The sequence below is a fragment of the Thunnus maccoyii genome, chromosome 3 (assembly GCF_910596095.1).
Source record: "Thunnus maccoyii chromosome 3, fThuMac1.1, whole genome shotgun sequence".
NCBI lineage: Eukaryota > Metazoa > Chordata > Actinopteri > Scombriformes > Scombridae > Thunnus > Thunnus maccoyii.
The window spans coordinates 14,255,423-14,399,601 of record NC_056535.1 but is presented as its reverse complement, the minus strand read 5'-3'; the positions used below and the strand labels follow the sequence as shown (position 1 = coordinate 14,399,601).

General features: G+C 39.6%; 7 protein-coding genes and 1 long non-coding RNA gene across 12 annotated transcripts; 5 read left to right on the top strand and 3 right to left on the bottom strand.

Annotated features, from left to right (window-relative positions):
* The first annotated feature begins 12,315 nt into the window (after positions 1-12,315).
* zgc:113307 (uncharacterized protein LOC553753 homolog) lies at positions 12,316-18,001 on the top strand. Of its 2 annotated transcripts, none has more exons than XM_042406882.1 (5): positions 12,316-13,054; positions 14,471-14,796; positions 14,990-15,314; positions 16,131-16,448; positions 17,758-18,001. In XM_042406882.1, exons 2-5 carry the CDS (start codon positions 14,497-14,499, stop codon positions 17,907-17,909), a joined length of 1,095 nt encoding a protein of 364 aa, XP_042262816.1. In that variant the 5' UTR covers positions 12,316-13,054; positions 14,471-14,496; the 3' UTR covers positions 17,910-18,001. The 2 variants fall into 2 exon arrangements, with proteins under 2 accessions (XP_042262816.1, XP_042262817.1); XM_042406883.1 differs by lacking the exon at positions 12,316-13,054 and adding an exon at positions 13,917-13,948.
* Positions 18,002-30,409: 12,408 nt separating this feature from the next.
* LOC121890299 (proline/arginine-rich end leucine-rich repeat protein) lies at positions 30,410-40,083 on the top strand. Of its 2 annotated transcripts, none has more exons than XM_042402459.1 (7): positions 30,410-30,534; positions 36,514-36,949; positions 37,038-37,223; positions 37,349-37,506; positions 37,603-37,799; positions 39,094-39,169; positions 39,336-40,083. In XM_042402459.1, exons 1-7 carry the CDS (start codon positions 30,509-30,511, stop codon positions 39,424-39,426), a joined length of 1,170 nt encoding a protein of 389 aa, XP_042258393.1. In that variant the 5' UTR covers positions 30,410-30,508; the 3' UTR covers positions 39,427-40,083. The 2 variants fall into 2 exon arrangements, with proteins under 2 accessions (XP_042258393.1, XP_042258394.1); XM_042402460.1 differs by lacking the exon at positions 30,410-30,534 and adding an exon at positions 31,372-31,454.
* An 8,564-nt stretch (positions 40,084-48,647) lies between these two features.
* il19l (interleukin 19 like) lies at positions 48,648-50,615 on the top strand. Its single transcript, XM_042407162.1, has 5 exons — positions 48,648-48,812; positions 49,022-49,084; positions 49,250-49,402; positions 49,483-49,545; positions 50,085-50,615. Exons 1-5 carry the CDS (start codon positions 48,654-48,656, stop codon positions 50,175-50,177), a joined length of 531 nt encoding a protein of 176 aa, XP_042263096.1. The 5' UTR covers positions 48,648-48,653; the 3' UTR covers positions 50,178-50,615.
* Positions 50,616-53,787: 3,172 nt separating this feature from the next.
* On the top strand, positions 53,788-60,171 carry LOC121891220. Its single transcript, XM_042404047.1, has 4 exons — positions 53,788-54,334; positions 54,537-54,596; positions 54,763-55,035; positions 60,085-60,171. Exons 1-4 carry the CDS (start codon positions 53,990-53,992, stop codon positions 60,169-60,171), a joined length of 765 nt encoding a protein of 254 aa, XP_042259981.1. The 5' UTR covers positions 53,788-53,989.
* Positions 60,172-64,304: 4,133 nt separating this feature from the next.
* On the top strand, positions 64,305-66,935 carry il10 (interleukin 10). The gene is made up of 5 exons (XM_042406646.1): positions 64,305-64,859; positions 65,062-65,121; positions 65,290-65,454; positions 66,305-66,367; positions 66,481-66,935. Exons 1-5 carry the CDS (start codon positions 64,512-64,514, stop codon positions 66,589-66,591), a joined length of 747 nt encoding a protein of 248 aa, XP_042262580.1. The 5' UTR covers positions 64,305-64,511; the 3' UTR covers positions 66,592-66,935.
* Positions 66,936-77,672: 10,737 nt separating this feature from the next.
* mapkapk2a (MAPK activated protein kinase 2a) lies at positions 77,673-110,495 on the bottom strand. Its single transcript, XM_042405669.1, has 10 exons — positions 109,649-110,495; positions 89,430-89,569; positions 82,076-82,140; positions 81,854-81,933; positions 81,606-81,732; positions 81,412-81,487; positions 81,192-81,316; positions 80,217-80,302; positions 80,011-80,091; positions 77,673-79,535 (listed from the first exon to the last, which is right to left on the bottom strand). Exons 1-10 carry the CDS (start codon positions 109,865-109,867, stop codon positions 79,386-79,388), a joined length of 1,149 nt encoding a protein of 382 aa, XP_042261603.1. The 5' UTR covers positions 109,868-110,495; the 3' UTR covers positions 77,673-79,385.
* Positions 110,496-126,993: 16,498 nt separating this feature from the next.
* On the bottom strand, positions 126,994-130,739 carry LOC121894341. The gene is made up of 2 exons (XR_006095522.1): positions 129,950-130,739; positions 126,994-128,308 (listed from the first exon to the last, which is right to left on the bottom strand). It is a non-coding gene; the product is annotated as an uncharacterized LOC121894341 (long non-coding RNA).
* Positions 130,740-132,343: 1,604 nt separating this feature from the next.
* On the bottom strand, positions 132,344-143,120 carry dyrk3 (dual specificity tyrosine phosphorylation regulated kinase 3). 3 transcript variants are annotated; one of them, XM_042406999.1, is made up of 6 exons: positions 142,251-143,120; positions 139,932-140,041; positions 135,840-136,045; positions 135,440-135,734; positions 134,896-135,312; positions 132,344-134,772 (listed from the first exon to the last, which is right to left on the bottom strand). In XM_042406999.1, the coding sequence occupies exons 1-6, from the start codon at positions 142,291-142,293 to the stop codon at positions 134,041-134,043; spliced, it is 1,803 nt and encodes a 600-aa protein (XP_042262933.1). In that variant the 5' UTR covers positions 142,294-143,120; the 3' UTR covers positions 132,344-134,040. The 3 variants fall into 3 exon arrangements, with proteins under 3 accessions (XP_042262933.1, XP_042262936.1, XP_042262934.1); XM_042407002.1 differs by having other exon boundaries at positions 142,973-143,120; XM_042407000.1 differs by lacking the exon at positions 142,251-143,120 and adding an exon at positions 141,809-141,915.
* Between the last annotated feature and the right edge of the window lie 1,059 nt (positions 143,121-144,179).

Sequence of the window (144,179 nt, the reverse complement as noted above, 5' to 3'; positions counted from 1 at the left end):
AACCCTTTACAGATCACTGTTAAAAAATAATGACATGGTGTGGTCAGGTTAAGTTTAGGCACAAAAAACACTTGGTTAGGATTGGGGGAAGATCATGGTTTGGGTTAAAATTATCACTTGAAATGTAGTTAGAATTTCCTCAAAGACAACCTCTGTCATCATGGCAGCAGTAAAAAAAAAACCTAATATTGTTATGGTCTTCGAAAAAATGTCCCAACTCTCAGTTGGAAATGGGAAGCAAACAGTGGTCTCCAGCAGCAAAGTCCAACTTGCGTCTAATCAACTATCTGACCATCTCCCCAACCCACTTCCCCCTAATAAGGCAACATCATCTTATCAAGTCACTTGATATTGACATCATCAGAACTGTGTCACTTCCCCGTCATAATTACTATGGCCGCTAGATGTAGTGAATATAATTACAGGTTGTTTTTGCTGGCTGTATTTGAAACCTATACTGTCATTTTTCTTGTGAGGACGGGATGGTATTTCCCAAAATGGCGAACTATTCCTTTAAGACTGTTATAGCTTTTAACATTTGTCCAAGGGCGGTAACATCTCTGGGAGTGATCAAAGAGCAGTCCTGTCAACATTTGTCAAACATGGTAACTACAGTCTATAGAAAAATCTGTGGTTAACATATATAAATACACACATAAATATGGTACTATGGTAGTGTACATAGTACTGCATACAAAAAGTTCAGAATTCAATGGTGTGAGTTAACACTCGATAAAATCTCTCCAGGAAAAATCTTATCTGTGCAAAAAATATAAATATATAGTATATGTTCAAAAATATGTAGTTCTGAATTAATAAAATTCAGAATTCACTGGTGTAAGTCGACATTCAATCAATCACTACCAGAGAGGACAATATGTACACAAATATATCGTATGTACAAACATATATACAGCAATATATGTAAAGAGGAAGACCTTAAATAGGATATCCCTGACCACCATCAGGCTTGTAGACCATCATCAAGTATGGAACACTACGAAAGAAGTTACCTCTATTTGTCCTATAATAGGTGCAATATGGTTGACCAGAGAGCAACAACATAAAGAATGAGAAGAAAAAGAAACCAAGAAAGAAAAATAGAACTCAGATTACAAGTCTATAGATGATATGACTGACAAATAGAAGGTCTCAGGAGTCACAAAAAGGGACTAAGGTCCATTTCCTCATTGAGGTCCTTGGGTGACATAGTGTCTAGAGTATGAATCCAGAATAGTTTGCGTTTAATAAGAAGGGTGTTGATGTCTCCCCCCCTCTGTAGGAGTTGGACATGTTTAGTGTAACTGAGAGAGGCAACAGTCAAGCCACAGGGCTCTTATGATCATTGTTTCTGATAATACTTCTATGTTCTGAGATTCTGGTTTTGTGAGGCATAGATGTTTTTCCTATGTACGCAAGTCCACAGGGGCATTCTCGCATATATATATCACATTGTGGTTTTGCATGAGATGATACCTTTAATAGCAAACACTTTCCCTGTGTGTGGGTGATGGAAAGTCTTGGTTTTGCATGTGAAATTACACTGTTGACAGTTGCAACATTTGTAATTGCATGGTGCCACAGGACTCAAAAACGTACGTGGGGTTGATGGGGGGTCAGGTGGACAAACGGCCCTCACCAACAGGTTTAGCAAGACGTCAGGACATTTGCAGCTGTTTTTCTGGCGACCAAATCGGCTATTTTAACCCAGTCCATGATCTTTTCCTAACCCTAACCAAGCGGTTTTTGTGCCTAACCCTAACCAGACCTTAACCACAGCATTGTCACAACATAAAACATGATTATTCAACTGATAACAGCCATTTACTGCGATTTTAAAAAGTGAAAAGCTATTGAAATGTAGAGATTCAACATATCTGTGGTTTGCAGAAATGTGTAATGCCAATGTTTTATTCTGGTGATTGGGTTGGTTAAGTTGGAGAAACGGTTGGAGGCTTGTGTCACCCATTCACTTTTGAACCCTCTTTGTAGGAATCTGTGTTCTAAGTCTGTCATTTGTTTTTAAAATCAATATCTGAGCTGCATATGCGGCATATGCATTGAAACTGAGAAATAAGGAGGCTTTTCTTTAAAAGTGTAGGGTTATAGGATTGTCCATGTAAAACAGAGTTTCTGTCAGTCGGCTTCCTGTATAGGCTTGTGCTAAGGCTCTCTTTGTTATTCGTAATCATAATGTCCAGAAAGTTCATTTTCAAAGGGTCATAGGCCAAAGTGAATCTAAGATGTACATTCTGTATGTTAATGAAGTTGTGGAAGTCTCTGAGTTAAGTCTCTGTGGAGGTCCATATGAAAAAGAAAGAGATGTCTATGTACCTTCTGTATGTAGAAATGTTGAAGGGTTCAGTACAATCTCCTGCTCGAAGAATCCAACATACAATGAGGTGAAAATGGGGGACATCTTAGAGCCCATGCTGACTCTGGACACCTGTAGAAAGAAATCCTTGTCAAACATGAAGAAGTTCATAGTCACCACAGTCTCATTAAGCTCTAAAATGGCTGATGTGCTAGGTGACCATTACTCGGCAGAGTTTTGTTGTTGCCTGTTGATAAAAAATTCTGCTGCCCTCAGCCCCCCTTGTATGGGGATGTTGGTGTATAAAAACTCAATATCCATAGTAACCAGCAGATGGTTGTAGTTGCTGGGTTGGACAGCTTGTATAGTTTGAATGAAATTCATAGAGTCTTTAATATAGGAGAGTAAAGACGTGACACAGGGCTGAAGGAAATAGTTGCAGCTACAATAGGTCTGCCTGGAGGGGTATAACTGTAGTCTTTCTGTATTTTAGGTAAAATATAAAACACTGGTGTTATGGGTGAGTTTATTAACATAAAGGAATGTTCATGTTTGGTGATTTCCCCTCTTTCTAGCACATCGTTGAGACATCCACGTACTTTAGTTTTTAATTCTGTCAGCGGGTTTCCATGTAGTTTACAGTAATTGGTGTCATTCCTCAGTTGTCTCATAATTTCCAGATTGTAGGCATCTTTGTCTGACTGCCTTTGAATAACAATGGAGTTGACATTTTTGAGGGTTTCCAGTTAAGGTTGTTGAGCCTTTGTCAAATTATGCTTTACTTTTTACTGTCTCTTTTTGCCAAGCAAGTTTGATATGTCTCTTTCCACCAGTTTGCAATATGTGTCAGCAGATGAATTCCTGTGTTTAGGGGGAATGAAGGTAGATTTACCTCTAAAAGGAGTTTTAGGCCTGGTTCAGATGTCTGGAGGAGTCTCTTAGTGTTTCTCGGTCTCTGTGTCACTGGAAGAGGCAATCCCCTGTGTCCCATGATGGTAAACTATGCTGGAAACATAGTGAGACCTGTGGTTATCTTTTAAAAACATATACATTGAAATCTTTGCAGTGGGTAGTAGGACAGAATGACAGTCCTTTACTAAGAGCAGAGATAAAAGTACTGGAAATAGGCTTACTTGACGGATTTATGACCATATTATTATCCACTTCCTCCACAGTCTGCGGGTGTTGTAGGGCTCTCTTTTGGTGTTTTTGCCCCCTCCTGCACTTTTTTCTCCTTGGCGGGCTTGGGTGGGAAGACAGTTTTTTTTTTCTAAAAAAGATTCCTGTAGAGAGGTGCTGGATCCCGAATCCATGTCGAGTGAAGAAGTTGATGCAGCTGGGCTGAAGTGTCTGTAGCGTTGTCCCCTCCTCTGTTGTCTTTGTTCTGTGTCTGTTTGTGTGGGTTCATAACTCCATTTCCACTTATAGACTATTCCTTGCTCATAGTCTCTTGTATCCCGGTCAAATTTTGCCTTTTTTGACAATGTTATTTCTTGTTGTAGTTTTGCTCTTTTTTGTTTGCATTCCTTTAGCAACTGGGTCATCTCGTCTTTGTCTGGAGAGTCTGTAAGGAGTTGATGTTTTAGTTTGTTGACTTTATCTTTTGTTCTTTCCATTTGAGAGGATATCTCCTGAATTGTCAGTGCCATGAGGTTGAATGAGCACTTATTTGATATCTCACAACGCTACAGACACTTAAGCTCAGCTGCATCAACTTCTTCACTCAACATGGATTCGGGATCCAGCACCTCTCTACAGGAATCTTTTTTAGAGAAAACCCACCACACACTAGAGTACTGTCTTCCAACCTAAGCCCGCCGAGGAGAAAAAAGTGCAGGAGGGTGCAAAAACACCACAAGAGAGCCCTACAACACCCACAGACTGTGGAGGAAGTGAATGTCATAAATCTGTCAAGTAAGCCTATTTCCAGTACTTGTATCTTTGCTCTTAATATAGGACTGTCATTCTGTGCTACTACCCACTGCAAAGATTTAAACATGTATGTTGATTTACAAAGGTTTTTTCATAACTTACACCTTAAGAAGTTTTTTTTAAAGATAACCACAAGTGTCACTATGTTTCCAACATAGTTAACCATCATGGGACCCAGGAGATTGACTCCTCCTGAATCTCTACCAGGCCTAAAACTCCTTTTAGAGGTAAATCTATCTTCATCCCCCCTAAACACAGAAATTCATCCACTGACACATATTGCAAACTGGTGGAAAGAGACATATCAATCTTGCTTGGCAAAAAGAGACAGTAAAAAGTAAAGCATAATTTGACAAAGGCTCAACAACCTTAACTGGAAACCCTCAAAAATGACAACTCCATTGTTATTCAAAATGCAGATAAAGGGGAGTCACCGGTGATCCCAGACAGAGATGCCTACAATCAGGAAATTATGAGACAACTGAATAATAACACCTTTTACCGTAAACTACATGGAAATTCCCTGACAGAATTAAAAACTAAAGTACGTGGATGTCTCAACGACCTGCTAGAAAGAGGGGAAATCACCGAAGACAAGATATTGTTTTCTCTGGCAGTGATTGATTAAATGGCGACTTACACCAGTGAATTCTGAACTTTATTAATTCAGAACTACATATTTTTGTACATAATATATATATTTATATTTTTTGCACAGATAGGGTTTTTCCTGGAGAGATTTTATCAAGTGTTATCCTACATCATTGATTTCTGAACTTTTCGTATGCAGTATTATGTACACTACCATAGTTGTGTGTATGTATATATACATACACATAACATATTTTTGTGTGTATTTATGTATGTATATTTATTTTTATGTCACATTGTAGATTTGGGTCATGTGACTGCATCATATGACTTGTATTCATGTATATATTTAAGATGGTGTTGTGCTTTGTCACTTGAGTCTGATGAAGAGCAGTAGTGCTTCAAACATCATCTTGGTACAATAAATTATAAGTAGACATTGGAGCCCTGCAGTGTGCAAGCTGTTTATCTGGATTGTTTTTTCGACATTTGCCCACTTTCAATCCAACACCTGCCCTCTCCAGTTTGGATGTGCGTGTATACTCCCAGCTTAAACTGGTCTTGTGCTACATGTGTTATCTATGTTGGTTTATTGTAGCCAGTGTATTCAATATCTCACAATAAAAGACAACATATTTCTAAAAAGGGAAGAAAGAACCGACCAGATGGCCACATTGCATTACAGCTGAGCTGGTGAACTGTGGTGAGGAATTTACAGGGCACGGATTATGATTGTTTTTAGGGTTTGAATAAAGAGGCTTGAACACTGGCATGTGTCCTAAGCAGGAGGGACAAACAAATACACAAAGCAATGTATTTTTCCGTGCTATTCTGCAATTTGTTACTGCAGCATGAGGAAACTTTTTTTCTTTGTTGTGTGTCCACTCGGATCTTTGGACACCAGATGCAGCAGAGCAGACATCATTTTCCTTATTTTAAATGTGATTTCCAACAGTAAAGTAGTTGGACGTCTCTGGGTTGAGAAATACGTCTGACCACTTTGCTGTTGGATTTCTCAACCCAGCTTTATTTCTCTGTCAACAGGAAGAGGGCAGCTGTTTGGATAACCTGCTGTTTTGTGTTTAGTACCTGTGAAATTAACCAAGATGAGCACTGAACCTTTACTCATCACTGAGGATGGGCAATCTTCTGAGCTTTATGAGGTTCATACCTCTTGCAACATAACATCAAAGGGATGTTTATATGAGGTGGTTAAAAAGATAAACTTCTGTGAAACAGAGAGTTTCGTATCTACTCAGACAAAAATATAAGAAGAAGAAAGAGAGGGTGCAGCAGTTATCATTTAGAGTGAGAGAAATTGATTCTCTGCTGACCAGGACTTCAAAGCAAGAGGCCCAGGTGGACTCTGGGTTGCCCCAAATACACCCAACCCCCACCCGTGTTGTCTCCCCTCGTCTCCTGTCTGGGTCATGACCAGTACTGAGCAGGGATCAGAAGATCAGAGGACCAAGCCCTTTCCACTCAGGCCATGAACTCCTCACAGGAATTTTCATTCCTGAAGATGAAGCTTATTTGTTCGCTCACCTGAAGAAAAAGATAAACAGCTACAACAAAAATACTTTAACTAAATAGGCTGTTCAGCTTGTTCTGTTCAGACTCAGCCTTGCTTCCTCCAGGCCCTCAAATATATGTCAATAAGGACAGATATACTTTGTTTGGAAGCCAGTGTTTTGCTTTAAATGGACTAAATGGTCTTATTGTGTATGTATGAAAGTCAGATGTTCTTTCATCTGGCTGCCATACAGATTCATATGGCCCTAATAAATATGCAATGGTAAAAAAACAAAACAAAACAAAAAAAACAGCGTTTCTCTTTATTGTAAGATGTAATGTTGGAAATATGCCTGTATCTCACAGGAGGCCAAAAACACAAAAAAAATGCTCATGATGCAATCTGAGGCAGCTTATCTTTTACTACATAGTCTGTCTGTCCCTCTGTATGTCCATCTCTCTCTAACACACACACACACACACACACACACATTAAGCTTTTTTTTTGTGTGTGTTTTTGACAGTTTTTGTCACTTTGAAGGACATTGTCTTGACTTACAACATTGATTTCTGGGACTATTACCCTAACCTTAACCAAAAATCAAGCCCTAACCCTTCAAGTTAATGGTTAACCTTGTAGGAACCAGACTTTTGTTTCCATAATGTGATTTATGCACACACAAACACATACCCTGTTACTACCAACATATATATTCTTGTCTTGCTATACAGAGATTGTTTAACAGTGCAACAACACAGATCCATATTGAAGATGCAGTCATGGTAATTAAGTGGAATTAAACAAATGAATTGTAATAAAGATAGAGCTTCGGTCTTAGTGGTCACTGGACAATGTGTCTCCTTAAGGTAACTTGAACCATGGCACCCCAGGGCACAGGGGGCAGCATAAACCATGCAATAGAAAGCAGATGTCCAAGCACACACACACACACACACACGTACATAAATCATGCACAGATGTTACACCACGTCAAGCTTCTTTTTCTCATACAGATAAAAGCAGCAGTTTTTTTTAATGTATGTTAGTAACCAACATATACATAATTATGGATCTCATTTCAATTTCAATCTTGATAAAAAAAAATGTATGATTTGACCAATTTTAAATCTGCTGTGCTACTCTGAAAAAGGAGATCTTAAAATATGCTGTAGTAGTGTCCTGGATGCGCATAACTGCAACATTGCCTGTTCAAAACAACGCCAGGGATCCTCTGTAACAGTGGAGCCTGCTGTCACAATGACCTTGTCACCATGAAAACAAATTAAACTTGAGCAGTACCTCAGTCATACTTCACTACTAAAAGAACGAATGTGGCTCAAAAAGAAAAGACAAACCTTACTTTTATTTATTCAGCCTGTGCATTCATTATTATTCTTTAAATTAAATCCTCCCACCTCTTGATATATGATTCACTGGTATTAATGTGTTGTTTGTAATTGTACAGCAAACATTTGCAAAGAAGGCCTTTGCCTTAGCTTATCTCAACCTGTGTGCTGTTGATTAGAAAGGAAACACAGCCCTCTAGTGTCAGTAACAGGACATGTTGATGAGGGACAAATGAAGGGAGCAGATGGTGAAGGGAATTATGAGAAGAGAAAGTCAAAGTGGTGGAAGAGGAAACCGACTCTAAAACATTGGTTGTTTTCATTTCTAGAGGTAACATGTTAACCAATATAATAATAAGTAAAATAAAATAAAAAGAGAAAATCTACATTTCAATGTCAACTAAGGAAAGCTCAATATTCCTATAAATGGACGAGAGGTGAGATTGTTTTGTCAACTGCTGTTTCAAAGACCAAGAATAACATTTGGATGTTTGGGATGAAAGTTACATTTTATGCTAAATGTACAGATACGACATTCCCACAGTATTACACCTGATGACACTGTTTTGGCATAGAAAGCCTCACTCTAATCACATTACACCTCAGTAGATATTACTAATATTTCACATGTGCAGCCTCTCTTAAAATGTCAAACACATGGCCAAACAAAAGCAAGACTCTAAACCCTAATCTAAGAAGTATGTGTGATGCAGTGCAGGTGAAAACAAGTGTAATTGTAGCAATAGAAAAGTATTTGCAGGGATCTGCTGGTGACAAGCTGATGTACCTGCCAGCTCCCAAACAAGACACAGGAAACCACCTGAGGGCTACTTCTGCTTTGGGAAATGCAAAGACGATGACTCATTAACAGACATATTAAACAAGACATTGTATCCAGTTGATCATTTCATAAATATAATTCATTTTTGCACTCTGATGTTCCATGTCTTCTCAGAAGTGACGCTAGGATTGACATCATATTTGTTAAAGTTAAACTGGTGTAATATGTGTGGTGTCAAACAGCATGAGGAGGAATTGATATTGCGTTCTGTGTTTTGTGTAATTGTTACAGGTAACATCAGATGAGGATCTTCGCGTTTATACTGTTTGACTATGACAGATGGCTCTACTGTATTCTTTCCAAATGGTGATATTACTTCATCAGCTTAGGTAAATAGGGAGCTCTCTAGACATTAACAGTCTGAACAAAAATGAGCAATAGTGAATGACATCATTTCTTCATTACTCTTTTTATTTTTTCTGTGACTTTGTACTGTAGCAGCTTTTATGCTACGCGATATCCTGCCATTTCATTTCATGCATTATTGCACAGATGTGAGTGAAGACCACATAATCAGATTCGACTAGCTTTTCTTTTCCACAACATCAGTAATGATAACAATAAAAAGGCTGTTGTGGTCTAATATTTTAAAGGCTAATATTATTTTTTCCCACACACTGTATTTACCATTGTGGTCATAATTCCCTGGATGTTTCTTTCCTGCACCAGAAATCTTGGACTTTAGAGTTAGAGATACTTGGTGAAGTCTTCTATATTGCATTTGCAATCATTACATGGCAAAGTCTCCATGTTGTCAAGTGTCTTGAGCACAGATCTCCATGTGGAGGGATTTAATGAAAACTGGTCCAACCACTGGACAACTGTTGTTTGTGGCCAATTGAGGGACTGGCCACTTTCAAAAGCTTCATTGTTATGCTTGTCTCAGACTGCAAGAAGGAATTGTATTAAGAACATATATTTCTCCAGTGTTAATAATCATAGCTCCTCCTTGTAGCACTTATTCAAAACATCAAAAAACATTTATAAAAAAGTTTGCATAATCACAGAGAAAATATCAGTATTCATTTCAGGATAGCACTGACTCTGTGTGTGAGTGAGGTGAATATTTATGTGGAGAATGTTTCAGTGAGAGGTGTTATGTGGTAGCAGAGGGCTCACAGCCAGCAGAGGATGGAAGGAAGTCTTTTCCATTTCCTTCTCCTGAAACCAGAGAGAAACAGCAAAGCACAGTGTGCGTAGGATGCTGAGGAGCTGCCAACCTGCTGCTGGTCACACACCATCTACCCACTCTCACTTATGTTTCCAAAAAACTCTCACTCAACCAGTTAGAAACCAGTTACAGTGACATGAACAAGAAATCTTACTAATGAGGAACAGCAGGAATGGCAAAAGGTGAGACAATGTAACTGATGTTTTATAATGATATAGGCTTATTGTTTATGTTGACACTGTGTAAATGCTGACATCAGATTCATAACTTTAGAGCCTTGGTCCCATCTATGATTCATCTCTGCATTTTAATGCCAAGGATCTCGCTATACGGTGAGTAAACCGAGAAAAGTTCATGTGTACCTTTTTATCTTTAAAACCATGGTAAAGAGAGATGCTTTCTCCTGTTTCTAGCTCTCTTATCCTAAATAAGGCAATGTGCAGAAACACTCATCTTCATCTGTTAAATAAATTCATCAGAGTTATGAATAATGTGTGCAACTTTATCAGGTTTTTTTTGTTTTCTAAAGTCTGCTCACAACTTGGTAAAATTGCATTTTCATACCCTGCACCCTGGGCTTAGAGTAATATGTAAGATAAACTTCTGGAAACCATCTGGGAACACTGCCTTCATATCAGACATAATTTTTTATTGTTGTATGTGATTGTTGTATATTAATGATGTATACTCTTATGTAACTATTTATATCTATCTATTTTGGCCAAGTCTCTTGCAAAAAAGGTAAGATATCTCAAGAGACCTCCTGATTAAATAAAGGCTAAACAAAAATAAAATAAAATTGTTTTGTTTTGTTTTTTTTCTGAGGTCCATCAATTTGTTGGAGATTCTGTCATGACACAACAGCCATGAATCATCCTAAATATCTCCTCTGTAAACATGTCTGGTACATGTTACCCAGAAAACTGCAGATTGTCATTTTTGTTCATTTTTTTCTTTGTTTTTTTTTTGTATGGATTGACAAACAAGATAAAATTAGTGGTTTTTAGAGATGCTGTTAGGAGGATTTTGTAACCATCAGACAGAGCCAGGCTAGCTGTTTCCCTAGGTTTCCAGTCTTTGCTAAGTTAAGCTAAGCAGCTGCTGGCTATAGCTTCATATACACTCACTGGCCAATTTATTAGGTACGCTTGTTCAACTGCTCATTAACACAAATATCTAATCAGCCAATCACGTGGCAGCAACTCAATTAATTTAGGTATGTAGACAAGATCAAGACAATGTGCTAAAGTTCAAACCAAGCATCAGAATGGTGGAGAGAGGTGATTTAAGTGACTTTGAACTTGGCATGGTTGTTGGTGCCAGACGGGCTGGTTTGAGTATTTTAGAAACTGCTGATCTGCTGGGATTTTAACGCACAACCCTCTCTAGGGTTTACAGAGAACGGTCCGAAAAAGAGAAAATTTCTAGTGAGCGGCAGTTCTGCAAGCGAAGAATGCCTTTTTGATGGCAGAGGTCAGAGGAGAATGGCCAGACTGGTTCAACCTGATAGAAAGGCAACTCAAATAACCACTCGTTACAACCGAGGTATGGAGAAGAGCATCTCTGAATGGACAACATGTCGAACCTTGAAGCAGAACGGGCCACAGCAGCAGAAGACTACATTGGGTGCCACTCCTGTCAGCTAAGAACAGGAAACTGAGGCTACAATTCGTATGGGCTCAGCAAAATTGGACAATAGAAGACTGGAAAAACTTGCCTGGTCTGATGAGGCTCGATTTCTGCTGCGACATTCAGATGTTGGGGTCAGAATTTGGCGTAAACAACATGTAAGCATAGATCCATCCTGCCTTGTATCGAGGGATATTTTCTTGGCACGCTTTCGGCCCCTTGGTGCCAATTGAGCATCGTTTAAACTCCACAGCCTACCTGAGTATTGCTGCTGACAATGTCCATCCCTTTATGACCTCAGTGTACCTATCTTCTAATGGCTACTACCAGCAGGATAACACGCCATGTCACAAAGCTCAAATCATCTCAAACTGGTTTCTTGAATATGACAGTGAGTTCACTGTACTCAAATGGCGTCCACAGTCACCAGATCTCAATCTAATAGAGCACCTCTGGCATCATGGATGTGCAGCCAACAAATCTACAGCAACCGCGTGATGTTATCATGTCAATATGAACCAAAATCTCTGAGGAATGTTTCCAGCACCTTGTTGAATCTATGCCACAAAGAATTAAGGCAGTTCCGAAGGCAAAAGGGAGTCCAACAGGTACTAGCAAGGTGTACTTAATAAAGTGTATATGGTACATAAATTAATCTTCTCATCTAACGCTCTGCCAGAAGGCAAATAATTATATTTCCCAAAATGTGGAACTATTACTTTAAAAAGTTGTAGTTGCTGTCACTGGCATATAAACACATGTTCTTGTTTATTTAGTTTCTTGTTTGCCTGTTTTTGTGGTAAAATAAAATGCTTCATCACTTCTTTTCTCCCCCAAAAACACATACAGACACTCATTAGGCTATAAAACCTTGTTGTGGGTGTTATTCCATATGGTTTTCCTAGAGGGAGCTCTTTCCCTGCTCTCACCAGGAAATACTTTCCTCCTCTCCGTTTTATTCTCCACCTTGCCTCTTTTTTCACAGAGCTCCCCTCATATTTGGGGGGAAAGGAATCTGGAATCGTTTCCCTCTCCCCTGCTCAGATGCTTGCAAGAAGTTCCTTTCTTCGAGAAACACACTACACACACACACACACACATGCACACACTACACGCACACATGCAGTAACACACAGATGGATACAAATGCACACAAAGATACACACATATACACATAGAATGGTCTCTTTGGCTCCCCAGGTACTTTGTGGCTTCAATGCCTCTAGGCAGAACACGTACTGTAGACCCAGTCTCACACACACATACACACATACTCACACACACTCACAGACACGGATATTTTTGAATGCTGATCAAAATGTTCTCATATTCACTGACAGCTCTGCGCTATCAGAGTCCAAATCCAGTTGCCCTCATTTGATTTAATCCCTCTTCTTTTGCTTCCAGTCTTTCTGTGTATGTTTTGTGCATCTCCATGGTACAAGCAAACATGTTTCCACCAAATGTTGTGGGTTCAGTCGTTACTGAGGGCTGAGAGAAGGGAGAAGGAAGAAGGGAGTGAGGGAAGATTATGAAGGAGGTCTAGGGTCTGGGATGTGGGCAGCGTTTGAAGAAGAGGAATGTATCAGACAGAGGGTAAACATTGCCGGTAGCTGGAAAAACACACACAGACACATTATCACACAGCTCCTGAGGGGAACGGAAGCTCTGGGAATCTAAAACAACCTGTTCCCATTGCGTAGCTCCTAATCAACCGGTAAGTGTCAGTTTACTGTTTGTTTCTCATCTGCTTCCATTTCCTTTCTCTGCAACGTAGGCAAAACTGGAAATGTTCAAATCTACAATGTGCGTCTGTCTGTGTAACTACAGTTGGTTCGATGAGGCATGATTGCATAACACAGCTAATGTCTTGGCAACCTTTTGAGCATGTGCTGTACTGTAAAACTGCACTGTGGATGAGAAGGGTAAAATGCAACATCGCAAACATGCTGATCAAGTCAAACTTCCTGATGATGCAAACTTTTCTTTCTAACTGCTGTGTTGTAACCAACAGTAACTGACAACTGTGTATCTCTGTGTGTACCTTTGTACATACCAGCCTTGTGGGTGTTACCTTAACCATCTACAGCTGTGCATGCAAGGAAAAAATTAAATGTATTCTTCTGTCTCTTACTTAGAAGTTTGAATAGAAAGAATGTGCATGCTGTACAAAAGCAACCATCTCAACTTGTGCTGTGTCTCATTTCACGCCACATGGTATACAACATTAGAAGTTTAGGGTCTTTCCTTTAATTTTGTAATAATTTATTGATTCATGTCTTAAAATGAGACTGCTATACTGTTTAGTGACCTTTTTTGACCCGATGCTGAAACTATTTTCATCTTGGTATCAGGTTGACAGGAAGTTTTTATTTTAACATTCAAAAGTCAAGTGCTTAAACCAGATCTTAAAGGGTTTTTAGTATTGCACTTCCATAAAGTTGTAAAACCTGCGAGAAACAGATTAAACAAGATTAAAAGTCTATAGTGGTGCTGGCAGCTCTGCAAGTCTCTTAAGCACAGCAGTGCTTTGAGCTAAATGCTAACATGCATGCTAACAGCATGCTAATTTGCTCATAATGACAATGTGAACATGCTTTTTGTTTATCAAGTATAATGTTCCATCTTAGTTTAGCATGTTAACATGCTAACAGTTGCTGTTAAACATTAAACAGAAAGTGAAGCAAAGCCTGATGGGAATGTTATTAGTTTTGCAGGTATTTGGTCAGAAACCAAGGAGGACATGAATGTCTGTACCAGATTTCATGGGAATCCATCCAATGGTTCTTGAGAAATTTTACTCAAAACTACAAATGTGAACTTAGGACTAGTGTATAATATTTAGGCGGTCTATTGGCATAAATGGAATATAATATTCATAATTATTTTTTATTAGTCTATAATCACCTGAAAAAAAGAATCATTATGTTTTTGTTATCTTAGAATGAGCCTTTCATATCTATCCTATCCTGCCCCAGCTGAAACACCTGGATAATTAAATTTTTAGTAATTTTGTAAGACTTGACAAAGCTGTTCAGGAGACATGCAACTTTTTTTACAAGCTGGGTGACTTTGACATGTAAAATCAGTGGAGTTCCCATTTGATATAATTGTCTTCATGTTTAATTTGTAGGGTTACATATCTGACCAACTGTCTCCATGGCTGTCCTGTGCTGTGCCATGTTGGTGCTGCTGTGTGTTTTTGACACAGCCACTGTTGTGGCTGACATGGACTATGGTGGAGTTCCTCTGTGGATCAACCGCTTGCTTGGTGAGCCCAGTGTGATGAGCCTGCAGGGCCGGATGGACCCATCTTGGTACAGAGCCAACAACCCTCAGGCCTGTCCTCAACAGTGTGACTGCCCCATCCACTGGCCCACAGCACTGTACTGTGACCACAGAGGTCTGGCAGACATGCCTGACCACCTGCCGGTCACAACTCAATACCTGTTTCTCCAGGTAAGAACAATACTGACACGGGCACTGAACATGTGTTATATTAACAATGGTCTGCTACTAACCCACTGCGGTTTTTCATTTCCTGTTCTCACACAATAACTGACCTCCACTGCACTTCACTGTATATTGTTTGTTTTATTTGGAAAGTGTAAAAAGACAAAATCCATCAGGCATTGTGTTCAATTGTTTCCAGGGCAACAACATCTCGTCCATGTCTCCCTCTGTTCTGGCCAACATCACAGGGCTCCGCTGGCTCATCCTGGACCACAACCAGCTACAGAGTGACAAGCTGGACCAGGCCACCCTGAAAAACCAGACCCAGCTGTGCTACTTTTTCGCCAACCACAACCTCCTGAGTTCAGTGCCCAGTGGTCTGCCAGCTGGACTCAGACAACTGCGGTTGGCCTACAACCAAATCAGCAGCATCAGCCCTGGAGCTCTGCAGAACTTACATAACCTGACACTGCTGCTGCTACAGGGAAACAGATTGCAAACCATTACCGCCGGAGACTTCAGAGGTAGTGTAATGTGTCATTTCCTTGACTTCATACTTAGAGAATTTATTTTGAACACTTGGTATGGAAAGTAAAAAAGAGAGTACAAAACAACTTAGTGCTACTGCTATGTATCTGTTCACAAATACAAAACACAGAGACAAACATTAAAAACAAACAGATTTTTATTATCTGAAATAGAACAGGTACTTTCACAAATTTGTGCCTTTCCTTTAAGCCACAAGGTGGTTTGGGTCAGGGGGTTTAATTCAGCAGCAATAAGACTTCAAATATTAGTACAAATTTGCCTTTAAAAAGTTCCTCTTTAAAGCCATTTTAAAGTGTTTAATTATTCTTAAATCAGCTTAATTTTCAATTTTAGAGCTGTTACATTTTTGGAAGCATCAAAATAAATCAAATTGAATTAAGTAAAATAAATATTAATGAATATACATAATAAAATAATGGGCACAAGGTGATATTTTATGATGCATTATATTTTTATTGAAAGGGATGGGATGAAATTATATTAACTGATAGACTGGATTTCCAACCTCATATCGTGCCATGATACCTACTGAGTATATCTGAACCTTTTACTGAGTGTGTTGAGATAACGGATAAAATATCACTGCCATGTGAGAAAAGTTTAATTAGTTTTTTGTTGACATTGATTAAATCTACATCTCACACCCTGAGGTTTGCCCTTGAGACTTCTCTGAACAATCTGACTACATTAATTAACACAGAATATTTCTGGCATTTAACGTTGAAAATGAATCACACCAATTTGTCAATATTAATTTTTGTTTTTGTGTGTGTCCTCTCCTCATCTAACAGGTCTGCTCAGTCTAAGCCTTTTGGACCTCAGTGGGAATTTGTTCTCATCTGTTCCTGGGCATTTACCCCCCACTGTACAACAGCTCTATCTGTCCAATAACTCCCTCTCTGTGCTGGAGGAAGACAGTTTTGTGGGATTCCTCAATCTTAAGTATCTTCGTTTAAGTCACTGTGGTCTGCAGAGCCACAGTGTCCACCCACAGGTCTTCAACATCTCCAGCTTGGTGGAACTCGACCTTTCCTATAACAAATTTACAACCATTCCCACAGTCCCCACCACCCTGCAGTACCTCTACCTGGAGGCCAATGAAATACAAGGTGAGGTGTAAACACACAAAGAAAATGTTTACAAAATGCAGTCAGCTTTCACACTGTGAATGTAGAGGTGTCACTGACTTCACGTCTCTGAAATTTCCTGCACATGTGAACACATTCATACATTTAACAACAATACACTCTCTTCCTGTGCCAGTATTAGTGAGTTATGTGACCGACTACCTGGGGAGGTCTGACACCTGAACCGTGCTGTGAGGGAGAAGAATAAATGTGGAAAATGTGACAGGAACTGTATAGAAACGAACATAGCCAGCCCTTGTCACTGCATACGAATACGGGAGGGGCTAGGGTTAGGCAGCCAAAAGACTAGGCAAGTTTGAGATAGAAGAATAGAGAGAGTGAAGGGAGGGGAGGGGCTCAGAGGGAGACGTTGAAAGACAAGAAAAGTAAAGAGAGTGGAGGAAAGTGAAGGGGAGGGAATATTGGGTGGCTGAATGAAGAGAAAGTAGGTTAGCAAAGAGGAGAGGAGATTGGTATGAAAACATCTGTAATGGTTTTAGAGGTAAGAGCTCCAGATGAGCCAGAAGCACATGCTGTTCCCCTCTTCATAGACTCCTCTTTCCTCTGTCTGCTCCCCATCTCTTACCTTTTTTGACGAATAGTAATCATATCGCAATGCAGCAGACTCGAAGCCAGAAGCCACATACCAGATTTGACGATATTTAGCAACATTACAAAACTCACATGACCATTATGAATATTATGACCTGGTATGCAGTTTTGGCTCACAGTCGCTGGCAAAGTCAAAGTGTGTTCTTGTTTTTCAATCTATGATGCAGCAGACAGCGGGGCTGTGTACCAACCAGACAGACAGAAGGCAAAACACTTCCACAATAACACACACCTCATCGTCTAGCTAGCAGCCTGACAGCTACCACGAGTCCTGTCTGCCAAAGCCTACAGTCAGGGCTGAGAGAAGCTCTACAACTAAAATGAAGTGAGAAAGCACAAGACGGTGTTGTGGTTTCCTCTGCCTCCGTTTTCACCACAGCACCTGCAAGACATCTAATGGGAAATGCAGAATCTGTGAGAAGAAGAGGGACATTTGCAGGCTGCATAGACCCTCTTAGATACAAGACTAATCCCATAATGTAACTGAAGCGCTTCAACTTAATAAGTTACATATGATGAACACATGGTACATGATGTGAAATCAAAACTCTCTGGACTAGTTTAGTCTCTACAGTGCTTGGACAAGACAATAATACACAGATGGCTGTAACTCTTGTGATTAATGGCTGTTTAATAATGAAAAAATGGTCTGTATATGTTTTCTGTCGGTTTGCTCCAGAGTTCAACGTGACTAGTTTCTGCAGAGAGGTGGGACCTTTGTCCTATTCCAGGATGAAGATCCTACGACTTGATGGAAACAAGATGTCCTACCACCATCTGCCCCCTGACTGGGTCTTCTGTCTGAGAGTTCTTCAAAATATTTACATCTGACTCTGCCTTGTGAATATGCAACGGAGAGGGATTACTGTATGTCACTGGCCAATCTCATCTAGTGGCACAGAGAATAAACATGACCCAATTAAGATTTTTGTTTGTTTGTCTTGTTTTTTTTGTTTGCCAACTCATTTTTCATGAACTCAAACAACTCTGCTTTAAAGCTATAAACCAGAGAAGAAGACTCTAATTCGTTATGTCGTCAATATGTCCAACTAGAAAAATACACAGCCAGGCACTGAATGGAAAACTGACCTTCAAAGGATGCCAAAGCTTGAACTTGTACACTAAACCAGTGTTATTTTATTATAATGCCAAAAGTTCTGATCAAAACATTTCTCATACCACCAGTACATTCCCATGGGCTTCCATCTTTTCCAAGTTCTGCCTCAGCAGGGTTGTACATCTGTGTATTATTACAGGATAGGAACTGTGACAAACCCTCTCATTTCTGACCGAACAGAATAATGTGCCCTGGTTAAACTGAGCTGTCTTAGTCCAAAGGGAAACATGTATGAATGGCAAAATTCAATGGCTTTCCCCTGAGATGAGTCTGACTCAGTCAGCTGGACAATGTTTAACAGTAACACCAGTCCACAGAGAGCCAGGGGAAATATGGACATGTTTTGACTTAACCACTGAAAACCTTCAAACCTCTGTTGCTAAACCCCTAACACTTGATTTCCATGATTGCAAAGGTGAAATTTGCTTTGTTATGTTTTTTAATTAATTTTTTTTTTCATTTACCGCAAAACATCTTGCTAATGTCTGTAATGCAAACAATCTCTAAACAACAGTGATTAACATTATACTTTTGTTATGTGTCAAATTTCACAATATTATCACACTTTATTTATAACCAAAAATAAGAATATCTGACACATGTTACCAGCCTCAATTACAGGGAGATTATATAATCTGCCATATACAGTAAATCTAACATACTTATATTTTTATCTATTTTTTCAATAGATAATACTAACAACTTCCCACACAATTTTGGGGAGATTTGGAATAGATCATATTATTTTCAAACTTATTATAACAAAATGCAGTTTAGTGTTTAACCAGATGCAACAGTAGCAACAGGCCTAAACAAGACTAAGGCACAGTGACACTTTAACATCAGCATGCTAACATGCTCATAATGACCATTCTAACTAGTCACCATCTTATATCAGCATGTTAGCATGCTAACATTAGCTAATTAGCACTAAACACAAAGTACAGCTTAAGCTAACGGTATTGTCATTAGTTTTGCAATAACTAAGAATTTCATAAACCAAAGTATTGCACAAATATCAGTTTTGACCTGATGATTGAAAGCTAAGGAATCACCAAAGTTATTAGTACAATTCATCTTGAAGGGAATATGAACACACTATGTAAAAAGGCAATCCAGCCAATAGTTGAGACATTTCACGCTCAAAACCAAAGGTCAATCTCTTGGTGGTGCAAGAGGAAAAGTCAGGATTTGTCATCTGGGGACCATAAATATCTGTGTTTCATAATCCATCAAATAGATATTGAGATATTTCAGTCTGAACCAAAGTGGTGGACAGACTGACAGACCAACGCCCTATTGAGTTATGCTGCTAGCTAAAAATGAATGAATATACAAAATGGAAAATAAACCAATGGGTAATAAGAAGGGATGTAACAACATCTACGTACAGAACACTGAATCCAGAAATGTTATGTACAGTATGAACAACAAGTGGGTGTTTTATATGTGCAGTGTAAAAGGAAGCCATTATATGCAGTTGAATGTGGTCAGAGTTAAATATAGATAATAAAAAGCAAACAGTGTAGGCAAAGGAACCTGTAACAGCAGCAGTGTTAGTGGAGACTGCTCTGTTCGATTTCCATTTGTGTACAACGTGTCTGCACTCCCTTTTTCAAGCTTGAGTTGTGTCATGTCATCTCACAATTTATTCAGTTAGAGTAAGCATCCATGTGACTGACGAGAACGGGGTGGGGAACGTGCAGACACACAACTGTCTCATAACGATGAAAAAAGCCTCTGTAAGATGTATTTATACCTGCTGGAGAAACCTCAGGTGAATCAGAGTCTGCTTTTATCTCTGAATCATAAAATAACCACCAATGCTGACCGCAAATACTAATAACGATACATCTACATTTCTTCTGAATGCCACAAACCAATGAGGAAGTAGTTATAGTCATTGTGGTCCTGTTTACTCAAATGGTAAAGACTATACTCATTATTACCTGAGGTTGCTTTTCTCATAATGACAATATGTCCGAATAATAATGATACCATTTTCCCGTCATTGCAAGATAAAGATCATATAACTCTGAGACAGTTTCCTCATTATTAGATAGATATGTAAGTAGAGGAAATGGGTGGTAATGTTTTTCCTCAGCGATTGCAAAATGAGCCCAGATAGTATCTTTTTTATGGTTTTCAATGTAGAACAAAGTGTAAAGAACTATATCATATCTGACTTGGAAACCAGAAATATGATCGTTTTACATCACTTTCTGGATAATAGAAAAGAAATCTATACCTTATAGAACATCCTTTTTAATGAACTGATCATTTTGTTTACATATCAAACTGGGGTTAGATTAAATCACTAAATGTAATATATTTATGAATCTGTTTAAAAGTGTAAAACAATGCACTTCCAACTGTAAAACAGGTAGGTAAAGACATGGTACACAATACTTGATACAGATATTCAGCTACTTACCAATAACTACTCAAAGTACGTATTGTTTGTGTGTCTGTGTTCCATTTAGCATTACTAAAGCACTACCATATTTTCCAGGTGACACCATGTCTTATAAATGCACTGTGTGTGTAACGGTCTGATCAGGCTGTCTGGACTAACTTTTACCGGAGGCAGGAGTCACTAACACAGAGTTCCTTTGACGGATGAATATTAACCATAAAAGTCTGTGTGAGCACTTGTTCCAGTGATGACCAGCATCTGAGTATGTATGAGGTCATGATGGAAGAAGACAAACCGAAAGGAAAAAAGGTCATTGGCTCCATGTTGCTGCAGCAAGGCCTGTAAACACAAAACAAGCAGACCATCTGCTACATCAGTAGCTTGACATTTTGGAAAATACCTTAGATAGTTTTATGCCAGGAGTTATATGAGAAGATCAATATTACCATATTTTCATATTCATCTGTTAAATATGAAGTGGTTAGCTTAGCTTCGCACAAAGACTGGGAACAGGGGGAAACAGCTAGCCTGGAACTGTCCTGCTGTCAAATAGACCAGCACATAACTGCCTATAAAACCACAATTTTTACACTTTTTGCACATATTAAACAAATGTCAATATAATGTGTTAATTAGGAAGATTTAGAGGTGATTTTATTTTAACATTCGACAGGGCAAGGCTAGTTGATTCCAGTCTCTATGCTAAAGTAGGCTAATAGTCTCCTGGCTCCAGCTTCACATTTAAGGGACACATGTGGGACAAAGGTGGCATCAATTTTCTCATCTAACTCTCTGCAAGAAAGCAAATAAGCATATGTCCCAAAACCATTTCTTAAATCATGATCTTCAAAGAGAGATTTTTTTGGGTTGATGCTCATCTTCAGCTGCCCTACTTGTCTTGTTATTGTCACCTGCACACCTTCGTTCTTAAATGTGGCATTGACCCAACTTTTCACAACAAATTAGCCATTTTCTCTGTATTTTTATCTGTTTTACTGCACTCTGTAAATCAGCTGTTGCACACTTGAACCAGACCTCTACTGCATTCCTCATTTTCAGAGTCATAAAGCACAATGAAGCACTGTTCACTGATCAAATATGAAGTACAACTTTATTAGCAATAACAACATCTGTATTTTAAAGGGAAACGCATTTGAAATGTGGAACACACTCTTTTTTAGTGAACACACACCAGTGTCTCCCAATCAATTGAGAAGACACAGATGTAGGTTTTCAGGAATTGCCAGCTGGCAGGGGTTTACGCTGCGGGAGGGGGTACTGTGAAACCAGATGGCACATATGAACACCTGAGAGGCTCCCCGGCACATCACAGTGGTATAAACCTTTGACTTAAGGGGCTTTATTGTATAAATGCCAAGATACTGAGGTGGTTATTGCTCTCAATAACAGATAGCTAATGTCATTTTTTCCATCACTATGTCTATTTGCTCAGCTATGAGGATGTAAATGAAGAGGAACAAATGCTAAATGAACATGGAAAAATAAAAAATAGTGTTTAAATGGGTAGACTCAAGCTCCAAGTGGCATGGTCTGTTAAAAGAGTCCTGCTTTTCTGTTTTCAACCTCTGAGCCATGATGATGATGAAAAAACACAGGAACTCATGTTAATTTAGAAATGATTCCTTATAAAGAGTCAGAGTCACAGGGATTATCTTTGTAGCTATTTAAAAACAGAATAATCCCTCAGACTGGTGGAGTCATTAAAACTCAGGCCGTTCCTCCCTTCTGAACCGAACTCTTCCTTGGAAACCACCAGTCAAAACAATCTTCTATGAAGCTCCCTGTGGTGTCATAACAGCAACACAGAGAGCTATGGAGCTCAGGACCCTCACATATAACATCCCTCTGTCCACAGACACAGACACAAACACTCTCTACTCAGGTTAGGTAAGAACTGGTCCAAACACCAAAAACTCTTTTGTATAGATCTCTGAAAATGAATTTGAACTGCTAAAAAAATGAAGACGTGGGCAGGTTAATTTCAGGAGCAATTAGCAGCCAAAGAGCCAGAAATTTCTTTCAGGAGTTAATGGAGACAAAAAACAGACTCCAAATGAAAGTCGACATTGCTCTGTGTCTGCTGGAAGTGTAAATAGGCAACTGTTTGCTAACACGTTTGCCATATGAGGTGAAAATATGTCAAAACAGTTTGTTGCGCTGCCCCTACGTGTCCAAGAAAATCTATAAAAACAGGTTTAAGTGAATGGCACTGAATTGTGTTAGAATTACTTGATTATTTTAATGTTGCAGCTGTAAGGATTAGGTCTGGTATTAGTTATGGGGTCACATGAACAAAATGTACATAAGTTGACATGTTCATTTTTTTACTTTACTTATTTATTTTTTTACTTTACTTTACTTCACTTTAATGCTAGCTTTATACTCCAGAGAAGGTGGGTGTTAACAAAGGTAAGTATGTAAGTAAGGTAATTGCCCCAGCAGGTGGTTTTCCTGACTTTTAACATGTCTTCGCAACAGAGAAATATTATTGGAGCTTGTATACTGTGCCGTCATGACAATTAATTAGCCATCTACTTGCCGAATGTTTGCAGTCCTGTCTCAGTCATTTGAGAATATTGGCACTATGGATAGATATTGAGATTTTAGGTTACTGACCTGAAAGCATCAGCTGTTTTGTGTGTTTTCTGTTGCTATACTGAGGTCATGTCTGACCTCAGGTCTGGCTGGCAGGTCAAGTGTTCCAGTAGTTACAGGATACTGAATTACTGGTAGTGTGGATTAGTTTTGAGGGGTCAAATGCAAGATGTGTCAGTGCCCTAACTGTCCCATAAAATCAGTTTTTTTCTTTAAATCTATGTTCAACAAATAAGCATTCAAACAAAACTATTGCACAGACTGATGGTCCATCTGACTGTAACAACGGGTTAACTATAGAGAGGTTCAGACCTCCCATCTGTCTGGAGAATCTGTTTGTTGCTGAGTGGAGAAATCATCTTTAAATCCATCTCAGACTTGTATGGTAGTTTTGGTTTGGCAAGATGACTGAGGAAGCTGTTAGTTTCATTTACAGGCTGGTTTACAAGCAAAACTGAGACCTCCAGCCCTCTCATTAGACACACACACACAGATGCTGACTCTCCTCTCTTATATTCCATTAAAGTCTGAAGGGAGTTTCTCCTATTTTAAGGAGTCATCAAGATGCAGTGCAGTAAAAACTCTTCATTGCAAAAGAGGTTTCTTGACTTATGTTAAAGTTTGAACACAATTTTAGAAATAGTGAAGGCCACAAGCTTACAGCAATGTCTTGGAATGTCCATGTGAATTCTGCATGCACTAGGATCCAACAGCAACTCTACTTTTTGCGCAGAGTCAGGGTGTTTGGGGTTGGACAGAGAGTAGTAATGTTATTTGATCATGCTGTGATAGAGAGTATATTATGTTACGAAATCTCAGCTTGGTTTGGTAACATATCAGTTAAGTTAAAATCACAAGTGATGGGGGTGAGGGAGCATCTCTCCCTGAAAAAGCTCTTTGAGAAGACTATAGTTAAACAGGATAGGGAAATTATTGCTGACCCCTCCCACGTCCTGTATTCAGAATACAAAGTGGAAACAGGAAATGATGCCTGAATAGGTATAAAAACTCTTTCATCCCTCTATCCCTCTATCAGTGAATCTCCTAAACTCAGAACATAATGAGGGTGTGGAATAAGGGGATGTGTTGCATGTATTTGAATGCACTTTATGTCTGTTACTGCACTATAATTGTATGTGTTTTTATGTGGCAGCCTTTATGTTCAAGACAAATTTCCCTAGGGACAAATAAAATAATCTTGGATCTTGAATGAGCCTCAGAAATACACAGGAGAACACATAATCTTCACAAAAGCATCTGTTTTTGAGACTTGTAGCTTTAGCCAAGAAAATGAGAAGTAAATTCCTGGTACAAATGCCAAATGTAGCCTTTACTCTTTACATCTAGTTTTCTACAAAACAAGTGTGATATCTGATAACATGATATAAGGATTTAGCTTGTTTTAACCCCCCTTAAAATTCTGAGAGTATCCAGATTTTGTCATAATGCTGTAAAGAACTGTTTATTACAGTTTTCCTGAGGTTTTCCCACAGTCACTGCACCACTCGTGCACCACTGGACCATGTGTTAAGGCAGCTGATAATGCAAAATAACTCAGGGTGAGTAATTGTGGTTTTCCTATTCATTCTATCCACATGACACTTTCATTAGCTTGCTGACTAAACATTAATGGAGGTGGGGGGATGGCATAGATGTCTGCGTCAGAGCAGTTTAAGATGAGAGACGTGGAGTTTAGGGTCCAGACTGAATGTTGTATATGTGAACGACGTGCGTTGCGTGTGAGAGGAGGGTTTGACAATATGGAATCCGTATCAGACGTTCCATATTTAACTGAATCGCGGTGCAGAGCCTCATATGTGAAACACATGCAGGATACCCAACACAGTATGGACACATGCATACACTCACACACACACACTGATGTACTACACCACTACCACACAACATACGATGACAAGCATTTGGGCATCATTTGTATCGAAGCGTATGCTACTTTTTTATCTAAACAAATCCTTCTGTGCAAACATCTGTCTGTCCTTTTTCCAAGTTAATATGCATTGAAAAACTAAAGCTATATAAAACTATTCTATAAAAAAGATTTGGTACTTCTTCTGAAGTTCAAAGATAACCTGAGTTCAGGTAAAGGTAAAGGTATTTTTATTTAATTCATTCCAACCACAGAAGTGATGCAGACAAATGAGGTATTAATATGTAATTTAACCAAAACAAGCTGTTGCTCCCAAGTATTTGTGATGACAGAAGGCTGTGTTATGATTTAAAATTGAGCAGTATATACTGTACTACAAATCACTCCCCACATAATAATCAATCATTAATGTGGGGAGGGAGCAATAACAAAAACAAAAAAAAAGATCAAGAACTTTATGATGTAGTATTCACAAGTCTTGCATTTTTTACTTAAAAAGGCATGAAAGACCCATTGATTTCATTCAGTTTGATCAGACCAATGTTGCAGTAAACAAGCTGGCGTCATTGATATTTCTGTGCACACAATACAATAACAGGATTTTTCCAATAGAACATTCACATCTGATTGCAGTCAGCTGTGGATTAAACCTGGTCACACCCACCTATTACATCCAAAGAGAAGAGTTTTTGTATTTTTAGTCATCTTAGAAGAATGCTATCACTTAAGACATAATAACTAAATAAGAATATTCTAAAAGTAACTCATCAGATCTTGTGTAAACAGTGTGTGGGCTAAAGTGTGTCTGGGCAGGATGATTTAAGGCACGATGGGTCTGTTTTGATTTGAAGATGTCTGCAAGTCCAGGTGGCTTCTTTCGACAGACTTTCTTACTTGAGAAAACAATTCTCTGCTTAGTAGCACGGGTGCCATGATTTCATGCATGATGTAATGCTTCTCAGCTGCCTTTGGGCTCCACAGTCACTGATGGTGTTCAGCTTGTGTTGCAACAGTATTTTGATATAATGACTCTGCAAAAAAGACATTTTAAAGGTTCAGTGTGTAGAATTTAGTGGCATCTAGCAGGACAGATTTGGCAGAAATAGAATATAATATTCATAAGTATGTTTTAATCAGTGTGTTTTCGTTACCTTACAATGAGCCCTTTATATCTACTTAAGGAGCAGATCCACTTCCACGGAGCCCGCCATGTTGCACCACCATGTTTCTACAGTAGCCCAGAATGGACAAACCAAAGACTGGCTCTAGAGAGGGTCTTTCATGTTTTTCATGAGTTTCGTAGCCACTGTAAGTTCTCCTACACTCTTGGAAAATGTTATTTTTTTCCCCACCCGCATTCTGCGAAGACCTGCCCCTGCACTGCTTCTGATATTCTTACCCAACCCTAACCATCTCACTCCTCATGCTTAAATCTAACCAACCTAACCAATGAAGCCAACTTGCCAATCAGAGGCAGAGTAGGGTGGGTTTTTCTCAGAATGTGGGTGGGAAAAAAAATAAGGCACTTGGAAGAGGAAGGTGGTGACATCAACCTCACCACTAGATGCCACTAAATCCTACACACTGGTTCTTTAAATGTATTAAATGACATTTTATAAGTCAACCGTGTTTATTTTATTGACAGAAACTAATTTTACCATTGTTACAATCACAGAAATATTTTCCTTTGACTTCATAGATCAACTAAGACCATCCAGCTAACTGTCTCATTTAATGAACAGCTTCTGTGATGGCATGCTCACTGTTTTACTCTTAGGCAGGTTTTAGATGTTAGTGTAGCTAACAGCAAAAGCTTGAAAGCTGAGCACAAACTCTAAACACTTCATCTTTGTTAGATAAATAAATGCAGAGTTTGTTTTCACTTTCCATCTGAGCATTCACTAAATCCTGTCATATTCCCGTAAACATCCCACATTGTTTTAATTGAATAACAAAGTTTATTCATGATAAATGTAATAATACATTCTTTTGTGCATAAAATGATTTGTGAGAAAATAAATGTGTATTGTATGACATTTCTCAAGGGCAAACACAGTGAGAATACTGCAAAGACTGCCAAAAGCCTGCTAACATTTGCCAGGGTGGGTGTCCAAAGCCAGGGATTTTGGCTGGGCCAAGTGGGCGTGGCCTGCAGAACACAGTGCTCACAGGATGCTGTACCATCTCACTTTGTTGCTGCAGATTTCAGTGCAACAGATTAGAAAGCTGCCTTTAAATGTTCCTCTGGCTGTATTTCCTCTGGGAACATTTCTGGCTTAAGCTCAAATGCGTCTCCTCTAAAACAAACAGCTCTATCATCCAAATCACTCTGTAAATGACAGAACAGGCCGTTCTTGGAAAATTCTCAGATTATTATACACAACAAGTAATTTTGGGTCAGAGCCTGTGCCTGCCTAGTTCTCTCCATCTGTTTGAAAAACAGCTGCTGCAGTAGGACGACTGCTGCTTTAAGATTTCCTGCAGTAAAAGCATGTTCAAACCCCTATAAATAACCCTTCTGGAATCAACAGGATCAATTCAGCCTCAGAAAACATTTGGCCAATCTCTGTCCAGACTCTGTGTATATCTGAGCACTGCAGGACAAACAGTTAAATTCCACAGGCCGCGTGACTCTATTCTCGCATGCAAAACCAAACAACACAGTTATCTTCAGATGTTACGTAAGCTCGAATAAAAAAAACAAAAGCTTAATTAATAACAAATTTATTCCTTGGGTGATGACTGATATGATGTCCTCATGTCTAAATGTCCAGAAATATGGACATAATATGTGATGATGGGAATGAGACAGACTTCTTGGAGGCTCACCACAGCATATATTGTATAGTGTCCATGCAGAGCACTAGACCTCATCATCTGACAGAAAACCTGAGGTGTTTAACACTCCCTTTGAAGATGTTACAATGGCGTGTTGTCTGTGACAACTTGAAACTGAATTTTAGGCTTTTTGTCCTTTCACTCTGCAATGAGACATTTAATAACACTTTACACATACAGAGGCGCTGACTTTTAGGGTCCCCCTGGTCTATTTGGTTATTCATCCATGGACTGAATAGTATTTTACTTGCTGTCTATTGGATGCAGTCTTTATAGGATAATAATAATAATGATAATAATAATAATAATATAGCACTTTTCTTAACAGTCTTACAAAGTGCTTCACAAAAAGAAGATAGTAAAAAGGATAAGGCTGGTGACTTTCTATATTTTTCTTATTGTCAATAAATCTCATATGCAGAGCCAAACCAACAATGAACTGATCCTTCTTATTAGTATTGTGTGTGTATCCAAAGCCTGATATATCATATTCCTCTGTATCATAGACCTCCATTGTTGTCCAAAAACTATTAAAAACACGTCAATGAGCCACACCGCTGCACTAGGTGACATGTTAGTGATGTTTTACATGAAAATTACAGTTACAATAGTTTGTTCCAAAGACTAATAACAGCGATCACGTTTTCAGTCTCCAGAGAGTCGTTTGCACTCAAGTTCTTATATGTACAATGGACAAAGTTAAGACATTGTGATTTGTAACACAACAAGCTAGTTAAACTCTATAAACAGAACTGCATTCCAGCACATGCACAGTGGAATGTGCCGTACATGGAACTACTTCAAGAAAGACTGAATATGTGATCACTATTATTAGTCTTTGGAGCCATTTCTAAACAAACTATGTTAACTATTATCTTTAGGAGCCAACATGTCATTCAGTGCAACGGTGCGGCTCATTATACTGCATTTTATGCATTTGTGTCTATGTTGTTGAAAATTCTGTTAAATTATTTGTCGAACCCCATAAAAAACAGAAAACGGAACAATATAAGCTTTACATAGACTTGATTTATTGCAGGGCTATTGGATTGGATTGCATTACATCATACAGATGTACCTATAAAAAGCTGGTAATTAAGTTACAAATCTGGAACAAACAAACTTGTGATCTCCAACATCTCAGCTCCACTACTTAGTGACTTTACTGAGTTTATCAGCTCTGACATTAACCTTAAACTACCATCTTCCTCTTATGCTGCATTTCCACCTCCTGTTAGGCAGGATAGTGGTGTAAATTACTAATATTAAGTCCTAATAATACTTTATTAAATTAATGAAACTGGTTATCATTGGTTTTTCACACACTCATATGACCTAGGCACACATTGCCTTGTCTATGAAGTTGATTGGGTTCTTAATTTGTTGCGTTTTGCCTGCAATAAATGCTGTTATTGGCATTATAACATAACAACTATCAGAAATGAATTCAGAACCTAACTCAGCACACAGGAAAAGTTTAAATTAAATAAACTGGAGATTAAAGTAAAGGTAATTCTTTAAATGAGGTGGTCAACCTCAAATGGTTAGCGTCGTGCTACTGTTTGGCACTGTGCTGACACTAAATGTGAAAAGCCTGGACTGTGGCTGCAGTACTGTCGCTACAGAGGTGGCTGACCAATAAATAATGCCAATAACAGAATTTATTGCAGGCAAAACACAGCAAATTAAGAACCCTATAAACCTCATGGACAAGGCAATGTGTGCCTGGGTCATATTAGTGTGCAAAACAACAATAATTACCTGTTTCATTCTTTTAATAAAGTATTATTAGGACTTAATATGACTTAATATTAGTAATTTACTCCATTATCATTGGGACATATTAAAGAGGTTTATAGGGTTCTTAATTTGCTGTGTTTTGCGTGCAATAAATGCTGTTATTAGCATCATTCATTGGTCAGCCACCTCTGTAGTGACAGCACTGCAGCCACAGTCCAGGCTTTTCACATTTAGTGTCAGCACAGTGCCAAACAGTAGCACGATACTAACAATTTGAGGTTGACCACCTCATTCAAAGAATTACCTTTACTTTAATCACCAGTTCATTTAATTTAAAGTTTTCCTGTGTTCTGAGTTAGATTTTAAATTCATTTCTGATTATGCTATGGGCATAATACATAAAAAACATTAAACCATGACACATCATGGTTAATGACCAACTGTTTCCAATGATGTCATCCCTGCAAACAGCACAAAATAAAAAAAAACTTTTACAGAGAGATGTGGTCGCTGTCATTGATCATAGGAGCTGAATCATAAAACATCATTTCCACTGCATCTCCTAAATAGTAGTAGAGAAAATGAGAAAGAAACAGCTATCACCCAATAAAGTGACATATTTGTTACATGTACCCATCTTCTCTTTCTCAGTTTTTCTCTCTCTTTGTCCTATTTGTTGAAGTTTCCTTCCTTTCCTAGTTGGGACCAGTCTGGACCAGATGTTTGGCCCAGCTGAGATCAGTATCCCAAACCTGATGACTGAGTGAAGAGGAGACATAGGTGCAGAGGGAAGAAATCATGAAAAGAAAAAGAAAATGAGGGAAAAGTGCAGCACATATGTGTACGTACATGTGTGTTTGAAACTGTTCCCCACATATGTTCTCCTCATTATCCTCCGGCTGCAGCTCACTCTGCAGGAATGCAGGGCTGTGAACACATGTCTACCTCCTAACCCCCAGTGGCACATAAGCGCGCGCACACACACACACACACACACACACACACACACACACACACACACACACACACACACACACATACACACACACATACACACTCAGCCTCACTTCCTGAAAGACCCACCACAACACCCAGTGCCTCAGCTGGAACTCAGTAATCCGACTGTTTGAGTTTACTGATGCTGGGGAGAAAAAATCCTGGACATCTAACTGACACAGAAAAGATGCCATGGACTCAGTGGAGAGATGCTGCTAATGAAAAGCACATGGCAGGATCAGTGTGCAGCCATCTAAACAATAGCGGAGTGGGTGGGAGGCAGAGCAGAGATGCAATTACAGCTGGGCTTTCCTTAACAGAGATCTAGTGTTCACAGTATTTTTCACACACTTCTGATATAGAAACATAGGCTAATCCTGTATTTTTTGTCTATTTGAGACAAACACTGTCATGCTATGCTGCGACAGAACAGAATAATAACAAACTATGATACAGTTTAGACAGATGAAAGAATCCGCGGTCTTTCAGAAGGAATTAAGATTAAATCTCATTGGCCATAAGCCGAAAAGAGGGGGGGGGGGAGAACCACTGTGACCTTGACAGGGAAAAAAGCTAGGGAACAAACCCAAAAGGCAGGCTTGTCCACCAAGGGAGAGAGAGATAGGGAGGAGAGGGGAGGGTTAGGGACGGAGAGAAACAGGGAAAGTGAGAGAGAGGGAGGGGTAGGAAAAGAGTTAGAGAAGCAGAGAGAAGAAAAGACGCAAAAGTTGTGACTTGACAAAAGAGGGCAGGTACCAGAGGCAGGTAAGAAACTTTATTTGTTTCTTCTGTTTCTAGGAGAGCTGTTTTAGATGGGACATGATAAACAAGGTAAGAATGCAGGCAGAAGTGTGTTTGTGTGTGAAATGGAGAGCCAAAGAGGGGCTTCTGTGTTCTCTGTGTGAGTTTTTTATTGGACTAAGGGAGATTCCTGGCACAGGTACAGCAGGGCCATGCTGGTGTGTTTCTATAGAAACGTTGTGCCATACAAAGTGGTACTCTGTCCTCCAGGGAGCTGCCGCGCATTTCAACTCTTCTGCTTTCTCTACTGCTGCACACTCACCTTGATTTCAGCCTTTCTCATCAGAAGAGTGAGGAGAGCTGCTGCACTAAAGTTTGGGAAGAGTGAAGCTTTTGAAAACTGTCCTGTGACTCACTTTGGCTGCTGCAGAATAATCTAAATCTTGATCTTTTTGCAGCTCATCCAAATGGACCATCACGATTTTCAGGACAGTGCACAAGCAGGAATTTTTGCCATTATAGATTTGACTTTCTCTGCAGTGAAGCTCTAATTAAACCATTAAACCATTTTGTCATTAGAAGCTCTTATGGATCACAGTCTTAGATGAGTGTTAACCAAAGCCCAGAAAAAAACAAAACTAAAAAGGAAGATTATGAAACTGTGAAAAAAAATCTTAGGCATGCACCACAGCTTGTGATTCACCACAGCCTGTTAAACAGTCTGTGTTGAATCCTTCTACAGTGTGCAGTGATCAATCTTGGTTGAGCTGGATGATGATCAGGACAAAGGAACAGTGATGACAGTGTCCAGTCAGGCTGACTGGAGTCTGCAGGATCCTGATGGTGCACAGTTTTGTTTTTTTATACTCTCACTTTAGTTTAGCTTATAATCGTTTCATTTCAGTTTATTAACTTTTTTTGTCTGTACTCCTTCTGACTCCACCACTGCACATGTAGATGGTTTTCACATGGATGTAAATTCAACTTTTGCACAGTTACTGCAGGACAGCCACACCCACATGAGAAAATGTTCTGGCAATAATGTACCATTAGTGCAGACTGGTGAGAAAGGTTTCAAGAATGAGGCAGATACTTCTGTAACTGTTTATCTAATGTAGAACTGAAACTGCACATTTATCTGTGCAGTTACTTCCCATAACTGTTTATTTAGATACATATTGTAGAGATGAGTCATAATAAGACTACAGATGCTATTTGTATGACGTCACATATATGCAACTCAGCACACACCCAAATGATTTGTGTAATTGTGTTGATTAGTCACAGATATTTTCAGACTTCTGAGTCAGATGTCTGAGCTCTGTCGTATATAACGTGACTCTTATTCAAGTTTTTTTTTCAGGGGATACTGGTTTCACAAAACAGCGGTGATCAATTTCAGTTAAAGGAATGACAGTTTCCATTAAGCAATAAAAAGCAAGAGAATGTGATGAAATGGAAAGAGCTAATCATCAAAGACTTTATAGTGACCGAGACTTTTGTTTCACTGACAGCTATTCAAGAATGATAACTATGAAGTTTTTTTTAGTTTTTTTTATTTTCATTCTCCTGATACAGTCTGGGTTGACCGAAGATACTAATAACTCCTTTGAGACCCATGGATGACTTTCATCTAGTGCTACTGCTCAGCTAGTACTAAAGTTTAAAGACATCTGCACTCCTTTTTACTTTACATATTCAAAACATCTGCAACTGCACTGTGACTGATAATTACTAATAATAAATTAAACATGACAAGTTAGTAGATTTTCTAGGGGAGCTAGTCAAAATTTCAATGGACATCAGGAATTCATCTTTCAGCTTGTCAAAACTAAAATGCTTGTGATACAATTTAATAGCAAAATCAGTTTTGGTTCTTACAGTAAAGTTAAAAACAGAATCAGAGATATTGTGAATTAGCTACTGATTAATAGTTAATGATAAACTAATTACATGTATCTGTAATGTGAATTCAGTCAAACTAATGATAAAATGGTTTGCCACCTGATACCATCACAGAGATATCTGTGACACAGTCACAGTAGTTTTTATGCTGATATGTATAAAATGTTCTTTGCAAGGTGATAAATAAACTATTGAGTCATTCATCTCTGACTCAAAGTCAGTCAATAATGACTGACTGCTGGTCATGACAGTAGCAGCAATGATGGAAGGAGAGCTGGTTCTGGTTTTGAATGAGGGACTGGGAGGCTCTGGATGGCTGACAGGGAAAAGGATGGGCAGTGCCAGGAACACCGTCAGAGAAAAGTTCCGATTTATTTTTCCAGGCAGGATGCATTCTGGCTCTAAGCCTCATTCCTGCCCCGTGATTCATACGTGATGTTTATCAAATTGGCGAGGCGGCTTTAATAACCGGAGCACAGTGAAAATAATGGTGTGTTTGTGCTGAAACATTATGTATTTTGACAGGTGTGTGGTGATTATTTACAGCAGGCTTATGCTGCTGAGGTACAATGCACAGCGCACATATATACACATACAGACATCCTATATAAATTCACCATTCAAGGATTATGAGATGCAGTCATTCCGGCCTATAAGTGTTTCCTTCCACTTTCAAAGGTGAATGAATCTTCATGGCAGAGTAAATGCTTGTGATGGTTGGTAAAACATCTGTATTTGTAGCTTTGTGCGTGTGTTTGTCTCTCTGACAGCATAGAGGTCATTACATTTTACTTTCTAGGTTATACAAATCTGTTGGACATATTCGAAACAGGCTTCAATTACACACCTAAAATCACCTCCTTTTTGCTCCTTTGGGTGTGTCTTGGATAGATTTGTATACGATAATATGTAAAAATACTGTAATGCTACCAAACCTCTTATTCCAAATGACTCTGAAATGATTTCTGACAAAAACTATTTTAATAGCACAAACTCATTCATGATAAAAGGTTAAATACCATTAAAGTGCATGTAAACTCTTTACTACGCTGTATAAACACGGGTGAAAATGTACCCATGCTTGCAATATTTTTATACAATCCTTAAGATACAAATTGGTTTCATCAGAGTCTCATTTGATTAAGTCCAGTTCCTGTTGGACCTCTCCTGGGTAACACAGCTTAACCTTCCAGACCTGCAGTCATCCCCTCCACAACTCTCCTTCTGGACCAGTCCAGACAATGAAGCCTTTATACCTAAACCTCTCCTTCCCTGTCTCTCATAAGCACTAATTTCCTGTATTAGAATCCCCCCCCCCCTTGAATTCAATCAAACTAAACAAATCACTCTGCCTTTCTCTTACTTGGTTACTACCTTTCACTGCAAACCTCCACCTTTCATTTGTTTAAACCAGAATAACAAATCAGTTTGTCACTTTGACATTATCACAAGTCCCATTCCTAATGTATTTATCATAATAGATTTACAGCAGTAACTGACATATTTTTCTTACTCATTCGCTGTAATAGAACCTCCGAGGGACACTGGAAATGTTATACAGACGTTTGAGTTAACCAGACTGATCTCCTAATGTCTTCATTATTTTCAGCTCAATGGGACACTGAAGTCATGAGTAGCAACTTTTCCACTTATGTAACAGCAGCAGCAGCAAATTGATAATAAAAATGATTTTCAAAATAAAGTGCAGTGAAGTGCAGGAAGCAGATTGTTGGACGTATTAGTTTTATGATTAACATCTAAAATAAACCTGCTTCATATTTGTCTTGATTCTACTGTTTCGGCCAGTTCAACCCAAAAACTCTTTATCTCAATGAGACTATCTGCTGCACCACAGGTGGAACAAATCAAAGCTCAAAAGGTAAAAAACAGTTGGTTGCTGAGGGATTGAGTTTTCTCAGAGATAAGTGTCTTGCTCTGAACTAAGCCTCTGAATGCCTGCTGATCACTGAAGCAGGACTTGTACACACTTGAGAGTCAGCGTTGGCCAAGAGGGAAGAGTGAGAAAGAAACACAAAAAGGACCAATGCATTCCAGTCATTACACTGTCTTTATGGGTGGGATTAGCCGACCATATTGGCTAACCAGCATAACCAAAATGACAAAATGGTTCTGTGTTGTGGGGCGGCTTCTTTCTCCATATACTTAACCTAGCAAGCAATCAATCAATCAATCAATCAAGCAAGCAATCAAGCAATCAAGCAATCAATCAACCAAACTTTTTTATGTAGCACCTTTCAAACAAATCAAATGCAATTCAAAGCACTTTACAAGCGATTGACAAAAAGTAGGATGTTAGAAATGGATTCAGAGACTAATGCACAGTGAGATAATTAAAAAGCCAAAAAATAAGAGGTTAATTGAACAAGACAACAATAAAAGATGAGTAGTGAGTAGTGAGTAGCAGTAAAAAATTACATTATGAAATACTGCACAAAATAAACAGATTATAGTAAAACAGTAAAATGTTAATAAAATAAATCATAACGATCAACAATAAAATGTTGATAAATAATAACGATGATAATAAATAAAATAAGTATGAATAGTAAAAACATACAATTGTAAAACAATACATAAAAACCAGAAAAAATTGTCGGGTTTTCAGTTTATGTTTGAAAATACCAATATTTTCAGCTCCTCTCCTCCTCTGGAAGGCTGTTCCAGCAGCTCGGAGCGTAAAAGCTGAAAGCAGCATCACCAAATATTTTTGTTCTGCTTTGTGGAAAAGAGAAGAACCAGAGGATCTGAGGGGCCCCCCTGGTTCATAAACCAAAAGAATTTCTGAGAGGTCGTCTAGTGCTCTCCTTTCGGTCTTAATCTGTACTAGTGCAGCAGAATTTTGAATTTATTGTACTTGATTTATTGTTTTCTTCAGTACACCAGAAAGAAGAGCGTTAAAGTAGTCTAGCCTGCTAGTTATAAAATTGTGCATCAGTCTCTCTGTGTTGTCTTTGGCCTCTTTTTGGAGATGTTCTTCAGATGATACAATGCTGTTTTTGTGAAACTCTGCACATGAGCCTTGAAATAAAAATCTGAATCCAAAATCATTGCCAGATTTCTTGCTTCTTGGCTTGGATTAAGTCTTAGGGTTGTCCAGGTGGGCTGAGTCCTATGTAATGCTGTAGAAAGTAAAAATCAGTTTCATGCTCTATTTTAGGACCATGAAGGCCGGCGTGGGACTCTTCTCTGCATTGGCTCTGTTTCTCCTAATGGGGGCAGTGTTTACCCAGAGACCTCGACCAAAGAAGCCCACCAGACGCCCAGCCACCACCAGGAAGCCTTCTGTCCCCCGGCCTGCTGTGCCAGCAGAGCCAGAGCCCCAGGAGCCTACAGACTTCCCCCCGCCTATCCTGGGCCCACCTTCCGTCTTTGCCGACTGCCCCCGAGAGTGTTTATGCACCCCAGACTATCCAAACTCTCTCAACTGTGAGAACCGGAACATCCGTGTGATCCCTATCATCCCACCCAGAGCCCACTACTTGTACTTGCAGAACAACTACATCTCGGAGGTGACAGCAGAATCATTTGTTAACGCCAGTGATGTCCGCTGGATCAACCTGGCAAACAACCGCATCCATCGAATAGACAAAGAGGTCAGAGAGTTTCCTCCATTCATATTCCTTATTCAAAATACCATGAAACCATCTAAAAGTGTATTTTCTGTATCTTTCTCTCATGTAGGTGTTTCAGAAGATCCCCTCTCTGTTGTACCTCTATGCACAGCATAACCAGCTGAAAGAGGTCCCTTCAGGCCTCCCAGCAAGCCTGGAGCAGCTTCGCCTCAGTAGGAATCGCATTTCCAAGATCCCTCCTGGTGCCTTCAATAAGATGGGGAATCTGACTCTGCTTGACCTGTACAACAACCAGGTGAGCCTTTTGGCTTCGATTTAGCATCTTACTACACTTGTGTTGTTTAGGTATGAACAGCATCAACTGTATTTTAAGCATTTCTGGACCAATCATGAGTGTGTTCCTGATGTCTTCCCTCTCAGCTGAGTGACAGTGACCTGGGAAGGAACATATTTAAGGGCTTGAACAGCCTGATGCAGCTCAATCTGGCCCGCAATTCTCTGAAAAAGATGCCTACTGGGGTACCAAATGGCCTCATACAGCTTTTCCTGGACAGGAACCGTATAGATGACATCCCAAGGTAAGTGTACAGTGTACACATTGTCTGCATGCATTATTAGATGTTGGTTGGATGTGAAATTTCACAACTGTCCTTTCCGTTTATCATTCTCTTCAGAGACTACTTCCGAGGCTTCTCTCACCTGGCATTTGTGAGGCTGAACTACAACCAGCTGAGTGATAAAGGAGTTCCCAAGAATGTGTTCAACATATCCACCTTGCTGGAACTGCAACTTGCTCACAACCAGCTCGCCTCTGTTCCTCTCTTCAATGGTCACCTGGAGCACCTGCACCTCAACCACAACAGCATTGAGAGTAAGGCTTTCCAAATGGATTTTGTATGAAAGGCCCTGCATGCATCACAGGTGTTTTCACTTATTGGCTTATTAGACATCTGCATTAGGTTCATGTTGGGTGGAGCTATACTGGGAATTCTACTAAGTCACCAAAAAACATTTACCAATACTCTGTCTGTGTGCAAGACATTTTGACATCACAGTAGGAAAAGCACAGGTGTAAATAACAAAATCAATGATGGCTGAATTCCACTGACAATAAACATGTAATCAGTCAACCACTATATGGGATATACCAAGCTCTGATTAACAACAGACTCCCTGAACTGATCTGTTCACTACAAGCAAAAGTCTTTACACTTGAAATAGTTTTTAATGGGTCACTTGACTTACTTTCTCATAAATCTCATCGACCAAGTTTATTTATGTGGCCTAATCTAATTTTTATTTTTTTAAAATTGCAAACATTTACAAGGTCATGACAGGGCTTTTTTCATCAGAATTTTTTTTAAGTTCTTCTGCCCCCCAGTGGCCAAAAGTTTGAACTGCTGTACCTGAAAATCAATTGACATTTGTTGTTTGTTGAACATTCTTTCTACCATAAAATAAGCAGTTTAGTCTGTTGAAACATGATTCATGATAATCATAAGCTGATACACTGTTTTCTATCTACAGATTTTTTAGAGTCAAAATTAGACAGATAAAATAAATATAATACCACAAAATTTGACACATAGTGACTTAATTTCATTTATCTCAGATGTCTTTCAAGAGTTTTTGAAGCTTAACTATCTTCACGCAGGACAGACAATAGCACCAAAATAATCTTGCAGATTGTACTTTACTACTTTTGGCGCTTGGAATTGACTGGTACATGCTTAATCTCCCATTCAAGCGTGACAACTGACCGGACAGGACTGTTAAGACTGTTTCTGTGTTGAGCCTAAAGGTGAACACTTTTTTGCTGATACAGCTGCAAAGTTTTGCTTCAAGCTTGCAGAGTTACAACAAGTTTGAAATCACCCTTCAGAACTTAATCTTAAGGCATTTCTCTTTGTTGTGTCTGTAATTTATTTATTCCATATAAAGCATGATCACATTTGTTTGCTTAACTGATTTATGTCTTTTTTTTATCCTTGTCCTTGGTTTTAGAGCTTTGGAGTCTATAAATTACAAATGTTAAATTATAAGTATTGTCAATGAGTGGAATGATCACACTCAATTGGCAGATTTTTTAAATTCTTGCTTGTTTGAAGGAAAACAACATTTGAGGACCAGACATTTTACTGTATGACTGTGTGTTTTCCTGACAGCCATCAATGGCACCCTGATCTGCCCATACAGCCTGCAGGCCGTTGACATCGATAACAATGTGGTGCCCAGACTAAGGTACGTCACATTGTGTAACATCTTGGCACTCAGCAATACAAACTGGTACAGTCGCACCCTTTGACAAGAAGTAAATAGGAACAAAATAATTTTGTCAGGAACTAACAAGTTTTGAAAAGCAAGTGTCATGGTTATGGCATGCTAAATACCTGTTCTGTTGCTTCAGGTACCTGCGTTTGGATGGAAATCACCTGAGCCCCCCCATCCCTATGGATGTCATCATGTGCTTCAGACACCTTCACTCTATTGTCATTTAGGAAGCTAAAGGCCTGGGGGCATGCATACACGCATACACACACACACACACACACACACACACACGCACGCATGTGGGCACACACACACATGTACACGCACACATACACTCACACACACACAGAGTCACTGTGTACCTGTACATGCTGTGGAACTGTGTTACTGAAAGACGGACTCCAAATAAAACCGTAAAACTTTGATGGTTCAGTCTTTTTATATTTGATGACAAATTGCCAGAGATTGGACATACTGACATTTAGGGTTAGGTTTTTGTAGGAGTTGCAATTTATCAGTCTTTTTTTTTTTTTTTTTTAAATTTTTGTTGTTGTTTAATATACAATGCAAAAAAATGAATGAGGAAAGCCTGAAAATACAGGTACATTGACAGACATGCTACAGATATGGAGGGTAGTTATGTTCATATGACCAGAGTAGAGCTGCAACCACGTAGGACAAACAGACCTGCAGTGGATGTTAGAAGAACCAGTTTAAACATAACTACCATGTAGTTGAAACTGTCCAAAATGTGCCTGTGATTTTCAAGGTACTCCATGTAAAAATGTCATTGTATTCTTTTTATTCTTATCTCCTGTATATTATTCTTCTGTATAAAGAATCTTTGTACAAATAATGGAAAATAAACGTTTTTTCTTTGATCATTTGAAGAGTTAACTTGCAGAAACAGATATCTCAATTTTTATTAATTTTCATAAACCATGTTTTTTATTGTGCATTTCAGGTAATATCAATCAAACTGCAGTTGGGTTAAGTAATTAAAAAGAACTCAACAAAATTAAAAATAATAATAATTTCAGGTTTCAAATTTAAACAAAGCTATGTAATAGATATAAGTTTCTTTTAAGTGCAATATTTAACATTCTTTAACATACAACCAGTAGGTAAAGTACTGAAAATTACAACAAAAACAGCCCATTAATGGACAATAATACACGTGTAGAACATCATACCTTGGAAAATCCTGGCCAGACTATAAAACCCCTGAGCGTCAGAGTGTCAGAGAGTGTCATTAAAGACCACAGCTGTCCTTTTTTTAAAGAGCTACCACAGTGGTGACTGGACCAGCTCATTGCAGAACTGATTCATTGAGCCTAAAGTCTGAAACACTTCTTTGGGAACTGCACTAACCTGGAGAAACATGAACTATTTTATAGTATTATGTAATATAGCAGTGTTTCACAGTATTCAGTATGACTCAGTATTCAGTGTTAGTATTTCATAATATTCAGTGTAACTCAGTATTCAGTCTCAAATTAGTATTCAGTTTGACTCAATACGTTTTTAGTGTTTCACAGTATTCAGTGTAATTCGGTATTCAGTATTTCACAGTTTAGTACTTCATGTGAATGTCCTCTTTTCTCTGATTCTGACCATGGCCACGGTGGAGAACAACACCGAAAAACATACTGGTACAGCTGTCTTGAATAGTTGATCTGTGAATTGGGTCACTTTGGCAGCACCAGATTCAGCATTATATCAAATGCAGTTGTGAAATTTTCCTCCACAGCGTTTAGTAGATCAGAGACTTTATATCCTCTTCGCCTGTTTAAGAGGTACAGGGCTGATTCTCTCACAGGTGCTGCACACATCTTTTGACTGGTATCAGAATGTCAGGTTGAAGTCATACATGATTAGTTGTAATACAAAGCATAACCATGAAAAACGATTTAAAGTTTAAAATCCAAATGCTAAACATTTGCTTTTTCCATATTTTCAAACATTAACATTTGGAACATTTCTCAGTTTATATTAATTAAAAATGTATCTTTGGGTCTATAAACTTCAAACAAAATAAGCAATTTGAAAAAAACAATCCACATATACACTGAAAAGGAAAATTGTCAGTAGAAGTGTGAAGGCAAAACTGGAAGGTCCGTGTACCCTCCATCCAAAACTGAGTTCAACTTGTTTGATAACAGGATAAACAAATATACAATGTATTATTTTGTTTTTCTGTTAAATTAAAAAAAAAACCTTTTTAAACAGAAATCCATGTGCTTTCCCCGTTTTCATCTTAAAATCGGCAGTTGGAATGAATGAATGGATGGATGGACAGGCGGACAGATGGACAGACAGATAATTAGATAGATAGATGGATCAACGCAGTGAGATGTGTGCACTTACACATGAGGCACAGCAGCATAACATCATTGCTTACCTAAATCTCCTGACACAGGATTGGTCAGGATCTAATGGTAAATAATGTTCTGGGTTCTTCTAGCCTACACATCCAAAAGGTCAGCTGTTACACACACACACACACACACACACACACACACACACACAGTCCAGGTTCATACAGTGATATTGTTTGGAGTAAAGCAGCCATCTTGCTGATAAATCCTGAGCTCCATCAGAGCTGTCTAAAAAAAATATTTCAGAAACTTTCGGAGTTTTACGTACATTACTGCCACTTAAGCATGGATGTATTTTCTTGAGCCAAATGCATAACTGCAATGCATTGTGGGTGATATACACCTGTGAAGTAACCATTGTTGTTGAATCACTCCCTCAGCCCTCCGAGGGTCAATCTCACCAAGTTTACTTCAGTATTTCTGACAAATAGAAGGACACTCATGATAGCAGCAGGGATTCCCCCAAGGGTAAGTGCCAAGGGGAAGTCAACGAGGGTGAGTTAAACCACTATTGAAACATATAAGGAGAACTAGATACAGCGTAAGAGGCAGGGCCTTGTTTATTCCTATGAAAGTTTCTCAGTGGCACATGAAGCAAAAAAAGTTTGACTTCTGGATATAAAGTTACCCAGATCTTCCAGGATTGTGTGGCCCATAGAGCAGGCGCACCAGAGACTTCCACCGGCCGAGCCAGCTAATTTCCAGTGTAGCCCTCCGCTAACTTGAATGGGGTCAAAATAATTCAATTGTGCAATCTAGACTTTCCAAATGTTATTGGACTGAATGGATTGAATTCTGATTGTGAAGTGTGTGACACTAAAAAAATTGATCCATTTTGGCCACTATGTCAAATTGGCTTCAGAGCCCTGGGTCAGGATGACACTTTGTTGTCTTACATGGTTCTATTTCGACCTCATTCAGATTGTCACCATGGTCTTCGCCTTGAATGATGCCATCCATCTACCTGTCCTTGAGACCTTATGTCAACAAAGTCACGTCACTGACCGTAGGAGGCTTGGCTCGCCATCTATAGGAGCATCCAGGTGAACATGCCTCTTCCTCTTTGCCTTCCTCACCTCATCCGACACCGTAGGTGCGTTCCAATACCCATACTACCATACTATTCAGTCTGCCAGAAAAAGATTTAGTATGTCCTAATATGTCAATTGCAGTACACCAAAAATACCAGAATGTCCCACTGCAACGGGTCACATTTTGCAGTATGGAAGCCAGCATGCTTTTCTGGCTATTCTGACCCACAATCCTCTGCGCATTAGCTGCTACAGAAGATACGTCACATCGACTGAGCCCCCGATGTGACGTATCTTCTGTAGCAGCTAATGTGACCCAATGCAGTAGGACATTCTGGTATTTTTGGAATACTGCAATTAATATATAAGGACACACTAAATCTTTTTCTGGCAGACTAAATAGTATGGTAGTATGGGTATTAGAACGCACCTACGGTGTCCGACAGTAAGGAAGGCAAAGAGGAATGCTCTTATAGACAGCGAGCCAAGCCTCCTAAGGTAAGTGACGTGACTTTGTTGACATAAGGTCCTGAGGACAGGTAGAAGGATGGCATCATTCAAGGTGAAGACCATGGTGACACTCTGAGTGAGGTCGAAATAGAACCATGTAAGACAAAATGTCATCCTGTTTTATTTTATCCGTTGTGGAATAAAGCACTCGGTTTATTTTGGTTAACTCCTCGCTAGACAGCGCAGATACCTGACAAGCTTTTTCTTAGTTGTGTTTACAAGCAATGGAGAGAACTTTTCTTCTTTCTTCTTTTTACACCCTGAAGGAGTTAACATCACAAGTTTAAGCCAAAGTTACACCAAAATTCTCTTTCAGACAGCACATCTCCAGCTGAACAGACTCGCAGCCATATTGCATCACCTGACCTGAATACTGCACGCTGATCCCCTGAACAGATTAATCGGGTTCTGTTCAAGAACAGCACTTGTGTTTAACATTTTCTTCTGTAAGGGCTTTTTCATATTAGGTATGATTGCTTAATACAGTGCCTGAGTATGATTGCCCCTCCTCTCCACTGCCCCGCCACTCAGCTTTCATATTAGTAATGTTGTTACCTGAGTAAACTTGCGTATCTCCACACTTCAAAGAAGAAGAACAAGAGGAGTACACCTGCATCATCAACTACGCAACATTTGTTCATGTTCTTGATCCAGTGTAGAAAAGCACGCCAATTGCAAGATCCATACCCATACAGTGGAGTCGACCACCACACTGTGCCTGTTTTATTTTTGTGTGTAATGTCCAGCTGTGATTGTATGTTTTCATCTGCCCAAAATTCAAGCAAGTATTTAATTTCTTCAGTGGACCAGAGAAATCTTTTCGCAGTCATGTTTGAACAGGACAGTCAAATAGTTATGATGATACACATTTTACCGTATTCCACTTCCATGTTTTTTTACAGTAGTTTTCACACCTGATGCAAACTGTACCCGAGTACACATAAACTGTACTCAAGACCAGGACCTGGGACAGTTTGTTGATCCGTGCCTGGGTACAGGACACAGTGTTCACACTAAAACATGAACTTGCAATGCACTGACAATGGACAATAACAGCTTTTGTGACAAATCGTATTTAGGGTTCAGAATGTGCTATGTGTTAAGAATAACTCACAAAAGTCAGTTCATTTTTTTTTAAGGATGGTGTTAATCAGTTTTTGCAAATGTACTCTTCATTTGATCATGTTTTATGTTTAATTTCATGTTAGTTTTATAAATTTGACTGGAATTTTCTCACAACCTCTGTTAGCATATGTCAGTGGGTACCACCACAACTTATTGTATGTCACATTTTGTTAAGTTTGACCTGTAAGTTTTGTGCAATCAATATGTTTATATTTTGAAAACAGTCACAGATTTATCCATGCGGCTCTCAGTCTTAACAATGACTGCAAGATGAACATGTAGAATAAACATTTTCTGTTAGCTCCAGATGACTAAAGCTCTTTTACAGTGATGATGATGAAAGATTAAAGGTTGCCCCTGGTTAAAAAGTTAGACAACATAAGGGAAGGTTATTTTCACAAAGAGAAGCAGATACAGGGAGTAAAATGACAAAAACACCTTAAAATGTATTTCAGTAACTCTGCAGGAAATATCAAGTATCATTTTACTTTGTGGCAACTGCTACTGATAACAATTTAGGCTCTGACAATCTTGCCTCTTTGTAGCTGTGTAGCTTGCCTTCTGTTGTCCTGAAAACTCACATAAAATAGGTAGGATATGTGCCAAATAAGTCTCATCATCATAAATTATGACATATGTCAGAAACAAAAAAAGCTACAATAGCAAAGAGTAATAGTGATCATAAGTAGATCATTCACAAAGATGACAGCGAGAGGAGTTTAATCAGTACTACTGTCAGTATCAACAAACCATTATGGCTTAACCTAGTGGTTTACAACCTGGGGTCAAGGCCCCCTAAGGGGTCATAAGATAACTTTGAAAATGATTACCAAGACAGGATATTAGAAAAAAAAATGTTTCTGCTGCACACATTATTTTGATACTATTCTTTTTTCTTTGCTTTTTTTTTTAATTTTATTACATTTAATAGTTTTACCTCCTCAGTCCTCAAATGATGTTGTCTTACTTGTTAAGTTTTTTAAACTTCGAGTTAAAACTCAACATGCCACCTGTTATTTATTTATTATTTATTATTTGTTTTGGAATTCAATAACTAAAGTTGGAAAATGATTCAATTGACACAATCTGACAGGAGAACGTCACTCTATGGTGAAAATGCTTATAAATCATTGTCATATGCAACCTGTGACAAGGAGTCACAAAGATAAAAATCCAAGAAAGATTGGGAACCACTGACTTAACCAAACTGGCATTTACTGCAGGGTTTTGTTACTGGCAGGTGTTTCTGTTACTTTTGAGGCAATAAATGTGTAAAAGTGACTGGAACTCAATCACAGAAACCTTTATACTAAATAGATGGTAAAAAAAAAAAAGTTTGTATTTAGGTAGTAAACGGTATTAAATGAATACAAACGTCCTAGGCAAGTAGGTGACACATTCACCAGCTACTGTAGCAGTGGCACAGAATCAGACACTGGGATCTTTAGAAGTTTTTCCATGTTCACAATTTTTTATGATGACCTCTAGTGGTTGGAAACAAGCACTGAGCATTGAAAATAAGTGAAATATCTTGATAAATCCTATTTTTATACAGTCTATGGATAAATCCTCTGGTATGAGGAGGAATAAGTAGCATCCTAAATGGTCCTCTCAAGCTCCAGTGGGAGTATCTAAATGTATTTCCACATAAAAGGTTGGATGTGTTTATTAATTCATTATTGACCTATAGTAAAATGAGCCTACAGAAAATGTATTCCTTTACTCCAATCAATACTGAGGCTGGAAGAAACATAAGTACAGATATAAGGGAAGACCCTGCTTCTTCATTATGGACGTTTTTTCCTAGAGTTAAAACAATGCCTTTAACAATGAAGGGAACATGGAAGGACATTAGCACACTGTACACTAAATGACAATACATTCAGCTATTTCCACGTACATTTTCATGTTCCTTCTAGCTAACCCACCACCTACCTATGAAAATGACCGAAAAATGCTGCCACACCTGGTTTTATTCTTAATGTCTTCATGTCCATTAGTGGTAGAGACCACAAATATCGCCTCAAAATTAATAAAAGATTGCATCTGAAGGAAAAATAATGATCGATACCATATGGGTGCAAAAAAAAAAAAAAAAAAAAGGGTTTAGAATATCCTCAATATCACACTCGTTTAGGAATGTTGCACTTTTTTCCAAATCTAGGGCCTTATAGAGAATCAATAGGCATGCAGCACAAACGTTAAATGGTTCACTTATACTGAGAACATGTTCGTCTTCCATCCCACAAAGTTTGGTGAGACTAGGAACAATACTTTTCAAGATATTAATGCCCAAACATGGTTTCCCAAATAAGCCGTTTTTGCTTTCTGTCTGATTCAACACAGAATGACTCACTTCCTGGAGGGAATTTTGGCACTTGCTTATTTGTTACAGATGCTATCACTTGACTTCGTATGATTCCATGAATACAGGTTATTCCTGTTTCAGATGGACTTCCCTGCTCATGATTCTTTCCGCTGTGAGTGAATTTTCAGCAGTCATGAAAAATTAACCTGACCAGGAAGGCACAAGCAGGTGAGCAGGTCCGGTAGGTGTTTCCGATCAGGACTTGTCTGACAGGAGTGAAGTCACTGCCAGTGATACTGTTATCTGAGGAAAACCCTTACTGTAAGAGAATCTCTCACACTGCTGCACTGAGGGATGTTTTATTTCCAGTATATAACTAAACTATTATACAACATTTGAGAGCAGACACGGTGACTGGTCAGAAGTCTATATGAGAACATGAAAACAAACTGATATTGCTGCAAAACACTAATATATTTCACCCTAAAATCATACACCAACACCAAATAAATCATCCAATTCAAACAATGTAATGTAAACACCTTTAGGCTGCAGAGTGATGACAACACTCTAATGAATGACAGTGAAGGTGTTTCTCTACACATCAGGGAGGAGGAAATCTTCAATCATTTCCTATTCTTCACATCAGGTGTTGAGACATCAGCCAGCAGTTCCTTTAATTGCAACACACTTCCTCCTCCTGTAAACGAATTAGAGTGCGTGTACAAGTGAGAGTGTATTTGTGTGTATGCACTGGTGGAAACTGTGGCATACCTGCTAAAATCCCCCTCACTCCACTATAAGAGGAGACAGGATGGAGACACAGAGACACTTCTCTCCCAGGACTCTTCCTCTGAGTAAAGCAAACCCAGGTGAGTCAATAAACACAGATCATGGTGGTGGGTGATGGTACCTGAACATCATCAACACAGATTTAGACAGAAAATTCTTCCAGGATGAGAGAAATATATTTAAACACCATGACATTCTTATATTACATGTTATTTAGATGTAAACTTAATTGTTTATCGTGAGTGCTTTATATTGCTGAAAAAAGTACCTGATTAATCATTTATTGATTGGCAACAAATTTATCAACAACAATTTTATTAAAGGGCCACTCCACCAATTTTACATGAGATGTTCAGTTTACTTGTCACGAGTCGTATGTCTGTGGAAATAGTTGTGTAATATTTTTTGGAGGGCGGCTCTGGAGGTGAGTTTTGAAAATTTGAAAAATTAACATTATCTCAGATTGGGCTTGAGACTTTAACAGCAAGCAAACTGGAGGTTTGGGGTTTGAAAGAAGCAGGCATTTAGGAGACAGAGGGTGTCTAATGAAAGGTGCGACTGATTATTGCAAGCGAAGGATTCTCTGTTTTTGGAGTGTGACACCCAAGAGTCTAAAACTCCTGAAAGCTCCTAAAGCTCCCGAAATGTGTGCATTTACTGCTTTTCACTGCTATGTATATTCCTGAAATGAGACTGTTGGTTAAACAAAACAAGGAATATGGTGTTGTCAATTCTGGCTCTGGGAAATTGTAACCAGCATTTTTTTTAAAACAATTTCTGAGTTCTTTGTACCGTAGATGATTTATCAATCAGTCAAAAGAGTGGGGAAACTGAATAATCAATAATGAAACTAATTGTCAGTTTACCCACATATACAGAAATAAATGTAGGGCTGCAACTAATGATTATTTTCGTTATCGATTCATCTATCCATTATTTTCTCAACAAATTGGTTAGTTGTTTGGGCCATAAAATGTCAGAAAATGGTGAAAAATGTCAACCACTGTTTGCCAAAGCCCAAGATGACATCCTCGAAAATATTCAGTTTATTGTTATAGAGGACTAAAGAAACCAGAAAATATTCACATTTAAGAAGCTGGAATCAGAGAATTTGAAAAAAAAGACTCAAAAATGATTAATTGATTATCAAAATAGTTGACGATTAATTTAACAGTTAGCAACCAATTGATTAATCGACCAATGATTGCAGCTCTAAATAAATACAATATATAAAATATAAATAAATAATTAAGTGTGGTAGATTTCAACAAGCAAAATGTTTCTGTTAGCTTTCCCACCAGATAACTGCAATGATGAAGATGCTACTGGGCTGCTCTCTCTGCCTGCTCCTCCTGCTCAGCTGTCTGAGTGACCTGGCGGAGGGCCGAACTCTGCATCTGGACAGCTGCACTGTCACTGTTCACACACATGAACTGCGCAAATATTACTCTGCCATACGATCGAATGTGGTAAGTTTAATACACACACAAAATCACCAAATGCAGCATCACATACAGGCATAGGCAATCCCTTATATCAATCAATCACTTGTAATCACTTATACACTTAAATACACATAAAATATAACACAACACAACAAACTCTGTGTATGACACCTTACAGTGGGTGGAAAACTTACAGAAACTTAAGACAGGTTTTTGTGGTTTTTATATAACAGATAGAAGGGGACAAGGAGATAGGAGTGAAACTTCTGGACAGATCATTGATGAAGGACGTTCAGGTGAGTCCTTGTGCTGTTTTCTCCATGTAGTGCTGATTATATGCTTTCCATCCTCAGTTTCTGTCACAAATATTTCTCAATTCTAGGCTCTAGATTGATCAAGGCTTCATAAAGAGTAAATGCAGTATGAGTGTGTGAGAGTTGCTGTTATTTGACCTTTTTCAGGAGGGGCAGACTTGCTGTTTCCTGCATCTTGTGCTGCGTTTCTATGTTGAGAGAGTGTTCAGCAACTACGCCTCTTCTCAGCCACAGCACCAACGTAGCTCCAGCGCTCTGGCCAATGCTTTTGTCAGCATCAGAAGAGAGATACATAAATGTGTAAGTGTATAGTTGTTCAGTGATAAAACGTGTTTTCATTAAAAACAGACGCATTAATAATCACGCTCTTCTCTGTTCAGCACTGCCACTGTGGAGAGGAGACACAGAGAACAATTGACTCTCTGCATGCTGAGTTTATCAAGGTATGTAATATACTGTATGGACAGTGGACTCTTGAGGGTGCTACAGTCTAAACCCTGGAAGAAATCCATTTAACCTTTGTGATATTTGAGTTGGATCTGGACGCTTGATGTCCAATCCACAAACATTCTATTGTGAATATTTTAATTATATCAGGTATAACTTGATGATGATAATAAAGATGAGACCTGCACAAAGCCATACACAAATTATTCTCATAAATTATATGAACATTTCATTTTTTAATTTACAAAAAATATTTTATTCTAAATACTACAGTATTTAGAATAGTGAATCCTGATAGGCAGCCGTGCAAAAACAACAGACAAAAAAAAAAGAAAAAGGAAAAGAAAAAGATTTCAACTTGAAATCCAGGCTCAGAAGATATGACACCTTACAAACACTGTATAGCTGTATACCCTCACACTACTCACACGAGACAAAGCTAACAGAAAATGATTTATTATGCTTATCATTTAACTAATTTTTCACTTCTCGGTCTGTGTCTTTTCTCCATTTCTCTCTCGTTCACTCTGAGCAGCTCCACATAAACCAGGCAGCACAGAAGGCTGTGGGAGAACTGGACACTGTGCTGGAGTGGCTGGAAGGACTCGAACAGAAAACACACACATGATCAGACAGAAACTCAGCAACATCAACACTGTAACACCAAGTTGATGAACCCCTAATCTGACATCAAAGATGTGACCTGATATTACTTGTAAACAGAATGAAGATTACACATTTAAGCTTCATTTCTGTGACATTTTGCATTTCTTTATTTTGTACTTGAATTAGCTTCATGTTTTTGATGTGTTTTTATATTTTTCAATGAAATATTTAACATGACAATGTTATTTAACATATCACCATGCTATAAATGTTTAAGTTCTTATATTTATCAAAAACAGAAAGCTGTTAAGATATTGTATGTGTGGGTTCTGCGCAATCAAATTTGATTTCAACTGCTTATTTCAACAATGATTTAATTTCAATTTTTTTAATTTTAACAATGTTTTAACTTCTTTTCATTTCATTTATTTGTTCTGTTCATGTTGATGCACAGTTCCAGAAAAATTCATGAACAAAGATTCATGAACAAAATACAATTATTTTGCTTTCACCATTACTCAAAACATAAATAAACAATAGAAATGAATGGTCTGTCATTTCCAGTTACTTAACAACCATTACTTACAGGTAACATGAGAAAAAAGATCAAAAGCCACACACAATAATTTACCATCAACAAAGAAAAGTTATTATTTGTCATCTTCATAAAGTATAATCTAATTATTCTTTCTCTGTACATTTTCTTGAACTGAAAAATAATTGACCAATCCTTTAAGTCATTTTCTAGAGAATTCCACAGTTTGACGTCACATACTGAAATCTGCTCTAATGTAGTCCGCACATACTTATGCTTAAAATTAATTTTCCTCCTATGGTACCGTCTTCTGAACTAAAAACAAATAACTTTTGCAAATTTTCTGGCAATACTCTGTTTTTTGCCTTGTACATAACTAATAATGTCTATAACTCATCCAGATCTTTAAGTTTCATTAGTCCTGACTTAATAAACAGTCTGTTGTTCTCTTCAATCCACCTTATGTGTCATTCTTACTGTTCTTTTCTGTAATATAAACAATCAACAAGCTTTATGTTGCTCATGTATGTGTTGTCCCAACACTCCACACAGTGATTAAAATATAGCAAAATAAGTGAACAGTACATAATGTGCATTGCATTATAATCTAACACATACTTTACTTTGTTCACAACAGGAATATTCTGTGTTTGTGTGAAATGTAAAAGCACATCAAGTACATCATGCAGCTCATCTTCTGGCCTGCAAAGCACAAGAATTTGCAGTTAAGATGATCAAACAGCAACCAGCATCCATTATCTTAAGAGATCTTTTTTTTTTTTTAGATTTGTGGTTATTTGACTTTTAACCTGTCAAATAAAGGGAAAAGATGACAAATCCACTCTCCCGCATTTCTTGTTTTGGCTGGTTTTGACCAATAATTTTTTTAAAAAGTTTAAAATGTTTTTCTGTTGTAATATTTGCTCACCATCCATGTTGCTAATACTTAACTGTCACAACTTTTAAAATTCAGAACTAACAAAAGCCTATAAGACATACATGTTGACTTAAAGCTTTGAATCTTATGGTATCTGTTAGTCTTGTTAGCACATGCACCGGATAATGTGGTGTTCATCTCTGAATTGAAATCTTGATTAATCTGATAGCACACATTTGTGAGAAGTACATTGTGTTATCTTCAGTATGACACAAGCCTCATCCGGTGAATAAACATGAACTTGAACATGACCCAAAATAAATCATGCTGAAGTTTATTGGCACAGATTGTGAAGTCTTCATCATGTCTGCAATGATAATGAGCAGGGATGATTTCCCCTACAACAGTCTTCGAAATACCAGTGCTTCTCAACACAAGGTGGACAACCAGATAAGGAAAAGTGGACATTCCATACAACTGAAAATGCTTATGCTGCCACCACTAAGAGTCCCAAACCACTTCTTCTAATTTTTTGCCCACTCATATGAAAACTGCACCAACTTTGTGCTTTTTGATGAAGACAATGGAATCTCTAGAAAGAATACCATGACTCCTGTCACTTACTCACAGCCAAAAGCAAAGACAAGTAGATGTCACCTGTCTTCACTCTTGTGAGTCTTATTTACGCATGTCTGACAGAGAGGGAATCCACAGCGTCAGCAGACTCAACCTAATACCATTTCCATCTGAGTGGCACTATTTCCTCTGTTATTCTGAATGCATGGAATAATAATGTGGTTGACAGCCTTTACTGCAATTTCAGTCTCTAAATTAATAATTCTGTACTTAGTATCAATTTTAAGTTCTAGTTTAGTGGGTAAAGTCTGTGTGTCTAGTGTAGGACAGATATTCCCTCTGTATAGTCAGTAATAATACTACTACAAAAACCTTATTCACACATACATACATACATACATACATACATACATATGTATATATATATATATATATATATATATATTCATATGCTGCCAGAACAGCTTCAATGCACCTTGGCACTGATTCTAGAGTCTCTGAACTCAAAAAGATCTCTGAAAGAGTCTCTGATCCCAAAAGATATTCCCTCATTTGGTGTTTTGATGATGGTGGTCGAGAGTGGTCCTAAATCTCACAAGTATTCAATTGGGTTAAGATCTGGTGGTGTCAGTGGAGGCCATAGCATGTGATAGAAAAGTTTCATCATAGGATTAGATTATATTACGATTATTTTTATTTCAAACATGTTAAAATAACATAGGATGAAGTAAAGAACTTTTCTAGTCCTACTCCCTTTTTTTATACTTTATCGATGAAATCAAAACCAAAAAACATTCAAAACAACGCAAGAGAATAAATATAACTTGCATAGAAACAATAACAACAAACAAAAACAACACAAGTCAAAAAGACACTCTGTACCAAATCATATTATTCCAGTCCACCTCTTTGTTCATCCACTCTATATCTGTTCAGGATCTGTTCACTCAGAACAACTTTGTATTGATTTGCAGTGAGTCTTCCCTCTAAGGGGACAAGTGGACCCAAACCATGCCAGCAAAATGCCCCCCGCAGCATAACAGAGCCACCAGATACCCTCACTGTAAGGGTCAAGCATTCAGACCTGTGCTGGTTTTCCTTTAATTTGTCACCTGGCTGTGTATATATATAAATAAATCTATACCTGTGTGTGTGTGTGTGTGTGTGTGTGTGTGTGTATATATATATATATACACACACACACACATATAGTATACACATATATATATACTCACCGACCACTTAATTAGGTATACCTGTGCACCCTAATGCAATCCAATAATTCTGCTTTATGTCTATTATTGAGGTTGGTGATGGTGTACTGGGGTACGTTATAATGAATGATGTTCCTAATATTTTGTCCACTCCCTTAACATACATGAAGGGGGCAAAATATTAGGAACACTTTTCAATATAATGCAAACCAGCACACTACCCACTACAACCTCAATAATGAACAAAGTAGAAGTATCACCTCTCTGAGAATGTCAACAAAAACTGAAAATTTATAAGCTTCATAAATGTAGAATTTATTGCAGATATATTATACAAATATATTGGTATATTATATTATATTATATTATATTATATTATATTATATTATATTATATTATATTATATTATATAAAATAGTGCTGACCCAAACTTTTTTTTTCCTTGAGAGCTCAAGATCTTGCAATCTATTAATAGTACCAGCCCATCCCATGGGAGGATTAGTCCATGTGTGATGTATGATTCCCAAGAAAAAAAATCCCCCGCATGTATGAAGCATGTTTAACCGTTTCTCTTCCAGTCAGTCTCCTCCCTCAGGTGTCTGTCACAATTTGGCTATATATTAAGACACGAGATGGTCCAGAAATATGCACTTGTCTCTTCTGAACTCTTCAGCAAGATAACAAGAAGAATTCTCCTCTCAGAGGTCTCATCTACGTCCACTGAGTCCATTGAACCAGCAGCATCTTCTACTCCTGAGGACCGACTCTTCCTTTCTCTCCAGCCAGAAGACTTCAGCAGCTTGTCCACCAGCATGACTCCTCGATCTCTCCTCATGTCCGTCCTGGTTCTCTTGTCGTTCTTCAGCAATGCTTGGTCCACTCCAACTTGCAACAACCAGTGCTGTCGTTTTGTGGAGAGCTTCCTTGTCAGGCTCAGGAAGCTGCGAGAGGACTATTCCCAGATCAGAGACTTTTATGTAAGTATGCAAAAGCGCAGCATATGCTCTGCAAATCGCTCATGCAGATACCCTGATAGTGCGTGCAGCATGATTTAGATAAATGTCCCGCCAGTCACCAGATGATGATGCTGCACTTTCTCACCTCTGCCTGTCTGCGCCTGTGTTGGTGTTGACACTATCTCACACAGCACATTGAGCTCAAACTTTTTTATGTCTACAGGAGGCAAATGATGACCTGGACGAAGCGCTGCTAGACCAGTCAGTCGAGGACTCTTTTAAAGTAAGTTCCCCTTCTACTCTAAGTTCCTTTTTTATGGTTGAATCTGACTCAAAATGCAATGCGTAGAAGCACAGACAGCTCAGCAGCAGCAGGAGAGCATCGTGCACACCAGTAAAGAGTTAAACGACATCATGTAACCAGGCTGGTGTTTTCTTCCCTCCCTCAGAGCCCGTTTGCCTGCCACACCATGAACAGCATACTGGAGTTTTACCTGAGCACGGTTCTGCCGACAGCCATGGCCGAAGTGACGGAGGACACCAATGACCTAAAGCCCCACATGGAGTTTCTGTGGGGGGCTTCTGCATCAGAAGTCAAGAAGCTGCCAGAGGACTTTTCCCAGGTCAAAGACTACTATTTAAGTAGAGGAGAACAGATGATTTTACTGTGTATTGTGTATTTGTTTCATGTAATAGTTAATACATATACCTCAGGTTGTTGTGTACCCAAGGAAATGAAAACAAGTTATCTGATTATTATGATTTTAGAACAATGACCTATTGAAAAAAGTTAGTCCTATGGCACAACTTACCCCAAGGTAGGGGTAAATTGAGCGCTCTAGGGGTAATTAATGCTACCACTAAATACTGATGACACAAAATGAAACACTTTTGAGATAATTAATAATTTTAACTTTATTAATGCCATCAATTTAACAAAGGCAAAAACACATACTTTTAAGTAAAATGATATGTTTGTGTCCTGTTGTTCGACATGTTACCTAAACATTTCCAATAAAGTTTAAACTGTGATCTTTGTGTCTTAGCTACAGAAAGAATGTGTGTGTAAATGTGCTTGTGTGTATAAAGACAAGTGCAGCTGCGACCATCGAAAGTCAAAACTTTACCATTGCCCGCTGAGAGGGTAATGTAAGGAGATCTGTCCGACGCGCTGTGTCCAAACAAAAAGCATGAGTCTGTAACTGCATTTAAGGGTGTTTATTTGACCCGATGATAAAAAAAAAACACTTTGACGACCCAGATGCTCTGCCAAGATGTTACAAAAGGACAGCTATATAGAGATAGCGGACAACAGAAATTATCGGCCTCTACTCGCCCACTCTGTTACGAACAAAACTGAATGAAAAGCAGGTGCAGAAGATGACCTCAATTAGTATTGCACTTCCCCGATGACACACAGACACACTCACTACTCCCAGTGACCAAGTGACAGGCATGCTGACCAAATACATCCCTTGTGCCTACAACAGGTGACAAGTTAAAGGAAAAACTGGTCCAGGTCTGAATGCTTGACCCCTACAGTGAGGGGAACTGGTGGCTCCGTTATGCTGTGGGGGGCATTTTGCTGGCATGGTTTGGGTCCACTTGTCCCCTTAGAGGGAAGGGTCACTATTATAATAATATATAATATTATAATATAATACCAATTGAAACCTATGGGAGATTTTGGACTGAGGTGTTAGACAGCGTCCTTTGCCACCATCATCAAAATGAGGGAATATCTTTTTGAAGAATGGTGTTCATCCCTCCAGAAGAGTTCAGAGACTTGTAGAATCAATGCCAAGGTGTACCAAAGCTGTTCTGGCAGCCAATGGTGGCCCAACTCCTTACTAAGACACTTTATGTTGGCTTTTCCTTTAATTTGTCACCCGTCTGTATGTACAGCATGTTTTTGTGCAGCTTAAACTTAACATTAGTCAACAATTATGTATTTATTCATCAACATTGTAACACTTATAACAGTGATCAAACATTAACATGAACAGTGTCTCTAGTCTCTAGAATATCAGAAAATAATTCTGGGGGGTAAATTGAGCCATTGACTCAACTTACCCCAACATCGCTGGCACGTTTTACCCCATTACCTCCATTTTGGCAGAACCGTTTCACACAGTGGCTCAAATCCACAATTAAGCTCAGTTTATGACCTTGTTTTATAGCTTACACTGATTTAAATTAACATGTAATAATGTCCCAAAGTTATCTATTTTAATTTAGATACAAGACTGATAACTTTAGTAACATGATGAATTCACTTGGCATAACAAAAATCTTTTTTTTTGCTCTGTTTTGCTGACCACTCTCTCCATGTGCTTGAGTCCAAGATGGATTGAGTTATGTGAACTATACTTTCTTAATTTGTGGTCACATGATTACTTTTGTTTATGGTTACCTAGATTAAGTGGGTGGTTCATTTTACCCACTGGCTCTATTTACCCCGTTCTCCCCTACTATTCCCATGTAGCACAAACCTGTTGACCTGCAGCATCCATTAGTAATGAATTTCTGAACTGTTATGACCCAAACAGCAGTCTTCTCTATTAGGGATGGAAAATGATGATATTGGGGTTTGAAAGCCATTGAACTGACTCTCTGAAAACAGTAGGACTTGACAGGAGAAATACCTGTCTTAATTCAAGATTCAACATGGCATACTTGCACTGAACACTCCAGCTGTGAGAACTTAAAAAATAATTCACAGTCATATTCAAGCTATTTTTTCCCTGTGGTGAAATATTAAATTGGACAAGTGTACTATTAGCACTATGAGCAACTAAAAGCCACATGTCTACACTTTAATGTTGCTCATAAAGCAATCAGTTTCTGTTTTCATACGTTGTCAAACTGTCAAAACATGCCCTCTCTTGACATGACTTAATGGCTGATTGTGACAGAAAGGGGAAGAGTTCAGTGATGGCTCACAGGACAGATTGTAACATTGCATCAACTGTGGCTCAACTGTAGCATGTCCACCTAGAAAATATACTTAGACACAGTGTACACATGTGTGTGTCAGTATTCTGACACAATTTTAATAAATAGAGTGGTGTGTTTGCCCACTGTCTATGACACCCTTTAAGTTTCTTACTAGTTCTTTTGTGATAATTTACATTACAGACAAAAGTAGACAGTGAGATAGGAGTGAAACTTCATTGACGAAGGATGTTCAGGTGAGCTATTGTGTTGTTTAAACCATGTAGTGATTATGATCTTTGCTGTCCTCAGTTAATGTTTTAAAACAGTATAGTATATAAACAGTATATGAGTGTGAGAGTTGCTGTAATTTGACATTTGGGTGTATCTATCAGGAGGGGCTGTTTAATGCGTCTCCTGGGTGTGCTTTTATTAAAAAGTGCATAGGTATTACATTGCATAAATAATGTAATCTGCTCTGCTCAGCACTGCCACTATGAGGAGAAAACACAGAACAATTGACTCCCTGCAATACTGTATATTGTTCTCACAGTATACTGCAGAGGGTGCTAAGGAGTAAGCCCAGAGAGAAATGTATTTTGGTTTCAGCAGTCATGGACTATGTTTGATGCCTGATCTTCTGGTATTCTATGTCGGAAATATTTCAATATTTTAGTTACGTCATGTCACCAACAGACATTTTAAGATTGTAATGACTGCTCTGGATGATTAAATAAGTAAATGGAAATTTTAAGGTGCGTAACTACAGACTCGAAAGATGTAACTCCCCACACAAACACATGAACTCAAACTTCCATTAACTAAACACACCTACACAGTAAGATTAAGCTATTAGAAGACTGTATCCGTCATGCCCATTACTGAGCCCATTTTTACACTGTCTCTCTGTCTTTTCTCCATTTCTCTCTCCTTTACTCTGAGCAGTTTACAAATAAACCAGGTGACACAGAATGTCATGGGAGAACTGGACAGGCTAGAGAGGCTGGAGGGACTGCCTGAAGTCTATTAATCCCCAAGCTCCGATCTAATGCTTATCTGATATTACTTGTACCACTACCATTCCACACTATCCACTACTTTGGTCCAGATTGAAGTATCTCAACAATTACTGAATGGGTTGCCATGAAATTTTGCACAGGCATGGTCCCCATGGGATGAATCCTACTGACTTTGGTGATCCCTTAACTTTTCATATAGCACCATCATCAGATCAAACTTAAACGGTTTATTTGTCAAATACTAACAAAACTAATGACATTCCCATCAGCCTCAGTTGTACTTTGAATATACTGCTAATTAGCCAATGTTAGCATGCTAACATGCTAAACTAAGATGGTGAACATGGTAAACATACCCACTAAACATCAGCATGTTAGCATTGTCATTGTGAGCATGTTGCAATACTAGCTTCAGCATTCATCACAAAGCACCACTCGGCCTAACATTTTATTTTTTACTGTTTAATTATTTAATATTAATATGTATTAGTTAACACAACATAAATGTTTACATGTTTTTTGGGTTGTTTAGCAACCAGTTCCAGCAATAAAAATATTCTTTATACCTTTAAGTGGCTAATGTGTTTCAATCCATTACAGACTGAGTTTGGAACACATTTTATAAGTAAATATAATTAAAGAGGTCTGGAAGTTGTCAGAAGCAGACTGTAATCTGGAGAAGGATTGGTTTACTGAACAAAGGGCTGATGGCATGCGGTATGATAAGATGGTATTGTCAGCATAAAACCGGACATTGCAATGCATTTGGAAAATAAATATTATTTATGTCCAGAGTAAATAGCAGGAGGCCTAAAATTGATCCTTGTGGGACACTTTTATCAACCACTTTGGGTCTTGATTAGAAACCATCAGCAGTAACAGTCAATGGAAAGATGATTTTCATCAGGCATAAATAGACTCATTAAAACTAATCGACAGCAACAAAAATACTATAATTCTTATTAGCAGCAACATGAATGTTTTCTATCTAGCTTCACATCTTAGTGTAGGCAGACAGAGAACCAAATTAATATGTGAAAAGTCAATGAAACAGTGATTCATCATTTAAATTGCATTGAGAAACTGTGTTATTTTTTACTTTCACTAATTCAGCATTCAGCTGTTTAAACACGATGGGAAAATATGAGCTGTCACAATGAGCGGTGCTTACATAAGTGCGGTTAACACCATCACAGGCACATATGCGGATAGATAATGTACGCATGTGCTTACGTACTTGCACCCAAACACACATAAAAACAGTGTGGAGAATGAATTGTCATACGTTTGGGAGCATCGCACTGGAGTGTATCAATCACTGATGGAACCGGAAGGCTTAATCTGGGTCTAATTTAATCCTACTTTGCTGATAATGTACAGGTCAAACTGAAGGTTGATGACAGATGGAATTTTGAAGTTTCGTCTCCCCCTGAGAAGATGCTTGCTCAGCAGAAGGACAAAGCTACTTAGTTTCAGGTTACAGAAATACATTCATTGAATGTTTCTTGCTCAGCTCTGCAAAATTTATAAGGTTTCAGAGGAAGTCTCTCCTGTTATCTCTCTTTCTGCATAGTTATTTAAGGTCACATTTGCATGCTATATTTGATTGGTTTCCTAAGTTTGCCCATAATTTCCATCACATTTACATCAAAAGATCTACCAGAGATATACAGTTGTTCAGATCCACAGGAGGGTGATGTGGGTAATATGCCAACCAGAGGACAGTTCACATTGACCATGATGGCTGAATTGGGAGGAAAGCTGGCTCTCAGTGGGATTTTTCACAATGACTAAAAATTTCATCTTATGTCCAAACAGGTCTCTGTAGGTCATTCACAGGAAATCCTTTCCCTTCTGTGCATCCGCCCAACCAGAGATCAGTACTGGGTGTGCCTGGGTGAGTGATTGGGCAGGACGGTGTCACCCTTGTGTAATGACCCCAGGCCACCTCATATATATTTCTCATAGTTTGCTCTTTACTTTGAATCCTTCTATAGACACAACTCTTCACTACACTTTTTTATGTTTACACAACAAAAGTCGCTCAACATAAACAATAACAGAAACAGAACTCTCAAGGATTCAATGCTACACACACTCACACGCACGCACACACACACACACACAAAGTCAAACAGACAACCTGTGTGAAAGTGAAAGAAGAATGTGGTGAACCTATTTGTAAAGACAGATAGATTTCCTCTAAGTTGCAAGTACACTATGCAGACACAAAATATGCACACACAAACACAGAAAATGTGACGCATAAGGTGGTGGAAATGTAAAAGCACATCAAGTTCAACGTGCAGCTCATCTTCTGGCCTGCAAAGCACAAGAATTTGCAGTTAAGATGATCAAACAGCAACCAGCATCCATAATCTTAAGAGATCATTCTTTTAGATTTGTGGTTAAATTCACTTCAGTGTAATCTTGTGTTCCACTGTGATTCATGTCAGGTTTCAGTTAATGTGCAGCAGTATTGCTGACTTCAGATTCTGATCACTGGTTAATGACGACATCAGAAACTGAGTTTAGGAGGTACAGGGGTGAAACCAGAGAGAACACCCTCACCATTTTAACACCCAATTATCTCAGATAACATTGTGCTGATGCTGAAAAGGAAAGACATAGAGGGGGGCACCAATTCCTGGTAGAGCTGGCAGCAGGAAATAATTTGATCAGAGGAAGTTATGAGAGAAATATTTCTAACTCAATTAACTTGCTCATTTGAGGCCTCCACTGGGTCAGCCCGTTCTCAAACTCACAAGTCTGTGACCTCAAAATCTAATCAGTTAATCTCCATGATATAATGATTATATCATGGAGATTAACTGATTAGATTAGATTGAGCAGAAAAGTAAAAAGTACAAAACTGAAAAGAAAAAAAATAGAAAAATCCTCTTGATTCTCATACTCTCCAAATCCTACACTCTGCGGTGATGATCTCACTAATTTCTTTGTCAGTTTAGTCTTTTCTCACTTTGGTGTTTCTGGTAAAATGAGAGAGAAATGTATATAAAGATAGAGAAATGTTATGTGGTCGGTTTGTTTTTTAACATCAACTGTTATTCAATTTTTTTTTCAATTCAATTTATTTATTTATATATCGCCAAATCATACCAAAAGTTATCTCAGGGCACTTTTCACACAGAGCAGGTCTAGACCGTACTCTTTAATTTACAGAGACCCAACAATTCCCCCTTGAGCAAGCGCTTGGCAACAATGGCAAGGAAGAATATAAATATCTTGTGACAGACAGAACTAGTAATATCACTGTTAATGCATTAATATGAAATATTCATACTTTCTTGACATGGCAGTTCTGTGAAAAGTAGCTGTCTGGAGACCTCAGTGATTGTGCACGAGAGAGGAAGTTGATTTTTTTTATCACTAAGCAGTTTCTCTGGTCACTTTAAGTATATGCCAGGTTTGATAATGAGTTGTGTGTGACAGAGAAGTGCTCTGACTAATAGCTAAAAACTTTATGTAAAAACTATATGACAAAATAGGAGATTCAAAATCTCTTTCTCAGACAGGAACAAACCCACAACTGAGATACCAGCATACTGGTCAGAAGCATCTAAAAATGCAACTGCAACCACATGAAATCATGATATCACACAGCTAAATGCAAACAGCAGACATGCATACTGACACACACACACAGTCTGTGCAACAGTAAGAGATGTTTCCCATAAACTGGTTACTGCTGACTAATCTTAATTTCATATATGAACTATCATTAGGTTTTAATGCTGCCCCCTTTCCTGGGTCTCTCTTGAAAATGAGATTAACAAGACTTTTAACCTGTCAAATAAAGGGAAAAGAAAATGACAAATCCACTTTCTTGCATTTCTTATGTTTTGGCTGGTTTTGACCAATAATTTTTTTTTAAAAGTTTAAAATGTTTTTCTGTTGTAATATTTGCTCACCATCCATGTTGCTAATACTTAACTGTCACAACTTTTAAAATTCAGAACTAACAAAAGCCTATAAGACATGCATGTTGACTTAAAGCTTTGAATCTTATGGTATCTGTTAGTCTTGTGAGCACATGCACCGGATAATGTGGTGTTCATCTCTGAATTGAAATCTTGATTAATCTGATAGCACACATTTGTGAGAAGTACATTGTGTTATCTTCAGTATGACACAAGCCTCATCCGGTGAATAAACATGAACTTGAACATGACCCAAAATAAATCATGCTGAAGTTTATTGGCACAGATTGTGAAGTCTTCATCATGTCTGCAATGATAATGAGCAGGGATGATTTCCCCTACAACAGTCTTCGAAATACCAGTGTTGCTCAACACAAGGTGGACAACCAGATAAGGAAAAGTGGACATTCCATACAACTGAAAATGCTTATGCTGCCACCACTAAGAGTCCCAAACCACTTCTTCTAATTTTTTGCCCACTCATATGAAAACTGCACCAACTTTGTGCTTTTTGATGAAGACAATGGAATCTCTAGAAAGAATACCATGACTCCTGTCACTTACTCACAGCCAAAAGCAAAGACAAGTAGATGTCACCTGTCTTCACTCTTGTGAGTCTTATTTACGCATGTCTGACAGAGAGGGAATCCACAGCGTCAGCAGACTCAAACCACAACCTAATACCATTTCCATCTGAGTGGCACTATTTCCTCTGTTATTCTGAATGCATGGAATAATAATGTGGTTGACAGCCTTTACTGCAATTTCAGTCTCTAAATTAATAATTCTGTACTTAGTATCAATTTTAAGTTCTAGTTTAGTGGGTAAAGTCTGTGTGTCTAGTGTAGGACAGATATTCCCTCTGTATAGTCAGTAATAATACTACTACAAAAACCGTATTCACACTTACATACATACATACATACATACATACATACATATGTATATATATATATATATATATATATATATATATTCATATGCTGCCAGAACAGCTTCAATGCACCTTGGCACTGATTCTAGAGTCTCTGAACTCAAAAAGATCTCTGAAAGAGTCTCTGATCCCAAAAGATATTCCCTCATTTGGTGTTTTGATGATGGTGGTCGAGAGTGGTCCTAAATCTCACAAGTATTCAATTGGGTTAAGATCTGGTGGTGTCAGTGGAGGCCATAGCATGTGATAGAAAAGTTTCATCATAGGATTAGATTATATTACGATAATTTTTATTTCAAACATGTTAAAATAACATAGGATGAAGTAAAGAACTTTTCTAGTCCTACTCCCTTTTTTTATACTTTATCGATGAAATCAAAACCAAAAAACATTCAAAACAACGCAAGAGAATAAATATAACTTGCATAGAAACAATAACAACAAACAAAAACAACACAAGTCAAAAAGACACTCTGTACCAAATCATATTATTCCAGTCCACCTCTTTGTTCATCCACTCTATATCTGTTCAGGATCTGTTCACTCAGAACAACTTTGTATTGATTTGCAGTGAGTCTTCCCTCTAAGGGGACAAGTGGACCCAAACCATGCCAGCAAAATGCCCCCTGCAGCATAACAGAGCCACCAGATACCCTCACTGTAAGGGTCAAGCATTCAGACCTGTGCTGGTTTTTCCTTTAATTTGTCACCTGTCTGTGTATATATATAAATAAATCTATACCTGTGTGTGTGTGTGTGTGTGTATATTGCACCCTAATGCAATCCAATAATTCTGCTTTATGTCTATTATTGAGGTTGGTGATGGTGTACTGGGGTACGTTATAATGAATGATGTTCCTAATATTTTGTCCACTCCATTAACATACATGAAGGGGGCAAAATATTAGGAACACTTTTCAATATAATGCAACCCAGCACACTACCCACTACAACCTCAATAATGAACAAAGTAGAAGTATCACCTCTCTGAGAATGTCAACAAAAACTGAAAATTTATAAGCTTCATAAATGTAGAATTTATTGCAGATATATTATACAAATATATTGGTATATTATATTATATTATATTATATTATATTATATTATATTATATTATATTATATTATATTATATTATATTATATTATATAAAATAGTGCTGACCCAAACTTTTTTTTTCCTTGAGAGCTCAAGATCTTGCAATCTATTAATAGTACCAGCCCATCTCATGGGAGGATTAGTCCATGTGTGATGTATGATTCTCAAGAAAAAAAATCCCCCGCATGTATGAAGCATGTTTAACCGTTTCTCTTCCAGTCAGTCTCCTCCCTCAGGTGTCTGTCACAATTTGGCTATATATTAAGACACGAGATGGTCCAGAAATATGCACTTGTCTCTTCTGAACTCTTCAGCAAGATACCAACAAGAAGAATTCTCCTCTCAGAGGTCTCATCTACGTCCACTGAGTCCATTGAACCAGCAGCATCTTCTACTCCTGAGGACCGACTCTTCCTTTCTCTCCAGCCAGAAGACTTCAGCAGCTTGTCCACCAGCATGACTCCTCGATCTCTCCTCATGTCCGTCTTGGTTCTCTTGTCGTTCTTCAGCAATGCTTGGTCCACTCCAACTTGCAACAACCAGTGCTGTCGTTTTGTGGAGAGCTTCCCTGTCAGGCTCAAGAAGCTGCGAGAGGACTATTCCCAGATCAGAGACTTTTATGTAAGTATGCAAAAGCGCAGCATATGCTCTGCAAATCGCTCATGCAGATACCCTGATAGTGCGTGCAGCATGATTTAGATAAATGTCCCGCCAGTCACCAGATGATGATGCTGCACTTTCTCACCTCTGCCTGTCTGCGCCTGTGTTGGTGTTGACACTATCTCACACAGCACATTGAGCTCAAACTTTTTTATGTCTACAGGAGGCAAATGATGACCTGGACGAAGCGCTGCTAGACCAGTCAGTCGAGGACTCTTTTAAAGTAAGTTCCCCTTCAACTCTAAGTTCCTTTTTTATGGTTGAATCTGACTGAAAATACGCAATGCGTAGAAGCACAGACAGCTCAGCAGCAGCAGGAGAGCATCGTGCACACCAGTAAAGAGTTAAACGACATCATGTAACCAGGCTGGTGTTTTCTTCCCTCCCTCAGAGCCCGTTTGCCTGCCACACCATGAACAGCATACTGGAGTTTTACCTGAGCACGGTTCTGCCGACAGCCGTGGCCGGAGTGACGGAGGACACAAAGAACCTAAAGCCCCACATGGAGTCCATACAGCAGATCTTCGACCAGCTCAAGGCTGATGTCACCAAATGTGTGAGTATCTGGCGCACGTGTTGCTCCTACAGTAGGATAAAGATGTAAATACGCGCTATTTACGCGCCGCTGTAGGCTCCGATGTAGTCGTACAGCAGCCAGTGCGGCACATATTAGTGACTGGATGATTATTGATGTTCTTGTGCAAAATCGCTGTGATATTTTGTGAAGACCAGAATTAAAATGGATCCTCAAGTTTTAAGTAGATTTTCAAGTAAATATTGTACTGTACTGTTCTGGTTACATTTGGACGCGTAGACTATTAGTTATAATAGTTTCTAATAAAACACGTGTGTAAGTCCGTTTCTGTTTTCATACGTTCATCAACCAAGATGTCATGCTTTTCGGGAATAAGTGCGATTAGCCGTCACTCGGATAAAACTCTGTCTCCCTCAGCCAAACCACCGAAACCACCTTCCTGGTTTTGGGCCAAATCCTAAAATATCAAAAACATTCCCACACTTGACATGCGGCAAATGGTTGAATATGACAGGAAAGGGTTCGAGTTCAGAGGAGGCTCACAGGACAGACTATAATGTTGCATTAGTCAGTGATTCCTAGCATGCATAGCCGTGCACCATCCAGTTGAAGGGAAGGGGTGCAGGGAAGGGGTGCAGCCGCTACTTATGAGTTTCTTGCCCTGCGCTCTGCCTCTTAGGCTGCATAGAAATCCTTGCTCCATTGCTGGACTGGCAGACCCACATCCCAACCAAAACTTTTGCTAGTTAATAATAACCATCTTATTAATGGGGTTGGGGAACGGGCAGTGTAGGGATTGAATTCAGAGCATGACAGTCTACTGAAAGTTGGTAACTCCTGTGTTAACATCTCTCTATTGTTCCGCTTACAGAGACATTATTTCCACTGCAAGCAGCATTTTGACATCAGAAACATTAACTCTACATACACTCAGGTGAGTGTCAAGATCTCAGTTTTGATGATAAAAAATATACAATGTATGTACATACATATGCATGCTTTATATTATGATGCTTTCATTAAACTGAATTATGTGTTTGTCCACAGATGGAGAATAAAGGTCTTTATAAGGCTATGGGCGAACTGGGTCTGCTGTTTAACTACATTGAGACATATCTGGCTTCTAAACGGAGCACAAGCCATGGGGCCTCTGCTTGAAGACCTGATGACCCTAATCAAAACACAATCTTGTTCATCTCAGGAAAGAAAAGATAGTCATACACTCTTGCACTCATTTGCATTCAACACATTGTTTACAGTGGTATGACTGTTGCTTGATGATGGTTTACTTTCATAAACTGATGCTTAACGGATGTCTTTATAGTTTTGAGACTAGATAGACAAGATACTCCTTTGTCCTGAGGACAAGTTTCTGTTTGGAATCATATTGAGTCCTACCCATATGAAGTCACAACCAAAAGTGCCAAAGCTGTGTTATTTATTTTAATTATGTATTTTGGTATTTATTTTATGTTTTGTATTGTTTCAGATGAATAAATGACTTGATGATATTCATGGCCTCTTTTGATTTTATTGCACAAGATGATACAGTCGTTTTCATGTGCCATTTATTAGGAATGGTAAACTGCTGAGTACATCACATCCTGCATTACTGCACTCTATATGTATGTGGGGAACCACTAGAGTGTAAACTCAACAGGCTGATGCACTAACCTCAAACGTGACCCATATACATCACTTACCAGCAGCAGCCCTGCTGTATCTTAACTTACCGTAACTGTAACTAGCCAGCCTCACCCTCATGGCATATGCACACTTGCACAAGCACTCACACACACATGCATGTGACAGCAATCTCACTTGTCACACATGCAACCACATATAAAACAGAACTAACACACAGGTTAAAATAGAGCAGCCCTTTTATTAAAAAATGCAATGTCACCTTCTTTTTAGTAATGCCTGCAACAGAGCCAGAGGTTGTAACTGCATGCTTTTTTAGTGGTTTAACTAATCAGCTCCACCACAATACATTGATATCTGAACATTGGAAGAATCTGATGAACAAAAATGGTACAGAAATGTATCCTGTAATAACCTTTGACTGTATGTATGTGCGTTATTCGGACAGCGGAGTCACTGTCTCAGTGTTCCCGACTTGACTAATTCCTGACTTGACTCAAGCCTCTGCACTGAAACTACTCTAAGACATTTCATCAGTCGCTCGCTTAGTCAACATGGGACGATCTGAATAGTATCATTCCAGCAATGACAGTACCTTATGCAAAGATACCATTCATAACATTTGTCTGGTAAGGCATGTATATTTTAATTTGGTTTATTTTAATAGCAGTTCCCTTAAGCATAAATTGTGTTGTTCATCAGTGTTGAGTGCAACCCTCAAAAGTTCCTGAGTTGTGTTGATTCAGACTTCAGTCTCCCTAAAGTAAGTGTTTACAGTACATTGTGAAACGCCAGACTGACAGTGTGCCGGTGCTGTTTAAGATCATGTCTGGCTGTTGTGTAATGACTGGATGCTTTTGATCAGACAGCAGCGGTTTGGAGGCAGGGTGAGAAAACTGAGAGAATAATTTTCATCAGTATTATCGTCATCCGAAACTGGCACAGATACTTATAGGCTGCTCCATACTGTACAGACTTTAATGCAAAATGTTGAATCACAAGAGATCAATGTCAAGAAGCATGAAAACTGGTTACCATCAACATCTAAAAAAAAAAGGATCCCAAAAAAGTCCTGAATTTAAAATGTAAGGCCTACATCAAAAGAGAATTTATTGTAAAGAGTGAAGATGCAAATTGTTCAAAGTGTCCTGGAGACGAGCCTCTCCTCATTTAATTAATATAGTTAATCTATTTTGTTTATTCTAACAGTTTGGGGCACATATCGTTCAGAAAAGTCTATTTGGAAATAGTTAAGATTGATGTGGAACATTAACACCCATGAGCGGAAAAGGAGGTAAAACATCACAAAAGTTGTCGAAGACATCCGTTCTGATTCATTATTTTGAATCATAATGTTTTAGAACGATTTCTGTACGTACAGCTGATGAGTCATGTAGAAGATTAGATATTTCCAAAATAGAGATGCCAAAGATATCCAAATATGCTGACAGCACTTTGCAAAGTGACACATTCTTTCTGTTATGAACTGAGTCAAGTGATGTAAGATATCCATCCGTTGCATCACTTGCTTACAGTACACTTGAATAAGTCAGGTATTTGTTAGGCATTGCACAGATATTTCTCTGAATCTTGGTTTAGCAGTGCCTGAAGTTTAAAGTTAATTTCGACTTCTCCATGTCTTTCCTGTCTCTATCACTAGAACAAGACACTTGTAAGCTCTGAATCAAGTGTGACAAAGCTATATTTCACAACACCAATAATACAGAATAAAATATACAAGTGCAAGAGCACAGTCCACAAACCAGAAGCCTCTCCCTGCCACAGGAACCTGGAGCATGTAACCACTTCCTTTCCTGGACCAGGTGCACCTCATTGAGAACTGATCTGGTGTAGAAGACCTAGGGAGAGCTTTGGCTATGGCTGTGGAGATATTTCCCTATAATTATTCAAGAGCGTGGTATATCAATTTGAGAGCATAATTTATTGATTTTACGTTCAAATGTTGTACTTTGTCCCTCAAAACCCTGCCATCACACTCAAACAGCCTCTGCTTGCGCTTAGATTTGCTCTGTTTCTGCTCAAATTGTGTGCTTGCACTCAAATATAATGTTGCTTGCACAGATTTTCTGCACACAAGCTTCAGCTCTTCTCCTCACACAAAAACAAATACAAAAACATTTAAAATTCAGTGCAGCACTAATATAGCACAGAGTTCACTGGAATAAATTACCACCATACTACTTATTCATTACAATGCATAAAGTGAACAACACTCCACCACTGACCCAAAGTAAAACTCTTAACACCTTTTAAAATACCACAACCATGGGATTTATTAACATAAAGACATACAAAACAACCAAGACATATAAATAAAGACTACAAACAACTGTCATAAGACAACAGAAACACTGAATAAAATCCCAAGCTGAGAGGCAACAAGAGCACAGTCCACAAAACAGAAGTCTCTCCCTGCCACAGGTACCTGGAGCATTTAAGCAGTTTCTTTCCTGGGCCAGGTACACCATCAGTGATCAGGTGTAGAAGATCTAGGCGGAGCAAGAGACAGGAGAGGAAAAAGGACAAACAGCACAGGCAACACATACAGCCATAACCTGCAAGTCAGGTATTTGGTAGTGTTACGGACTAGTCAAGTCTAGGGGATTCAGTGCCAGGAACCGATACTAGTCCTAACCTGGAGGGTGTAGAAAAGGAGAAAACGTGGAAGGACACAGAGGAAGATGGACTGGTTTCCAATATTAGAGAGACAGTCGGGAGGTGGGTTACTTTACCGAGTTTCCAAGCCAGCTAGCATTTTAAGTCCCTCCGACTCGGCCTCGCCAGTGCTGGGCGTTGCTCTCGTGAGCCGCAAGCTCAAATGCACTACTGTCAAGTTATATGGTTGCAAAATTAAACTTCAACGGAACATTCTGACTGGACGTTTTGAACTTGGATAGAAATGTCAATGGGTTGTGGTCAGTGAGAACCACCAGATCACCTCCAGCACTACAGACATACACCTCAAAGTGTTGAACTGCCAGAACTAGAGCCAGGGCCTCCTTCTCAATGGTAGAATAACGTTTCTGATGGCGATTCAATTTTTTAAAGAAGTGGGCAACTGGCCTATCTATCCCTGACACATCAGTCTGTAGTAACACCGCCCCCACTCCAACATCACAAGCATCCACTGCCAGCTTGAATGGGACAGAGAAGTCTGGAGCCACCAATACTGGTTCACTAGCTAGGATAGCTTTAACCATTGCTTTCTGACAGTCTGCCGACCAGCTAAACCTAGCTCCCTTCTTCAACAAGTTTGTGAGTGGTGTTGTCACCGCTGCGAAGTTGGGGACAAACCGCCTATAAAATCCACACATGCCCAAAAGGTGCATTAGCTGATGTTTTGTTTTTGGAACAGGCATGTCTAAAATGGCCTGCACCTTGGCAGTCCTTGGCCTCACCGAACCTTGGCCAACCTGGTGCCCCAAGTATGTGACCTGCCCCTTTCCAATCTCACACTTGGGCAAGTTGATTACCAACCCTGCTTGCTTAAGACGTTCAAACAACTGTCTCATGTGTTGCACGTGATCAGACCATGAAGAGCTATAGCAAACCACATCATCTAAATAGGTTACAGTGTTCTGCAATCCAGAGGTTACCAAATTCATTAACCTCTGAAAGGTTGCTGGCGCGTTCTTCATGCCAAACGGGAGAGCTTGACAGCGATACAAACATTCCTGCATCACAAAGGCAGACACATCTTTTGCCCTTTCCGTCAACGGCACTTACCAGTAGCCTTTTAACAAGTCAAACTTTGACACATACTGTGCCTTGCCGATCCTATCAATGCAGTCTTCCAACCTGGGTATGGGATACGTGTCAGTTTTAGTAACATTATTCACCTTTCAGTAATCAATGCAAGGTCGTACACTTAAATCGGGCTTGGGGACAGGGACTAAGGGAGAACTCCATTCACTTGAGCCTTGTTCAGTGACACCAATTTCTTCCATATAAAGCAACTCTGACTTCACCTGAGCCCATTTTTGTGAGTTAATGCTGTACAGATGTTGCTTAATGGGGGTTGCCTCACCAGTGTCTACATCGTGGGTTATTAACTTCATCAAGCCAGGGGTATCTTTAAACAAAGAACTATACTGGTCCACTAGATGTACTACATCCTCTCTCTGCTCTGTAGTGAGGTAACTAAGTGACTCTCTAAGATTGGCCAGGGCGCTGGAATTCTTGAGCCTAGCCGTAACAGGCTCCACTGACCTAACATCATCCTCCTCACTCGCCTCCTCTTCCACAGCAACTTGAGAGGTTATACACACTGTGGACGTAGTGTCACGGGTATAATAAGAATTCAAGAGATTGATATGACATACTCGTGATTTGTGCCTCCGGTCGGGGGTCTCAACAACATAACTGCAAGCACCCACTTTCTTGATAACCTTATATGGACCATAGAATTTTACCCCTAGCTTATCTCCACCCATGGGCAACAAAACCAGAACCTGGTCCCCTGCCTTGAAGGTACGTTTCACTGCCTTCTTGTCATACTGAGCCTTCATCTTTCCCTTAGCTGCTTCCAAGTTATTCCTGGCCAAGTCACAAGCTGTATGCAGCCGGTCCTTGAAGGATGCTACATACTGCAAAACCCCACTGGGAGCGTCTGTCTGCCCAGCTGACTGCAACAGCTGTTCTTTCACCATCCTCAGCGGTCCTCTCACTTGATGTCCATAAACCAACTCGAAAGGGCTAAAACCTGTAGCCTCATTCACAGAGTCTCTGATAGCAAACAATAAAAATGGCATAGCTACATCCCAGTCATTTGAGTAACCAACACAATAGGTTTTAATCATAGACTTTAATGTCTGGTGGTACCTCTCGATCGCACCTTGGGACTGAGGATGATAGGCAGATGACATAATTTGTTTAATTCCCAGCTCATGCATCACTTCCTGAAATGCACTAGAAGTGAAGTTGGACCCACGATCATGTTGGACTTCTAGTGATAAACCTACCCTAGAAAAGAAATGGAGTAGAGCCTCCACTATGACCCTGGTCTTAATGGACTTCAATGGCACAGCCTCTGGAAACCTTGTAGAAACATCCATAATAGTCAGGAGGTACTCATTCCCTTTCTTAGTTTTTGGCAAAGGGCCAACACAATCAATCATTACTCTTGAGAAGGGTTCCTCCATGACCGGTAGAGGGCAGAGGGGAGCAGCTCGAATGGTCTGGTTGGGCTTGCCCACAACCTGACAAGCATGACAACTACGACAGTATGACACCACATCCTTATGCATTTTGGGCCAGTAGAAATGTCTGCTGATTTTCTCTTGAGTTTTCCGGATGCCTAAATGACCAGCCATGGATATTTCGTGGGCTAAACGCAGGACTTCCTTCCTAAAACTCTCAGGCAGCACAACTTGAGTCATAATGGTCCATGTCTCCTCTGCAGGACGATCACGAGGCCGCCATTTCCTCAACAAGACTCCATCTTGGATAAAGAAGCCCTCAGCTACCTCTTTCATGTCCTCAGCACTAGCAGCTGTCTGTCTCAATGGAGCTACAGAAGGATCCTTTTCCTGCTCTAATATAAGGGCTTCCCAAGAAAACTGAGAACAAGGTGACACCTCAGCTAGCCTAGCGAAAAAGGTATCAGCCAATCCACCAGACAGTTCATCCTGCTCACTGGAATTTCCTTTTTCAGCAGCCAGAGCATGCGTCACCACAGAAGCTGTAAAAACCTCGGGGTGTTCTCTCTCCAAAGCCATGGTCTCAGGGACTTCACAAGGTTTCTCACATACAACCGGTGTCACGCAAACCTGAGTACCGGCCAAATCCTTTCCCAACACAAAAGCAACCCCTTGAACTGGCAAGGAAGGTACAATGCCGACCACTACCGGCCCATTTACAATGTTAGACTTCAGAAATACCCTGTGCAAAGGAGCACTAATAAAACCCCCTCCCACACCCTTCACTGGTGTAGAAGCTTTTAAATAGGTGGCAGGCGAGAGGTCTATAATACCCTGAACCAATAAGGACTGTGTTGCCCCTGTGTCCCTCAGGATGGATATAGGGACCATTTCCCTATCAGGTGCCCCAGAAACAGCCCCTCTTGACACAAAACCCTCAAACCCCTTCGCTACTGGGCAGGATGGCAGGTTCACGCTGTCCACTTCACAAAGACCAATCTGTGTGTGGGCATTTATCAACCCCACAATTTTCTCGTCCCCATTTCTTTTCCTGAGACCAGGACAACTGGACTTTATATGGCCAGGCTTTTTGCAGTAATGACAGATGACGTCACTTCTAGGAATAAAAGGCTTCTCATACCTTTTCCCTGGTCCTTGAAACCACAGGGAGGGAGGAGTAGGCTTAATTGCTATAGCCTCTGTAGGCCTGTCAGTGGCAGCCTGCCTCCTATCCTGTCTGCCAACCTTGCCTTTCCAAGGCGCTTCTCTGTGCATTAACTCATAAGAATCTGCTGCCATAGCAGCTTTTCTCAACTCTGTAACTCCCCTCTCATTTAGATGTATTTCCATGTGCCGGGGTAAACTGGTTTTAAACTGCTCCCCCAGTATAAGTTGCCGCAACTCTTGAAAGGTATGGGTGTTAGTACTTGCTAACCACCTGTCAAACACAACCTCTTGTTGCCTAACCAAATCAAGGAAAGTCTCACTTGATTTTCGCTGCAGAGACCTGAACTTCTGTCGGTAGGCTTCTGGCACCACCTCATAGTCTGCCTAAACCACCTTCCTCACAGCATCATAGTCTCGGCTGTCAGAAGCATCTAAGGCTGCATAAGCTTCCTGAGCTTTACCCTCAAGCACACTCTGAATAAGCAACGTCCACCTATTCTCAGGCCACTCTAGCTCTTTGGCAATCTGAGCTAGCTGAGTTTTACATACATACACAACCATCTGTTTAAAACGAGAATCTGGCACCGAGCAGCTGTTCTGCCCGTAGCTGTATGTCCATGGCCTACTTCTAAACCTAGCAACATACAACTTTTCCCGAGCTGAATCCAACTCAATTGTGCCTCTTCCCGCAAACAGAATGCTTGGATGTAACTCACTAACTGAACTCTAATCACTTCGAATCCATATCCTGGACGAGCCTCCCAAATTATGTTACGGACTAGTCAGGTCTGGGGGATTCAGTGCTAAGAACCAATACTAGTCCTAACCTGGAGGGTGTAGAAAAGGAGAAAACGTGGAAGGACACAGAGGAAGACGGACTGGAGGTGGGCTACCTTACCGAGTTTCCAAGCCGGCTAGCATTTTAAGTCCCTCCAACTTGGCCTCACCAGCACTGGGCGTTGCTCTCGTGAGCCACGAGCTCCTTCTGGCGGTTCAGTTCAGGTTTTGGTGGTTGGGGGATGGGTCCCCGAAGAACAGAGCTGGGTTTACACAAGGGTCCGGGCGCAGGAAAGATGTGAAGAGGACGCCTCTGGTCTTTAACTCAACTCATACTCAACTGCATGCGCACCTCACCGTGACGTCCTTTATATCAACACGCAGCTTAACCACACCCCCTTGTTATCTTCTCAATGAAAACCAGTCCAGTGTTTAGAAAAGGGAGAGGAAGAAAGAGGAACTATAAACCCCGCTCCCCAATCACTCCTAACAGTAGGCATTGTGCAGATAGTTCTCTGAATCTTGGTTTAGCAGTGGCAGTGAGTGAAGTTTCAACACGTCTTTCCTGTCTCTTTCACTGGTAAAAGATAAATATAAGCTCTAAATGTGTGTCACAATGTTATATTTCCCAACACCAATACTACAGAAGAAAATACATAAGTCACCACTCTACAGTAAGTCAACTATACAATTGTGCAACAAGTAGCACTCTTGGTACTTCCTGAATATGGATATGACCATATTGGGCTACAAGCACATATTGTGTGACAGGAAAAAAAGCCTCTTCCTATCACTACTTGGCACAGATTTGCATAATGAGTTCCATTTAAAGTTAAGGCCAAATTATTTACATTCTCAGTTGACGGTTGCAGATAAATAATTACTCCTTATTGGCAGATATGTATATTCATGTTCTGTAGATACTATCTAATGGCATTTCTTCTTTTATCACCAGATAGCCTTTTTATATATCAAACTTCTGTATTGATGTATGTCTTATTTCTTTTATTGAGAATTTACTCTTTTTATGTATATATGTGAATATATTGTATTTATATTTGTTGTTCTTTTTTATACTTATAGAAATGTGTGTTTTCTATCTCATGCTTCCGTTTTTTATGCTGCTCATGTCCTGTGATTGTTTTTAATATTCTATCTCTAGAAAGCATTTTGTGTTTCTTTGCTCAATAAGTGTTCCATAAATAAACCATTGTTAGGATTATAAATGACCATAAACAAATCCAGTAGCATTAATTGAGGGTTACTCCTCTTTATAATTAACAGCAAAATGCTCTTGTGTGCAAAGTAGGTATGTATGTATACATGTATTGTATATATGTGTGTATACACAGACGGGTAACAAATTAAAGGAAAAACTTGTCCACTTGTCCCCTTGGAGGGAAGGGTCACTGCTAATCAATACAAAGTTATTCTGAGTGATCACCTTTATCCTATGATGAAACATTTGTATCATGATGGGAGCGGTCTCTTCCATGATGACAATGCCCCAATTCACAGGACATGGGGGGTCACTGAATGGTTTGGTGAGTATGAAAATGATGTGAATCATATGCTATGGCCTTCGCAGTCACCAGATCAAATAAATTGAACACCTATAGGAGATTTTGGACTGACGTGTTAAACAGCGCTCTCCACCACCATCATCAAAACACCAAATGAGGGAATATCCTTTCCTTAGACAGAAAAAAGTGAAAAATGTGTTTTAAAAAAGAAGTAGATTTTTAACATCATTCGAACAAAAGAAAACAAAAATCAAAGCAACCACAGCAACCACAACATGTAGCCAGAGTGGTACTTGACAGTAAGAACAATCAGATTTCCAGCACATGTGAAAGATTAGTAACTGTTGAACATGTAAATCTGACAACAAAAGGCTTTCCATTTGATCATGTCTGAAAATCTTTTTTTTTTTTTGAGCTGTTAGTTTCTTGCTGAGGTTGTGTAGTATCTCACTATTGCTACCTTGTCTGAGGCAGGTAGATCAGCTTCTTGCCAGAGAGGATGTGTCTGTGTGTGAGAATCAGGGTGACATGCCACTTCAAAGAATTTAAAGGACGAGCCGTGTGTCACCACCTCAGCTGAGAAGTCTCCATCCTCCATATTTCCCCACAAATGGGTGTACATAATAATGACAAGTTGGGGCCCAATATGTTGTTTCAAACGTAGAAAAAAATAATGTAGCACTGTTTTTTATATTTGTGAAAAAATAATTGTCTTATCCAACTTCTTCTAACTACTGAATGTTCATTGATGACAAGATGACGTAGTGATTCAGAAACTGTGTACCATGGGTTCTGTTTTCACTCCTACCACTTGTAAAATAAAATGCTGATGACTGGAAGGCTCCCCCCCCTTTGGCGAGGAGCATGCTGGGTGGGTTTTGTGACGTTTGTTTTTATGCAAGGAAAGGGGACCTCCTCAGGACTACTATTACGAGGGACTCTCCTGAGACTCCATTTGCCCCCATTTTCTTACCTGACAGACGTGCATAGCCGAGAGAGATGACTGTAGGTTTCGTCACACTCAGAGCTGGAAGCTGAATGCCTTATGGCTGCGCACCTGAAGAAAAATAACCATGTGCATTGGCGAGAAACCGTTCTAAACACCCCAGTGTTGGCAAATGTCTGTGTTGACTCAATGCCACCACACTGTTTTGCTACGCAAATGTGTATATTCCAGGAGTCAATCATACCAGCAAGGATGATATAAGTTTGTCACAAGTTGAGTCTGTACACTGCGTCAAAGCGACAAATCCCAAGACCGCATATGGCCGACCTGACAAGCTGAGTCATATCTGTAGACATGACTGAACTGAAAAGAAAAAATCTCAAAATGTGAAGGCACAGGTGAAATAACGGGGAAATATTTTGCTTACTGAACTGTGTTGTAGGAATTTAATCAATATATTCATTAATGAACAACTTGACCAACAACCCAGATCAGGTCACACACACATGACAAGGGTAACAAGTAAGCAAGTAAATGCAAGTGGTTGCATTTAAATGTATTTTTAAATTTAAATAGTAATTATACCTTTTTTCTGGCAACACATATAAAGAAAACCCTAAACCCATATAATAATATTACATAATTAAAAAAATTTTTGATACAGGCATAAGGCAAAGAGTATAAAGTGTATATCACTTCAACTCATAAGGTTTAGTAATTGTGGTTATACTCTGCATAAAGAATGAAAACTTTTTGTATTACCTTGGTTTTAACCATTCATATAAGATGTGACTGCTTTGGAGAAAAAAATGCAATCAAGGAGACAACCCTACCAAATGCTTGAAACATTTCTACAATGGGAGTTCCTGAAAAATGTGATATTATCATATAGAAAAAGACAATACTGTTATCATCCATATAATTCATTTAAAGCTTTACCATAACTTTAGTATGCTATTGAAGGCCTATACTTCTTTCCGTCAAAGTTATTTCAAATTCAGAAAAGGGACAAAAGAGAGCAGATTGTGTTTTATGTGTTTTTTAATCCAAAGCAAGCAGACAAACGTACGGCAGGTGGTGAACAGACTCAATGACAGAAAAAAAGACAGACATCTCTGTGCTTCCACTAAAAAAATGTGTTGAGAGGGAAGAAAAAAAACAGAAAAAAAAAAAAACAGGAACATTGTCACAAACATTCAATGAACATTTTTACAGTGAGAGATTTCTAGGTGCGAAGCGACAGGTAATGTGGATGTGATTTTACAAAGTGAGGTGGACCAAACTGACAAAATTAATACAATCATTTCCCATGATCCCGAGTGAGCTGGGAAGCATCCTGTCGTGTTAACAGAACACTGAAGAGAAACCATCCATCACACCCTCTCTGAATGTGATGACAGCTTGCTGGTGGTATGTCAGATTCTGCACCGGTATGAGGAGCAGCTCTTAAGTACTTTCTACTTCCTTTTAATCCTCCAGGAAGTGTGGAGGCGCTGTTCACACTGGCACTGCACCAGATTAGACTCTGGGCTGCAATTGAGCTGGTGCAACTGGCAGTAACTCTTAACGATCTTTTCAGAAAGACCTCCAGAGCTTGACCAGTCTGTTAGGACCATGTATTCCCTAGAGGGTGCTACTGCTTACGTAAACACACACAAAACACTCCCTATTGTTTCTTGACATCTCTGCAACACATATGCAAACAGAAATCAACACTAACAAAAAGGTCCTAGCAGTACTTCAAGCTGACAAACACATCTGCATAGCATTAACCTGAAATATAATCTGGCAATGTTATAAATTCTGAAGCGTAACATTGGTAAAAGCCTGAACCAAATGGTAGGTAGGGGTTACAAGTTGTTTGCTGCTTTAGCAACACTCAATAAGGCCTATGCTAAAATGTCCGTAAAATCCATGAAAAAATACAGTATCAGTTGGCTCCTACTCTCCTTTGAGCTACATGCAGGAGAAGATGAGCCAGTTTCTGCTCCTAAACATGACTTCCTTCTCTGCCCTAAAACTATGTACCTGAAACAAGCCTAGATTAAGGTAGGAGAGTGGGGCCACAAGTGAGGTGCTCTGTCAGAATGGCACACGGCCCTTGAGTGAGTGCATAGGCCTCTGTTCGACATTCACGAAGACAAACTGAACCTGTCAGACACTCCCAGTCCGAGTCCCCGAAATGAGCAACTATTTCCAGCTAATTCCAACAGTCAGGGACAGAGTCCTTACATTCCACTTGTCAGTTCAAAATACATCTGCTTACTTTGCATGTACGTAAAAGAAACCTTCCCTTGCTTTTATTTTTGGGATTTAGCCATTTGATTTAACATTCACGAGTTAGGGGCTAGAGCTAGAACAGGGCTGTGGGGTGAAAGAACTACTGCTAATGCTAAGGCTTCATGTCCTATTCCAACATTCAAGCCCCTCTGAGTACACAACCTGATATTTGGGAAAGGAGAGGAGAGAGATCTCACCGACTCCCTCTCCTCCCCTTTTCTATAATTCATAATCTCTTCACTGGTGTGAAAACACAGATTAACATCCTCTCTGCTATAGCAGAGTGGTGGTTTGTTAAAATGGTTGAGTAATAAAAACAAACACTCCTACAAAACATTAGAATTTGCCATGAAAAATAAAACACTGAGAAAATCCATGCAATGCGACTCACATGTCGACAAATTATTGCTTCCTTTTTACAACCTGTGTTTGTATGTGCATGCATGCGTGCCCCCTTCAGTGGGCAGCAGACTGTGGATCCGCGATGGCGTTACTGGCTTTCTTCCTCCTTTTCGTTAGCAGCGGATTGGTTGAGTCCTCAATGGTCTTTATCTTGATTTGCTCATAGTCAACCCTCATTGTTGCCAAGGCACTCGTCATTTCCTCCTGAAAAATGAAGAGAAGAAACTCGTTAGTCCACAGCAGGCCTTGGTTGGGTAAAGCAACCCAAATTGGCTATCTTATGTGTTTTATTTAACGAATATCAGGCTGTGGCTAGACAGACAAAACTTGTTTTGCCAGATAAAGTTATTGCTGATTTTAATAAAAAGATAAGATAGCAACACAACAAACAGGAAGTGGAATAGCTAATTTTATTCAAGACACAAAACATGATTAATAAGTCAAGGAAACATCATATGATCTAAGATAAGCAGCATAGCACATAAAATACAATATATAATGCTAAACATGAGGGGATTTTTCTCATAGGCTTGATACTTCTTCTTATAAAACACATGCAGATCAAGTAATTTTTCTATTCAAAGCATGTTACCACCAGCTACCATACAGATACAACTGTTTGTTCATGTTTTTTTTTCTTTTGCAAGAAAACAGATTAAAAGAGAAGCCAGTGACAAACCTTGACGTCCTCCCACGTGTCCTTCTCCTCCTTTAGCACTCGGCTGGTGTGAAGGGGGGTCTGGGGAACCTCCATCGATTGCTTTAGGGAGACACGCATGAACATATTTAATTCTTACTTCACTGGAGGATGTCAGTCAGAATAAATGAATTGTATAAATGATAAGGGAGCGAATTAGAAAGATACACAATGTGTTATGTGCTTACATTGATCCATGGATGATTCATAAACTCTGTGATGGTCATCCTTTGGGTCGGCTCTGTCTTAAGGAGGGTCCTTATCAGTTGTTTAGCTGCAAACACATTTTATTATTTATATCTTTGAAAAAAAGAGACTTCAATATTTATCAGGCTGGAAAGAAAACCACAGAGAAGTAAATAATAGCACTAAAATGAAATCCAGTTGGTAAATGTACTTGAGTAAGAAAAAGGCAAGCTGAGTGGTCATTTAACTGTAATCCAGTTTTGTGGGTTTTTTTTGAAAAACATGCCTAAAAATTAAAACAGATTTACAGATCAACGCATTCAGAAAAATACTGGTAGATCATACCTGCATGATGGTAACAAACTAGACAATTGTCATATACTTTTATATACTCATACTGACTGGCCTTAAGTACCAGTATATCCCTTTCTATGAGGCACATATACACTCATGCAGGAAATGCTCATAGTATAGCATTAGGTTAGTAGGTAATATGAATCTGTGATATATTGTCGGAGATAAGTGTGAAAAATATGCATCCCCAGAATGCAGCACACTGTTCCGGTGCTGTATCTCTTTTCATTACAATTAACATATTACTCAGGAAATCATACTTCACTTTCAGTTGTGGAGAATGTGACAGGTGGGTGATGAATAAGAGGTGAAACACCAGCTACAGTTTCAATTTCTTCAAAGATAAGACCAAAAAGCTCAGCTCATCACATTTAGATGACATATTTAGACAGAGTAGACAGTTTAGACTCTGAGGTTTTTTAATCAAAGACCTATTCCCAGCAAGTGCTCCTCTGTTTTGTCAGCACAGCAACTTGACTCTTGAGTTTTAGAAAAAAGGGCAAGTCTCAACAATTTACCACTTTTAAACACCTTCTGTACCCATATACAGAAATGTAGTATGTACATATCAACGTCTCACTGAATTAATATTATTACACCTACAGTTTACACTATAGCCTTACCTTCTTCTGATACATCAGACCATTCAGGGTTGGGAAACTCATATTGGCCCATCCTGATCCTCCTCTTCATCCCAGGGGAGATGGCTAAACCGTGGTTAGAATAAAAAGGGGGGTACCCACACAACCTGGTGAAGATGTGAGATAGCAATATTAGATATTGCACACAGGAAATAACCATGTGTAATGAGGGGATCAGAGATATCACAAATGACTGACTTACAGGATATACATAATGACACCCAACGACCACATGTCACATGACTTGTCATATTTTTCTGGGCCCAGAACCTCTGGAGCTGCAGAGAGAACGAAAGGAATAAAGAAGGGAGAAAAGAGGAAACAAATGTGTTGTAACCATTGATATAAGCAAAAAGTGGGAAGAATGTGCTGGTACACACAGAAACAGATCCTTACCAACATAGTAGGGTGTGTAGCAGGGGGTAGCTAAAGAGTTGTGTGAGGTGGTCTCCTTGGCAAAGCCAAAGTCTGTGAGTTTGAGCAGGGCATTCGGCCTTTTCGAGGAATACAGTAAATTCTCTGGCTGCAGGGAGGATGACGTTAGTTAGAGCATCCATAAAACTCCCCTTTCAAATAGTTTCCATTTTACGATAAAGACCAGGGAATTTTTTTTCCAACATGTGTGATAATACAGAATTACAAACCTTGACATCTCTGTGTGCAATGTTGACTGCATGGAGGAATTGAATGGCCTCTCCTATGCTTTTCATGATGTCAGATGCCTCTGAAGTAAAGAGGACAAAAAGATCTTTTAACAGACATGACAACTCTTTGATAAATGTCGGCTGGATCAGTGCGCTATGTTATCACATGATAAAATACAGCAGTAGTGTAAGAAATGCTGTAATTGCTTTAAATCTTGTTACCTCTCTCTGTGAAGGCCTGGTCTCCTCTGTCCTGAATTCGACTAAAAAGCTCACCACCATCCATGCTGCAACATAATAAAAAATAGAAAAGAAAACACACAGATGTCAGGATATGGCTCGATACACTTCTGATGTACTCACTACTCATGCTCGGTTCAACTTACTCTCTTTTTGATATGATTTTGAAAGTTCAGTGCACGTGAAACCAAAGGGCCTCAACAGGCAAACCATGGATCAACAATCAAGCCGACGAGCACCTCCTTTCATTGACCTGTGACTGAATCATGTCTGGACTACAAGCGAGGCCATCATGTGTGGATGCTCTACAGAAACCAGGTCAGCTTGACACATTCATAATGGTGTGATGGAAACATTTAATGTGCCCTGTGGAGTTTTCTTGTAAACAAACAAAACTTATTTCCATTCAGTGTTACTCACCAAAGCTCTGTCTATCCTCAAGATCTAACAAACCTGTCAAATCCATTTCTTTACTCATTTTTATTTAAAGTTTGAATGCTGCATTGTTTACATTCATGTTTACTAGCCTACAGTCTTCTTCTTCCCTGCCTTTGTTAATACATACAGAAAATTACAGAAACCAGTAGACTAGTGGAATGGTGTGAAACTATTGGCAGTACTGGGAGTAAAACTCCACTGGGTGCCTTTAACTCAGAGCAGTGAACCAAAATTTGAAGAAAAAATAACTGCATTTCATAGTACAAGATCTAGCCCAATTGTGTTTATGCTGTGCGAAACATATCATGCCCTGCCAGTTGTTTCGGATGCAGTTCTTTTATTTGGGTTGCTGGTGGAGGTGAGCTGTGGTCTGTTGGTTGACCACCACAGATCATTGTGTGAAACCAAGTGAATGACTTTTTCTTTATACCACAGACGTATGAAAAAAAAAGAAAATAAGGAAGAAATCATTGTCATATAGAGATCTGAAGTCAAACCAGACTAATGTCATTAAAAATCCCATAACATTTGTAATTGCTAATAACTAAAAGTCCAGCCATTAAAACAGAATCTTTCTCAACAGTATGCCGTGTGGCTTTTTCATATGTTTAGATAAGGACAGGAGTTTTCTGAACAAGACTGGGTCAAAACCTAATATATGGCTGGATTGTGTTACAGGGATAATCAGTGGTAGTGTCTATAATGTGAATTCCTGGATATTCAATGTTCATCTGCAATTTTCTGTAGTGGTTCCAGTAATATTTCCTGGTAAAGTGTACTGACCATGTACCATGACATGGTTAAGCTATGTCTGAGTCAAAAAAGGGGTATAAATGCAGTTGTGAGAACAATACTTTCCACTCATATCTAAAGATGTTTGATTTAAAAGAACTTTTTTTAATTATAATTATAATGATTCTATCTGTTATCTCCACCTGCTCTTTGATCCGTTTCTCTCTGCAGATGTCTCTTGTTTTTCACTCTGTATCAAGGGTTTTGTCAGAGTGAGGGTTATTTGTAGTGCTTTAACTGTGCGCCTACGCTCATGCCTCTATGCCCCTTTTTTCTGCCTCATTCCAGATCAATGATCACAAAGCCTGTGGTGGAAACTGCAAATGAAAGTTTTGACAGCATTTTAGGTACAAAGTCAGGAGGCTTATCTCCACCTGGTTACTGCAGTTACAGTCAAATCAAGTGCACCTGCAGAGCAGGCACCCCACAGTAAACTGATATAACAGCCTACATGAGTCTCATGTTTTAATACTGTTGTTCATCGTTTGGGATGTGAAAATGTCAGAGGAATAAAAAGCTTGCGTCCTAGTATTAGTTCAGTTAATAAATCCAAACGCACCAAGGGGCATCTCTCCTGCTGGTTGCTGACAGCGCTGCCAGTCGGAGTCGTTCACACTGGATGGTAGAGGAGGAGATGGTAGAGATGCTGGTACACATGTGTTTAACTGGGAGTATATCCGGCTTCACTGCATTTAACACGGGAGCTGAAAGCATCAGAGCTCGGAGCAGGAAACAGTCACTCTGCATTGCGCTGCTGTCCTCTGCTTACATCGTCTCATGCAAAATCAATTTGAAAGAGCAACGGCCAATTGGGAAACTCCAACACTCGGCCGGCCGACCAATAGTGAAACTTCATCACTCACTCAGTCACGGACAACTGCATTATAGGGCTGGTCCATGGCTGATCCAGCCAAGAACAAATTCATATTGTTGTTTATTCAATATTTATGTTTTTAGCTGTCTTTAAAGAACATCACTATCCATTAAGTCCTAGATGTTTACGGGCTAAACGTCAGCAAGTGGAGGGGTTGTGCCTAGTTCAGACATGTCTATAATAACAGCCAGACAGGGACAAGTCAAGGCTGTACAAGTCTTTACTTGGCAGAGATTACAACTAGAAAGTTGAAAAATGACTTTAAAAGGAAGCATTGGGGAGTTTTATGGATAAGGACAAAACCAAGTTACAACGACGTAAGTACCTCTGCTGCCGTGCTTGTATTTCTTTTAATGGGGGCTGTAGTTTTTTTATGTGCAAAACGAAAACATTGTTTAACTTTAATAAAATAAAAATTTAGATTTCTGATAGCAACTGTTGTACTGGATGCAGAATGGTCATAGAATATGGAAAGTAAGCCCAAGGAACACGCTTCTTTTTTCAGAGAGGCAAATGAAAGAAATGCTAAATAAAAGATTGTAATCAGTTATAAAGCTAGTGGTACAGAGGCTAACCAGACCTAATGACTATCTATAGTAATATAACTAATTATGTCAGTTTATTCACTATAATTTTGTTGGAGAAGCCATTACTGTCAAAATCATGTCAGTTTTAATGGTGTTTACTGAAAATATTTACCTTGGTGTAAAACAGACTGATTCATATCTATTTTCCCAAAAACATTACTAAAAACAACAGTTATGGTTTAATAAAAGTATGTTTGTACTGATCTGGTGTTTTGGACTGTTCAAATCAAATGGCATATTTAAGTCTTGAAAAAATCCTCTGTAAAGCCATTTCAAAAAAAGGAAAATGCATAAATATCTATACTGTCAGAGGACTTGAAATACATGTTATAGTTTGAAGTCATATTGCTAAGTTTAATACAATTTTTACTCTACTGAGTTAGGAATGAAGACAGAAGTTGTCTCTGTGCACTCATGTGTTCGATGCAAGTATCTATTAAGTGGAAAAAAAAGTTTTGCATTTGCATGGGACCTGCTGAGCTGCAGAGCCGCCGTCTCCTCTGATTTCAGTTCTCTTATATGTTTGTGACCACAGTGATGTTCACTAAAGTGCAGATCTAGGAGTCATGGACTTAAGCACGCAAACGTGCACCGAGGTCTTGAGCAGGTTTCATGCCTGTTCATTTTTTGCTGTATCCTGCTGTATGAAAAAAATACTACAAGGACATGTATTTTTATAATAATTACATTTCATAGAATATTCCTACAAAAACTCCCATGTACTCCTACAGGAAAAACACTGGGCTACTGACAAGATGAAGGGTCAGTAGATGATGGGGGACAAGAGAAAGCAGTAGAGTAAAGGGTAAATACTTCTTCTGCTGAGAGATTTGAACAGCAGGGCCCAATATTGTAATACTGGGATCATCACCCACAATTTACTGATGCACTAAAATACTTCTGCACCTCTAAACAATACTAAGATAGCAAGTTCCAGGCACGTTCATTGGTATAAGTACTGTCAAATGTTAAGTTAATGTTTATTAACCTGAATTAAATTAAGCATGAGAAAATCCGTCTAAACTTGATCATAAGTTTCATTTAATCTTTTTGCTCAGTATGACTGTGTAAGTTTCAGGTCCAATCATCAATACCAATTTTGTGTGTATGTGTGTTTGTGTGTGACTGCAAGTGCATGACAGCACAGGCCGATGCTTCAGGCATGCATATGTTAAGGGGAGAGCAGGACCTGCAGTGGCAGAGCTGTGGGACAGCCCTGTTAAACCACAGCATGCTTCAAACTTCTCAAAACCATTCATTCACATTCAGAATTTGCTTACTGAGAAACGGACAGCAGCTTGATCCATGGTAATTTTTATATTAAAATCATCACAATGTGTGGTGAGGCCATCCCTCATGATTCTGAGAACAGCTTTGCACGTTTGTATGACGGTTTATTTTATGTGGTCAAAAGGTAGAGCCAAACTCTCAGCCACTCCCTTTACATCTCTGTGTTTCTGAAGTGTGGTGGTGAAGTGTCAATTCTCACCATTAAAGATACTACTGATTTTGACAAGCGTGGAAGCTCAAAATTCACATCAACTACACCATCACAGCAGAAATACTTCAACACCCTTACACATTTCTTAGTCTACATCCTTTCGCATCTCGTATACAGTGTACACGAGACGTACTCGCTGGAGACATAACCACTGAGAAAACCCCCAAATATACTTTACCATAATTTGGTAAAGCGTTTTGCAGACTAAGGAAGGTTTCCATTTTGCCATAACTGCCTTTGATGTGACATAGGTTTATAACTATACAAATGTTTCTCTTTAAGAGCAGTCATTGAGCTTTTTAAAAAGTTTAAGGCAATCATTGGTCAGATAATAACTGTAGTTTGCTGAATCTGCATCTGACACCACACAGTTCAGGCCCAGGTATTGTGAAAACCCTAATATAAGTCAATTAACAACATACTAACAAGGCCTTTTTTAATTTCAGGGTGAGCAATGTGACATTGAAACATCTTTGTGGGTCAGAGGAAGCTCACAGAGACTGTCTGGGCTGAAGGGCATAAAGACAGTAAAGGACAAGACATTCGTGCACCCTCAAGGCCTTCAAATTTGTCTCCCTTTACTGATATACTGATCCTGTGAAGTGTGCCCTGTTTAAGCTGTATTTTACTACTGTGTTAAGAGGTTACATGCATGCAGCTGCCATGACTTCGTTGTAACTGACATGTTCCTCCTCAAATCAAATGGCATATTTAAGTCTTGAAAAAATCCTCTGTAAAGCCATTTCAAAAAAAGGAAAATGCATAAATATCTATATTGTCAAAGGACTTGAAATACATGTTATAGTTCGAAGTCATATTGCTAAGTTTAATACAATTTTTACTCTACTGAGTTAGGAATGAAGACAGAAGTTGTCTCTGTGCACTCATGTGTTCAATGCAAGTATCTATTATGGGGAAATAAAAGCTTTGCATTTGCATGGGACCTGCTGTGCTGCCATGACTACTTCCTAACTGACATGTTCCTCCTTAAAAATGTAACTACATGTTAGGGCTACAGTGGCTTTGTAGTCACCACGTGGAGACCCCAATAATGCAAACAGAGTAATAATTCAATCTACACTGTAGCTATTTGGGTATTTGTGGTGGGACTGCAATAAAACCCTTGGGTTAGGGCTTGGCGATATGACCAAAATCTCATATCCCAATGACGACACCTATCCTGATATAGCATATTTTCATTCAATGAATAAATAGTTGGTCCATAAGAACTGTATTAATGTAATCCACACAAAAGAGGGATAGCCTCCAAATGACAAAAAATAATGCAGTAAAGAGTGTCTGATTTGTGTCACAACAAATAAACAATAGATCATAATATGAAACGATTTTGTCAATTCTCATGAAAAGACCAAACCCAGCTTATGAGTTAGTCCATCTCTCACTCTCCAACTTTTCAGACCCATCTGTGACTCTCAGCCCCAAACCCATTTGTTCCTGATGAAGATGTTAATCTTGAAAAAAAAAAGGTGACAAATATACAACTTCCTTAAAAAAAAAAAAAAAAAAGCCTGAACAACTTCATCTTCGAATGAGAAGAAGATTGGTCAGAGGTCAGATCAACAGCTCAGAATTTCCTTAATTATCACAAGTACTTAACATAGTGACCCTTTGCACAACATGGGAAACCACTTTAAACAGCAGAATATGGGTCAACACAGTGACTCAATTTTAGCAGTGTCAAGAGGAAGGCACACTGAACAGCTGAATCTCCTTGTTTCTGTGTCTTCTAGTGTGATATTCTAGGAAATGTTAGTTTCATCAGAAGAACCACTTTTCTTTATTCTCATTTCATGTTGAGCACAATTTCTCTCAAGCACGAGGAAATTAGTCATCAGCTGCAGGATTTGTGCATGTGAATGTGGGCAGACAAGTCCATTACTTCAGCACTACAACGGTAACCACAGACCTAATGAGTGCACGTGTATGTGAAGACAAAGGGGGGGGTTCGTGGTTTTAAGTGCTGCAAGATGGAAATCCTACAGGTGAGGAAAGAGTGCTAAGCTCATTTAGAAGAAATGGGTCATTTTCAACTAACCACAGATTTACAGTAAGGAAGCTGGCTGAAATGTGCTTTAAACAATGCAGAACATGAGATCCTCAACACCTGTTCAACAAGCATTTACAAGCAGAAAAGCAATATTTTCAACTGCTTTGTCCATAGTCTTCCAGTATCTTTCACACAACCGCAGCATGCTGGTTAGGCTAACAGGAAACAGGAAACTGCTTATATTGTATATTACATTGTGGTGTGCAAATTCTGGTAAACTACCAGTTTACCACCACTCTACCAATGGTACCTTCTGTCTTAACTCCATTCAGTATTTTGATGTCAGGGATATTAGTTATTTTATTGACATTTGAGATTTGTTTCCAGTGAGATATTACTAAGTTTATATCGACTTTCTGAGGAACAATATTTACTTATGTGTTAAGTATTAATAAATTCAAACCCTTTCCTGACATTTTTATCTTTTTAAACTAATTTTTTTAAAAAAAAAAAGCAATTTTTAGTTATGAAAAAGAATCAATAAGAGTATCGATAAGAGTAGTAGTATCAATAAAATACCAACGATACCCATCCCTACTCATCACTTCACCTTTGCTCAGAGTAATGGAGGCTTTCTCAGAACCTGCCCTCCAAAGTCTGGGAACTGTAGACAGCAATAAGACATGAAAATTCAACCAACACCCATAATATTTGATTGAATGTGCGGCTTTGCAAAACAAGCAAACTATTCCATATGAAACACATGAAAACAATGCCTATATTTGTGTCAACTACACCGTCATATTATGTCACGCAATGTGATTGGGTAGTGTTACTAATGTCGCCATGGAGATTGTAGTTTTCTCTGAACATTCTTATCAATATTTTGGTCCATAACTTTAGATAACTTGTAACATCCTTATTTAATTTGTCCTGGTTGAGATGATATAATGTAACTAAACAAGCCGGCTGGAGTATAGCGTCTGGTTACCATGGAGATGCCGAAGCATAAATTGAAAACGTCATGTGACCCTTTAATTTCTGTTGAGTAACACTTATCAAAAGTGTTGAGGGACCTATCATAAATAGGCCTTTAGTTAGTTTGTGTGTTTGTGTCACTGAGACTGGGCACTCACCACTCCATGACAATAAGCAGACACTTCCTGCCCTGATAGAGGTTCTCATAGACATCAATGATGCGCACAATGTTGGCACATGGTGACGCCCTCCAGTGGAGTTCCACTTCTCTACGGGCTTTGGCACAATCCTGCAGCATCTAGATGGCGGGATGGAAACAGAGAAGGAGGCTGATTAACATTAAAAATAAACAGATATTTACAGTATACTACAAGTTACCATTACTGTTTAATTGTTCTTTTCCTTCATATAATAATTAATGGGCAATGTGATAAAACTGGACTACATTTAATCAATCACCTATCTCATGGTGGGATCAAGCAGGTGAGACCTGAAATGATTTCCTGTGCTGGATTTACAGGAAAACAATTACAGACCAACTGGATGACACTACTGAATTCACAATAGTAAACAAAGTGCAGTGCTGCCATCAGCTGGCAGAAGGCTGAAAAGATGATGTAGTTACTCCAATCCACTTTTGTGAGATTGTGGCGCCCTCTTTCTGTGACAGTTGGTGAATGCACCATTTAACACCTGTAATTTAAATGATTTTGCATCATGATGTACTCATTTGCTGATACTTTATTAATCTCCAACAGCAAAATGATACTCTTACCACCGTACAAGAGGAAATCAAATTAGCTGGTCAGATGCGGAGAGAGGTTTCTGGAACCTTTAGAAATTCAGCATACTGCCCAAGGACACTCAGGAACCCTGGTCTTATGGTGCCTGGCATGACTCATCCTTTATGGCCAAGAATGATTAAATTCAATATTACACTGCCTGCATTGCTAAATTTAAACAAGCAATTTTATGTGGGTATATTGTTTTTCACCCCCAAAACCCAGTGTTCAAATGTTCATCACCATGGTGGAGAATAAGCACACAATGAAATTCTTGATCATATGTTAAATGTGATTTCACAGTATGCACTGTTAATTCCTTTGTTCAAAGTAATAGGCATGGTAATTGAATATACATATACAAATAAAACTATGATATCCAATAATGCTCTGTAAGGAAAAGCGGTCAGTAAATTGCAAAGTATGAGCTTTTAAAATTGGGTGCCCCTGTTTAGCAAGCAGAAGACCTTGATCTGAACTGGACAGGGTCATGTATTATAACCTTGCTAGTTGTAAATAATACAGCAAATGCCATGGAGATAGATTGTCACAGGAACCTAGCTGACTCCCTTTCAGTAGTCAAAGAGTTGCTTGGTCAAATATAGGCCTGAACTCCTGAACTATGAGCTCCAGCCTGTCTCAAAGAGTAAATATAAGATAAACATCTTTAACTTCACCACATAGGAGAAAGTATTGATTACACTGCTATCTCTTAAAAACAAGATTTCAGTGAGAATTTATTTGAATTTAGGAACAAAAATGCAAATATAATGCATACTCCAACTAATTTTACATTGACAGCACTGACACCATAGTTTTTTGTGAGCACAATCTTCCTTTTTGTGTTATTTATTTGACCGGCAAAAAGTTGAGGCCCCACTTTTTAGTTTTCCATTCCCAAAGAAGATCTCAGTACACAAATAATTAAATAAATCTGCCACCAGGTGTAAAGAAACTACACTGCTGTGTTGCTTTCAACTACACAGCAGTCGTATTTCAGTTGTACATCTGCTCAAAGTTAAGAAGTAGTGACATATTAAATGTGGAATAACTGTGCTGGGTTTAATTATATGATATACTATACAACACAACAAGTAAAATCCTATGAAAATCCTTGTTAGTCAATAAAAAGAATTCAGTCTTGTAGCTTTGACAATAAGCCATCGTCTTTCCATCTCGTTGTGTATTACATTCCAACCCTTCCCACGGACACAACACAACAGTGGGATTGGTTCCAGCGGGCAACGTATCTATTCTGCTGTCTGGTTGCAGAAAGGACATTTATATGCACATTTATATACACAGCTGACAGCACAGTGAGAGGACAGGCAAAGCTACTTTCATAAATAGTCAAACATTCAAAGGTTTAACCTGACTTATTATGATTTCTAGAGGCTACTTTGTGTCAGATGTGTTAGATGGAATTATTCTGAATGCAAGGACCCATTGCTACTTATAATGATCTCTCCTTTCATGAGACTTCCTCTGTCAGAAGTCTTTGCCATGCATACGTGTGACAGAGAAACCTGGTTTGTAATCATTTAAAAAGATGATTACAAACCAGGTTTCTCATACAACTGGTCGACTGTAACTCTGTTGTGAATGTAACGCACTGAGGCCATATTCAGTCCTAGTAACGTCTCTGTACTCCCTCATAGCAGAGTTTACAGCTCTGATCGGTCTGATCTCCAGCTGTGATTGGCCATCACGGTGTTCAGCCACAGTGATGTTGGGTTATGTTTCTCCAAAAGTTGACTCTGGCTCAACTTTCCGGCCGCAGTCCGGTGCGGCACCGCTGCAGCCAAAACACCCGCAGAAGAAACGCACTACCCCCATTCCAATGAATGGGAGAACTGGCATTTTCGCCGCACCACCTGATTTGATTTGGTCTGAATACTGCCTAAGTGTTCTTGTTGGGTTCCCCCATCTGACTCTATCTGTGATCAGATTAGGTTCTATTACTCAGTTCAACCAGGAAACACTTCAACTTGCTAAGTGCTTGAACTCAAACCCATCTTTAGCTGAAACGACCCATTTAAACCTTAAACCTCAAATTCTCTGTTCTCCTTTACTCCATGCGTTTGTGCATGGAGTAAAGGAGATGAGGCCATCCTGTTATTACATAGCTGTATAAGTTTAATCAAAACATAAATTAAAACTGGTGAAATAGTTGTGCCTGTTAAAGTCAGCCCAAAGAGATGTAGAGTAAACTAATAGACTTGCATATAAATTAAATTACAGCAAGTCATTGAAAAACATTTTCAGCAATGATTAAAGCAGTGCATTATCACTACTGCTTGGTTCAAAATAGACATACCTGTGCTATGACTGCTTTTAAAGCCAAATTGATAATCATTTGTGAAGGTAAACAACGGTAACATGTCTATCAGAATTCTTTCAAACACCTTGGTAAGGATACTGGCGAGGGCTATATAGGCTTATTGATCGCTACAATTAATTTGAGCAGTTTTATCTTTCATGATAAAAATCAACAGCACTGTATTCTTATAGCTTCAGACACTTCTTTACATCCTCAGTGCAGCCAGCATCAGAAGTCAAATTTTTACAGAAAAAAAAACAAACTTGTATTGTATACTTCTTGTATACTTTTACAATAAAATTAGATTTTCACTCAAATGACATTAGCTACTATGTGTTTTTTGTTCTTGTTCTGATGTCATAACATTACAAACATTGTTTGCAAGGCCACTGAATCAGCCTTCACAGTATTAAGAAGCAGAGAAGCTTTTTAAGTTCAAAACACCCATGCCTCATTTTTCCAGCGTCAAACCACAACAAAAAACCCCTTTCACATCAGTGTGGAGACCACTGAAGGGTTGTTTCATTGTTTCTCCATGTCACTCGGGCATACCAGCTATTTGCATGCTTTACCACTTTGACAACATTTGGCTTAAAAAGTTCACAGCAGGCGTCAATTTACTATCTCACTGTGCTGTACAAGTGTTGCATAAACTACCAAATCTTGATAGTCAGCTAATTAACGGCAGTATTTCAATTGGGAAAAGCTACCAATATTAATTGTTTGTTTTACAGGTTTGGTATTTTGACAACATAGCTTATGACAATAAACTCTGTTTGTTAGCAACAATGAAAATAATATTGAAACTGTGTCTTTATGACTTGTATGATGTTTTTTTTTGTTTTACAGAGGATGTTGGTATGGAAAGGTTATGAATAACTGCAACATATAAAAACATCACCTCTGATTTGGACCAATTGGAAGAATTTGCACAACCTACAAGAGAAAAAAAATACTAAGAAAGGAAATTACCAAGAAAGAAACTACCTAAGAAAGATAAGACAGGCAGACAGACAGGAAAGACAAGACGTCACAAACGAGATTACATAAAGATTTTTACTTTTATACTTCTAATCTAAGGGATAACACGCTGTTTTACCGAACTTTGTGTAATAAATACGCTTTAATATTGGCTACTGTATCTCTGTGCTGGCATGTGAATCATCTTAGTTACCAGGAAGAGTTGGTATGGCTTGGTGCCACATTACTCTCTGCTTTATCTCAACACTGAACACACAGCACAGTTCAACCACCCTTGTGGACAGAACAAACAAGGGTGGGTCTTACTTCCTGCGTCACCACAGAGTAAAAAAAACGCCCAAACGGACACATGAACCTGTGGACACAAACACAGTAGACATAGGACAGAAGTGATGCGCTGTTATTCTGTGACACTTTCACCCTCTACAATGTATTACTGCCAAGTGCCAAAATTTTGTACAGATTTTAAAAAGTAACATTAAATGGGTCATGATTCTGAAAGGGGAACTGAGCTACCAAATCTATTATTATAAATCTGATAATTAATTTATAGATACACAATATTATTTTACAACTGCGCCTCCTATCTACATCCACTACAAATATCACAGAGAAAACAAGAATTTTAAATGTTTAACAGTGCAGGACTGAATGATGGTATAATTATTTATATTATTATATTTTTTATGTATAGCTTGATGGCTGCTCTGTTCAGTAAACTGTTGGCGTGGCTCTCGGTGGGGCTGTAATAATGTGGAGAAAGACAATGAATCTTACCAGCCTAAATCTAAAGCACCACACCAACAACTGGTTCACAACACTTAACTACAACTCTAGGGTCTCTATGACATTAATGTAGATCTCTTTAGTTTTATCCTTATTGTCTGACTTCTTAATGTCAAAGAGACTTGGACTGTGCAGGAACCAAAGTGGTTTTGACTGCCAAAACTGACAAACATGTTGGGAATGTGTTACACATTTTTAACTGAACAGATAATTGTCCTGTGTAGTTACTGTATGGTATATGTTTTTAACTTTTGTTTGTTGCTATTATAAAACATAAGTTTCACCTCCAAACACAGGCATATGTAAAATGGATTTATCGAAAAACAATAGGCTCCGTTGAACTAATGATTTTAAATATATAAAAATATTAATAATATATAAATATAATAATATCGTCTGACTGGCTCACTATTAGTGTTGCTCTCTTGGGGGTTATTTTGTGATGAATAGTTATTGAGAAATAGTTGACAGTGGTCTAGATATGGATGTCTGGGAAACCTTTGCTGTTAACAACAACAACAACAACAACAAATGGATGATTTAGGCTAAAGCTAACAGTGCTCCAATAAGAAATTTTAGACTAGTATTGATCATTATTTTGATGTTTTTAGATATACCAACTCAGTACAGGTTACTAACTAGTTCATGTTGCAAATTTAGAGATAAGCAGGTCTCCCAGATCCTGCATGCCTGTCTGAGTGATCAGAGAGAAGGCCAGAAGATCAATTCATATAGCAGACACTTTTCAGATCACTTTCTGATATGTGGTAAAAATGTATACAACATACAGTTGCTGCTGTCCCTATGCTAGCCCATCTAGCCTTTATCTTAATCTAGTGTGTATGAAAGAAATGGCAGATGAGGAGGCAAGAATACAGTACAAAAGAAATTTGGTTTCTCTGACTTTAATTTAAGATCACAAATTGAAACACTTCTTATAAACATCATATGGTTTGAATTGGCATCCAACCAATCAACCAATCATGACAATACTACTGCTTCCTTATTATTGCTAACTAATAGCCTTGTGGTCTTTGCACTAACAACAATGCTGTCTAAATTTACATCACTGACTGTAATATAAATTATAAACAAATTTTGGACTTTCTCAGTTATGCACGGGGCATTTTATGCAATGAGATTAGTTCATAATTGTTACCCTGATGTCCAAATGTCTAACATGCACTAGAAGGTTTATGCATAAACTGGAAAAAAAGAAGCATTCCCCCCCAAAAATATTATTAGCTCATCCATCTAAATATAGCAGACTTCCATCCACTAACAAAGACTTCACACCATCTTCTTAACACATGCGCAATTGTATACGCACATGAAAACACACCCCCATCACCTCTCTGCTGGTGCTTATATGACTGCATAGCCCCCCATCTGCTGTTGGCCCTTTGAGGCTAAACAGTGAAGCTTGTGGAGAGGGAGGGAGGTGAGGGGGGCAGATGGGCACACAATGCACTTCCTCTAGCCAACACAAAGGCTCCTGAGCCCTGGGCAGGACAGTGGGAGGTGGGATGGGGGAAAGCTGAAGGAGCCCCCATCCTCCACCTGCTACTTGTGAGCCAAGGAACAGGCCAGGGTTGATGTGGTGACACCAGAAGAGGGTACAAAATAGAAAATAACATTGAGGGTGATAGGGCAGTGAAATTCTGTGGAGGAGAGAGATTATAGAGGGGTGACAGGTTAAGCTTGGCTCATTCAGAAAAGCCTCTTAACCTGACAAAAAGGGTTAAACGACAGTCTACCAGAGGAGATGTCTCTAGATATGTGTGTGACTTGTTCATTATGCGTTTGGTGAAGCAGCAAACATGTTTGTGTGTCAATGGGACATGATCTGATTAAAGACATCTGCTAGGCCGCACGAGACCATCAGCTATTCGTGTGTGTGTGTGTGTGTACTTATGCATGTAAACAACCGTTCTGTAACTTGTGTATAGTTTCATTAATGATTGAATGACAATCCCGCCTAAAGTGCCATAAAAGATGTGTTTTCTGTCTAAGGATGGCCCCCGAAACCCAGTTCTGGCCACGGTGGAGACAGTGAACCTGGTGAGGTGAAAGATAACGTTTTACTCGAGTTGACAACAACTACGCTCGTTATTGTAAGTGCAGTAAAACCTTTGCAAGTAAAAAGCCAGTAAGAGTACTTTATCAAAGCACCTATTCAACAAGTGTAAATATGTAGATAAGTGATATTTTCATCTGCTTTGCCTGCAGTCTACCATCCACAGCCGCTATGTTTTACATAACCATAGTGTGCTTGTTAAGCTAATAGTGATTTGTTATGAACAAGCTAAAATAAAAGCTGTCTGTATATAGCTTAACTGTTTAGTAGGGGTGGGAATCTTTGGGAATCTCACAGTTCAATTTGATTCCAATTCTTGGGTGCCCGATTTGACTCAGAATCGATTCACGATTCAAAACCAATTCTCGATTGAATGATAGAAAAGGGAGCACCATTATCAGTCTCTTGCTCCAGTATACTGTGTGCCAAACCATTCACTGGTCTTTAGTCCACTGAAATGCAATATGAAACCTAACTGGCAATTAAAATAAATGATGCGCAGGCATTTCATTTTAAAAAGTTCACTGCATTAATTAAGGAATTATTGAATTTGAAAGCATCTTACCGTCTCCTGCCTGTATGAGAATAACAAATTGAGGGGGAGGAGTGTTCCACTGTGTTGTTATTAACATCATGTCTTCAGCAGTGGAGAGCAGCCTCTCTGCTGCAACGTTATCTCCAGGGAAAGATATCGTTGTCCAACATGCTGAGTGGGTGCAGGGTTTTTGAGGTGAAACAGACTGAGCAAAGTTATTTTCTTCACCTCGGAGTTGGTTAAAGTTTTTTAAGTGCTGCAGTGTGTGTTAGTCAGCCAGTCTCGTTTGTTACTGCTAATAGCTGCTCTGCTCCACTAACATTAGTCTCTGAATGACGGCATAGAAAGTATTCACAATATACTTCACGTTCGTCTTACAAAGGTAATTATTTAGTCATTAAATCAAAAAATGCTTGTAACCACTGCATTTTTTAAAGATGAGTTAAGATGTCTCTAGCGTGTGCGCACTGTAAACTGTCCAGGTGCTGCACTCCCCACACAGTTGAGTTCCACCTTTTTTGTTCCATCAACATCACATTATTAACTGACATTTAGAAAATCGATTTGACATTTGTGAATCCCTTCAGAATAGTAGGATATGAGAAAAGAGATTCTTATGTGAATTGATTTCTTCACCCACCCCTATATGGAAGTTTTTCTTGGACTTTAATAGTTGTAACCCACAGAAGACAATCCACAAATGTGTACCATGATCCACAAATATTTCACTATCCACAAACATGTATTTTGTTTATTTGTTTTGTGTAACGTCAAATCCAAAAAATATGGAGTGATTTACAAATACGCATAGATTCTGAAACGGGTTTGGCACGTTTGTGGATCACTTCCTTTCAGTTTGCCTGTATAGTTTTGATGTATAAATGGATCCACAACTGTGTAAATATGACTTTACATGTATTTTGGTGGTGAAACTATTTACATTTGTAAAACCTCTATCATTTTTTATGTGAAATTAAAATGTGTTTACTTACAAATTATTGCACCTCACATTTGTGGGTTTTTTTTCTACAGATCAGCTGCGGTACAAATAAGACAAAAATCCACAAACTAATAGGAGGGAAGTCACAAATATCACGTTGCCCACAAACTGACAGGGAGTGATCAACAAAGGTGTAAAACCCGTTTCACATGTACAAATGGATCAACAAATACATAAATGTTTACAGAGTAAGTTATGCGTATTTGCAAATTGCTCTGTATTTTTGTGGATGTTTACACAACACAGATTAAAAAAATGCATGTTTGTGGATAGTGAAATATTTGTGAATCATGGTACAATTTTCTGGATTGTCTTGTGTTGGTTACAACTATTGAAGTCCAATAACAACTTCCATACTCCTACTGATTAGCTTAGTTTGTATCATATATTAAAATTTCTTGTAGAAGGAGGAGGACAGAGGAATGACTGATAGTGACTGATATCTGTGCTCTTCATTCTTTCTAAACACAGTATTTTGATGTCAGAAATATTATTTATTTTACTGACATTTTAGATTTGTTTCCAGTGAGATTTAGTTTATATAGTGACTTTCTGAGGTAAACATTACTGTTGCTGCTCTAGAAACAATATTTTATTATATATAAAATATAAAATCATTTTGAATCCAATTCTTTAGCAATGAAAAAGAATCGATAAGGACCAGACCGATAAGGTGTATCGATAAGAGCAGCAAGTATCGATAAAATCCTAACGATACCCATCCCTACTTCTGTCAATATGCTCTTGTGGTAACACATTTTTATGTGGCAACAAAAGGCAGCTATGTCAAGGTTAGTGCAATAACATACAAAGTGTTTAAACTGCAGGTGAAGTGAATATTAGAGGAGGTGTGATTGTCAATACAGACAAAACAAAGACCTGGACAAATTCACCCTGGGCCGCACAAATTAGGCATATACTACAGTTGAAAATGTTTCAACCTGAAGCTGTATGATTCTTCTTAATGAACTTAAAGAACGAATAAAGAACTGGAGATCCTGGTGAGTCTGATGCTCAGTTGACATGGAGAGTGGTTGACAGAACCACTCTCCACACGTACAGCTGATGCATATGTCCCTAGCTAACTACAGCTAGCATCTCTTCAGTCAGTGTAATAGGCTGTTTAGAGTGAATAAACACAGACTGCAAAAACACTCCGTCTGTCAAATTTGTGCGAATAACACAAGGTGAAAATTTGTTTTATATTAAGTTTAATAACACCTTTAAAAAGACGCAAATTACATTTTAAATGACCACTCCATGCTTTAAGGATATCACCAGTCAGAATAAAGCTGTTCTGCAAATAATCGTGACATCCTAGCTCTCAAGACGGATAGCTAGCTCGCCGGTAAATATCTTTAACCAGAAGGTGTCCTAGTACACAACACACAATCATAAAAAATGAGTAGCTAACAAGGGGGAGGAAGTGAGAGAGTGAAATGCAAATCTCACAGATAGGGACTACATCTGTACAGCACACAAAAAACAGCTGTCACACTTCCCGGTGCAGGCTGGAAGACCCACATGGAAACAAAGAAGAAGATGGAGTAGAGTCTTTTATGAGGAACAGCAGGGTGGTGAGAGACAAAGACAAATGGAGATAATGAACAGGTCACTGTTGATAAAGAAGTGAACACGAGGCATATATGAAATTTGTCATGCTTTTGACAACCTCTAATCTCAATCCCCTCCTTTGAGCCGGCCTCACCAACTCCTCCTTTCTGATACCTTATGATTCATAGTGTGAATCCCCCTCTGCAACTGATGCAATTGATGATATTTGTGGCTTCAGTGTATAAATACAAACAGACTGGTGTGTTATCACTTGCTTTCAAATGAAAGGGGTGTGCAATGTGAATGTGTGGTTGGTTGTGTGAATGTGGTATATTTTCAGACAGACCAACTCAAACGTAGGGAAGCCCACTGACATACTGAAGTAAAGATTATCTTTTCCACCATGTTAAAAGCTAAAGACACCGCTGCTAAAATAAACAGTCCATTTACTAATCAGGTCATCATCGTAAAAATAATGACAATTTTAAAGATCAATTTGTGAAGTAAAAGTACCAACATTTTGCTAGTTACAGCTTTTAAAGTGTGATGTTTTCTATGCACCAACACCACATTTGGCTCTAAATTCATGTATTAATGCAGTCTTTTCACTAATATTCACACAAGAGCAACAGTGCATGTACCATGTTGAATGAATGAAAAACATTCACTTCCCTTTTCTATTAACGCCATTCAGCACAATTCAGCTACTTTGCTTCCTTATTAAGAACCGATCATGAGACCCAAGCAAGCAGAAAAAACTGCACACACGATAGTTGGGGGAGAATGAGCCCAGCATATACAGTGTATAAAATTATTATACTAAAATTAAAGTTTGTGTCTGTTAAGAGCCCATTAAGGAAGTATTCTCAGCTATTCAGAAAGTGTTGTTTCAGTATGACAGAGTGCTGCATCAGCTTGGAAATAACTTGTATCACAGATACAACTGACAAGATAGTTCTGGTTCCACCATCACAACCACAATACCACATCCTTACAACCCCCCCCCCGCAACAAAAAAGGAAGCAACACAACAGAGACAGACAAGGTCAGGGCATGGGGGTAGGTGGATACGTGGCTACTGCATCCAACCAGATTATATAAACTGCGATGTTGTAAAATCATATTATGTCTAAGGCGCTTACAATACCAAGATAAATATTTATCAAAGATTTTACTTCAGCTAATCTGTTTATTTGTGACAAATGTGTCAAACAAACATATTTTCACAATAATCTGAAAGGAGAAATAAGGTCTCGTAGCATTAAGTGAGGTGTCAGCGTTTGGTCATACCGCTGACAAACAACACAGATTTAAACCCAACAGGCTGAAACACTGAATTATAGTCAGCCTAGACATAACCACTGGACTGAGGGGGAACAGTACAGAAAAAGAGAAAACAAGCTTCTTTTTCTCAGCCCCACATATACAGTGTACTCTGTATGGCTGTAACTACTGGTCAAATAAAACAATAAATAGTCCACTCTCCCCAAAAATAGGTACACATTCCTCTATAAACACACATATACAGGACTTGTAATGATTTGTGCACACCAAACGCAAAACAAATTTTCGCCTTGCGTTACTTGCACGAATTTGACCGCAGCATTATTTCTGTCTATTCGCCCCAAACAGCCAGAATACATTACTGTACATTAGCTGTAAGCTAGCAAGCAACAGCAGACACCTGGGGGTGGGTATGTGTGTGTTTTTGTGTGTGTGTGTGTGTTTGTGCATGTTCAGTTCAGCCTCTGACTGAAACTCACCAGGAATTCCGGTTCTTTCTGTTATTTCCCGCCAGTCTCTCTACTTTTTCCCCTCTCCTCTCTGGACCTCCATTAAGTACATTTCCCCTTCCGTCAGCAGTCAACATGGACGAAGAGAGACTAATTACATTATAACACCGTGGAGGTCAGCAACTCCACAGCTCACTGCTGCAAATGGGTTGAGAAGCGAAAGTAAAGATAAATCGAGATAAATTAATTCCAAAACTTTAAAAACAAACAAACTCAGAGCTCTCCTCCCTCCGGTAAAAGCCTCTGGATCAGAGCAGAATATTATTCCTCTAGAAGCTCCAGCTCTGCGCTGCAGAGCTCCCCGACACTCAGCAGCTGTCTGTCAGTAAGCAGTGGCTCCGTCCCTCCGGTTCTCCACTCACAACACTCCGCAAAGCCCACTCTGCACATATCTTTCACTCAAGTATATTAAATATTTTCATCTTGTTTGTGTATTCGCGTCACCTGGTCTTTGCTTTGTCTTTGTATATAATTGCGCTGTGTGAAAAAAATTGCTTTGTGTTTGGTGTGTACACACCATAACACCTAGCCAGTCAAAGTGGCTCTCTAGTCCAACCCAGACAAGTGTGACAATCAGAGTGACAACTATTAGGGCACCAGTATACTCAATCAGAACTGCTTGTCGGATAGTCAAATAATTATATATTATTGCCACAGCTATAGACAATATTGTCCTGTCTACAGAAATGAAAATGTTTTACTTTAAAATTGGTGCGCTGATACAAAAACTAATTTTCCATTACAGGGGACAATGACTGATAAATGATTTTTTAAAGCGGGGGATTGCAGATAAAAAGAATCTTGTTCTTGTTTATGTAGCTAATCAGTAACATAGTGGAATAAAGAGAAGGTTCTTTTCCAGCAATAAACAAGACTTCTTAGAGATGAAGCTCTCATGAGGGTGGAGTCTGCCAGGAGTAGAGAAATAACTTCAAGAGAACCTCTTCCTTCCTCTCCCTCCCCCTCCCTCCTTTTCCTTCCTTTCTCTCACCATCTCATGATTGAAGCATGGGCCTAGCTCTTCCTCTGTATCTCTGTGTTAACCTTTAATCAGAGATGCTGAAAGTGTGAATGCTGAATTCAGCAGGATTCTTCTGTTCCACAGTGGTCAAAGAGGAAATTTCAGAAATCCACACCCCATAAATGAGAAAAAGACCCAACTGGAACTGGCCAGTGGTTCCAGTTCCTCTTTTCTCAACCACCTTTTGACAGGTGTGTTTACTTCACTGCAGTCACTTCCACATCTTTCCAAGTTTCAGGAAGTGTAACTTTAAATGACTCACGAAATGTGATATAAAATATTTAGTAATCATCACTGTGTTCCTTTCCAGATGACGTAAAACTACACTTAAGGGGTCAGTGGTGAATCCTACTGTTTACCAAGACTAGATTTTTTTAAAACATTTTGTAGGCCATCACTTCAACATGAGTTTGCTTGTAGGTTTGTAGGCCGTTGAATGTGTTTACGTGTACAGTACCCTGGTTGATGTCAGCTTATGGCAAAAAGTTGATCTTCCACATCATGTAAACAAGAAACACAGGGGCGCCCGGAAGCCTAATGGTTAATGCAGGGTTCAGACTACACAATATCAGCCTGATAATAACCCAACCAGAAAGACTTACATCACATCATTCAACAAGCTGAGGCGAAAGAGGAAGGATATTGTTGGTGCTGCTCATGCTGCTAGACGGAACTGTGAAACATAGGAAAAGGTTCATGGCGCTATGGCAACCAGACAGCTAGTGTTCCCTGTCTCTCTCTACTGACTGTCAACTAAAGGCAAAAAAAAACACCCAAAAAATCTTTAAAAAGAAGAAAAAAAAAACTGTTTCCTTAATTGAGGTAAGGAATGAAAGGAAATTGGTTTATTTAATCGAAAATAATTAAATTGAAAAATTTAAAAATAACAGTGAAATAGATAAGTCAAAGTTTCTAAATCTGAACAGCAGACTGTTCATACAGTTCATACACGTGTGAGGTAAAAAGCACTCTGCTTGCCTGCAGTCATTTTATTTAGAGTTCAATGGATCAATAGTCTTTATAGTCATTATTCTTTTTTTTTGGAGATATATATGCAATAAATTATAATGGCCATTTGTCATGCGATACTTGTTTAGTGTAAGTAACTAAATTGCAGCCAACTACCAACACACAACACTATACCATTTCATAATAATAAATCATCTGTTTCACTTGTTCATCGATATCAAGCTCAATTGTTTTTTCCCTGATATTGGATCAACGTACATGCACAGTCACCAACCAACATGTTTCTGCGATGAAAAAGAGAAGCTCACCTTTACCATGTTTTTCTTTATTCCACCAACACCTTACCAGGCTAATGCTACGTATACACTCTGAGAGCAAGAGATAGAGAATTTTAATTTAATGAATTATAATAAATTACCCTGCCCTGAACCCAAAAATCTAGACAACTAAACAACCCAATGTATTCTCCAAGTTCATGCCTTTGGCCATGTTCAGGCCGACAGTTGCTTAACATCAAAAATTCCAGCCTTGTTTATTTCAATAAAGTTGCTGTGTTGGCATACTGGGATGTCCCAACGCTGATGGTTGCCACAAAAAAAAAAAGGCAGTGCTGTCTCATAAACCACATACACTGCTCAAATTTTGCCACACTTGTGTGTTGTATTCAGGTGCCAATTCGAGGTAGAATACGTTGTAACATGAACAGCATAATTTACCACGCAGACAAAAATGATCAAAGTTCGTGCTAAGTTTTGGCATTTAGGAAGCTCACACATTAATGAATATATCACTCAAACTGAACTTCGTGAAGTTATTTAATTTTCTTACTTGTCGCCTGTAGCAACAAGCCCTCACCAACACAGGCCTTTGTTTTTTTTGTTTTTTTTTAACATCGCTATTTTCGTTCAGAATGTGGCCTTAACCTTATTGCTCCAAATAACCTGGTTTCTTGTGTGCATATAAATGTAGTGACTGTAAGACGATACCTGCAGATGCTTCACACCCTTTGAGAGTGTGTGTGACAGAACACATTAAAGCCAGACCAATCAACCCAGAAGGACACATAGCTTTGCCTCTGACAAAAGCAACAAAGTAATAGCTATTGATTCCATGCGACAGGTTATATTAAGCACAATGCATTCATGTAGTAAAACGTATATATAAACATATATACATATAAACACTTACACAGGAATTGTAAGACTTGAAAGTCTCTCCATCTCTCTGCTACAGTCTTTCCCACAGAAACACACACAAAGTAACAGATTATTCAGCTGCACCTGTCTTTTGAACAAAACTTGGCTCCAGACAAGTAAAAGTTCTACAAGGTAATGTCACCTTGGACCAGGCAGGCAGATTCCTATTCCTGGCATCTACCACAAACCTAATGAATACAATAAATGACATGAGGCTGAGTCAACTGCAGTCAGTTCAAGGGAACAACAAGGACATTAGTTCATTCAGCATGGCGTCAGTCTATTTGGCTACAGCGTGTCTTACAACACCATGAGGTTGGCATATTACAGGCCAAGACCAATGAACATTTAGGTTTTTTGTATCTATTGTTAAAAGTGTACTTTACACAGGGACTATCTCCAGCTCTGATATTAGAAAAGGAACTCACTTACAGCCCATTGTTCCTCACACAGGATTGATGTTTTACCAAATGGTGCGCAAATTTTCATATTTCTCATTGAAAAACATATTAAAATGATAATGGTGTGATTTTTGCAGAGATCTATACCAAACAAAGATGTTTTCTTAAGTCTGTAGAATATGATGTGTGGGCCAGGACATGCCTGCAGCACAACAATATTTAATTTAAAATGGTATTTTGACACACATTTCGCATTCAACAAATATTGTGCCTCCTGCGCTTTGAAAATTGCAGTAGGCCATATTACAATTTCGATAAAATTTCGATTAATTGTTCAGCCCTATTTTTAGGTTAGGATTCCTTCAGTGTTCATTGTTCACAAGGTTTTTACCAGGAGCCAATTTCCTATAGGAGCCTATTATCCACAGAGATCTCCTCCTCTCCAAACAAACAGACCCGGTGATTAAAACTGGTAAAAACACTGAATAAAGCAGTTTTCATGTGATTGGAAACATTGTGGATAATGTAAGTACACAACTAAACAAAATATATAACATAGGTCCAGTTGTTTTTAGACATTATAATACTGGAAAGTTACATATTATACTTTTCAGAGGCATGACTGACAACATAGACCAGATTGACAAGACAAACGAGTTCTAAAATAAGATTCCACATCAATAAATCGGCATGAAAATCAGCTCACAATAACAAAAAACCATGTGTCTATTTTGTTTGCCGGAAAGAAGCAGAAACCCACTTATAGTGAAGTTGGCAAACCCTGCAAATCTGTGGCCTCATTACCTATCCTGCCTACTCATGTGGCTGATGAGCACATACACGCAAACAAGCAGTGAGTGACAGTTTAGCTTTTGCTTTCATGACGTGGGCTCCACTCAACTGGATGCAAGCCACCTTACATCAATAGAGTGAGAAGCAACAAACAAACAAAAAACAGTAAGAAAGTAGTTTTTTCTATTTCTCTCTCCTTTCTTTCTTTTTTCTTTTTCCCGCTCTTTTTGGCAATTTGAGGGTTAACTTTCATTATCATTTAATGATCATGACCTGGATTGGTCATGACAGAGAGTTGACTAACTCATTGACATATTCAGATGTGCCCCTGACGCATGTTTGATCCAGATCACTGTGCCAGTCAGGGGAATTAGTCATGTCACCCACAGTGATGGCTCAGTATAAATACAATTATGAAACAGGTGGAAATCTTTGTTCCTTTGTAAAGTGCAAACCTTTCCTGTGGGAAAGCAAGGAAACTACTGGTTGTATAGTAGCCCTGAATAGTCCAGACGTTTGAGCTTGGCTGAATAGCAGTACAATCTTAGTTTTTTTGATATCTGAAAAGGATTTAAACAGACATGTTTGGATGTTTCATTGCTTGCCTGATGAAGACCTTGAAGGTCAAAATGTTGCATTGTTAAATTTTTGAAAGTTTACAATATCTAGTGTGGAGATTACCTTTGTTTTTTCTTTGTATGCTGTCTGAAAAAAAAAAAAATCACTCGATATTTTCTATATAGCGCACTATGTTTATTGCCCACCATTTTATTTTAGAGTTTTAATTATGTTTGCGTGAATTTATCCACTATATAGTGCCCTCACAGATGGAGCGAAAACAAAAAGAAGTGTCTGTGGCACGTACACTTTGTGTCATCACTGACTCTAAACCTGTCAGTGATGACACAAAATGACAACAAGTCCTCAATTTATTGCTCACTGTTGAGTGTCTATTACGCAGGGAATGAGTGAGTGAATGAAGGAGTGATTTCAGACAAAGTCCATGTTTATCTGAAATTATGACTTGATCTTACACTGGATACAAACACCTTCGGTAACAAACTGCAACTTTCTACAGACTAAAGCATTAATGGTGTCTCACAAAGTTCAAGGAATAGCAGAAGATTTGATAAAGGCGCAACAATTTCATGGAGAGGAAGGTAAATCTCTTTGTTTAATAATACTAGTGCAGTGCCCGTTCAAAACGTGCCTGTTCAGCACGGGCTGATTGTTTGGCCTCAGTGTTGCTGCCTCAACGTGTAGAAAAATTAATACTGTTGATGTGAGGTATGAATGAGTGTTTACACCAACAACATGACAGAAAGAAACACTATTGTACACATATGGTAAATACTGTAATAGTGAATCTTTTCTCATTTCAAGTATAATGAGGGCTGCATTTAAAAATAAAGTACATAACAGATCTTTTGAAAAAATGTACATCCTCAAAGTGGATCGAGCATATTGGGCTCTTAGATTGTTTATTTTCTGTGGCTTCAGTTGGGATGATTTGAGTTGGTATATTTGCTCAAAAGATTTGTGTTTATATTTATATTTGTGCTTACAAACTGGTTTTGAACTGCCCGTGGGAAGTAGCCTTAGAGTCTGTCCATTTTTGATTAAAAGCTCTGTTTTCAATGTCTGCGTTTCATTTTTTTAGAGCACGCCATGTGAAAAAACTTTTCTCGAGCTGAGCTGATACTAAAAGGTGATGTGAAAACACTGCAGACCGCTGATTGGTCAGTCATTTATCTCATTCACGAGCTTTCTGTTTCAGAGAGAGCTTTCCACTGATCCCTCTCTCTGGGCTTTATTGGCAGGAAAGCGTTGAGAACAATGTTAATATTTATATTAATTATATATACACAGTATCTACTGTGCCTGTATTTGTGTATCTGTGTGTACGTGTATGTGCGTGTGTGAATGCATGCATGTGCTGTGTGTGTGTCTAGGTCATTCACTGACCCTCAGGTTGTGGCATGTTGATACATACTGAGCAGAAAGATATGCCCCGTCTCCTTTTCCTGGGAGTATTTTTAATTTTGAGAGGTCTTTAAGCTCTTTGAAATCTAAAATTACAAAGTTGAACTTGTTAGAGTAAATGGTCCTTATTTCATTGAATGTTTTACATTGTAGGAGGACGTAGTAGTCTAGTAGTCTCTCTCTTGCTGCCGTGCTTGAAACACAGCATTCACACATGAGGAAAAAATGACACAGATTTGTCCTGTTGTTCGTTTGTATTTACTGCTGCATTAGTTGAATGTAATGAATGAAGGAAACGTAGAAATGCAGAGGAGGAAAATGAAACAGAAACTAAGAGCGTCTTTCTCGACAGTAAATCATCTGTTGAGTGTTTAATGGTTGTTTATTTGTGTTTTAGAACATAACCGCCTGTCATTCCTGTCTGTCATTCATGGGCTTTCTCTCTCTCTCTCTCTCTCAGAGAAAGCTTTCCACCGCTGTCTCTCCTCACCAGCGTTGTCTCTCTGTCACTCGCTCACCCTCTCTCTCATCTTTTCTCGTCTTTTTCATAATGAGTCGGGAAGCCAACAACAAACCCCTAACTTCTAACGCTATCAAACGGAGAGAGATGTCATCCCCTCAACTCTCTGATGGCAGGGCTGTACAGCTCTGATCTTTCACACTCCACTTCGCTGCTGCAGAGCGGAGCGGCTCGCTGATAACTTGTTTATTCAAAGTTTATTAATATTGATTGTATCACACGTCCAAATTGCACCAAATTCGACACTGCACTTCAATGCACCCGCCAAGTGTAAAGTAGATCGGCTGCATGGTTTTCGAGATATGTAAAGGACATATATACATACACACAGACAAACAGAGATGCCTTCCTTTAGTGGAGAGATTTATACTTGGCTTGGCAAGAAATAATCTTATGGCTCAACAACATACAACACAACCTGAAACCAAACAGGCTTGAATAAAAGCGTGTGTGTTTACGTTTAATAAACGTACACACTTGAGTGCAGGAAGCTGTGACCTGGTTATTTAAACTGAGTTTCAGTTTGAACCACCACACAGGATGTTTCCAGACTCTGATTCACTTGGGGAAGATTTTCAGTAATAGAATTTTGAACAACCTTCACACTATGGTCCTTTTTATAATGATAAAGAAAATGAATTAGACTACAATAACACATGGCTTCACTGGCTCATGTTTCAGTCACCTTTGTGTGGATAGCTGTTGTGAAGTTTGTCCTTTATCAATCATTGACCGATACAAAAAGTGATCTCCACAGGTAGTTCCTGATTCAGCAGCGTCAAATTACAGCCTAGCTTTAGCATTTTCTAATTTACAGGTTACATGAGCGTTCCAAACTTTAAATCCAGACAACAAACAGAGAGACAATACTATCTGCTGATATTTGCCTATCGGTTTTATCGTGTAATAGTGATAGTTGGTGAATGTGGGTGATATGCAAAACAGTTACAGTACGAAATGCAAAAAACATTTTAGCCAATTGAGAAACCGTGTCAACATCTTTACTGTTTACAACACTCTGTGGCACCTGAGACAAGAAGCGGCGTATCACAGCTGAGGTGGAGGTGTACCTCTCAACTCAAAACATGAGGAATTCCCATTAAATCATCACCTGCCTGATCAGTGAACATCTTGTAGTTTTTCAGAACAAGTATAATCACAGCCAGTGATGATAAACATTTAAAATGCCAAGGGTCACCACCATGACCCTCACAAGGCAATAAATCATAACAAAGAAGTGACTTGTTTTATGTAAATAATGAGCAAGAAAACAAGCAAATACTCACATATAAAATGATAGAAACCATGACTTTTAAAATGACTTAAAAGATAAATCAGTTGTCAAAACTGTTGCTGATTAATTTTCTATTAATTAACTGACTGTCTCAGCTCTATTCATTCAATTCATATTTGTGAGAGCCTCAAATTGGTGAGCTGAGCTGAGATGGTTTGGACTTTCCCCACCACCATTGCAAGTGGTGACAGCTCCAGAACCCTCAGCTGGAGGGGAGCCACAAAAACATTCAGTTCAGTTTCATCATTTAAAAACAAGGGGCCCCATTTTTTATTCAGGAAAAAAACGGATTTTTCCTGGCTGTGCCTCAGTGCTGCACTGACGTTAACATTCCTGATTTCTGCCCAGTTCATCTGCCAAAACATTAACTTACCTTCAGTGCATACTTATCTCCAGTCTTCTTCTGAAAGATTTCGAGCACCTTGCCATTGATACCCAGCCCCAACACCTGGCTGGTCACCTTGTAGTCGTCCGTGATGGCGTTTTTCTTGATCTGTAAGTTGGGTCTGGTGTTGAAGGGGAGGAACTGGCCGGTGGGGTTCTGCTGCCCTGCCGGGTTGGGAAACAGCGGCTGGTTCTGTGCGTTGGACATGTTGTTGGTCTGGGCTGAGAAATGAACAACCCCTCAACAATACTCCTCTGTCCTTTTCCCTTATAAGTTAATACAGATTGAGTCCTCTTCCTGGGTTAGCTGGCCTTTGACAAACTGTTCACCATGTAGCAACCAGGCCCGAGGAAAAACCGGCGGTGGCCCTTATCTGACGTTACAGGTTAACAAAGTCACTTGGTTAGCTGATAAAATGCGAACTTAGCTAGCTGTTAGCATGCTAGCTCGATCCTATTCTTGACCTGTGATTTTCGGCTAATAACTCAGCTATCGGTTAGCTTATCCATCTCCGGTGGTGTCCGCCGTCCACCGGTTCCTCAAAGAGAGCACTTCAGTAACTTTAAAACATCCCATAAATCGGTTACAGGGTTGTGTCTTTTCTAATCGCTAAAACCTAAAACCTCGCGAGAGAAGTTTGGGAAAAAAACGACAAAAAACACTCAACGAAAGACAAGACAACAGAGGAGGGAAAAAAAGTCCGATACCAGTAGCCTAGCACGCCAAACACAGTTCACTTTCCGATAGACACCCAGCCAGAGCAGGTTTTACTGCTGACGTCATGCTCGGAATTTTTTTCAGCGCTTAAAGGAGAAGTGATGTCTTCATGGTAACCCCAACCCTTGATTTGTACGGCAACTCATGAGGATCAACACGTCTGGTTCGGCGTTCGCATTAATATGACAAATTTGTAAGTCTTTAGGCGACAGAAAATACCTTGTTAACACGTCCGTTTTATACGTTTTAAGGCGTTTAAAATTGAGTGCTACCAATTCATCAGTTTCTGAGGGGAAATCCCAAAATCATTGCAAGAGAGAAAACAATTCCCCACTCAACCTACCTTGTATGAACTGCGGTTAAGTAATTATATTGATTTACGGTAACAGTATTAACATCTGGATTTTTGTAGGCTGCTGGATACTTATTGAGAAGAATGTAGCTTATACAATACAAACAATATATACAATATCATACTTGTATACAATATCATGTGACGTTTTCGCCCACTAGATGACAGTACTAGAGTACAAATGGCAACCCGTTGAATGTTGAGTAGATTTGGGGGGAAGGCAAGCCATTGATTTCGAAGTAAATTGGTTAAGATTCTGATCAATAATGACATTTTTAGTGCAGCCGATATTTACATTGTGACTAATTTAACTTTTGTCCTGTCATGAAAAGACTTTTAGGAATCACAGTTTTTCTGTTTAAAACACCTAAGATATCAAAAGGTATTAAAATTCATTCACTGAATTGCAGTTCTTATGACTAGTATATTTCTATAGAAAACAATAAATGAATCCAAATTACAATAAATTCAGGGTTACGTATTACAAATTAATTATTTTCTATAGGTTTACTAACCACTAAAATCATACATTCTGTGCTAAATACAATGTATCTTATCTGTATTTACAATTATTCTGCACTCTATTTATATGCCACTAGCCCATATGTGTGTTTAACAGTTGACGTTAGCATATATTAGCTAGTTTAGTTTAGTTTAACAATAGTTCATAAAATTACAATTTGGCATATTTAAACGAAATCAACAGCAACTACCAACAGTCAACGTCCATAAAACCTTAACTAATGTTTTGTCACAGGTTAGATTGTCAAAACTAGAAAAATAGGAGCTATGTTAGCATTAGTGACGGTTGTGTCCACTAGTATATAGTTAACATCACACACAGTTACCTCAAACAGTGTAACAAAGCCACCCACCCACCTGTACAAAAAATGAAAACGAACAGTGATTGTGCTGGTCTTCAGTGGCTTTATTGATATTCTCTTTTCTGAATGTTAAGTGCCAATTTAAGAACAGCGCAAGCCTACATCTTATATGAATGGGGATATCTGTAAAGATACAAAATAAAGTGAATATACTGTATATATATAATATTTTATATATAATATTTTTTCAATTCAAAATCAATCTTTAATGATGCAGAGGCGACCATTAATCATTAATTTACAACCTACATTATTAAACCCTAAATGCATATCTGTCTGACCGATTGATTCACCCTGTCCCAAATACTAAATCACAGATGCATATAAGACCAACGAGCCCCCAGGAAGAGCAGGGGCTTTGAAGCCAATTTGACATAGTAACTGAATCATGTAAATACAACGTCACGTGATGCTATTTGGCCCAAAAAGACTTTTCCCCATAGTCTTACATTGTGAAAGAGACGTCTGTAAATCAGCGGATAAAGTTTTCTGAGCGTCACAACCCCCACAAAATGATTCGTTTCACTATCAGAATTTGATCCATTTCGAAAGTCTGGAAAAGCCGCACGATTGAATCGTTTTATCCCCAATCAAGTTAGCCGGAGGGCTAAACCATGGATGTATAAAGAGAACTGGATACAGCGTCGGAGGCGGGGCCCTGCTCATTCTTATGAAAGTTGCTCAATGGCACATGAAGCCAAAAAAAATCGACTTCCCGGTATGAAAGCACCCGGATCTTCCGCATTGTGCGGCCCATAGAGCATGCGCACTAGTGACTTTCGCTGGCCAAGTCGGCTACTTCCGGTTTAGCCCTCCAGCTAACTTGAATGGGGATAAAACAATTCAATCATGAGGCTCTTCTAGGCTTTTGAAATGTGATCGGACCAAACAGATTTAATTCTGATAGTGAGACAAGTCATTTCGCAGGGGTTGTGATGCTCAGAAAAAATTATCCGCTGATTTACAGACGTCTCTTTCACAATGTAAGTCTATGGGAAAAAGTCTTTTTGGGCCAGTGTGCATCACGTGATGTTGTAATTACATGGTTTGGCTCCTAGGTCAAATTGGCTTCAAAGCCTGGCGCTCTTCCTGTATCCAGTTCTCTTTATACATCCATGGGCTAAACCGGAATTTATCCGTCTCGGCTGGCGTAGGTCTCTACTGAACATGCTCCATGGACACATTGGGCCCATAGAGCATGTGCAGTATGTTTTCATCTGGGCATTTCTTTACAGCGTGAAGTAGCTTTTTTGGCTTCATGCGCCACTGAACAACTTCCATAGGAATGAACAGGGCCCCACCTCCAGCGCTGTATCCAGTTCTCTTTATACACCCATGAAGACCAGGCGGTTAGATCTGGGTCTGAAAAGTGAAGCCTATGCAGAAGTGACTTAAACCTGCATTCTCCCTAATGGCCAGCAGGGGGCGACTCCACTGGCTCCAAAAAGAAGTCTGATTATATAATCTGTGATAATCGGCACTAACTGCTGGAGCGTCTCAAACTGGGCCCTGGTGGTGATGTAGTAACCTCCGCTGTCCAGTTTGCGAATTTTATAGTGTTTGATGTGGTCAAACACGTCAGGCATGTTTGATTTATTACCTCAGTAAACACTTTCCTAATGAGGTTATGGTCTCAATCACTAGTTTCTTCAATACAGCATGATGTTCATTTTGTAAACTATAGTTCCATTTAGAGTAAAATAGATGATAAAGCAGGGGTATGCTTTAGAGTGGGCTATATTGTGATTGACAAGACGCTACCACAGCGATAATGTTCTCATCCAAATATGGTCATTTCTGGCTCCAAAAATCCAATATGGTGACAGTCAAAACTCAAGGCTTCAAAACGAGATTCCACAAACCAATGGGTGACATCGTGGTGGCTACATCTATTATTTTTTTACAGTCAATGTATAAGACACGTGATAGGTACGAAGCCCAAACGTACCCACTAGCAAAAGCCCACATGACCATAACGTAGGCATACATACAGCCCAACACAGCCCCTTTGTCAAAAAGAGGTGGGTATATTGACGCTAACCAATAGCATGGAAGCCTTAATGGTCCAAACATCTTAAGACATTCAAAATGGACTTGTTAACAGGGTATTTTCTGTCATCTTAAGAAGTACAAATTTGAGATATTAATGTGAAGGCCAAACTAGACGTACTGGTCCCTACTGCATTCCATACTGATGGTATGCCACTAGTGGTTCAGCGACATATGCCGGCATTTACCAAACCCTAGAGTGGTATGCCGCTCATGTTCCACCGGCACATACCGGTTCCTAACGTCAGGTGCCACTTGAAAGTGGTAGGCCACAGTCAGACTCACACCATTGTTAGAGTATGTGCAATGCTTTTGAAATGACAGTAATTTCGTATATCCTTGATGTACCCAAGGCTAATATTAGAGCTAGCCTTAGCTAATATGGTTAATGTTAGCCAAGCCACCATAGCCAGTCTGACTAGTTCATAACAGAACTGACCAAATAATACTTGTATTGTTTTTGGCATGTTTGATTTATTAGTGGAACATGATCACACATTACATCATATAAAACTCCATGTCTTGGAGCATTAACCAGACATACTTATGGCATATTATTTATTATTCTCCATAAATACTGACTAACTAAATACTGAATGACTAACAGGTTGCTATCATTGCGGCATAAACCGTTTTCCGGAATAGATATGATTGGCACAGACGTCAGGGTATTTTCTTACTATGATCTATCTTCGAATAGTTTGAAATGACAATGTGTGTATATACTGATTACACTTGATGTAGTTTTAGTGTTAATTACTGTAAATCCAGTGGCATATGCCATTTTCTACTGACATAACGTTACCACTCTTGATCCTGCGGCATGAGCCATGAACACAAGCGGGATCAGCATATGCCACTGAACCACTAGCGGCATACCATCAGCCACTTTTTGATCTTAACGTCACTCACTGCAAGCGAGTGCAGAGTCATGTGCTGCAATGCTGAATCAAGTGCGCATGTGCAAGAGTATCGTAAATCTAGGGTTACCATCTAGACACGACCAGAAGTACGACAGAGGATTTGCGTAACAGACAGACTGGATCATGAAGCACAAACTGAGGGCACATGAGACAAAAGACAGGTCATTATGATATGATTACTTTTATTGTACTTTCAGTATATTCGTTTTTCTATTTCTTGTTATTCATTTTTTGCAAGTTGGTCTTAATATCAGCTCTACAGGCCTTATAACTAGGAAATTCTACTCCCCAAATGGGTGACTTAAAAAGCAGACTAACCCCCTGCTTTTCTGAAGAGATCCACTTGTACTGTTTTGATAGTAAAAGAGATAGGGACAAAAATAGACTCAGTAATCTCTAACCAGAGTCCTATGAGGTATACCTCAAGGTTAGAAGGTTACAGTGTTTTGCAGCATGTTTTTCCCTCATTAAAACTGAATGAATCCAGTGACTTTCATATACTGGCTTTACTATTCAGTTTAATTTTTTCTTCAGTTTTGTGGCTTTACTGCTGACAGTCCAGAGAGTGGAGGCTCTCCTTTAGTCAGTGGAACAAAAATCAGATATAAAATAGTTGATCCACTGTACTTTTTGCATCTTCAGCAGGCCATCACCACAATTTTAGAAATACTAAGGACATAAGTCCAAGTCCTCCCTCCCATCACCCACTCAGACACCAAACAGAATCCATTATACGGTATAATTTTGGGGTTTTTATTTCATTTTATTTCTTTATTATTTTTGTTGGCATAAAAGTAAAAAATTACATTGATTTAAAAAATACTGGAATCAGCATATAAAATACACAGCATGTGTACATTTTTAATCATAGAATATAAACAACACCCATGTTGCTAAAAACCCTAAATTCACAGTGAAAAACATTAAATAGATGACCTTACCCCTTGTAAATGTGTATTGATTATAGGAGCTTTACACCAAGTACACTAAAGTAAATGACACTCCAAGCACAGTTATGTAGTCTTTAAAGTCTGTCTAAAGGAAAATCAGAGATTTATACATATTAGAAAATAATTGCTGAAAACATGAAAAGACTGTGAACTATGTAGTACTGCATTGTGGAGTTAGAGTGTTAAACTATGTTTCACCATTTCTGTGTTCAGGATTTTTTGGATGGGCCTGAAATGGTGGCTCAATGACATAGAGTTACTAGCATGACCCTTCCCCCACTATATAAACACTAGACTACCTACTTATAGTTACTATTTTTATACCGGCTAGTTTTACAAACTTTCATCAGAGGCAACTGGAATTCACTTCAGATAATCCGCTGTTACTGGTGAATGGGGCCATTTTCAGTCAACATTAGCGTTCAAGGAGTTATTTTAAACCCAGCTGAAGCATTCGTTGACAGCTGGAGCTGCCAGCTGTTCAGCTGGGAGGACAGGTAGAGTCAAAGGACACAGCACCTGCAGTGGCAGCCACCAGCCACCACCCACAGCTTTTGCTTCAGCACCAGCTGTGCAACTGGGAGGTCCTGACCAGAGGGAGAGCATTTTCCGGGCAGCACTTCACCAAAAAACACGGTGTGAGAGGCAATTGCTCTAAGGGTGACAGCCACAATGAAGCCACGAAGGGCTTTTCAGCAGAGGAGTAAGGTTAAATGCACCGAACTCCATTGAAGAAAATGACAGTTTAACATAACAATAATTGGTGATGGATCCCTTGTTAACTAGTTATTTAAGTTACATTATTACTGAAACAAGTAATTTACCTACAAAATATGTGCCGAATTAAACAGTGACTCCTAATGTTACATTGCTTTTTAAATTATCATCCATGTTTCTTGCCTTAAACCTACAAACAAGGCCTTTTTTAAATTGTGTATTTTTAAACAGGAGTTTGGTATGAGCGTTGTTAACTCACAGGCTGTTCAGTTGGGCCGTGCTTTTAGCACTTTGAGTGGACACGCCTCCAGCGTTTCAGAGCAGACAATACTGCTCATTTTTCCAAGATTGTGAAAACTAATTTTATATACTTTGCAATTATTTTCATTTTACACACAGACTTTAAGCTTACCATTAAACTGACAACCTAGAAATATTATAGCAAAAAAAAAAAAAAAAAAAATCACAAGTGCATCTGGTACTGTATGCTTGGTTAAAGCAGGATTTTCAAGACAGTGGAAAAAGAAAAAGAAAAAACACCTGCTGTCTATTTCTTGAATGGACATCAGATGGTTTAATCAATTTTCCATTAGCAGTTAATTAGCAGATTTAATGGGGAATAACATTCAGATGAATTAATGTTTGGTTACATTTCATTAATCTGAATACTGTGGCTTTTAAAGTGAAGATGTGCACAATATCATGTATGGGATTATCTAGCCTAAAGATTGACCATTGACAGTGAATAATAACCTGACTCTAAGAACTTCATAGTATTTTTTTTCTCAAGATTCATCTTTAAAAAGAAGCCTTTGTAGGACAGCTAGAAGGCTATCAGAGATAGATTATAAAATGTAATTTCATTCCCCATGAAATCATTCAAGGTCACTGTAGTCACAGTAATCTCATTCTGTTTTACTTTTCCATTTACATCTTAAAACATGTTAAAGGAACAATATTATCACAATTTTTAAAGTCAATAATACAGTTTTGCTTAATGTAATCATTCCTTCTGTTCATACTAGCCTATGAGACATCCCCTATGGGGGGGCAAAATGTATTCCAAGCTATCTAACTAAATTAGCAAATATAAGACGTCAGCAGACTGAGTTGATGTTTTCCAAAGTTGCAGTCTTTTTTGCATGGATTTTTTCCTTTGCATTATTATTCCTCCCCTGTAGCTCAACAAGGAAACACACCTTCCAGGAAAACACAAAGAGAGAATTTAACCACCTGGTTTGACTAACTCAGTCTGCTGAAGGCTCATATTAGCTTTAAATAAAGTTTTGAATACATTTTTTGCACAGAACGAGGATTGTGGGGAATGATTGTAGCAGGCGAAACCTGTTTCAATGCTTATATGGGCACCTGACTATTGTTTTATGACACATTCGAAAATTATGAACCTATCCTTTAACATACCCACACATCTCTGTAGAAATATAGCTGTATAGATAACACTACTGCATATTTTATTTATATTTTGTATTCACTGCATTACCTATATAACATACATATATAACTACAGCTACACCTGCCAGAACCATTACCTCTGCACATATTTTGCGCAACTTTATTTTTTACAACCCACAAGTCAGGTCATGTTTATAGCCTAAGTATTGTAATGTTTATTATGTACGGTAGATTGAATTCCATTTACTGGACTTCCTATGTTGTTTGCATTTATTGCTCCTACTTTTTATCTATTTCCTTGTTTCCTGCACTGCTGTCACATGCATATCAATAAAGTATTATCTGATATTCTCTGTTGTTCACATTGATTGGAATTTAAATGCAGCACCTCTATCAACCACTAGATGGCAGACCAGTCTAACTTTTTTATTAAAACCAAGTACATACCTTGAATGATATTTCATCTCAATGCTGAATCTGCAAAGAAATTGGTTTTAAACCTGCATGGAGAAGGAGATGAATAGGGTTTGATAAACACATGACAGTGTAGTGTCAGTCACACAATTACAGAAAAAAACAACAATAAATGTATAAAACGTATAAAAATTTTATCATCTTTGTTTGATAAATGGAAATTGATCTGTTCTGCTGCAATAAACTCCAAACACCTCAGACACAAAATGGTGCCACTGATTTGAAAATACTTATGATCCTGAGGGGCATCTGTTGATACAACTTGCCTTGATGGTGTAAAACATACGTTGTTGAGATGCTTCAGTATGTAGAGTAATAATGAAGTTGTGTAGGTCAAGCTTTCCAGTTAAATCTGGAAAAAAAATGTGAAAAATGTCTGGAACCTCATTTCCCAACAATATGCTTTGGTTTCTGTTTTTTGTCGACTTGGCAACGTGCTCAGCTGAGGCACGTTTATTTATATACGGCTGTCCTTTATGACAGTTGGTTTTCCACTATGCAGCCATAGATGAAAAAAACAGCATAAAGAGAACAAGGAAATGTTTATGTAATTCACGGAACAAACAGAATAAAGATGTATCATGACATGTCCTGGGCCATCCCGTGCTTACACACTAGTCTTGTGTAATACAAGGTATAAATAGGATGGAGAGGCCAAGCCACAGCTCCTAAACTCTGCTTCCACCTATGGGAAAACACTTCACTCTCCTCTTGATAATCATGTTAAATATTATGTTCAATTTAATCATTTAATCATTTAAATGCCATCAAACAAGAAGGAACATTGCTGAAATTAGTTTAATATGTGAATGTAAAATTTTGTAGCTAGAATCTAATATCTGGTATAATTGGAAATCCATACAGCATTAACGATCGCCTGTGTCTTATTAAAGGGCTCCCTGCTCCATTCTAGTGATATACTTCAGGTTTTTAGAGTGGATAACTTAATGCAATAATTATCTAATAAACTGTTTTCTAGATATAGGCCACAGATTAAATATATCATCCAAATTCTGCCAAATAAAGAGAGACCAGTGTGTATGTATAGAAGTGAAATGAAATCTTGACTTTGTTTTATTTCAAAGGGGGACTTCCATAAAGTTTGTAGACTCACAAGAGTCATATTTTAAAAGAACATTGATGTAGCAGGGCCTGAGGTATTGACTTGTAGTCCAGAGTATTGTCCAAAATCCAAGATCCAAAAACACTCGATCCTAACATTCCCACATTGCAAACAGATAGTGTCACATGTTGGACCCTCCATGGCCAATCATGTCCAATGTCTTTCAAACTCCTGCCCCCAGTTTGCAACACAGGCTTTCTGCTATAAATCTAAGGGCTGTAAGCCTAAATTGAGATAATCCTGATGACATCATCAGGGTTTTTTTTTCAAACTGTGGAAAGCTCCCTTCAGAGCCACAGAAGACATAATTCAACTTTTTTCACAGGCTGAATACTTCTCATGCCAAGTAAACTGATCATGAAGTGTAAAATCAGTGGAAGGCTCGTTTAATAACGTTACACTTCAAAAACATATGGTTGTTGCTGAGCGGACTGTCAAGGAAGTGTAACTTGCTAATTGCCCTTGACGGAAACTGGTCTGTAATGAAAGATACGTCTAAAATATTTGTCCATAACATTGCAGAGCTCACTTCTTCTATGCTAAACTAAATAAAATTCATTTCATACACATAATTTAACACGATCTGATAACGTCCTGTAACCTTGAGATAGGCTGATATCATAAATCTTTTATGCACATCATGTTAAAAGTGAAATCCAACAAGTAATCCCCAACTTTTCAGTATATATTATATGAAATACTATACTACAAGCACATTACATAAGTTTCCAAACATCCCAACCTGTAGGCCATTTTCAGAGTCTGGTTCCCTCTTTCCTGGAGAAGTGACACGCTCCTTTTGCCTATAGTCTCCACGTGAATACATTTCACTGTCATTATCAGTTATGTAAGAGAAGCACATCACATGTCCTCATGGATCCCATATATACACAGACCTTTTAAAACACCTATGCACAAATATATGCACGCAAGTACACACACACACACACACACTATGTGAGAGAGGGATCTGAAATTGGAAACTGTTGGCTGTGCTTTGACAGCTTTGTGCTGATAAATTAACACAAGCTACAGAGTTACGGTTACTTTGCATAGCTCCGGGCGTACTTATAGCTTCTCCCCAGACACTGTAGGACGACCTGTTCATTTGTGTGTTCTCCCTCGGGAAAGTGTCATGGCTGCAAACTTTTATTCTTTTTATTTATCAGAGAAACCAGAGTTCTCATTTCACACATAGAAGATTCTTGTCCATAACTGATGAGTTATTCGCCAGCGTCCCAGTGTCTGTTCTGGTGTACAAGGATCAGGAATGCGTGGCCTGTGTACAGAGCTAGAGAATCTGGCGTGCTGACATTTTCTTTTTCTCCTCTCCTTCCCAGAATGCTCCCCTGACACTCTCTCCTCTTTCACAGCACTTCTTTTAACTTCCTGACAGGAAGGAAATCTCAGGGGCAGGAGGTGCATCTCCCTTCACCTTCCCTCTCCACCCTCTGTTCTTCATTAGTGTGCGAAAGTCAGAGCGAGTTTGGATCAGTTATTTCAGGCTGGCCAGAACCCATCTTTCTCAGAATAATCCTTCATCGCTGCCCGGAGCTGAAACCCTAGCCGGCACTTGATATAGACCCATGGTCAGCACTGGCTCTGATATAGGATTCTAGCACCTGAGCACTCACAAGCCTCCCACCCAACATGGGACCTGTTGAACCTGCTCACCCCTCTGATGCACGCACTCGCCCAGACACACACACACACACACACACACCCTTATGATCCCCTCGTATGATCTCTCACTCTGGCTTGCTCTTTTCTCTTTGTCTCTCCGTCTCTCTCTAATTGCTATGTAGAGCACCAAGAACCCATATTTACATGTGATCTCATTTTACCCTGCTTTATCTTCATCCTTCAGCCACTGAAATGCATTTGTTTACACATGGCTTGTCTTAACATAGCCTTAAAAAGAGACTCTGCAGAAAGTAGAGCAAGAAACTAGAAACTTTGTCTGTCAGTCAGTCTGCCTATTTGCTTGTTGGTCTATTTGCGTCGTGATTTGCTCCTGTCCTGGTTCACCTCAGTGAAGCGTGATAAAACTCTCTGAGGACGAGGAGAGGTGGTTTCCCTGTTCTGGTTTCGTTGGAGACGGTTTGGATGCACAGTTCCTCAGAGACAGCAGCTCTTAAGGGCAGCAGCTGACTAAGCTCCCTCTTCCTCTATCCTTCCCTCTCTATTCTCACTCTCTCCTTCTCTTGCTCATTTTCACACACACACAAGGTCATAAAAAAAAAAAACGACGAGTCACGGACGCTTTCTGCTCCAAGGCAATCAAGTCTTGTGATGGAACAATACAGAGTGTGCAAAGTCTCAGCACTGCAGTGCAGGCCTCTAGAGGTGCAAATACACCACATGGCCTGCAGGAGATGGTTGTGGTTTGTGTGGGTATGCTGCATGAGTCTATTGAATATAATTTATTAATATAGCTCATATATATTTTAGGATAACTTCAATAATGGTTCATTCAAATTATTCTCATGGAACACTTTTGCCTGCAAGTGCATTCCACTTAAAAGCCCTGAGGACTACGTACAAACATTTATTTCTCTCTTCTTTTTCGCTCTCACACACATTTAAATACCTGCACATGTGAAACCAAACATGAAAAGGCATGCAGCTTGCACAGGTCACCTTTAACAGAAGAACTGCACAATGCCATAGAAATCTGCACATGCATCTGCACAAAGGAGGCCGTGTACGGCTCATCATCCATGAAATGACTGGCCTCCTCTATAGCCCTGCAGGGAGCATGTGATCACCACTGGAATCCCCCTTTCATCTATGAACATAGAGGGTTGAACCACATAGGTCCCCGCAGACACATGAGGGCCCTCGGTGGTGGCGTGAGCTGGTCTTTTTTAAACTGACCCCGGGCCTGTAGCTGGAGCTGAGGAGAGTGGGAAAGTTTGGGGTGAGTGAGAGAGAAACTAAAAAGATGGATGAATTGTGAGTGAAAAACAAAAAATAAAACTGGAAATGAAGTAGAAAGAAAACATGAAGCATAAGTTTGTCTCTTTCTTTTGAGGTTAGTGGGACAACAAGTTGTTAGCTCATGTGTGAGCAGTTGCTGTCACGTTTCAGTCACATGGACATTCCTGTTCCCCCTCTTGCCCCCAAATAAACAAGTGAGCGTTTGATAATAGGGCCTGATTATTTAGCCTACTTCTGTTGCCAGCTCGTCTTCTGCCCTACTCCGCTGTAAAGAATGCCCTAATTTCAATTCCATCCCACTAACAAACAACCACAGACATATACTCATACACACCTCTCTCTTTCACTCACATACTTGTAGCTCTCGTGTGTTTTTTTCTCACATTTGCACACACACATACAGATACACAGGTCTGATTCTGCTGACCCAGTAACATGGGGCAGCAGGATGCTCCAGTTGTCCTGCACAGAGAGTCTCTACAGTTATTAGTACTTTGGCACAATACTGTGCTTCATCACAGACACAACAGTGTCATGCTGCCTTTTTTCTCCATGATTCACTCGAGCTCACTGACCTAGTCTTGGAGAGAAGATACACACTCAGTCACTCAAGCATTTGAATGTGTCTGTTTAGATACTTGGACAGACACAAACACATGAGCTCAGTCAGCTGGCCTAGAATATGATTGGACTTTTGCTAATAAGGTGCCTTTCGTGGATATTTATGTAAATAGCGACACTGTGAATGTGACTTTCTTATCTAGTGCATGTGTATAAAATGAAAGTGTACATATATTTTACACTTGTCATTGACAGACAGATTACCTTCAAGGTCACGTTGTTTGCTTAAGTATTCACTTCAGTTCAGCTTCCCACATCTGTTTGAGACATTGTTGTTAAAACAATAATGTCTCAGTGACAGCACACCTATTCCCTTTCTCCACCAGTCCAGTCTCTCTGGCTTTTCTGTAGTTTGTTTCCCTGTAAATACAGACAGAGAGCAATGCCTCCAAAAGGCCTAGAGAAAATAAAAAAGTACCTTGCTTGCAATAATTCAGTTATTGATTAGAGCTTCTGATGTGCAAGAAAAAAGCCCACACCAAGCAAAACATAAACATAAGTGGCTGTACAATGTGGATAGGGAAAGCCAACATGTCAAGATCAATGTTCTTCCTGAGGCAGCTTCGAACAGGGACGGAGGAGGACTATAGAAACAAATGAAATGACAAAAAATGGGGGAAAAATCTTATACAGATGTGTGAATTGATGCTGCATAATGGGAAATGAAATAAAATATGAGAATAATAAAAAATAATTGTAAAATATTTAAATGTAATAATACATGTTACCTATGCTCTCCAAGCATAAGTTTCAGCTATCCAGCTTTTTTTTCTGTCTCTCCCTCTCCCAGGGAGGCCCTTGTAATCCAATAATCCATTTTAATCCAAACTGAGATTACATGAGGTGAAAGAGCCACTTTGTGCATGAGATTGTCCTCCAATTTAAATCACTCCCATTGTTTATGTTTGTGTATGATGTTTGTGTGCACACTTGTATGTTTTATTTAGTTTTTGTGTGTGTATGCACGTGTTTGCACAAGTGTGTGTGTGTATATGTGTGTGTGTGTTTGGTGGTAATGGGAATAATGTGCTGGCTCTCCTTCTTAATGAGCAGCTGTTCATGTGGCCTCCCCTCAGTTCGTCATCTCTTCCCTCTGTTCTGTGTATTAGCAGAGGTCAGTGCAGTGCTCTTTAATCCTGCCAGTCTGATCCCCGTCACGTTTCACCTCCTACACTCAACCTACTGCCCCACTGCCCCTGCACGTCTGCTAAGGCTAGTTTCACCACAGAATCCATACACCTGTTCTTACCAGGCCTGTGACACCTGTAACACAGCCCTACCTGTCATGCCTGTAACATTGCACTGCAAACAGCACGCTTGCCCCACTTCTCTCAGTCTCCCATCATTAGAGACAGACAGCTCAGATAGGGCCCTGCGAGACAACTCAGTTTAATCATCACCCTCTCTTGTCTCGTCAGTCATCACAAAGCCGAGAGAAATCTGCTCTGAATTACTATTGGACTTGCGGTCATGTGTTCCTAGAGTCCCGTGCAGTTGCAATCCTCCACTGCGTACTATTTTTAAGCTGCCCAGCTGGCACTAACACCCCGTCACTCCCCCACACCCTCCCCTCCTCCCCCACACCCTCCGCCACAGATTGCACACACCCACGTAGATGTGTGTGCATGTGCACGGCTGGTATGATGGTCCTCTGCCTCGACTATGCCCTTGTACGGTGGTATGACCCACAGACCAGCAAGCCCCACTGGTGTGGATTTCCATTCCTGGAGCCCACTCCTCAAACATATATTCCCCCTCAGCCAATGTCACGTCCCATTGCGCATTATGCCCACTAGCTGTCCTACTCCTGACATAAATATATACAGTTTGTCCACGTGGATTTGCACACACACCTGCTTATTTTATAAGATGTAAAACCTTTGCCATTTTAACAAATGGGACATAAATAATCATATGTCTTTAAGTCTAAACTCCCCATACAGTATGGTCATTATAACACACTGCTTGCCTCACGTTTCCAGTATACATTTCACCAACTGGCAGGATTAGTAACATTAAGCCCTGAACTCTTGAACTCTGGACTTAATACACTCAGAGAACATGGAGGACGGACTGCCACTGTTCAATCCAGCAGGCCTTAGTGTTTTGTTTTGTATGTATCTGTGTGTGTGTGTGTGTGTGTGTGTGTGTGTGTGTGTGTGTGTGTGTGTGTGTGTGTGTGTGTGTGTGTGTGTGTGTGTGTTTGTGTGTGTGTGTGTGTCTAAGCCGAGTCTTGACTCTGACCTTGACTGTGTTTGGGTGCCTGGGAATCTATGGGAAGCCCCAAAGTGCCCCCAGATGCTTGTGTTATTACCTTAGCACTTCCAAAATGTTGCTGCCTCTAACGCTCTCAGCAGTTCTGTTTTACACAGCAGCCAGTTTGCCTCTCAACACTGTTCTTCATGTCTTAATATAGCGCAGAGTTTCTGCGTTCAGCCACCAGTGAAACATAAACATTAACGCAGTGCAGAATGACTGAATTATTGATGCCCAGCTGATGGGCTGTGTTCAAATATTTCCTCAGAGTATGTGTGGGTGAGCGTGCCAGACAGAAAGAGAGGGAAACGGAGAAAAAGTAGGAGCTCACAATGCGATCATCATTTTGGCTCTCCTCTCCTTTCTCCTCTACTCTCCTCTCAGTAGGTCAGCGTGTTTCCTGTCAGGAGCAGACGGAAACTGGCTCTCCACACTCTGCCATGGAAAAAGCTCTTAGGACAACAATTCAGCCAGCAGCTGCTACAAAGGAGAGAGGGGTGGCTGAGAGAAGGAGGACATCGAGGAGAATGAGGCCAATGGGGCTGTCCCCCCACATACAAACATATAAACATATATAGATATCTACTGTGTACACTACTGGTGCCATCCTGTCCAACAAACACTGCCATATAATGTGGTGTTTAATACCATCAGGGAGCATTTGAATGGAGCTTTTGTCTCCTGTGACAAAGTAATACAGTGTAACGTCTTCAAACTAGATTTACTATAATCAGCATTGAATTGACTTACCAAGTAGCCACTGCTGGAGAAGTAGTGGCTGTCATGAGAGCACGCAAAGTACAGCAAACTAAATTGTTGTTCTTGTTGACCAAAACCAGCACCAAATTTCAATTTCACAGAATTCTTTGTTCTTGCTGAATAACAGTGGCATTTTGGATTTCATACTTGGAAAGCAGCTTCAGCAAAAGTACAAACAAGACGGAGCATGTGACAGAAACTGATGAGTCTGTGTTTACTCTGGGCTTCCACTGATGCAAACACACACAGTACATGAGCCTGCGTCGTGTATGTACACACATACATCCACAAACTTGGAGGGACAGGCTAGTTCCAGATATTTGCATGCTCTTTTTGCCTTTTTTGTCTTTTTTGCTTTACAAATGCAATTCCCAGATTTACAAATGCTTCCAAAACTAGGTCAATTAATGTGGAGTGAATGTCAGCAGTGACTTGAGACCAGTAAGGAGATAAACTAAGGTGAGCTTGCAACTAGGTCCAAGCTTCACACCGACAGATGACTGTCTCCCAAACTCCAAAAATTCCCTGCTAAAGGTTATCCTGTCTTCTCCGTGAAATCTGAAACCAACCATAAATATCCCATTTACCCAGCAACAGAAAGGTTGTGACAACAGCAGACTCAAGACTTTAGGTGTCTTACTAAACAACAGGCGACATACAGCTTTACCACAGATAACCTACAAGTCTCATTCTGTCAGTGACAGCTACACATCAAGTACAGCACATAACCACTTGCAGCATCCAAGTCACAAGGCACTGTAGCATCAGAACATAACCTTGGCAGTGTGAGTGAGTGTGTGTACGTGAGGGAGATATAGAGTGGGAGAATAATGCATGGAGAGAAAAAAGACAGAGGAAGTGGGGTAGTATGATACAGTGAAGTGTGTTTTCTGAAGTCTTCTGAGGACAGTCGTTTGAGAGAGCCGTTTATGGCTTCCAGTGATAATACTGCACATATAAGGACACATGCTTACTCTATCTCTGACTCCCTTTTACCAGAGGTTGAATGAGCTAACTAAATGAGTATTTGCACATGGAAGCATAACAGATACACACTCACTACTAGATGGATCAGCTTATTCACTGTTGCAGTGGATGGAGAAAAAATAGACAGTATGAAGATGTAGTGGAGAAAGACAGAGGCATCAGATGTTACATGTGAGAATACAGTTATATCTTTGTTTCTTTATAGCTCAGACAGGATTAAAGAAAAGGTGCATGGCCATGGCTAGGTTGTTTTTGTACATTATAGTAGGATATTAATATAAGCACAGGTGCAAAAACACAATGGTCAGGGGTCATTACGAAACAGTATTTGGATCAATCAAAAATTGAAACTCTGAGCTACCTGTTTCATAATAAACATATTCATCCACCTCTTCATTTTACACAGTTGAAGAAGAACAGAATGTGGAAAATAACCTCCGTGGAGCTTTCGAGTGGGTGGGTTTACAGATATTGCAAAATGATTGCTTTGATGTGCTCTTGGAGCTTCTACCCAGAGTGTTGCTATCCAGACCTGCTTCCTTGAGGCTATAAGAGAACTGGAAAGACAAAACCATAAAAACATGTGAACTTACACACACATAAACACACGCACATATAGAGAAACAGACAGACAGACAGTCAGATTCATCTCTGTAGACAGGGGATGAGTCATCTGCTATTCCAGTCCCAACTGTGACCCACTCGGGTCATGTAAACAAGACAAGGAAACTGAAAACCTAAATATGGGGGCTGCATATGCAGGCAGCAAATACTGTAACTGTAGGAACAGACGGGCAGCTAAGGTTTCAACCAGTGAGAAGGAGTTAAAGCTCTCAACAAAATGCCTTTTGCAAAAAAAAAAAAAAAAAACACACATAGCATGCACATGTGCACAGCTCCTCCACCCTGCAGTCTGTGTGGAATGTAGATTGGTGGGTTGGGTGGGCAAATGTTCCTGGAGCACAACCCCACCTCTCCCAGCGATCTGCATCTGTTCTGCCTGTGTAGACATGTGCTCAGCTGTGCATTTGTGTGTGTGATGAGTGTGAGCTCAGCTGTGAGTGCCATTGTGTGCATATCAGTAAGAAAGAGTCGGCTGTAGTCTGTTTTTGTGCATGTGGGGGCTTGTGTTTGTCTCTCTCTGAGTGTGTGTGTTGGTGCAACAGGGGGGTACTAATGTGGCATTCTCCTGCCGCTTCCATCGCCTGGTTCGTACCTCAGCTGTCCCAGTGGACCGAAGCCAGACGACACACATAGCTCTGGTGTGTGTCTGCACTCTCTGACCCAGGACTGTGTGTGTTTATAGTTGTGTGTGTGAGAGAGAGAGAGAGAGAAACTGTATTGTCCGTTCCAACTTCAAGCAAAAATAAGGCTTGTGTAAATGAAGGAGTGAAGTACAGAGGACCTTGCATTGGACCAATGTGGAGTGGTGAGCCACTGTTTTGATTGAAGCTTTAGTCCAGACAGTTCCTCTGGTGGAGTGCTGGCATCAAACAAACCACATAAAGAATATTTTAGAACATGCAAATATGTGAACAAACAAAAACATAATATAAGTACTGCCAGCCTTCAGGGCAATCCTTCCAGTTTGCGAAGACAAATCAGTCTCTCTGTTTTTGTGTTTGTCTGCTGTCACAGAGAGAATTTAAAGAGAGAATGAACATTTAGTACAAAGCTCTTGTTATTGACACTATGAAAGCCTTTATGGAACAAACATGCCTTTTTTAAACTAATCTAAAGCAATGGCAGTCACAATCATGCAGATGCATGTGCTTAAACTGCTGGATTAAATGATTGATTTGTTTGTTTTTGGTTCCATCATATAGAAAAGAAGCCAGCACAATGACAAAGGACTTGAAGAGGCTCTTCACATGTAAAAAGGAATTCATTTCAAAGCAGTTTTTGGATAAAGTCAAAATACCAAAACCATATTTCCTTACTTATGTCTAGTAGTATCTAGTCATGCAGACAGTTTTTGTCAAGTTACCAATTAGGGGAAGTGAGAAAGTTTTTTTGGAAATTTGGGTCAATTAACCCATTAAACTGAAAATTTGTTGTTGAGTTGTCACGCTGGCCCATGATTCATGTGTGTCTTGTCAACAGCTGGCTGCTGTAGCTAATCACATCTAATCACATGTTTCAACATGACCTCATCAAGATGAAAATAAAGGCAGCATAGAGACAGACATGTGGGGAGAAAGAGAGATGTAGAGAGATGTTTACAACTTGAGCCAGAAATGGACCAACAAGCAAATCAAGATTTCTTAGCCTGCAAGGTAATCAAAGAGATGTCACCACTCTGCCCCTCGTCGACACTCACAACATGACATCCTGCTGTGGCTCCATATGGTCTGCAGGCTTAAAGTGGTCGAAAACCTTCTTGTATGAAGGAGAGGAGAGGAGAGGAGAGGAGAGGAGAGGAGAGGAGAGAAACACTATTGAATGTGTGTGTGTGTTTTCAGAGAATAAAAGTCAGTATGCCAAAGGGGATGTACGGACAGTAGAGCATTAGACCATATGGTCAGAAGGTGACTGGGTTGGTGTCTAATGGGATTGATCTAATCTGCTTTTAAGTTAATAGAGAGAGACTAAATCTTTTTTAGGGTTTAAAGACAACTTTATGTTGTTAGTGTGACTCTGAAGAGGGAGCTCATAGATATACACCTGAAAGAGGAAAACTAGGATAAATAAGGAATTGAACATATTTAAAACACGTTTGATAGACATGACTCAGTAACATCAGATCTAAAAATCTAATTTGCTACAGCGCAACTAATATCAAAATAACATGACTACTGTATACATATAAATATCAAGACACAACATTTAGTATTTTAAAGCTCAAATCCCATTAAGCTCTCCAAAATAAGAACATGTCTTGTCTCCTCATATGTTGTCTGCTTGCTTGCTCAGTGTGATCTCATAGTCATTTGAATAAACATGTTAATAAAGGCACACTGGCTTGCTGTTAATGGAAAAAAACATGCCCAGACTGATGAGATGTAATAATAGCCTACCCACGTCATTTCACCAAGAAGCGACCTTCATTCTTTCAAGATCAGCTGGCATAAAAAAATCTGAAATTCTTCTACACATACCCGACCACCCAATCACCAAACATCACCTTTCTCATCTTAGGTGATGTTGCTCAACCGGTTCCTCCTCCTGTTGTGTGTATACCTGACTTTTTCTTTCCTCAGGGCACCAGCCTGCGTATGTAAACATTCATGAATCATCAGTGTTACAGGAGATGATAAGTCTATCGTCACCATTATTACCGGAGAGTCATCTTCTTGACCCGCTCTCTTCTTCACAGGAGTATTTCTGGTTGTGTTGCTGGAGTTGTGAGTCTGTTCCTGTTGCCCGTACAGATGGGACACAGGACAGATAGGGCAGAAGGGAAACAGGGGCAAATAATGAGGAGGTTTCACAGATAGATATTAAAGTTATATTGGTGAAAACAAGATAAAACTGGCTAGTGAAGAAGAGGCAGGACACCCTTATTAATCTTCACAATGGATGTCCAGTACTGTCTCAATTTCCTAGAATGACAATAGTGAGCACCTGAGCTCACTTTGTTCAGATTGCAGGCCAATCAGATTTGTTTCTCAAATCTGATTTTTAAGACAGACTGTCCGCACTGTTTTTTGCAAGTGATCAGATCGGATTTGTGTCCAGACGTTGCCAGCCTATCTGCATGGGTTGCTGTGGTAACGACGTAGGCGTCAATAACTACGTACGCTGGTGACGCGGCTTTCCAACGCGGAAGCATGAGAAATAGAGATTCATCACCCCCCCCAAAGTCCCAGTCGACAGTTTATTTCAGCGTCTGTCCACGGACTGTTGTGCTCCGTGTTGTCATCCATACCGCTCTGCTAGTAGCAGCTGATTCTGCTCAGCCGCTCTGATGCACTTCCGTCACTCCGGATTTGACGTCATAGTTATGTGTCGCGTTGCGAGTGACGCAAAAGACACTAAAGTCTGATTTGAGCGACCAGAGCGTCCGCACTGACACGTATTTGTAGAAATCCGATTTGAATCGTATTTCAAACCCCCTCCAAATGTGATTTGGATCCGATTTGCAAAAAAATAAGATTGTATGTGTTTTTTTCGCTGTCCAGACTTTCTGAAAATCAATCTGGATACAATCTAGATAGGCTATGCCAAAAAAAAAAAAAAAGGATTTTGTCTGGCAGTCTGAACAAGGCAGGTGACATCACTACACACCCAACAGACCCGTTTCACATGTCACGGCAGGGTACACACAGCTGCTGTTATAAACTAGCAATAACACCAAGTATTGTCAACGCTTGCTCATTAGCTCACTGTAAACAAACCTATAACCGTCATTAACTTTATTGGCTGCAGCTGTGTCTAACTCGCTGTGACCTACTGTATATCAAGATAATCCCATCAATAAGAAGCGAACTAAAGCGTTATTACGTTCATCACTTTTTATCACTGGACTTGCACTTTTACATAATATCCTGTGACCTGGATGACATCAGATGTCAGTCTTCACATACGTGTGTTACACTCTTTGTTAACTTCAGTTTTTCATAACTTTCATGTAAGTGCATAATGACAAGACAGTGTCAGTATCACACACTGCCTTGAAGTTGTGTCACAGGCCACTGACTCATCAGCCTCCACATAATCACTGAATCTGTAACCCAATCACTGACTGAAATCCAACTCACTTTATACTGATTCACCGCCGCCTGAAGACACACTTTGTTTCATAATACAGGGCCCCAGGTATCAAATGGCAAAAGCAACACTGGTTACCGCCGGTTACAAGAGGTTCAGGTTATGTGACAAATGAGGAATGATCATCTGAAGTATCTCTTCGTCTATTGTCTGTTCGTCTATTATCCCTGCAGATCTCCCTTGAGAACAAAAGGTTTCCTCAAAACTGCACTTGAAAATAAGAAATCGTTATAGGGTTCATGGACAAAATGTTATCTGGCTGTCTGTGGTCAGTGAATGCTAGATTTGGTGAATTTTGACATAAAAATGGCATATTTGCTTTATACAGAGTATCAATAGATGAAATCGACTTTTACCTTTATAGTTTAACTATCTAGTTTTGTCTATATTAACACAATCAATGCATTTCAAACCAGAAATCACCCCAGAGCAGCACATTTCAGTTAATAATCATTTTTATTTTCTTTAGAAAAAGAAACTATCACAACTTCATTTGGTTACTGTACAGTTTCTCTTCTCATAGTCACTCAGTCTGATAACAGATTGTGATTTCATGCTGGAACACCAAACATCCTCCTACTAACGCACACCACTAGTACAACATGACAGTATACAACTTTCTCTTTTTCTGCGTTTGCAATATTACATCCTCTGATATTCTGGAGTGAATAGCAATAGAAACCACTTCTATAAAAAAAATGGAGACAGAGTAGAAATCCCTGACAGTTTTGCTTAGAAAACAAGGGACGAGAGAAAGAACTCTTTGAGCGGTGTGGTCCATACAACATGCACCTGACGTGTTTTTGTGTGTGTGTGTGTGTGTGCGCGTTTGGACAGCACCATAATTCACTATATAGTATATGTGTGAGTTTAAGAGGTTCCCTGCCCTACATGAGACAAGAGTGAGAAAACGAGAAAGAGGTTTTGTGTGTGTGTGTGTGTGTGTGTGTGTGTGTGTGGGGTGGGGTGGGGGGGAATCTAGGTCAGATTGTGGAGCATGCAGACCCCCTTCGCAGACGCACTCATGTATGCATTCTCTCGCTCTTAGTGGACAGAACTGCATGCATGTTCATCCATAGTCAGGAAACAGGACTGCGAGTGGAAGAGAGCGTATATAAGAGTAAGGGATGTATCAAGTATGTCTCCCTGAGAAACACTTCTTTCTTCAGTACCTTAAAAACCCTTCTTTGTCACTGGCCTGTCTCCTCTACACCTCCCCCAGAGAGAGAGAAAAAAAAAACAAAAAAAAAAATACATCTTGGCTCATATTTAACATACCATCTTTCATATTATCCCATGATCTCTCTCTCCTTACACTATTCTTCCATTTGGACTAATGCACCACTGCCAACAATCACAGCAGCCAATTAGGGGCATGGGAGGGTGACATTCGTACAAACTTTAACTTTGTGAAGACAACTTTCCTGGCAATCACCCCACAGGTGTGTATGTGCAATGACTTGCAGCTCTCTTTCTCTCTCTCTCTCTATATATATATCTATCAGTGAGCCAGCCTCACACTGCAGTCTCACACAAACCATTTTGTGAAGTACCGAGTGTGGCGATGACACCTTTGTGACAGAGTTAGAGTGGAGCTACCGTCCTCCCAACCCCCCTCTTTCCACTCAGGCAGGGAGTTAGGAGGAAGAAGGGGCTGTAAATAGGTTGTCCTATACCCTCTTGATGTCTCCCACAGTAGCACCACAAAGCTAAAGCACACACACATACTAATGTCACATATTGAGCTGACATGCAAGCACCAGGGATCAGGAAAGGTAGAAAAGAAGAGCAGTATTAGGAAAAAAAACAAAACAAAACGAGGAGGTGAAGACTTATTGCTAAAAACATGTTCTCCTAATTATTCACTGCATAATGCCAATCCCTCATTACCTATGTGAAGGCATTTTTGTCAACTGTGTCAGTGTGTGCAGGGCCCAAACACTAGAGCATGATTTTTTTTCTTTGCTTTGTAACTCTAACCTGTAAGAGTAATCTCTGTAGCCCTTTTCAAGTTTCACTCGTACAAACACTTCCCCAGAAAGGATGGTGTCCTCTGAGTGTTAAGAAAGACAAGTGACAGTGCAGGTGTGCTTGAGTGTCTTTTACTAAAACAAAACACTCATGAGAGAACACACACAGGTTAAAAACATTTGCTCATTTACGAAGCTGTCCACTCACACGAGGAAGTTTTTTTTTTTTTTTTAAAAAGCATTATCTAAATCAAACCTTATCAATGGCTGTATACAGAAATTCCACAGCCGCTCAAGGAAATCCTCTGTATAAAAACTTTTTAGAGTTTTTCTTTTATTGTCTCTCTCTTTCTGTTCAGCTAATATTAAAAACCAGGAACTGGGGGTGTCGACACCTCTCAGTAGAAAACAAATAAAAGAACAACCAAACGAGTTTTAAAACCTAGGTTCCACTTTCTCCTGCACTCTGACTCCTCCTGAGGAGTGCAGAGGAGGAGGAAGTGGAGGGAGAGAGGAGATTAGAAGGACTCTCTCTCTAAGAGACAAGTTTGGGTAGGACCGTGCGAAGTGGTATGGCCTCCCCTGAATCTCCCATCATGTTGCTCCGCAGTTTGTTGTTGGCAGCTGTGGTGCCTAAGCCAGGCCCCCCTTTGGCCAGGATAGAGGGGAAGGAGGTGCTGTGGTGCTCCGGGATCCGTTTCACAGTGGGCCCTTGGCTCTTCTCGGTCCCAGGTAGGGGTTTGGGCAGCCGGCGATACAGCCAAGGGTGCCTGAGTGCCTGGCTGGGGGTTAGACGAGACGAGGGGTCCCAGTCTAAACACTTCTTTATGAAGTCAGTAAAGGTGGGGTCCTCACAGCCCTTGAGCGCAGCACTCCACTCCTTGCTACTTGGAGGGCCTCTCATCTTACCACGGCGAGAGCGAGACCCCGTCAGCACAGTGGCCCCTGTGGGCAGGGTGTTGGCTCCACAGTAGCGAGGGTGGCCCTTGGAGTTGATGAAGTTCTTTGCCCTTTTGGCCTGCTCCAGAACCTTCTGTGGAGGCATGCCCAGCAGCTCCATGACACAGGCCAGCTGGTCACCCTCGTCCTCTCCAGGGAACAGGGGGTAGCCAGTCAGCAGCTCAGCCAGTATGCAGCCGAAGCTCCACATATCGATAGGTAGGCCGTAACGCGAGCCAAGGATCACCTCTGGAGCTCGATAGAAACGAGACTGGATGTAGGTGTACACCCGCTGGTGTTCAAAGCAGCTGGAGCCAAAGTCAATCACCTGGCAGAGATGGGAGAAGAAAGAACTGTGTGAGTGAAAATGAATATCAGATGCAAGACGACCTGTTATAGAGCTTGTACATAATTTCACAGGCTACATCCATGAGTGTGCCAGGTGTCTTACCTTAATGCCGCTGCGTCCCTGCTGTTTGAGCAGGATGTTTTCAGGCTTGAGGTCACAGTGGATGATTCTGTGCCTGCTCAGGGCCTCCAGGCACTGCAGTATAGAGTGAGCAAATTTCCTCACCAGAGGCAGGCTGAAACCCTGGAACTTGTTGCGCTTAATAAGCTCATACAGGTTCATGCTCAGCAGCTCAAAGGTCATGCAGATGTGGTTGCGGAAGGTGAAATTTTCGAGCATGTGCACAACATTCATGGTGCCGCTGCGATCCTGCTTGCGCAGGTGCTCCAGGATGCGGATCTCCTCCTGCGCTTGCCGGTGGAAACGCTTCTCGTTACGAACCATTTTCAGAGCCAGATGCTGCTGCAGTTTGTGGTCGTATACCTTGGCCACCTGACCGAAGCTACCTTTACCAATAATCTAAAGAGAGAGGGAGATAAAGACTAGGTTAGCTAAAAATCTGATACGGTTGTAGTTTCACAGACACTCAATCATAATTGATAGCTTTTTAACTCGTCAATATACAAGCAAAAGACATGTGGCTCACCTTGAGAAACTCATAGCGGTAAGCCAGGTGGTCATGGGGGACGTGGATGTAGCCACCCTGCTCATCATCGTAGCCACAATTGTTGTTGCCTCCAGCAACGGCAGGCCTCTTCTTGGCATTGGGTCCCACGTAGTAGATGTCTGGGTAGGAGTGGATCTCTGTCTGCTCCAGGGTGGTCAGTTGAGATCGGTACAGTCTCAGAGCCTGGTCAGGAGTGAGAGGGCCACACAGCTTCCCGCTATTCCCAACTCCATGTGAGCCAGAGGATTCACTGGAGCCCTTACTGGATTCAGTGCTGTCGCAAACAAGAATGACAGAAAACATGGTGATGAGCAACTGAAACGACATTTCTCTTGTATGAAAATTAATTTCACCATCTTCATGCCTGCATCTCTCTCACCTGTCTACACTGTGCTCCTTGGACAGGCTGGAGACTGGGGCAGGTTTACTGGGCATCTGACCAGTGGTCCCACTGTTCTGAATGGTTGCTGTAGTTATGGCATTGATCTTTCGATTGTTGGTGGAGTCTTCATACAGGTACTTGACCTTTAGCTGGCCACCTCGCACGGTTACCTGATCCCTCATTACGCCCTTGTTACTGACAACCTATTAGAGGAAGAAGAGACAGACAGACAATGGACAAAAAGAAAGGCATTAGAAAATCCATTTGGCAAACACTCCACTCTAGTTTATGCAGTCTATGTCTATTGTACTTCACTGTGTAGAAGACATGTGCTTTATTGTGTTGCATGAATGTATTCAATAGAGTGAAGAGAGTACCTCTTTGTTTCTGTGTGCTGTGCTACAGACAATATCTACAGAGTCAGACTAGTGACACAACAGTGCACAACAAGGGTTGCATGTAGCCTGCAAAAGACTGCAAAAAGAGGCTGCTGGACACTTGAAAATCATGTCAATATTTCATGTATAATCTATGGGAAAGAGCTGAAAAGTCTTCAGGCTCATTTAGCAAGAAACACAGGATCAAAGTAGGCCCCCAGACATATCTATTTACATATCACCTCTACACACTGCCAGGTGCTTCAGTGGAAGTGATTTGGATGTGGTTGGAGCAAAAACACCATGAAAGAGTGCAGTGAGGGATTCTAGACGAATTCACGATTGAGCCCACAATCACAGGTCTACAATCAGGCTTAAATATCAAAAGCTAACTTCAGAGTCATTAGCAGAGATAAAGCTAGCATTGGGAAAACCAGTGCAACTGGATCTAGAGCCAGTCTGGTGGGAAATTGAAAGGAATGACAGGCCCACCCCCAACACACATATAACATGCACAACTATCCACACCGCCTTACTTGTTTGTTTGCTACCAGTAAACGATCAGGTGAAACTGTATAAGCGATTTTTGGCCAAGCTTTGCAATAATCTTTTCTTGATTTGTAAATTCCAGTGATTAACGTCTTAAAAGGATTGAAACTTTGGTTGGGGTTCAACATGACTGCTAATAGTGGCTTGGCATTTTCACTAAAACATACTCCACAACTAAAGATTAGTACAAATTTCACATGTACTTAAAGTGCAGAAAGTTCCAGGGGAGCAACAAGAACTGGATGCAGACTAATAAATTACTGCAACTTTTGTGATCCTTTTTTTAAACACATGTGCCCAATTCATAAGCTTTAAAAGTGACAATCCACCTTTGCCAGGGATGACCTGAAAGGTTAGAAGAGCTTGAGGAAAGCTGTAGAGTCTTGCTCTCGCCTGCTAGTAAACAGCTTAGTCTCAGCGACCCCAGGAATTCATTCCTCCTCGCTCTCTGTTTCTCCTTCTCTTCTGTCTCTCTTACCAGCGGAAAGAACCCTCCACAAGATTATGGAGCACAAGGGAAATGACAGTCATTAAAGTTAGATTATACTCTTAAATTGTAGAAGCAGTGTGGCTGTTAATAAGACACACTTGACAAACTCAACTTGGGATTTCTATATGCAGACATGCTGAAGAGGCATATTAACTTCCTAGCTGTCCTTCTTTCACATGAGCACTTCTTATTTTAATGATACAGTGGTTTTGTCCATCTGAGAAAGGGGAGATTTTTGGCCCTAATGTCTCCCCCCCCCCGCATTACTGAGCAGAGTGTTTAGTTTGTTATGCTGCCCTGTGGAGCCTTTGGCTTCAGGCTCCAAACACAGCTGATGAAGACAACACAACAAGGAGGCGTACATTTGACATATTCCACTGAAAGGGGATTCAGCTTGTTGTGTGTATGTGTTGCAAGCTCAAGTCCTAAAATAGAGATGGAATGCAGGATGGGTTTCCATACATGAAACCATATAGTCTTAACTTATTACAACAGCCCTACTGCTGACCCAGGGTCTCATGCAGCTGTTGTCCCAAAGCTGTACTACAAACACAGTGAATGTCATTGATTGAGCCCCTTCACTCACACACAGACAAACGCTGGCATAAAAAAAAAATAAAAAAATCAAAGCTTTCTAGATGTGGAGCACCAACTGTGATGGATTATTGATTTACCAGGCAAAGGGTACAATTGGGGGAAAAAAAAAGTGACGAGACGAGTGTGACTCTTCTTTAACACTGGTGATACTAAGGGTTGAGAGTCCTCTGTGCACAAATTTGCATGGTGCAACAGATGGAGATGAGCTAATCCCTTTGCTGTCAGAGAAACACCTAAGTACTCTTTCCTCCTTCTCTCAGGCACAAATAGAGTTGCAACACATATAGTATACACACAGACCTTTGTCACACACATCAGCAAATCTTTCTCATTCACGGATATAACTTGGTTCCCAGACATAATAAAAAAGATTTCCGTCCGTCATCTCGCTCATTAAAGTTGGACTACGATCCAGAACTAAAAATGCTACTACAATTCATTTAACAGAGAACGAGGCAACTCTGAACACTGTATAACACTCTGAACTGGGGCGAGCTACTGTCAGTCACATTCAGCTGAGGATATTACCTCTGTGAGGGCTGCAGTGAGCATGACAGCAAAAACAAAGGAAGAAGGACAGCACTAGAATAGAAAACTAGGCCTAACCTCTGTGCAAGCCCACTGATGGAGGATTACATGAGACAGAAGAAGGGGAGGAGGGGAGAATGTTGATGGGTGATTTTGTTTGTGGGTCACATTTTCAAGCCCAATAAATCTTTACAATATATCAAACCGGCCTTTTTTTTTCCTCTGCTGGTGTCAGAGGCTTTGGAGTATCATTGTCTGTGTGTCTGTGTGTGTGCGTGTGAGTATTTTCTGCCAAAGGGGCTATTCAGAGAGGCAACCATAGCAGAAAGATAGCCCACAAGGGCTTCAACTAACATTTATTTTCAGTATTGATCTTTTTTTTTGATGTTCAACTAATGCAAAACATGTTAAAATAGACAACTACCCTTCATAGATTGTTACCAGATTTCAAAGTTGACCAACAGTCCAAAGATAGGAAACTAAAAGAACAGCAACTATATCTAATGATCAGAAAAAAAAACAACAACTTAGAATGACATCTATGGGTCAGTCAACTAAAGCCAATAAGCTATTTCATTAATGCATGACTACATGCAGACTTCAGATCTACAATGTTTTTTTTGGTTCTTTTGTCAAGTCATTTGTCAGAGTAGATGAGGGCAGTCATCTATCAAGCGAATTGAGACCAGGGCTGCAACTAATGATTGTTTTCGATGTTGATTAATCTCTTGATTATTTTCTCGATTCATCGTTTAGTTGTTTGGTTTACTAAATGTCAGAAAATGATGAAAAACGTCTGTCATTTCCCAAAGCTCAAGATGCAACCTATAATGTCTTGTTTTGTCCCACCAACAGTCCACAACCCAAAGATATTCAGTTTACTATCACAGAGGACTAAAGAAACCAGAAAATATTCACATTTAAGAAGTTGGAACCAGAGATTTTTGGCATTTTTTACTAAAAAATGACTCAAAACAATTGATCAATTATCATTAATATTATCATTAATAGTTGGCGATTAATTTTCTGTTGATCCGACTAATTGATTAATTGTTCCAGTCTACATACAGTACGTCAATATACAGTGGCAAATTTACATCCTTTGAACAGTGACATACATTGTTTTGCACATTCAAACTACAAAAGTTCACAAGGCTGTAAATTGCTGATGGCTCTCTGTATTTACTTTAGCTGCAGAGACAAAATGGCTACTTCATGTTAGCTAATCTGACACAGTCATGGAGAACTCGTGTACCCTCAGGCAGTCAATCAATATTACTCACATCATGTTACGGTATTCAAACTGAATGGTATAAAGACTTGACTGAATTACACAGGTTGGAGACAAGATAAAAGATAAGCTAACCACCTTGCTGAAGACTGAACCGAGGAAAGGGGCGGGAGCAAACGGGATGAACAGGAACAGGGCTGAGTGGGGAATATCTCTCTGAGGAACAGGATGTCTGGAGACGGAGCGTGCTTCAGCACAGGAAATTGGGCTTTACTGGCTCTGTGTGTACGTGTGTGTGTGTTTGTGCGTATACTTACTGTGTGTTTGGGCATGGGGGGCAGCCCAGACGGACTGTTTGTATCCGCCTCGTCTTTAAGGATGTGGTCTGTCCTCATGTACGAGTCATACAGGCCGTCACCATGGCGTGCTGAGGGGACAAAGAAGAACAAATAAATCAGTGTGACAATGTGGAATCATCAAATCTGCAACACAGGATCAAGGCTAAGAATGACGTCCAAAAGTCTACAGAATGCAATCTAATCTTCTCCAAAGAGGCAGACAATCCCTTGTTTGTTCCGACGAGGCAAAGTTCCATTGATTATTTCATCAGTCAACCTATCAAGCCCAATAACTGCCTTGAGACTAAAACAAATGACATGGTGTGACCCAACAAACCCCTGGAGCTAACCTCAGCAGGACAGCCCACTACACGCTGCTCTCTGTAAACCAGTAGGGATGCATATTGTCTGCCACAACATCCTAACCCACATTTACTGTGAAAAGCCCATTATTAGCAGATTCATCCATTGTATCTATTGTGTCCAATACATTGTATCCAAGTCCAGGGCTCCGACCTGACCAGCTTAGATAGGGCTTAGGGTCCCAGATCGCTAGCGCTGCAAGTGGTATTATTGGCCTAATGGGGGTAACAGATGCCTCTGTGACGACAGCATCTTTCCGTCTGCCCATCTGTCCATTCAGGCCGAGTCATGTACTGCTCACACCAGGTGTGCTCAGAAATAGAGCTCATAAGGAAGGATGCGGGTGCTTGTCATTCAATAATGCTGTGCACGCGCACTCACCTCGGTGGCATTGAGCCAAACACCTAATGCGAGATGATACAGACAGTAGATGGATGAGAGCGGCATTTGGGACTGTAGGAGGAAGCCACTTACTCAAATGACAAACCCCATCAGCCGGCTGTTTGCTGCAACAGTCGTTTAGCTAACACAAGTTTGTACTGCAATGGAAGTAAGCTGCCAGTATTAATCTCTGTCTGATAGCTTCAAATGAGGTTGAGTAGCCTATAAGCCATTTATATTATTATTGTATCAGGTTAGATCATTAGCAAAATCCCAAAACTGTGGCAGGTTTGGTGTTCTCTCTGACAAGCTCCTGAGAGTGTCGTAACCATGTGCAGGTGCGTCAGAGCCCATGTCTCTAGTGAACAGAGCAGCTCCGGGACAGATTAGACCTGCTGCCTAGATACAGACGCATTAGACCTGCACAGCACAGCAAACAGAGGCATTAGGGCTCCACACACACAATATTAGGCAAGCACAGACCCCATTAGCCTTCTGCAAATTCCTAATCACTCAGTGGGGGCTCAGTACTTTCTGTACAGCATCTGATTTTGTTGTCCAAGCTTTACCAGGAAAGAAAACATGAGACAGAGCCCAAACTTCTAAGTAACCAAACATCCAGCCTACTATGTCCACCTGGTGCTCAGCTCTCCGCACGGGAACCCCCCCCCCTTTCTTTGTACAGTGAAGGGTAGAGAACAAGGTTCAAGCAAACACACAAACAGCAGATCATGTGTCATTAAACGTGCCAGTGAGATAAAGCCACAGGTTATTGTCTTCCTCTTCCTAGTATTCAGGAAAGTGTCTCCTTAAAGACAATATGTCCAATGTACACCATAGGCTACAGGCTAGGCTTTGCCAAATGCTTGAGAGCAATGTAAAAAACATATCTTACATTTTCTCATATGCATAAGTTAAAAAAATGCTAGTAATCAAAAACACACAAAACAGAATGAAACAAAGATGACGTCAGCGCCCATATTCGTATAAAACAATAACAAGCTGCTTATCAACAATGTAAGTCATGGTACAAAATCCAAAACAGTTTCTACAAGGAAGGTGCTGCGGTTGTAAACTCTTATCATACTTTTGATAAGACAATTATTGCTTACTGGGAAGACGTAAAAATCACGCAGCGCTTCCTGGACTCTCTTCCAAAACATTTAGAGAAAGAGGTCTCGTGATGGAAACAGAGTATCAAAGCAAAAGAAAACATGTTTACAACTTGTAAGACAGGGGCTGCATTATGACATTTATTACATCTGTCCGTTCTGTCTACGGAATGACACGACGTGACATGTAAAGCCTGGAGCTAAGAAAAAAATTTGTCAATCAAAGCCATTTTAGACACAAGATATTTATGTAAATGCCACGAGTTGCTTGAGTATGAAACTAAAGCCACGACATGCTGACAGCTAGTATTTGATTAACTTGAACATGAAATCTCTTTTCAGCTCAGTTTAAAACAACCTATACATCAAACACAAGCAAGCAAACATGCAATACAACATTTAGAAAACAAAAAAGTGACTTGAAACACTTTGTTGAGGTTACCTGTTGCTATTGGGCCCTCTGGTTTTCTGCTTATTATCATCATGATTGCATTTAAAATGTGATGCCAGCATCCGAAGTGAAAAAAAATCCAAAGTAAAAAAAACAACGTGTGAAACAAAGATTCAAAGTAGAGTCACGTAGCCAGCTTAGCTAATAGCATTTAAAACTTTGCCGTGCGTGTTTGCTAAAGTACCCCGGAGTTATGCTTTCTCCTGAACTAACTCGGGTTATCTTCCTCCTTCGGGGTTAGCTAGCTTTCTCCTTGATTTTAACTGTAATTTATCCTTGTTTTTTATTTAAACCGCACACTTGTGTGTTCAGTGTGCTGGCTAACATTAGCCTTGGCTGCAGTTGGAAAAACCTGAGCAGGCGGGCGGTGGGGGTCGTTTCCCTCAGCTAGCCAGCCAGCTAGCTCGCACAGCCACAAAAACAATCGTCCGCTGGAGAGCCGCTCCCTCTCTTAAAAATAGTTTGAGTCCAATTATTACAGCTTGGTGGTCTGACCCGTGTGCCCCTCGCCTCTCTCTGTCGGTACAGTGAGTCGATCCAGAGCACCATTCCCGTGCTTATTCCCGGTTAGCAAACAGCGATGCTACCACTCGTTGAACCCCCCGGAATTGCCCTCCTTTCGGGACAGCTTGGGGCTGCTCGCTAGCTGAACTCACGCCCCATGTTCAACTGCAGAAACAACCGAGGCATCCCCTTCGGACAATAGCCTTCACCTGTAGTCGGTGCAATAAAGTGGTGGTGTTTAATCCGTCCTGTCTGCGGTACGAGTATCTTATTCGACGCTGCTGTGTGTTGTTGCTAAGGGCGTCTTCACGGAGTCCGGAATCAGCAGGCAAACAGAGGGAGGGAGGAGGGCGGTGCTTAGCGTGCAGCAGGCAAACAGAGGGCGAGAGGAGGGCGGTGCTTAGCGTGCAGCAGGCAAACAGAGAGAGGGGAGCAGGGCGGTGCTTAGCGTGCAAGCAAGGACAAAGCAGAAGGGCGCCCCGCAGCGTCCACCTGGAGCAGATCCTCGCACTGCACAAGACTCGGTATGAACTGTGTGTTTATACTGACTCTTGTCAGTATACTGACTGTGTGCATTTGCTCTGTTATAAGACTAACAGAAGCCAATATGTGCCAATTATTTTTACAAAATTCATAGTGCAAAGCGTGGGACTGGAGGGGCTGAAGTAGAGCTGAAACATATGGTCAATTAATTGATTAGTTCAGAATCAGAATTTATTATGTATGTTTACACATACAATGAATTTGACTCAGGTTTAGTGGCTCTCAGTGTACTTACACACTATATGACTACATACAGGTGAAACTGATTCTGTGGAGTGTAAACAGGATAGTGAAGAGTGTAAGGAGTGATGAGATAGATATTAAATGATGAAAAAAGATGTTACATGCATATAATAGGTGGTTATGTACAGTATATACAGCCAGCTTACTGATGTATATTATAGTTGATGGAGATGCAACTATTTTGATAGTCGAATAATTGTTTTGGTAATTTTCCCTGATTCTGACTTGTCAAATGTGAACATTTGCTGGTTTCCTTGATGTAAATTGAATATCTTTTGGACTGTTGGTAACAGAAAACCGGACTATTTTAAAGGATAGGTTCACAATTTTTCAAGCTATGTCTTAAAACAATAGTCATGTGCCCAAATGAACATTTAAACAGGTTTTGCTCTCCGTAATCATTCCTCATGTTCATACTGGCCATTAGAAGATCCTCTCCAAAAGTGCTTTCAATGTAAGTGATAGGACAAAATCCACAGTCCTCATTTTAAGCAAAAATTTATTTGAAGATAACATAAGGCTCCAGGCGTCTTGGATGGCTGATGAGCTCATATTAGCTTCAAATAAACTTTTCCAGGGAGGGCTGTGGATTTTGTCCCCCATCACTTACACTGAAAATGCACTATGAAT

What these genes read in the sequence shown, in the direction of transcription:
- zgc:113307 (XM_042406882.1), top strand. Translation starts at nt 14,497, where the DNA reads ATGGCTGTCCTGTGCTGTGCCATGTTGGTGCTGCTGTGTGTTTTTGAC. An exon ending in TACCGCCGGAGACTTCAGAG is followed by an intron (nt 15,315 to 16,130) that starts GTAGTGTAATGT and finishes CTCATCTAACAG; the next exon opens with GTCTGCTCAGTCTAAGCCTT. An exon ending in GGAGGCCAATGAAATACAAG is followed by an intron (nt 16,449 to 17,757) that starts GTGAGGTGTAAA and finishes GGTTTGCTCCAG; the next exon opens with AGTTCAACGTGACTAGTTTC.
- LOC121890299 (XM_042402459.1), top strand. Translation starts at nt 30,509, where the DNA reads ATGAGGGAAAAGTGCAGCACATATGT. An exon ending in CGTATAGATGACATCCCAAG is followed by an intron (nt 37,507 to 37,602) that starts GTAAGTGTACAG and finishes CATTCTCTTCAG; the next exon opens with AGACTACTTCCGAGGCTTCT. An exon ending in CAACCACAACAGCATTGAGA is followed by an intron (nt 37,800 to 39,093) that starts GTAAGGCTTTCC and finishes TTTTCCTGACAG; the next exon opens with CCATCAATGGCACCCTGATC.
- il19l (XM_042407162.1), top strand. Translation starts at nt 48,654, where the DNA reads ATGATGAAGATGCTACTGGGCTGCTCTCTCTGCCTGCTCCTCCTGCTC. An exon ending in CTGCCATACGATCGAATGTG is followed by an intron (nt 48,813 to 49,021) that starts GTAAGTTTAATA and finishes TTTATATAACAG; the next exon opens with ATAGAAGGGGACAAGGAGAT. An exon ending in TGCATGCTGAGTTTATCAAG is followed by an intron (nt 49,546 to 50,084) that starts GTATGTAATATA and finishes CACTCTGAGCAG; the next exon opens with CTCCACATAAACCAGGCAGC.
- LOC121891220 (XM_042404047.1), top strand. Translation starts at nt 53,990, where the DNA reads ATGGTCCAGAAATATGCACTTGTCTCTTCTGAACTCTTCAGCAAGATA. An exon ending in CAGTCGAGGACTCTTTTAAA is followed by an intron (nt 54,597 to 54,762) that starts GTAAGTTCCCCT and finishes TCCCTCCCTCAG; the next exon opens with AGCCCGTTTGCCTGCCACAC. An exon ending in CATATACCTCAGGTTGTTGT is followed by an intron (nt 55,036 to 60,084) that starts GTACCCAAGGAA and finishes ATGTCCAAACAG; the next exon opens with GTCTCTGTAGGTCATTCACA.
- il10 (XM_042406646.1), top strand. Translation starts at nt 64,512, where the DNA reads ATGGTCCAGAAATATGCACTTGTCTCTTCTGAACTCTTCAGCAAGATA. An exon ending in AGGCTGATGTCACCAAATGT is followed by an intron (nt 65,455 to 66,304) that starts GTGAGTATCTGG and finishes TTCCGCTTACAG; the next exon opens with AGACATTATTTCCACTGCAA. An exon ending in TTAACTCTACATACACTCAG is followed by an intron (nt 66,368 to 66,480) that starts GTGAGTGTCAAG and finishes GTTTGTCCACAG; the next exon opens with ATGGAGAATAAAGGTCTTTA.
- mapkapk2a (XM_042405669.1), bottom strand. Translation starts at nt 109,867, where the DNA reads ATGTCCAACGCACAGAACCAGCCGCTGTTTCCCAACCCGGCAGGGCAG. An exon ending in CTGCTTATTGTCATGGAGTG is followed by an intron (nt 82,141 to 89,429) that starts GTGAGTGCCCAG and finishes ATTATGTTGCAG; the next exon opens with CATGGATGGTGGTGAGCTTT. An exon ending in CCAGGCCTTCACAGAGAGAG is followed by an intron (nt 81,934 to 82,075) that starts GTAACAAGATTT and finishes TCTTTACTTCAG; the next exon opens with AGGCATCTGACATCATGAAA.
- dyrk3 (XM_042406999.1), bottom strand. Translation starts at nt 142,293, where the DNA reads ATGATGATAATAAGCAGAAAACCAGAGGGCCCAATAGCAACAG. An exon ending in AAGGAGCACAGTGTAGACAG is followed by an intron (nt 135,735 to 135,839) that starts GTGAGAGAGATG and finishes TGTTTGCGACAG; the next exon opens with CACTGAATCCAGTAAGGGCT. An exon ending in AGGGACGCAGCGGCATTAAG is followed by an intron (nt 134,773 to 134,895) that starts GTAAGACACCTG and finishes CATCTCTGCCAG; the next exon opens with GTGATTGACTTTGGCTCCAG.